This window comes from Styela clava, chromosome 12 (assembly GCF_964204865.1).
Source record: "Styela clava chromosome 12, kaStyClav1.hap1.2, whole genome shotgun sequence".
NCBI classification, from domain to species: domain Eukaryota; kingdom Metazoa; phylum Chordata; class Ascidiacea; order Stolidobranchia; family Styelidae; genus Styela; species Styela clava.
Genome location: NC_135261.1, coordinates 1,161,903 through 1,306,081, shown reverse-complemented (window position 1 = coordinate 1,306,081; position 144,179 = coordinate 1,161,903). Strand labels below are relative to the sequence as shown.

General features: G+C 36.9%; 3 protein-coding genes and 2 pseudogenes across 6 annotated transcripts; 2 read left to right on the top strand and 3 right to left on the bottom strand.

Annotated features, from left to right (window-relative positions):
- Positions 1 to 47,842: 47,842 nt before the first annotated feature.
- LOC120329937 (uncharacterized) lies at positions 47,843 to 59,223 on the top strand. Its single transcript, XM_078118953.1, has 6 exons — positions 47,843 to 47,984; positions 49,248 to 49,490; positions 50,872 to 51,108; positions 51,989 to 52,057; positions 53,945 to 54,080; positions 56,318 to 59,223. Exons 1-6 carry the CDS (start codon positions 47,933 to 47,935, stop codon positions 56,493 to 56,495), a joined length of 915 nt encoding a protein of 304 aa, XP_077975079.1. The 5' UTR covers positions 47,843 to 47,932; the 3' UTR covers positions 56,496 to 59,223.
- A 2,441-nt stretch (positions 59,224 to 61,664) lies between these two features.
- LOC144430689 (uncharacterized) lies at positions 61,665 to 69,453 on the top strand. Its single transcript, XM_078118723.1, has 6 exons — positions 61,665 to 61,787; positions 62,341 to 62,550; positions 63,096 to 63,323; positions 64,710 to 64,928; positions 65,880 to 66,015; positions 67,168 to 69,453. Exons 1-6 carry the CDS (start codon positions 61,742 to 61,744, stop codon positions 67,382 to 67,384), a joined length of 1,056 nt encoding a protein of 351 aa, XP_077974849.1. The 5' UTR covers positions 61,665 to 61,741; the 3' UTR covers positions 67,385 to 69,453.
- A 1,982-nt stretch (positions 69,454 to 71,435) lies between these two features.
- On the bottom strand, positions 71,436 to 80,208 carry LOC120329911 (solute carrier family 35 member F6-like; annotated as a pseudogene). Its single transcript, XR_013479673.1, has 8 exons — positions 80,002 to 80,208; positions 78,907 to 78,988; positions 78,337 to 78,503; positions 77,568 to 77,807; positions 76,693 to 76,803; positions 75,766 to 75,991; positions 74,023 to 74,104; positions 71,436 to 72,631 (listed from the first exon to the last, which is right to left on the bottom strand). The product of XR_013479673.1 is annotated as a solute carrier family 35 member F6-like (transcript).
- Positions 80,209 to 81,303: 1,095 nt separating this feature from the next.
- On the bottom strand, positions 81,304 to 90,368 carry LOC120329757 (solute carrier family 35 member F6-like; annotated as a pseudogene). The gene is made up of 8 exons (XR_013479703.1): positions 90,222 to 90,368; positions 88,298 to 88,379; positions 87,889 to 88,055; positions 87,199 to 87,427; positions 85,641 to 85,751; positions 83,945 to 84,170; positions 82,625 to 82,706; positions 81,304 to 81,758 (listed from the first exon to the last, which is right to left on the bottom strand). The product of XR_013479703.1 is annotated as a solute carrier family 35 member F6-like (transcript).
- Positions 90,369 to 92,830: 2,462 nt separating this feature from the next.
- LOC120330113 (1-phosphatidylinositol 4,5-bisphosphate phosphodiesterase zeta-1-like) lies at positions 92,831 to 116,325 on the bottom strand. 2 transcript variants are annotated; one of them, XM_039396942.2, is made up of 19 exons: positions 116,235 to 116,325; positions 113,615 to 114,493; positions 112,187 to 112,366; positions 111,328 to 111,556; positions 110,863 to 110,992; positions 106,418 to 106,576; positions 105,368 to 105,388; positions 103,167 to 103,331; positions 102,694 to 102,806; positions 101,125 to 101,350; positions 100,602 to 100,704; positions 99,108 to 99,229; positions 98,547 to 98,726; positions 97,823 to 97,962; positions 97,241 to 97,374; positions 96,225 to 96,416; positions 95,708 to 95,809; positions 94,960 to 95,097; positions 92,831 to 94,688 (listed from the first exon to the last, which is right to left on the bottom strand). In XM_039396942.2, the coding sequence occupies exons 2-19, from the start codon at positions 114,432 to 114,434 to the stop codon at positions 94,597 to 94,599; spliced, it is 3,246 nt and encodes a 1,081-aa protein (XP_039252876.2). In that variant the 5' UTR covers positions 114,435 to 114,493; positions 116,235 to 116,325; the 3' UTR covers positions 92,831 to 94,596. The 2 variants fall into 2 exon arrangements, with proteins under 2 accessions (XP_039252876.2, XP_039252877.2); XM_039396943.2 differs by lacking the exon at positions 105,368 to 105,388.
- Positions 116,326 to 144,179: the final 27,854 nt, after the last annotated feature.

Here is a 144,179-nt window from a genome sequence, read left to right as displayed (position 1 = left end):
AACCAGATAAAATACGAATGATTAGGCCTGGACAATGGACATATTATGGTTCCTTATAGCCTTCCATATTCGCGTTGAGAGGTAGAGGCCATGTGATCTCATTACTTATAGAAACGTTTCCCAGTCGGGAGGAATTTTGTCATTGCTGGGGAGGAATTTTGCTTAGAATTATATTCTTTAGTTCTTCATTATTATTACTATGGTAGTATGTGAACCAAGATGGCGGACACCTGAAAGTAGTATGTGACCAGGTTAAAGTTAGGTCATAATTTTATTCCAATTTTCCTTATTTTAGTTCTATTACGAATTCGGGCACATACTACGGGAGTCCCATATTGTTTAGTATTTCTGTGATAAAAATAATTATATTTTTTAATTTCTACATTATTACTATAAGGCTAATTTATCCGCACGTAAACTACTTAAACTTTACAAAAGCGTAAGTGGTAATGACGCATAATACTAGCTGAATTTTCATTGAAGATTGAACAAATTACTTTGTATGCATATTGAAGAAGATGGGGGGCGAAGAGTTTCAAAATAGGCGGATGGAGGAATCTAAAGAAAAACGTTGGGAAAAATTTACTTGGCAAATTTTAGGAATAGTTCAAAAATAAGATTTTTGGATGTAGAGACGCGAATGAGCTTTCAACTCAAAATAACACGAGCATCCATAGACCATGTGTGTTCATCACGATCAGGCAAGTTTGTTTGTCAGTTACCACTGTGCGCCGGTTGGTCTAGTCATCGCTTGATCACGTCTATATGTAACTACAATAATGTTGCTGACTAAATCTATTATTTGAGTGACATTGAGAAATGGTTTTTTCCGTTCAACAACTATTTACATAAGGGATTAGATTACTATTTACGACATGGAATGTGTCGATAAGTTATAACTTTTGTAAATACCATGGAAACAAGTAACTTGAGATATTTTATTGGGAAATAGAAGTATAATTTGTTCCTGGCGTATAGAGCTAAATTTATGCTTATTGAACAATACCACGTAATTTACGATTTATCCTAGATCTGTTATCTCCGTGAGCGTTGCGTAATTACCGGAACGCTCAAAAGTAGAATCGTATTATCAAATATCATGCATGGGTGGAATCGGAATCGTTTAAATGCGTTTGAGTTTTGGGCATGGAAACTAATGTACTGTTGGCGTTCATGCAAATTTTAAATAAGTACGTCACACTTTTGTTATGAACACTATCCCAAAATTCGGTACTCCCGTAGTGTGTGTACCAGATTAGGGTTGGGCCATAATTTTGTTCCGATTTTCCTTATTTTAGTTCTATTACGTTCGGGGACTGTCTGTGTTGGCCAAGTGAATATACCATAGGCTTCCGTCTCTTTACACAACTTGATTTAAAGTAGGCGAACAAAATTAGTTCATCCATATTGGTATACACACTTCCGGAGCGGTTAAAATTCAGCCACTTGACCAATTTATCACACATGTATTGAGAATGTTTATGGACATTCACTTTATACCGTGATCTCCAACTTTTGTCGACGACTAACGGCATCGAGCATACTTTTCACGACATCTTGTAAATCTGAACAATTCGGAACATATTTAGCACTATAAACCGATATTTCTGCATACTAATGATTCTAATTCCTCCGAAAACCACATAAATGAAACTTGTCATTCAACGCTCGTTGATCTGACAAGAAAAGCCACTAAAAGAACATCTTTACGAAGACGACACGCCTCATTTTCGTCATCGCAAAAATTTTATTATCGCAACGAATTGCGTCAGCTCATCCTACTATTTTAAGTTGTTCAACCGCTTTTTATTGGTTATCTGTAATATATATTTCTGGTGAAGTAACATCCCTTTCCATATTTCTTTTAAGGCCCTTTTATCAAATATACGCCTAGATATACCTGTTCGCTAGGCTGATTGAACAATGACTAGTTCGTTGCCAGAGTACATTTCCGGTATAAAAATCGATCATATATTTTGCTTGCAATTGCGCTGGTCTCGTGCATCTAATAAAAGTAGGACGAGTACTTACTGATAAAAAGGAGTTTGAAAGCAAACTATCAGCAGAGATGCCCTTTCGCGGCATTTGACGCAATGTTTGAAACAATTTCAGTGTTTGCTTTTGGAATAGTGAGTCAAATATCAATGTGCATTTGTGGTAAACACTATCAGAAAGCATATTCGCCTTAATTGAGTAAAATAGCTACCGTGCGATGTTATTGTGGTCAAAAATCGTATGATACCGTATCATTCGAAATTAAACGGTATGTATAATCCATCATAGCATTCTGTTATGTAAACTGACAGGTTTATAAGAACGAAACAAAATGATTGGATTAGTTCTGTGGTTATGAATCAGCATATTATCATTATACACACAGAAAGTAAATCAATATTTTGGGGTTTTTATGGTAACCTATCGGACCAGTTTTAATGAATCTTATTCTGAATTACAAAAAATGTATATATATATATATATTATTGCAAATAGATATATGATTTACTTGAAAATGTTGAGGTTTTTGAAACTTGAGACATTGTAACTTATTTTTTTTACTTTCGGGGCTTCGATTATAAAGTAGCATTCGAAGCATTCAGGATTCCTATTGCAAATCTTAATGATTCACTCAAGTTAAATGAATAACAATAAAATTAAGGGCAATTGCGTGCGTATCTAAAGAACGAACTACGTGCGACAAGAAATCGAGCCTGTGTAAGTTTATAAATTTTCCTCATTAAAACACAGAATAAAACCGCAAATATGCGTCAAAAGTTGTCCCGCACCAAACGTTGTTTTATGTAAAAATCCTTATCTCTCCGAATCATTTTAGCACGCCAATCCTAAACAGTTTTGATAAAGTTCAACGTTGGGCTTGTGTTGTATTTACAAGTCCTACAAGCTTGTTAATTTATGATATGATTCATCATAAGGATCTTATTTACGTCAGTTACTGTTTACAATAAAACCACTAATATCTCTATGAAATTTTCTTTCGTGTCGACTGTAATTTAATTGTTTGGGGTGATTTCCGAAGGTGTGAGTGTTTTATTGTCATTTATACTCAATCAATTTATGCCGATTAGCATTAACATCAAGCTATAACCAACTTTATAACAACACAAAACCCGCATGCCGATCCGGAAATTTAGCAAATGAGGGGGTAGAAACGGTTAATAATTTTTTTGCTTGCCGAATTTGCTTGTTCATGTTAATTTAACATGAACACAGTAGATAAACAATGGTAGCGCCGTGGGTTGGAATTATCGTCTTCAAATTTTGTTAAGTCAAACTGGACGATCAACTAGTGATACATGGACGATTACAGATCCACGGGCCTTAATTGGCAATTTTGCATTGCACCTCACAAAAGAGCAACAAATGAAATGTATATTATTATACTAGTTATCAGTAAGAACATCTCATTTCCCCAAATCCCCCCCAAAACTTTTGTATTCGGGTGTCTTTTGACAATCGCGGGACGAAAAATATTGTCTGAACATATAATTGAAAAGATCTAAATGAAGTACACATTCATGGTAGTTTTTATATTTTGTGCTTTCAAAATAGCTATTCGTGGTCATATGCATACTAAAATAAACTAGACTAGTACCTGCAGTACAGCGGAGAATCTAGTTATGTGTCGATGGCGGCCATTGTATCATGGCATTCCATCTGACCGGGATACTAAAAAAATCACTGACTGACTGTATTTCATTACCTTCTGAAACGTCTTGTATTTTAATATAAACTGTTAAACTCAAAGTACGTTGAACGAAGCATGACCTCGGTCTAACATGAACTAAAAACCTCAAAAGCATAAATTGAAACAAACATCATTTTGTATATCGTGTTTGGTGTTTGGGACGAAAATTTGGATATTCATATCTGAGGTTATTATGCAACGTGTCACAAACAAATAAAGTTCAACTATAGAATGAGTCAACAATAGCACGGTATCGGTTCACCATTCATATTTATGAAAAGAATGAAATCATGAGAAGTCTTGCCGTATTGGTTTATTTATTTGTACTGGACCGAGTTTCCATGTATATTATAGTTTTCAATTTTGAATCTTTTCGTGTCATGTTTGCCCTCCTTCTACGCTTTTATTTTGTGGCTATATGCACAATTGCCCTCGGCGCCAAATTTGGGATTTCGTAGGCGCAGTGAATCGGACGCATGGAGGCAACTATGATTCTTATAAACGGCAATCTTCAATAGTCCACCCAATGTGTACCATAAATAGTAGTTGGTATGACCACTTGATTAAATGAGATATGAACTTACAATTACACCAACGTGAACATAGACCGTTGTATTGTTGTATGATAAGAGGCATACAGCAACGAAATATGCTCGCATCTTATTTGTAGATTCTCGTAGAACAAGCAATCAAAAATGTTGGTGTTGGTGGTGTGGTACTACATTCTGTGGTACACCCTTATAATTCTTCTGAAGCATATTTTGCTATACTATACAGCCGTGAAAATTTTCACAAGTGAAATATGTCCATTTTAATATTCACTCAGTTCTAGTATCACTGTAGTTGCATATCTTTAGTACACAATAACATACAGAAAGGAAAATGTAACGTTTTCACGCCATATCAATTGGCAGCAAAATATACTTCGAAGACTGATAAATTGACTGCCTCTATCACACAAAGGCAGACAGGTACATTGTCAAATGTCTGCTGATTAGATCAAATATTGCCACAACATAGAACTTTGGCAGACATGGTTGATTATTGAAGTAAACGTTTTTGATTAGTCATAGATATGCTTTAATGTAGCACAAAAAACAAACATTGATTATTATATATCTAAACCAGACTTTGTTGGGAATGAGATTTTTATTTATAAAATCCCTTTGTTTACGTAACAAGTCATATAACGTGTTTATCAAAATTCAATTTCAACTGGAAAGAAAAGATGTTTCCACTTGCTCATCAAGTTTGCACGTGGAAAGCTAGTAATCTTGCTTGCAATGTTTTGCAGATTGGTAACTATCATCTAAAATTTAAATGTGGTGGTTCCCAAACCACGGACCAATTATGGCCCGCGCAACGATTTAATATGGCCCGCCGAACTTAAGTGAAATAGTTTAACACTTTGTTTTTAATTTTTTTGCGTTACAAATACTACCGATTGTTACGTCAGTATTACAGTTTAAGCACGTGTTTATTCCTAACAATTCAATTATATCTGTATCTTAATTGTTCGTACCGGTATCCGCACATCGCGGAAGCTCCCGTTCTTGGCCCGCGAATATCCTTCCGCTTCTAACTTTAGCCCCCTCGGTCAATCAATTTGGGAACCACTGTTTTAAATTAATGAGATTAAGTAGTTTATATCCAGTTTTTATTCCGATGCGTTGATAGGTTCACATCAGATAAAGACTAACTATTTTATTAAAACGTGCTACGGGGTTCATTTTATTCTCACTGTTACCGTGACGCCAGTAGCAAAAAGCGTCAACAAAGAGATCGATATGTGGTTTTTAAACTTAATGTGTTATCAGCTGGCACGCAACCGAGCAATCAAAATGTGGTATGAAGCAGGTGTTTGTGAAAATAAATGTCTGTTTCATTTGACATTATCAAAATATCATTCTCATGTTATTTCAAGCAAATGTCGCGTAACCCAGGAGCACTGGTACACGTCAACATGTCTAAATATTGGTTTGTGTTACATTGTCTAACAAGGTTTACTTATACAAATAATATTCTTATCTTATTTATGTACTTCAAGGTTAGAAGATTGCATTTTATGCGGAGTCATCATACTAAACTTACTTTCGTACTAAACACATTCACAACACACACGCACATGAATACACCTCTTTACAAGATACTTACGCAGATACGAAAACTTTTTCCATATTAAAAATCAAGACAATAATCCGCGTTTTATTCATGTTTGCTGAAGTATAGAATATGAAACGAAATAATTGCAGGATGTATATAGAATGCAATGACTGTATTTACAAAAAATTGACATAAATGGAATATTACGTATATATATATATAAATGACATAGACCAGGGTGGTCCAAACACCACATGTGGCCCGCCGCTTTATTATCAGTGGCCCGCGTCACATTCGGAGAGTAATCAAAAAATCGCATTTCGTGTTGTTTCGTAATAAAATTAATCAGAAAAATCTTTTGACATATTGTTACATCAAAATGTCACTGCATTGACTAGTCTTATGGCTAGCTGAGGCAACTAGCGAAGTTGAATGATGTGCTTGGCAGTCTAAATTATTATCTGACTTTCTGTCTTTTTGGTCGGGAATATATGCTAACAATATAGGCATCATAGAAAACTAAAAATCGAATGCGGATTTTATTAGCCTGGGATGGCTATGTCTGATAACTATGTGTTTGCATAATAAAAGTGTTTGTTTTGTATTGCACTGTTTACCTATTCTTGGCACTATTGTGGCCCGCGAACAATGCAAAAATAATTTTGTGGCCCGCGAAGCCGACAACCTTGGACCACCCTGACATAGACGATGAGAATGGCTGTCGAATAAACAATTTTGTAGCATACATCACGATCAAAGTTACCAAAGGCTAACATAGTCGGTATAATGTTAATTTATACCTCATGATAGAAGACTTAGCTTGCTGAAAATGATGCAAGTTGACTAATTTTGTAATGGGTCCTTCATTGTTTATGTTATGATTGATGTACTTTTTTAATTTACTCGAAAATTCACTTAATACTTCAAATTTGCAATTCAAGCGTGAAAATGACATTTAAATGTGAAATTGAACCAAGTGGTTGGCCGTGTGGGGTATCGCAGGTTGAACATGCTTGTTTGGTCCAAGGATACAACCTCACCCAAAACGATAGATGAGGAGACAATCCTTCGCTGAACCAGCAAGATTTCAATCTCTCGGTAGCACCATGGAATTGGATGTATGTGTATTCATTTTTTTGCGATAGCATCACGAAAAATGCACCGAAACGGTATAAAAGTTGATAGCATACTTTGTTTATAGTTATACTTAGTTATGCTTTGTTAAAAAATACTTCAGCTGCGCAAACGTCGAACTTAATCGTATTTAGGCGTGAAAAGATTACACAGAGTTACATGATTCTATATAACCTTTAAAAAACCAACGTTAGATATAAAAATAGATACAATAGTGGGTGCTCCCGAAGTATGCGAACCAAGATGGCGGACATCGGAACGTAACAGGTTGGGGTTAAGCGATAATTTTTTTCCAATTTTCCTTATTTTAGTCCTATTATCAGTTCGAAGACTAGCCAAGAGCCTCCCGTAGTATTTATACCTAAAATTATGGCCTAACCCTAACCTAGTACACATATTACATTCCGATGTCCGCCATCTTGGTTCGCATACTTCAGGAGCCCCCAATAGTGAGAGGATGCGTAGTTTTAATTTGCGGCCTAAATTGCGCAAGAAACTAAAATACTTATACAGGGTGGCCCAAAAGTAGGTATACAAATATTAAACTATTTTATATGCTTTGAAGCTACTTGCAGTTCACTTTATGTTACTTGTTAAGTACCACAAAATTGCCTATTTTTTTAGATATTAAATCTAGTGTGAATTTTACATTAGTTTTCTAGCTGCTTGGAAGGTAATAAAAAATAAATAAAATAACTGTATACCTACTTTTGGGCCACCCAGTATATTCTCGAAATAGTGGGAAACTGAGCATTTTAATACCAGTCCTAATCGGGGATATAAATAGCTTGTATATTATATGTCAAACTCATTAGTAAAATTAGGTGTGAATGTGAATCCATCAATTATAGGGCGTGCTACAGTATATCACACACGATAAAAATAGATACAATAGTGAGAGGATGCGTAGTTTTAATTTGTGGCCTAAATTGCGCAAGATACTAAAATACTCTTGTGAATATTTAATATATGATAAATTGAAATTCATTTAATCAACTTCCCCCTAGCCAGGAAATACTTTTTCCTATACCAAAAACTCCTGTCTTTGGGGTAAAGCTGGTGGCTAATTAAGTGAAGAAGAGTAAATTCTGAAATTGTGAAAGCTTCGAAATATGTAAAACTTGCACTTTATGGGCGCTGAAAGTAAACCGGTTTGGGCCAATCTATCACAGTATTGATTTGAGTTGTTCGCCTCAACTCTTAGCATCACATTCGTAGGGATAAAACAATGACTTCAAGCATAAAATTAACTTGTAACTCTTCAATCAGTACGGTTCTCATCTTGGGTTGAGCGTCAAAGGTATTGCTTGGAGTCTTGTATAGTTGGCGGATTTTGACCGTGCTATGAGCAAACTCAGATTAACAACAGCGTAGGCCTGTTCCCGACTCGAAAGATGTTTCTTGCTAGGTGACGGAAAAAACATTGACAGTTCCCAACCGCTCGTCCGCGGACCGGTGGCGGTCCACAAAGCTTTTTTGGCGCTCCGCGTGAAGTTTCGTTGTTTTTCTGTCGGCGCAACCGCTTCCTCAAATCCCAGAAAACAAATCTGCGAGGTTTGTGGATCTCTTTTCAGCCTTTATATTGCGTGTTTGATACTAGACTCTAGAGTGCAGGGTTGGGCAACATACGGCCCGCTGGCCGGATCCGGCCCACGACGAGATTTTGACCGGCCCGCTGACTGTATCCAACTACACCCTGTAATGTGGTCCGACGCATCATTCCTGAAAGTTATCGCTCTACTCTCACCGCACTGTCAGTGCAAGCTGGTGAAATAAACAATTGCCTTAGTGAACAAACAATTGCGTTAGCACACTTGTTAAACAAACAATATGAGGTCAAAACAGAAAGCGTTGTAAAAATTCCATAAACATAATCCATATTCACATAAACAGATTTATTATTTTGTCAACCAAGAACAAACAGTCATAAATGCGAAAAAAATACATAACACAAAGAAAATTGCTTTGACGGGAAGGAGCGATACGACCATGAGGTCATCGAGGTCAACTCTCATCATATTTTCTGAAGTATTAAGTTTCACACTGAAGATGACTATTAGAAAAGTTGGTCTGTCAAATAATACTTTTAAAAATTCGATGTAATCTCAGAAAACTATTGGGGGATGTTTTATTTAGAACTCATTTAGACAATAAAAGTTCTATATGCCTTAGATCAGTGGTTCCCAACCGTCGGTCCGTGGACCGGTGCCGGACCGCGGCGCCGACTAGAGAAGTTGCCCGCCCCTGCTCCAATAAATGAGAGTTATCTGGATTTATGAAAAATTATCTGGCGCACGTTTTAATTTCCTTGTTACTGAAAAATCGCCTTCTTTCCCTTCTCAACTACTGGATCGATCTGTTTTAAGTGGGTAATAAATAAGAAAAAATTCGCCAGAAGGCCATTAGTTTCTATTTTTACCTGTGGTACCCCGTATGCAAGACAAAAATTTGTCGTTTAATTAATAAAAGGGGACACTTTTCTTTAATCCGCCAGACTTGACCGCCTCCGACACGCATGTCCGCCAATCTTTTCAGCGAACCTGTTGCTGCCGGGCCTCACCGCACCGATATTGGTGCGCGATCTTCGTGTTCGAATAGTTTTTATGATATATACCAATAAATGTATGGGTATTACTCTCAATTAAATTGAAAATAAATGAAAATCTTGAGTTATATCGAACCAAGTCCATATTTACGCCCTAGGGCTTCAACAATAGATTTTGCAAGTCCACTAAACGTCCATCAGCCTTTAATGGCAAATCTTGGAAACATAACAACAAAGATAATCCTATCAGTGAGCGTGAAAATTGTAGATTACACGCTTTTATTGTTCTGAACTACGTTTTTACTGATAATTTTAGTATTAAAATAAGCATTAAGAAGACCAAATCCTGGTAATCACCACTCTACTGAGCTAGCTAATATATAATATTTGTAAACTTAATTAAATACTATTTGGAATTCTCCCTAGTGGAATACATATACTTTCCACGTATTATTACAATACTAAAAAGCTTGAAACCCGAATAGTGAGCATCTCATTATGTTCTTTATTTCATTCAGTATGTTGCAAGTTGAGATTATCTAAGATTGGTCTCAGTTTTTTACAAGTTAGATTGTTCGGGAAGTAATTTTATGGGCGCTCAAGAAATATGTGTGCCAACATGGAAGTAACTACTTTTGTTCGCCTACTCCACATTAAAATTGTGTGGGGACGGAAGCCTATGAGCAGGGGGTTCATTCACTTGGCTAACACAGACAGTCCCGAACTCATAACCTACCTAATATAAGAAAAATCGGAATAAAATTATGGCCTAATCCTAACCTGGTACGAATACTACGGGAGTACTTCTATGTCTCATGTTTAAACTTCATTTGAAGTTTTTGTATCTTCATTGAATTTCGGTGTGCGTTGTCAATTTTTTTTTACCACGGTAGAGTTATTATATTTTGGTACTTAGTTAATAAAAAGAATCGACAAGGATTGATGTACTGCTAATTACTATCTTTCTTAGGTAGTCAAAAATTAATATGTGGAGTCGTGGACATTTAGGCGTCTAATGAAGTTTTGTAGTACGTTCATCTTTTTTGAGAGATGTTTCTGAATACTTATTTACTTTTAATACGTTTTTCACAAGTTTTCATTACAACTGCTAAGCGAGTTTAAGTCTATATCAGTGGATTGAATATAATATAAAAAAGATATTATACTTTGATACTTGATGAAAACCACTGATGCATTAGCAATGCTTAATTTTAAGAATTCGTTATGAATTATTTGAAACCGACATTATTTTGAAATTGCGGAAACAATCCCATCTATTCTGAACAGAGTCGAAAGATGGTCTATTTAGTAGTGCGGTTAAGTCCGGGTTCCATCTTGAGCCATATTCAAATTTTTGTAATTTGATGGGAATATCACATGTATCATTGACTAAAGAGGTAAGTATCAGTAGTAGATGACTAAAAATGTAGGTTTAGGGTGAGGGTATCAGTAACCCTAACCCTACCTTTTTAGTCATCTACTACTGATATCTACCTTTTTAGTCAATGATACATGTGATACTTACCTTTTTAGTCATTTATTTACTACTGATACCTACTTCTTTAGTCACTGATATTTTTGATACCCACCTGTTTAGTGACTGATACCTGTGATAGCCAACTTTTTATTCGGGTCCCCAGGACTTCACGCGGCTTTTAAGCATCTGCAAATCAAGGCGTCCAGTGGCGAAATGCGCAAAACAAAAATTTGTTGTCATCATCCTGACTCATCATTTTTTGTTGCATGTAGGATGATAATATAGTTAAACACTGTTCAATTATTATGTAATTTATAAATAAATATTTTCTTATTTTCGAGTCCACAAAAGTTAGTCCGCGTAATGTCCAGCTTTGAAATGAACGAAATTTAATGTCGCTAAGTATCCAATTTCGGGAAAGAAATTGACTAACACTTAGAATAATAATTATATTACCTATATAAATTTTTTCAAACAAATTAAAGTATTTGAGGCAAATGAATGCCTAATGATCTTCTTATATCCCCCGGGGCCAAAAATGGCCACGCTCTATCGCCTGACCATCAGTTCGGGTCAGTAATGGGACAGCCGATTATTTTCTCGTTCCAGGTGCTTGAAATGTGATTATGGAGGAAGCTGTAACCTTTCGACGGTCACGTGGAGTTCAGCAATTCTCTGGCACATAATCAAGGGATTCAAATCAAGGGTGGTTTTTTCCAAGTAAAGTGGTGAGCAATGTTATAGCAAACATGTTTCGATACTCCCGTAGTGTGTGTACCAGGTTAGGGTTAGGCCATAATTTTATTCCGATTTTCCTTATTTTAGTTCTATTACGAGTTCGGGGACTGTCTGTGTTAGCCAAGTGAATATACCCCCTACCCAGGTTTCAGTCCCTTTACACAACTTGATGTAAAGTAGGCGAACAAAATTAGTTACCTCCATATTGGTACACATACTTCTGGAGCGCCCGTGTTTCTAACGTTAATAACGATTCGCATGTCGTGTATATATAAAAGTACACGCTGAGAATCGTAGTGAGTCATGATTAACTTTCCATTCTCAGACCCATCTGCGCCAGTCGGCAATTGGTAAATACTAAACAGTACACGGCAGGCGTGAATGTTTTCTACATGAACAGTCCGATATAACCTTAGATAACCTGAGTTAGCCGTGCTACTTTTATCAGTCTACGCTTTAATTAGATACGTTCAGCATTCCGCGGTTTGTAAGACTTTTATGGCAATCGAATACCAGTCTACCGCTGTTTATAATAAGTTTCGCTATAGGACATTAATACGAGTTTATCTCCATGTCTGATCTTAGTGTAAATCCAAAAATCTACCCGCTAGCATAAATGGAAAAATATGTTTTTAAGAATGCAGGCACCACAAGAAATGATGGATAACTGGCAAGACATATTTTCGTCACTTTTGAGATTTGATTTACCTCATATGCGGTTGCGATACGTTGTCACAAATAAACTAAGATAAGGCAAGTATCAAAAATAACTTTCTGTTCACGGCGACAATACACATGTCTGACAAGTATTTATCAACTCAATTCAAATTATTGTACAGCATTAAAGTTGTATTCCAGTTAAAGAGTATAGCAATAGGTATGTGTTTCCAATTTTTACTTGAATAGCCTTCTCCGTATAGGCAGGGCATATCGGAATTTCATATTGACAGCAGGTTTGATCTTTATGAAAGTTATATCAGTCCAAGCCAGAATTGGGGGTGGTGCCGATTCTAGCTAAAGCAACATTTGCAAACGCGACTAAAGGCCAACAAAGTACTGCACTGTCGTGACACCTAATTTTTTTGTTTTTCATTTGATAGAATTGTGAAAGTTGTTTGCAAGTATATACTAAATGATGTTAAGATTCTTGTGAAATTTTGTCAGACTTTATTTAAAAAAAACATCCATAACGATGCTATGGTATTTAATCTTCCCAACCCGTCGTTTTTCAGTCATATTTTGTTGAAGTGGCGAACATCTATATACTATGACTACTCAAGGTGAAGAATCGAATCAAAATCTCCAGAGAGCTATCTAATCAATCACACATTTGAGAAATCAGGATATCGCGCCGAAGTCCGGGCAAATATTTTTTAATCATCATTAAAAAGAAAATTCCCGTCGTGATTGTAAATTCTGAGTTTGGTTTTTACATCCACGACCTATAGAATCATATACTCTTTCTTAGCGTGCTGTGGTATTAGTCACAAGCTATACCGCAACCACATGAACAAGATATTTTGATTTTATCGCTGTAAGTAGCTCGAATTTGCCCAAATTTCTTGTTTGTGGCAGAAAATTATGGAGAATATCGCCTTCTTTGTAGCTCTTAGTAAGTTTTATAAACAAACAATGAACTGCTAAATGAAAAATAAAAGCTTATTGAGGATACCTTCATAGAATTGTATCTAGACCGCGAGTTAAAGGTTCAGGTTTTGCAAGACTGCATACTTCGGAATGTTTAGCATGTTATATGGCTGATTTAAAAAAACCTAATCCACATCTTAAATTCAATTACTATCCTTCTCGGAACCAAGCCCAAGCAATATTTATGGATTGTTCTGTTCAACCACAATCATTTTTAATTTTGAAGCTATTTTTTGTCATTGCGTCAATTGGAAATAGCATTATCCCACAATCGAATATTTTATTTGCTATATAAATTAGGTATTTATTTATATATCATAAATGTATATATTATAAAGGTAAATGATGCAAGCATCAACTAAATGATAACCGGGGCTACTGGTGAAAGCAGTCGATTCAGAAAGAAGCTTCATCGGACGTGTATATGGTCACTGGTAGTTAATTAACTCTCCAAGTTTCTCACCTGTCCCGCAACGGGACTCGAACCTACCCGAGTCAGCTGTTTTTATGCTGCACGCTTCCGTCACACCGCTGGCTGACGAAGTATGCGGACGTCGTTAGTTCCAATATGATCAATAGCGTGCTTGACATATCTCAGTGTTCATCTTAACAAGTAGCTGAAACACATGTTCGTTTATTAATTTTTTTGTGAGAATTTGCCAGATTATCCGTGTTTAATAACAACATCAATATACTTTATTTTCATAATATCGATTCTGTCTGGTTTTTTAACACCTTCTGGCTAAAGTCTGAAATTTCTTCTATGCGATGAAAGTCAGAGGTAATTACACAACCGCAAACAATGCTCACATTGAGTAATAAAATTAACTTTCAGACGGATTCATATGTCTGAACGCTGTGGGTTCGAACCCCATGCTCGCCAGCTAATCTATGTTGTCAATAAATTAAAATATTTCGGACCCAGTAAACACTCGACTCTTCAAAAAACGTAGTGATATATATATCAGTCGCTGGCTGTCTGGAGCAGTGTTGAAAGCAAAAAAAAAACTTCGCTTACAAAATACCATATTGAAACAATATACATGAAATAGCGTATTTTAAACATGACAATGGGTTCGAAACGGGGATGTTACACTTTTTTGTTTGAAATTAGGCGGCGTTATCCCATGCATGTCCAAATGTGCGTAAACAAAATGGCGTCGCTTCTCCTAAATATCTCCATCGTTTAGTAAAAAAATTAACGTTCATATCTAGACATAAATGTCCGCTGGCCATAAATTAATCGCTGCCAATACATTTGGCTACATTTGATCATCGTTAATCGAAACTTAAACAAAGTTAGAATTGCAGCATGATTTAATTTTTGCAAACATTCGCAAACACCTGTCTCTCTCGATTATTGTGGTACATAATCAACATTACGGTTCTCGGTAAAACTTTATTAGATTTTTAAGAAAGATAAGAGACTTCTCCATCACACCAACAAATAAAATCGTTCATGTGAAGATAAGTCATGTGCAATGGCTTCAATTCTGAGTAGCAAGTTAGGCAAATATATATTGGCGACACAGCTTGAGGTTTTCATCTCAAATTTTACGTCAACCATCTCGTGTGAGATAGATCCAGTATTCGGAAGGTAAAATTCTTAAACCTGTAAAAACCCATATTCGTATAAAAAAATAGTAGCGCCATAAGATCTATTGACTGTTTTCCCTTTCACAAAAGAAGTCGAGAAACAACATGAAAAACTATTAACGAATTAGGAAGATAAAAGTCACCATAAGCTAATGGTATTTTAATGCTTTAGTATACTTTTTTGCGTGTTATCATCTCATAGTGTTAAAAATGGCTGATATTGACCCGAACATATTATTAAGTATTTGTTCTGGCCTTCATAAGCAAAAATCATTTTAGAAATCTGGAAAGTTTGATAAGTAATGACTTGAAAAGTGAATTAATGTGTGTCGACATCACACACCTGGTTCTGAAACAACAAGTTATCCATATTCGAAAGATCACTTCAACCGCTTCTTCCAACTGTTGTTTGGTTTTGAGTCAGACGTTGCAGCCCTTTATACGCCTTTATTGTTTCGTGATAATACAGATGTTCTTTGATGGTTATCCACATGCAGACAACATGCGATGCAATTATTTTCTGTTGTGTTACATCCTATTCTTGATAACGGATAAATATTTGTCCGCGTTCTCATAAACAGTCTTCAGTATTAAATTGTTGACTGGCTTGCAATGTAATAAAAATTGACAAAATTAAGATTTTATCAATGATTTCCTAGGCTGTAGAAAATGGAGAGGGCTACGTCCTCCAACTTTCGTTGGTGCGTTGGAACTCATTAGTCACGTGGACGTGACATCATAATGAATGAACATGACGTCATAAATCCCAACAAAATGATATGAACCAGGCTTCAAATATATATATATGTAGCGGTAATTGTTATTAGTGCATTCTTCCAAATTATGTTTTATTAGTTATATATTGTTAATTTATTTGGTATTTTGTATATGCCGAGTTCGAAAGAGTAAAGAAATGTATGCACGAACTTAAATACTGAAATATGCCTCAAATATTTGTAGAAGTGAACACTATTATTGGATGTTTTGATTCTGGATATTTTATTTGTTATTCTATACATTTCGAGTTATAAAAAGTAAAGAAATGACTACAGAATCCCTGAACGATATCGCAACTAAACTGCGTTAATTATAGCAAACATGAGACAAAGCAAACGTGCGTGGTTGACGCGTATTCAGATAAAATATGCAGATTAGGATCGTGACACCTGCAATTTTAATTTCATGCCGCATAGCATTGTTGTTTAATAAACCATCAGAACTGCTCATTATTGTATCATAGTCCCAAAGATTATGCTTTTTGTTTTGCAAAAACCGCTAATGACTTCTTTATTCAAATATATTAAAACCTATGTCTGGCGGTGTATGCGGCACGGTTTTAGTGCTCAAATTGTTATTGTATAAATCACAACTCGAATAAGGTGTGGTGCACTGAAAATAATCCTTCCAATCAGCTCTTACCATTGAATATGATCTTTCTTGGGTTGTTTTATATGCTAGTTTGAAAAGAAATTGCAAACGCTAAAAAGAGTTAACTAAGGTTCATAAAGCAGAACATGCTGCTGCCTACGCACTGACGTGCTAACAGATACTGCTATACATATATATAAGTTGGCCCGCCTGTTACTGCCATAAATTTCTGTTTTTATCCAATTCTGCGTGCAATGCATAGTTGTTATTATTGGAATCTGTATGGTACAATAGACTCTTTAGATTGAGATTGTAGTCTGTGTATGTTGTATTTTAGGTTGCCATAAACTCTTGCCATTCTGTTTATAAAATGTAACTTCCTACGTCACACTTACATGGCCCGCCAATCTAGATGGGCAATATTTTTGGCCCCTGGTGCAAAAAATGTGCCCGCTTTCCCTCCTGTTGATGGATGACTATTTCGCGCTTATGTGTAGCATAAGACCTATTCGTACGAATCTTGATATTGCCCTGATTAATTTATCAAACTTTAATTGTGTGGGATATGGAAGACGATGAAATATCAATATTTGGAATTCTTGAATCAGTGCGCCCGTAGAAACTTGACCTCGTGAGTGAAACCACTGAAATGCAATATGCCATACCCTAACGCAGTGGTTCTCAAACATTTCGATCCGCACAAATATTTTGATAAGCTTAATGCCCCTAAAAAAATGGGATCACCACTGGGATCTAACACATGTGTGCGCATCAGTTGGTCAATTTATAGAAATATCACTTAAACTGAACAGCCAACAAAATTTCAGGGGGAAAACAATACTATTCACATGAGGAGCAAAGAGTTATATCACGGATATAAAGCAATGTGCTATATCGAATTAGACCAACGAATGTATGGCATAACTTGCGTCAGTGCATGGCAATGTTGGTTATCCTAAAAAAAGTACCAACTCATGAGGAACGAAATCTTAGATTGATTGTTTTTGCAAACCACACATCATGCAAAATAGCATAGGCTTGTCGAAGCGACCTTTTTGTGGCGTATTTAGATGAATATCTCGTTTGACAATAATGGCAGAAAACGCGATAAAACTTTGTTGTTGGTGTAAATCATGTCTTGCAACGTGTACCATAAAATTTTTGATGTCTTGTTTGAAATATCGGAACAAATTTAGATTTTAATTGATTTTATGAATTCGATGCAGAAAATTCACTGTGAACAAAAATTCATTTAAAGTCCGGAAACTAAGACAAAAATGTAACAATTTTTGGGGTGTTTCAAAGATATTTTATGGCAGTTATAGATATCTTTTAGACGGGCAATTTTTAGTTTATAGATAGAAATTATACGCTGCTAATAGATATGCATGCTGATAAGTGATGAATATCTTTAAACATTTCTAGGTGAACATAAATTTAATCATTTCAAAGCTATTTTCTGTCAAAAAGTTTAAATTAACTGCACTTGTTGGATTCCAGTAATTTTTCTCTTGTTTTTTATTCAGGGTTGGTGTTATCAAATACATTTTTTTGCAATCGTCCGGTTAAAGTTTTCCTCAAGATAATCGATGGCACACAACAACCTCGTTTTCAAACAATATTCTAAGGAGTATGCATTAGTTGGAAATTGCAAATGCTATTATAGGGGTCACGCTTCATAATATAGCCGGCTGTTACCAATTTTGATACCATAAATAAACTGACCTAGGGATATCCATAAATGTAAACAATAAAAATACCACGCACTTTACGAATGTTCAAACGTAATCATCCCACCTGTTTGTTGCCCTCAAAGACCTTCCAAGCTGTGAACAGAATTGTTTGATTATAGAAGAAAATCATTCGCTCACTATTAAAAAGTTTTACGAAAAGAGTCATTTCTTTATTTTTCATTTTAAATATTATCTTTATTATTTAATAACGTTATTAGGTATGCATGAATTTTTAAACATTATTACAAAAAGCTTAGTTCAGCTATAGCAGTCTTTTTCTCTTGAACATTTAAAAATTATATATATATTCATTATGTGGATGTATTCGTTTACTTGTTTATTAATTTCGTTTTCCTTATCATCATTACATATAGTTTATATATAAATTATATTTAGATAGTTGCATTGTTTTGATAAAATTTACAGGTGACGCGCAAGAACGTTTTCAAATAGTAAAATTCCATACAATATTCACTCCTTCCATCACCCACAATGTTAGGAATTGCAAGGGCTATTATCATCTTCAAGCACTTTGATACAGCTGACCAAGTTTGCCAAACTGACCCAAGAAGAATTAGCTCAGCAGAATCTTTATCACAATATTATTTGATAGTTGAACAGGACGGCTACGAAGAAGTAAATATTGAAAAGATCATGCACCTCACGATTGTTCAAACGAAAATATTTCACCTATTTGTTGCCGTCTGACGCCTTCTAAGTTGTCAACACATTCGATAGTTTACAAATGTGTCAAAATATTTGTTCCATCTAAATAAATATGGAGTGAAAGTTCACATTTAATAAATGAAAAGAACTTGTTTTTCAATGTAAAAGCGCAAAGGTTGTATTTATAGTTAAAGCAAGGTTATATAATATTTAATTTCGCGTGTGATTGATATGGTTAAAAATTATAAATAATTTCGGTATTAGGTATTATATTATTATATCCGTACATTAGAACTGCGAAAAACTATCAATTATGGAGAGGTATTTGAATAAAGCTTGCTATTCAGAAATCAGATACAAAGATATTTTATATCTTTTCTCATAAGTTCGAAAAACGAAAATTCGGTCAGAAAATAATCATGCATTATATATTGAACATGCTGGACTATGTTGACGTCTCGGGTGGAACACGGCACGTACGTGCACATACATAGTGGGTTCAGCTTATCGAAAATATTTCTATTTTTCCAAATCATTTATCTTTCTCAATCCCAATGCCTGCTTGGACAGAGCCTTGAAGGTGTGAAACACTTCATAAATATTTTAAAGCCGGATTATAACTAGTTAATCCTTGTTAATAATGTCAAGTTTGTAAATCAAGCAATAAACAAGAACATCGTTCGAAAATTTACAATTCTTGTCACGCTTTGTTCTAAATTAGAAGCATTTTCCACTTAATATATTTATGCAACAAACAAGTTCATGATAATAAATGAAATCAGAACAACTTCGGGTTTTCAAGCATCGTTCCTCGGTTAAGTGGTAAATTAATAATTTTTACGACGGTTTGTTAAAACGAATCAAATAAATGAGACAATAGAGAGAAAAGTTATTTCAAATGCTGCTTACTACTGAATAGATATTGGTACAGGTAACCGGTTGACCGTTTCATGTGCCTGGACTAGGATGATTGGAAAATTCTTGACCGTCCAGCGGTGTGATTGCAAGTGTATTCTCAGCTCTCAACATGATACTAACGTCGCTTTTGTTCAAAAATAATTTTCACTCACATACTCACTTAAGAGTAGAGTATACACATCGCTGGACAATGTTAATAGAGGCCACTGAAATAACAAGAACCACTCGAACTTACTAGTTTATAGTGATACATTTCACGCCGGCAAATGCTACTTGACTCGAGACCTGAATCGAACCAATACAATCGGGAAAACAGTAGTAGATAGTGAATTACGACGCTGACAGCTCATAGTCAACAGAGTATGAGGGCAAAAGACTTTTCTTAGAGAACCAAATCCAGATGATCACAATCCGTCTTGTCATATTGTATTATTGAAATGCATTGAGAATTTCACCAATTTTAATTGTGTCTAGTCGTCTTTAAAAGGTACGTGGCCTTGTTGATTTGAGAGTTCGAACGAAATGTGGCTCGTTTTTGCATTGCGGTTATTGGCAAATTTCTAAGACTTTGGTGGTGACCACGTGCAGATCGACACCTGCCACACTAAACCTAAAATTCAAATACTTTGAAAACAAGAATCGAACAAACAACCGAGCAGTTGATGTGTAAATATTGACAGCTTTGTCGATGTAATTTGTTGGTTTATAGTCCATATTAGAGTCACAACACAGTGAATGTGACCTGCAATCACAGAGTGTTTAAAATAAGAGGATAATTAATCGACCTTGTCATGTTGTTTTGATTTATTATCTGATAAACTTTGGAGAAAAGGACCGTCTGCCTAATTTACTTCAAAAGAATTATGAAATACCTAAGTACGGTTGTCAACACAAACCGATGCTATTCAAGTCCAAGTTTGCGAAATCTTTGTATCAACACGTAACACTTTTATATGCATTCTTCGTGAATTCCCACTAACTTTAAGGGACTTTTCGCGTATTAGCAAGGCTGCCATCAATATGAACCTAAAATAAGGACATCGGGGAAACATAATAGTAAGATAAAGAAAAGAATGTAATAAACAAAAATGTATTCAGTCAGTCAGTCAGTAGTTTATTTTATCACATACCAAAAGTACACAATAGACAAAAATAACTACGAATCACATATAAAACAATACTTTCAGTGTGAAGGGAGGCGCGATAAACCAGAAGAGGTTATCGAGCAGCGTCACCCTGGGGGAGTGAGTCTAAAAATTAAATCATAGTGAGAAAAAAGTCAAACAGGATACTAGCAAAAGTCGTGAATAATAAATAAAATAATAAAGTCGAAGACGGCCTTTTTACACATTTTAGTGACCGATATCACGGTGTCACTCTAGTTAATATGAGAATGTGACTCCCGACACCACTGGTCGAGGTAGCCATGGTAACAGCAGTTGGTTATTGAATAACAAACAGAAAGATAAAGTCGAGTTAGTTATTCCTATCGATTCATGCCAGTGCGACCTGTGTCTGATCATTTCTAGGTTCTAATATCATTTCTAGCAAATCAATCATTCGAATTGAACAATCTAAGAACTCAGTACAAGAACCTCTACTCCAAAAATAGGACAAAAATAAGGACACGTGTTAAAATAAGGACGTTTCTTATAAATAAGAAGAAAAATATTTTCAAATACCTTCAAAATACGGACAAATCTTAGAAATAAAGACGTCAGCCCTGTGTATTAGGTATATATATATATATATATATATATACGTCCGTGACAAAATGAGAGAATTCGTTCATCTGATCCCTAATTTGAAAAACTTCTATTTGTAGTTTATCAGTGGTAAGTCATTTGACCCTCACAAATATTCCTTTACCTTTTTTTTTCAATTTCAGATAATGATTCTTAAAGTCGTTACTTGGCATAAATACCTGTAATTACAAATATATTACAATTATTATTCAATTAAACATAAAGATCGAAAACGGAAATAAATACAAATATTTTGTATTTATTTTATAAAAATTGCTTCGTTACTCGACTTCTTTCCTTCTCTTTATTGCAGGGGTGTGTGTGAAATTGCCTTATGCAACAAACGTGATTGTGGCCTATGTTTTTAAAGAAGATCAGATGTTGGTGGAAATCAATAGCACGAATTGCACGTTTTTTTCTAGTACACCTGGAAGATAAATAAGGGTACTGATAACTTCTCATGATTCAAGATAAGGATATTTAGATTTCTATCCGATCATACAATCCTTAAATGACGCATTTGTTAAATTTTATAGATTCCTTACTAAATCATGCCTTCATTCTTGAAATAGGACTGAGCAGCTAGAAAACAATTAAGGGCACTGATGACTTATTGGAATTCGAGATAAAGATATTTAAACTTCTATCTAATCATATAAACCCCAATTGTCACATTGATTAAATTTCATAGATTCCTTACTAAATTATAGCTTCATTCTTAATATTAATGGGACTGGATTATAACTGAATGAATGCACCTCTCCCAGAGCAAACAATTAAGTGTACTGATAACTCATCGAAATCCAAGATAAAGATATTTAGATTTCTATCTGATCATATAATTCCTAATTGTCGCATTGATTAAATTTAATTTCCATATAAATACCAGTAAAATTTTCTATATGGTGGAATGGTGTTGCGTATTATTCTCGGTTTGATTGAGTATATATATATTCTAATCTGTCTGAAGAAGTTAGACTAAGATCGAAACGAAAGCCTACGAATATATTTGCTGGCATATAATTGTTTTGTAGAAAGAGATTACGTTGATATCTCAATTTTTTTATATTGTTTTAAATATAAGTTACTTCAGATTAATATTTAGGGAGGTCCAGGGTCATGCCCTTCCACTTTCATCGATAACATAAATATTCATCACAAACTATAATTTCTATAAAATACTTTAGATAAAAAATCAGTTTATAGATTGCAAAATAATTCACTCGGTGTTACAGAGTATTATCGAATTTTACCCGGAAACGATAAGAAGACTAACCAGAGGTATTTTCTCTAATGCCTATAATTTGCCACGCCCTTGACGTCGCATGCAATCTTGTTATGTCCGACTATGCACGCAAAACTCTGGTTTAAAATAATTTGATTGGGGTGATAGCAAGTCTTTATCAACTCCAATTGAATTTGATTTCGATAATATGATTTTGAATGGCAGTCTATCATGGTATCCAAAATTGTTATGAAATATTCTTGAACTCGAACATTTAGCTCAGATTTTATGAATAACACTGTTTTGGTGTGTGAGGGATAAAAATATTTAAGAGTGGACAAGGTTTTTGGACTCGGGGAAAAATATTTTGCTCATATAGACTGGCGAGCCATGTAAATATGACGTGAAAGTTACATTTTATGAACAATATTTACCGTGGGTAAACAACGGACCGCGGGGCAATTCCGACCCGTTGGATTATTCAATCTGGCCCGCATGATGCTGCCACAACCAAAATAAAACCAAATTTTGGTGTTTTAGCTAAAAATAGTTCAAGGAATTTGTTAAGATTGTGATTAAATTTGGTTTTGGCGCGAGGCTTATTGCTTTCCCTATTTGCTTTTGTAATCATGTCAGGGTTAGAGCAACGAAGAGCGTGACAACTTAGTTCAAATTATAATGAGTCTATATCATTCTTTCTTTCAAAATGTAGATCCGAGTTATTGAGCTAAAAGCGCTTGTTTCAATATTATATAAAAACATTATATTTATCAACCCTGTTTGTGCAAATTACTTTCATGTCGACATTGTAGGTTAAAGACTTGCATCATTGATGAACCAGTTATATATTCACGAAATCCTGCTAAATCGCTCGTCGTAGAAGAATTCTGGCCACGCCGAATTCCGCAGATTCCTGCGTTGACTTGGGACCGAATCTGGAAAACATTCAAAATTATTCAAACAAGAGAGCAATGCAAGAACAAATAATGTACACGAATTATCTACAATTAAAGTTTCAACTGATATAATGAAATTTAAAAGCTATTGTCGCACCCGCTGTCCAAATAACTGGTTCCCGAACCTAAAGCCTCGCTCACCCGAATTTTATTATATGCATGGCTTCGGAGAAATTTGTTCATTTTTCATCACACCCGGTGTGCCATTGGGCTTGACACCTTCACCCGCAGCCCCGGGGTGTTGCCCGATGATCTTTCGGATTTTTCATCGGATCCACATTTGATAATGTGTAAGACTTAGTCGTTATACGGGGATGTGAACACGAGCAAAAATTACTATCGACTCCTGATTGTAAAATATTGGATCTCACTCCGGATTAAGAAAGATTTAGGCTTCTACCCACGAATTCAGATTGTAAAATATCTCGACTCCGACTCTCAACTTTGAGAGCGTATGAAAGCCTTCTTTAATAGTCACCTAAGAACTTATGGTGAACTAAATTCTTCCTGAATTGCTGAAGGAAATTGTGATTTATTTTATGACCATTGAAAGTCTAAAATCCCAACTCCGAATTTTGACTCCGATTTCCGAATCTGGGGAGTCTGTAAATACGACTCCGACTCCGATGAAAACATGTCCGAGTCCGTATCCTTGGTTATATATAAATGTGATGCTTGATCGTGAAATAAGTTCATAAATATTCATTTTTGTTAAATTCTCCTTCACCCATGATCATGTTGAGTTGTGATGTTACTTATCAGAAAAATGACGGGCATAAAAATTTAGTTATTCATTTGTAATCACGCATCTGTTTGAACATCTGACCGGAAAATTGATTGACGTGCCAAAGTCGCAAACATGATTTATCTTATCTCTAGGACATAGTTCGCGACAAAGATAACATTCCAGTTATTTTGAGCCTGATATTTGCCATTTTCTGCCACTTGCTTGCACGAAGTGCTCAAGGTAATTTTAAGCTGCTGCTGTTTTTAAACCAAAGCGCTCATATATTTTTATGCGGAGATTCAACACGCAAATGTACGGGATTTTGATGAATAATAGTCTGATCTGATTTTACAAAAAAAAAAAAACAGACATTTTAGTGGAAGCTTGTTCCACTGGTTCATTGGTAAAAAATTGATGCGATAGAGTCTCTGAAACGACATGAATCTGCCTCAATATTGAGAATTTTCATCCGTATAGAATTATTTACTTGGTACATGTCATGGTAATATGCAACTTCGTTAGAAGTGATTTCAGATTTTCAACCGACGGATAGTTTATCCGATACTAGTTTAAATCTACCCACTTAGAAAATTCTGGTTTGAACACATGCCCACCTCTGAAATTTTTCCTTGCCAAAAATGTGGGGTTTCGGGAGTCTTGCGGGTCTAAGATGCGTTTTAAGTTACGAAAAATTGCTATAAGAGATACAGAAAAATGCTTTTTTTTAGATTCCAAAAGTGGGTTTCAACCCTCGTTCCCCGGCTGCGCCCCTGTGTAAGCTACATGTCGAGCCGGAAGTGGAAATTCGCTGAACCATGCTTGAAGTGATGATGTGAAAACATATCATGGAATATTTAAATCAAATTGTTTTCTTTGGCTGACGAAAATTTTTTTTCAAATACTTCAAAAACACTTTAATTTAAAATCGTATCTTGAAAATAGAGAAAAACGATGTCCAGAGGAAATCGAATGAAGTTGTCTCCTAACCGATTATTAACCACAGTTGTGACGTCGCTACCTTGATACACAAATATTCGTGCGATATCTACTCGCACGCAAGATAAAATAAATAAATTTTGATTTTGTGATATCATATCAGATTTGCATCGAATGAAAACAAAAATTATGAGCAATTTGGTCTACATTCTTGCATGACTTTTCTAAGTATGCAACGCAAGATATAATAATATACACGGCAATGGCAAATGACATTTCTCCCCATAAATATTCGGACGTTTCTTAACAACAATATAGATAGAGGTAATGTTATTCATAGAATCTAGGCCTGACACGGGCAACCTACGGCCAGCGGGCCAAATCCGGCCCGGTTGATATTAGAATTTGGATCCCGCCGGATGCTGCCACAACCAACCTAAGTCCAAAATTTGATTTTTCAGTTATAAAAGTGGTCAAGGAATTTGTTGATATTGCGACTACATTCAGTTTTACCACGAGGTTTATTGTTTTCTACTTTTACACCACTTTAAATTTTGTTCATGAAATGTAACTTTTACGTCACACTCACATGGCCCCTGACCCAAAAACCTTGCCCAGTGGTTTTCAACCCCTTTGGTGGAGCGGAACCCTGTCAGACATCCCAGAGACGGAATTCCTGAATCACAGAAGAAACACTAGTGAAATATACTTATTATATTATAACTGTGTATCTGAGTATATTTCAAAACAACAACAACAATAAATAGTCAGATTTGGACGTAAACTTGCGAAAACCCCGGGCTGTGCTGACCGGACCCCAGAATACTGAGAAACACTGGGCCAGACGATGACAAATCAAAAAGATACGAATCCTTTCAAACACATCAATTAGTTCCGCAGGTTTCAGTACATGCTAAAAAAACTGACTTATACAAATAGATCATTAAAAATACAATTAAAAACTAGACTTACTCATGTCATTTATGACAGGTGTAAAATCATGAATATTTTCAACTCCAGACAACATTTTGTTTCATGGTAATTATTTATTTACATACTGTCGTCGAGTGACGTAATCAATTCCGGAATATTTTAAAAATAGTATTTAAGATCAAACGCGTGTGAGTCGTTTTAATTTTCGTAGAACTTCGCGCCACGGTTTCCTACGCATTATCACGTTGTCCCCCCACATATCGACTAATTATATGTCTTTAGTGTGATTACAAAACCGATAACCTTTATAAACCATTCAACTTGTCTTTTGATATCTAAAAACAATATTTTTCTATTGGCGGGAATGGATATGATTTTGATTGTGATGTAACAGATCACAAACAATTTCCCGCCTCTTTGATGTTGATTATACTACATGAACTTAAGTAACCAGTAAGGGCATTAGGTAAAATAAGGTCACGTGAATGTGTTTGTGAGTAACAAACAGCAATTTTAGGATTTCAATTCAATTGTGACGTCAAAGTGCTATATTTTACATAACCAGCAAAAATGTTGTACCAACACGTGCAACGTGCGCACATAGCAGTATCGATTTAGTTATTTTGGTTTAATTCCGACATAAAAATGCCTAGTTTTATTTGTCTCTTGGTGATACATGTATAAATTAGGAACATCGAAGTTCGTCATTTCCGTAAATTCGTCAATTGAGTACCAGGTACAAGTGTTTGGCACCGATCAATAATATGAAATAAATTGAGGTACAATCCGTTAGTGCTCCACGACTAATTTTCTTATGTGTTTTATGTAAGTTCGTTTATCTTATGTTACATCAGTGTTTCCCAACCTATGGGTAGCGACCTAAAATTGGCTCGCCTGAAAATTTTCCTGGGACGGTTATTTTTTCAACAAAAACCAGGAAGTTACTGCTTTTATTTTCTCGTAACTGTATACGGTATAAGGAAATTATCACAGCGTAAAAACTTGGCACCTGCTGTTATTAGTCAGTAAGTTGATTGTGTGACTATTGAAGGCATAAGCATCACGCCTAGTAGTTGAGCATATCATTGGGTCGCGAGATTTTATAAAGTTTACATTTCAAAAAAACTGGGTCGCTTGAAAAAAAGGTTAACTGCGAACCTACCCATCATAGTGAACCGCAAAACATATGTAAACTGAAATAGCATTTGACCTTGTAAAATGGTGACCTTTGACCCGTGTCCGTTCATGTCTGAAGGTGACTTTATGTTTAGCGTAATTATCACGTACACTGTGATACATTCAACACAATAGCTGTTATGAGTTGTTACTGTGTGCATTAACTGTTTTAAGTTTATCTATTTGAAATGTGTTCTGTTTCGAATGTGAATAAAGTCTGCAATAGCGATATAGTTGTGCGTGTATACACACCACCTTACAAACCTGACTTCACAAAATGCCACAAAAATAAGTGTTTAGGTTTAGACTTTGCAAAGAATTACTAGTAACACCATCAAATGTAATTCAGACACCTTTGAGTCGTTTGTGGCTCTATTAATTTGTTAACATCGATACTTGATCATCGGGTTAGGTTAGGAGTAATATTGGTCAAACGGGCGCATTTGGGATAATAAACACGGTTCATACGAATATACTATGTTCAGTATGGATGTAAAAAGATTATTGATACAAAAATAAATTTGTTGACTGTTCTTCGACGCCATGTCTGTTCTACAACATCAATAGAGCAGTGCTCAAACATATAGACAAGAATGTAGGTGATAGGATTTTTTCGTGTGTTGTTTGCCGTTTTGCTCTGTTTGATGATGATTGCCGCCGAACGTGAAGGCAAGAAGGCATCGTCTGCTACGTTTTGGCTGAGACAGGCAGAGGAGTTTTTGTGTTTCGTGTGGGATGGTTCTGTCTCTTCTGTTCGAGATAGCATTGTCCAAAATAAAACTGCGTCAATGGTACTTGAAATTGCCACAGTTTCCATCTTCAAGTAAGGAAAATGCAAAGCTGATTCGATTTTTCACAACAACAAAAACACTAACATAAAAGCAATTTAGCATAATGATCCATAATAGGCTCATATCGTGTCCAATATTATTGTTGGATTATCCGACCTTGGTGACCACACCACTATTCAACTCAAACAGTACTACAAAATCTACAATCATACATGAAACTATTTGTCAGAGTTAAAGCACATTTATCAGCTTATATAATCATAGAATGTTTCTCTAAAAAGTTCTAGGAAAAAACAATACTTTCAAGCAAAAACAATGAAATTAAGATAAATTACAGCACACAAGCTGCACTTATCCATTCTTACTTACATAAGCGATTAGGTTAAACAATTCATAGAATGCACCATAAATACCACTTTTGGTAACGGGCATGCCTATAAAATATTAATAAAAGCTTATTTTGGCCACTAGAAATACCTAATCGCTTTAAATATGAAAATAAGTATTATCTCCCGTCATTCATTTAACTATTAATACCCATAGTTATGTATATTATATTTATATATACACAAGATATCAAAATACAACTATTTAAATTACATAAGATAATCTATTTTGATAAATAATACAATTCCAGATTATATTTTTGTGTCATGTAATGTCACTGGCATATCGGTTTGTTTTCTGTTTAATCCGTTTCGTTACCTTTTCAGATATGTGAGTTGTCATTTTGGAATTTGGCATTCAGCGAAACATTTCAATATCAATTCTATGATATCAATTTACTGAATAAACTATTTCCGGCCAGGACTATAAACTCTGCTTCGCCTATTATAGGCTTCTCTCTCTCTTTCTCTGCCACATATACAGCCAACAATAAAGGTGAAGAAACTTATATAAATTATTGGACACGAAATGGACCTATAAATCAAATTGTTATCATGTTGGGGTTGTTATTCTTCTTCTTGTTGTTACCTTATGAAAAAATCGCTTTTATAATTCACTTAAATGGGCTAATAGCTTTGAAATTTTCAGTGGTTAAAGATTGTATTTTTGCTAGAAGGCTATTACTTTCATTTATTCTTAACGTTTCTATGAATCGTATAATAGCTGATATTTCATCCAAGATTTGCTATATTTTTATTTTTTATAGGAACACGGTTTTTAATTCGTCCAGCGCGACAGCTGTGTCCAATTTGACGCGACTCTGCGCGAGACTCTGAGATTAACTGATACCGGTAGGCACGGTACGAAAAGTACTTTGTTTTGGACCTCGTGTTCATATATTTGAGCATCTTTCTCTTGCTTTGGTATATGATTACAAATATCTAAAACCACAATTTTTTGCAACTAACATCAGAACGCCTTATATAATTATTATTCAAAAATTCATACATTTTTTTTGCTGTAGAATTACCACACCAGAGATATTAAATCAAAAAGAGAAAATTTTGTAAAAAATGTACAACTTTGACTATTTTTAGAGTTGAATTGTTTCGTCACTCTTATTATTGCACATTATCCTGTGTTAGATTTGGTTTCAATGTGGGCTCTACAACAATGATTTATGATAATAGTCATGAATATGATAAAACTTGCCCTATAGACGACACATTTATTCGATACGTAATTTCCATGTCATGTACTTAATTAAAGCATTGCTCTTTTTGTTGTTGAAATATTCATCATGAATTTGCGGCACGGTAGCGCCATCTCGCGCAATCTTGCATAAAACTATATGCCTTCGGTGGCTCCAAACTTTTCAGTTGTATCCCGAAACTTCGCTCGAAAATAAGTCTACTTCACTTTTGTGTGGACGCTCTCGACTTTGCTTTGGATACTTAATTTTGAGTCAGAATGTTCGCCATTCATCGTAGAAAATATGCCTGGATGTCACTAGCCTGATAGAAGTGTGTAATCCCAATAAAATTAGAATTCAACATGGAACCGGTGCAACGAGAATGACCTCTCTATGATATGCAAAATATGTCATCACAGGGCGAGAGGAATAAACATTCAAAATTAGAAACATGTTGGTTGAATATTTCTCAAATACGCTTCTCATAACCTTCCAGTTTGTACAACTCGGAGGCGAAGACACATGTATAGGCAAGATTGACAGATAACTGAAAAGATTGACATCGAACCCAGTCAATAACTGTTATTGGGCTGAGTTCGACATGCTAATGTATTCTACTGCGATGTACTAGCCATTTCGCTTATATTTGTAAGATACGATTCGAAAAAAATCCTTCGCACTAAGTGTTTCCACAGTTCTGGCATCGTATACAGTGATGGGATTCAAAATTTGATCTCTGGTGTTATCTTTTCAAAACAAAGCATTCATAGATAAACAATTACAATATGTGACGTGGATTCAATTTCACACAAAGTATCACAATATACGCACATATTTGCATGTGAACTCATGTTGATTCAATTTCACATGAAGTTTCACAATATACACTCATATTTGCATGGGAACTCATGTGGATTCAATTCCACATGAAGTAATATACACTCATATTTGCATGTGCATTTCGTATGAAGTATCATGACATGCACGCATTTTTGCATGCGAAATCATGTAAATTCAATTCCATACGAAGTATGATAAAATACACACATATTTGCATGTGAACTCATATAGATTCAAATTCACATGGAGATTAAAATATCAAAACAACATATTGAAAATACCATACCATCATTGCGTATTCATAATCCAATAACAACACTAATTTGAGTAGTTTATTTCACTTCAAAGATTTCCCACGACAGATCATAATCAATTCAAATATGGTGGTCAAAGCCAAATCTGTTATGTACGCTTTACGTATATTTATTGTTGACGACTTTCTAAATTTGGTTGGTGGCAGCGACTGCGGCAATGATATTTGTCGAAGAAATGCAAATTCTATAGAATCCTAGTTTCGAAACCGATTGATCATCACATAGGTAACTAAATGCGGGCCTCTTGATTCTGGAAACAATATACCTTGTTTTTCACAAACCTTCAAATCAAGCAAACTCAGTGAATTAGCTTTCGTTAATTTGACTTGAACTCTATTTTTTACAAAGTAAGTTTGCTCCACTTTATTTGTTTGGCGACTTCCCAAATTTGGCAGTGACAGAGGTCTCGTTTCATCGTGAAATGCCGTTTTAGATTATTTTGTATGTTTCTTATTTCAGTATGGTTGGAATATAAACTACTGATTAATGCTCTAACCCAGGGGTCGGCAATCTTTTGTTGCTCGCGGGCCAAAATTAAGGTTGCAAGTCATTGGCGGGCCGCTCATATTTTTAGAAAGTTGAAAAACCGAACGGATGATACCTTTTTTGTTAAAAATAAAGCAGTGATACATCTCTTAAATAGAGTATAGATTTATTTCCTCATTGCATCTCAAAAAATTCCATTCGATTATTTTCGGCGCCATTGAACCCTTTGCACTTAGCATCAACTTTTCTGCGTTTTGTTGCCATTTGCTTAATTATAATTAAGCAAAGTTATTGTGAAATATATAATTGTTAGGTTATAATATAAAGAATATATTCGTCAAAACGGATGTTTTGTTACCATAACTTAGTGGAGCGTCGCGGGCCGGATTATAGTGCTCCGCGGGCCAGATCGGCCGTAGGTTGCCGACCCCTGCTCTAACCAAACTATAATGCAAATAAGTAAATTGAGTTTTTTTGAATTTGAAGTTTGAAATTTTGTTCCTTTGCTTTTCTGGCATCGTTAGTCGCGTTTTTATCACCCTGTTTCGTCATTCACACATCGTGCTTGTTGTGAAGTGGGAATAACAAGGCCTATAATTGCTGTATATTCACTTTGTCTGCAAGCTTATGCATCAAATATATTAAAACTAAGATAGGGTATGATAGGTGAATTTATTTTATAGGCTTTTTTATCGCGGGAAAAATATTAAACAAACTCTAGCGGATCAATCTCCTCGTCTAGTTGTTATGATCTTTGTCGGCGACATCGCATTTACATGGGATTATGGAAAAGCGCGCTAGTACACATTCTCCTATGAAACCGCAATTGATACTGTAAAGCTATAATTCATGGGTTATCATGACTCACTAACAAAACCTGAATTACTTCGGGTCGAACCGGATTTCTTAGTCTTATATTCGAGAAGAAATTTGAGGTAAAATTTGATATTCATTCGGGTACAAATCATTCGTTTATCAGCTAACGGATAAGAAGACGGTCTTAATAATAGAGTGACCTACAAGTTCTCACACGGGCATCGTTCATAAGTTGTCATGAGTCACTGAGCATAATTTACTGTCCAACTGTGGAATTATTTTAATAATATATATCGAGATAACACTTCCTTTCTGGTTATAATAATTTTCGTTGGATGCATCTCACGCCAAGTACGAATTCTCATATGCCAACCGCAAATGATGATGCGAAGCTATTATTAATGAAAATATTTGAAATTTTAGAGAAGATCATCATCCCCTATAGGGGGGTGAAGGTAAGTCCCTGCAATGACTCACTAACAAAACGAGCAATACTGCGAGTCGAACCGGATTTCTTAGTCTCATATTCGAGACGAGATTTAAGGAAAAATGGGATGCACATTTGGATACAAAATTATATAACCGCGTTTATCAGCTCATGGATAAGACGACAGGCTTAATATTAAGTCGACCTACAAGTTCTCACACGGGTACAGTTCATGAGTCAATTAGCATAATTCACCATATCCGACTGGAATTTCATTTCAATATATCCCGAAATTATATTTTCTACAAGCCCTAAGTTAAACAACGTAAAAAATTACGGGGCAAAATATGTAATTAATGTAACAAATTCCGAAGGATTTGATGAATAATTTGGTTTCAACAACGACAATAACAAATAGGGAAGACAACGACGAGCCCAAATGATTCCGATTCTTCCAAACACAGTAACTCCTTACTTATTGTTAGATATTAGTGGCTGTTCGTATATAGAGCCTCGGATAGAAAAAGTGTTTGTCATTTGACGCAATCGTAAAATAATCCGGTTGAATGAGAAACATCACTTTTATTAGGAATCTACGAATGTTTAAAGAGCTAAAATCATTGCGTTAGCTCTTGTGCTCATGAAACTATTTACCGAAATATGATATGAAAAGCAAATATTAAAGGTATGATTATGCAAAATAATAATATGTTAATATTACAAAAACATTTCTCCGACTCACCGGGTGACTCAGGTATTAATACTTTTACGGAAACAAATGTCTCATTTGCAAACGACGATGATGACGAACTCGTTTGTCGACATTTTAGAGAAACCAATTTCTGTTTCTGAAACGCTGCAATGTTTTGCACGTTAGTAACGAGAATCAAGTGTACGAGCCGACACTTTCAATATTTTAATAGAAATTGGATAAAGTGATGTATTGTAACGGTGGTTATCCTGTGTAGCTTAGTAGTCCTGATTCTAATCAAAACAAAAACACAGTAACTCTGTTATAATATCATTGGCTAATTGTCCTAAGCACTGAATTTTATCTTTTCAAACAGATTACAATGGAGTAAATCGTCAGTGCCAAACTTGGTATCTCAGACATAAACTAGTTGCTACGTTAATCCCCATTTTCATCCCACTCATATACCCAAGTATAGTAATAGTCAAGAGACTAATTCTGGTTGATTCCACTTCCTATATGAGGATGTTGAAGTGTGTTAAATACTTCCGTCGTGAATGACTATAACCAATGACGTAATACAGAGAAGGAAAACGAAAGCACTCAATTCATACAGTCGCTGACGTCATGGCAAAGCATGTCACTATAAGCGCAAAACTATTTTAATTTCTATCATTCGATATAGAGAGCGAAATTAAGAATAGTTCAACGTTGTCATATTTTTCTAAACATAATATACTTTTATTAATGACGTATTCAGAGAAGAGAGTAACCACTCGCAAAAATCCCCTTAGTTACTAAAATTATGCTACAAAGTGACGTTGAAGAATTCTTAAAACTATTTATGCCCCATCATCCCATGTATAGGCCGCATTCGGGAATTCCTAGGAATTGGGAATTCCTCCATATTTCCTGTATGCCTACCAGTACAGGGTAATGGTGTAATCAGCGTTCTGAATATATATAGATAGATAATATGGATCTTATAATATGACGCCAAGAAATTACGTATTGCTACATAAAAAACAAAATAAGAAATATTTGACATTATGTGACATGTACAGATGATCTAGTGACGCCCACTGAGAAACCACTTGCCAAAACCTTCGACAACCATTTATGAAGTGCCAATAAAATAAAGTGATACTAAAATTTTGTCCTCATTAATGTAAAACTATATTTACTCCTTTCACACAGACTTATGCTATAATTTCAATTCACAGAAACATGTTGCTGTAAAGACAAGAATATTTTGTTTTAGACCAAAAAATTTAGACCAATTAGACCAAAACGCCTAAACAAGTGGGGTACAAATGGGCAAGTGTGAGACAAGTATGGCAAAGTTGTATGAGTATGCTAAAAAGGACGAGTGTACTATCTTGAACGCAAAATTTTTGCTATATGGGCCACAGACGGCTGTATATCTTGTCAGAAGTAATTTTTCTCATCCGTACAACGTTACTTTTGACGCAAAAAGAGCTCTCTCTCTTTCAACTTTTTTCAAATACCCGATCATGCGTGACTACGTACGCTACGCAATCACGTATTCTCTCAAATTATAAAACGAGAGAAGCACGCACGCCTGACGCTCTCCTGTGTAAAGGTTTACTCACGTCGATTTACTATCCAACCGTAAATGAAGTAAAATGGACTTGGGCGCGCTTATTCATCTTCGTGCTCTCATCTGAAACCAGATTGAATCGAGACAAGCCGACGACCTGTATGTATTTGAGTAATGAATCCCCACCTAACACCATGTAAAAGCATTAGAGATATTTCGTCGCTCTAATTATGTATAGTCTTTGCATCTCTTGGCGCGGCATCAATGGCCATTAATGACCAAAAAAAATTATTTTGAAAAATAAATTGATATTCGGCCCATGCATGACGTCTCACTGGCTGCTTAACTAGATATCAACCTGTCTATTTCAAATAGTTTTAAGTCTGGAATGCGTTTCGTGTTCACCTACCTAAGAATATTATTTCTAAATATCATTTGAAAATTCAGTTCATCTCTAAATATAGACAAAAATAACGACCCCACGGGCCCCAGAAAAATAAAGTACAAGACTTCCCTCATCTTTAAGTTGTAAATTTAAAATTAATCGGTTCATGCAGAGAAAAGCAATTTTTCACCACAACAAATACGTCGTGAAACAATCCAAATTAATCCTTTCGTTTCCAATAGACATAATACTTTTCCTCGCAGCAATCACTCATTTTTTAGATTTATTTAAGTGGTATGGCTAGACATTTTGATATTCGGAAATACCCAGCCCTAGTAGTGAGTAAATTCTGATAAATACCGGTAATAGTTATATTAAATAGTTGTTGATATTTTCAATACATAAGACTTCAATGTGATATGATAATAAGAATGGGCTTTGAATTAAACTTAGCGAACCCTAACTTAGTACCACATCTTTGATGAATATCGAATAGTACATTCCATAATAGTTTTTTTTAACTAGTTGTTGAGATTTTATTACACTTCAATGTAATAATATAAAAGGAATGAACTTGATATTGTTATTGAATTAAACTTACTGAACCCAACTTAGTTCCACATCTTTGATGAATACTAAATATTGCATTCCAATCCTAACCCCGCATCTCGAAAGTAGTTGTGAACTGGCAGCCGCAATACTCACTGACAGTGTAATAATAAAAGGAAAATAGATTCTGCTGAAAATGTTTACGGACGTTACACGACCGGTAATAGACTTGAAAATAGTATACAGAATCAAACTTGACACTCCTTATCACATCAAATATTCATATAGCCCATAAGTCTATTCATTGGTAAGCAGGCTGCACAGTCCTACCACACTCCTATCGCGGGAGACGTTTTTATTAACAGAATATGCTTCTGCAATATATTGTTAGGCCTAAAACTGTAATAAAATCAAAGAAGATTAGGGAATTGAACCTTTACTTAAGTTTCACATATTTACTGAAAGGAAATAGTACAGTCCTCACACATTCCGACCCTAATCCCCCATCTCGGAAGCATTTTGAACTGACAGCCGCAATGTTGTTGAACTCTAAATAATAGGTCTGAGTTAAAAATAGATTTGTCAAGTCGGGCGCCATTCATATGGAGTTAATTACCCGTATCGTTCGCTCGGGGTTCAGATTCTGTTGTCAAAAGCTGCGTTATCACTTTCTGAAATGTGGGTGAAATAGTTTGCAATGATTTGTTATTGGCGTGGGTTCGAATCCCATCGAAGACAGTATGTTTTTTCTTATGAATGGGTGAAATACTTCCCATTGTTTGTTTATTGATTTGGGTTCGAATCCCGCCGAGGGCGGCGTTATTTCCATCCATCACTTCGTGGTTTTATTCAAATTCATTGGTACAAGGGCAGCGGTATTTTTCATCATGAGTGGGTGGAATACTTCACATCAACTTGTTACTTGGGTTCAAATCCCACCAAGGGCAGCGACATTTTCAATATTTGTAAATAGGATTTTGTGTTTACATCAAGCAAACGTATAATTTTAGTAAATTGATGTTGAACAGAAGGTCGCGACTACTTTTCTGCTTCAAGTCACGCGCCAATCGGTATTTACTAACTAGTTCTCACCAAAGCTTGGTATTGCATTGGTTGACCAATAACAGCTATTCGGCCTCCCCAATTCCTTGTAGTCGTATCATTTGCCTCTGCAGTGATTACCCGTAGAGTCTAATTCAAATATTTTCAAGTCTGGAATACGTTTCATGTTTACCTACCTACATAAATTATTTCTAAAAATAACTAATTCTGAACAACGCTTTGTGTTTCATTACTTGCTCACTTTGCTCAGAGGTGAGTCTTCTTTGCTTCTGATTGAGCGCGCTTGACCTTGCGTTAAAAAATCTTTCTCCGAAAAAAGTTTAATATTGGGTGTTTTACTTATGAGCTTATTTAGAAGCATCATATGTGCATTAGGGGTTGAGCACCTGTGTTTGGGGTCAGGCTAGGCAAAGTGATAAGCGCGATCACAAATTATACCTTCGGACAAACTGTTAACACTTTGTTAGATTCTTTTCGCCTACTTTACATCAAGTTGTGTAAATGGACTGAAACCTATGGGCAGGGGGTATGTATATTCACTTGGCGAACACAAACAGTCCCAGAACTCGTAACAGATCTAAGAAAGGGAAAATCGGAATAAAATTAGGGCTCAACCCTAACCTGGTATACATACTACAGGAGTAACAAAACGGTAAATATCAATGTCAGTGTTCCCCTGGTAAAATTCGACCCCAATGTTTACTGTTTTTGATAATCTACGGGCAAACCTTTTTGTGACATTCGGTACAAAGAGTTTGCTGTTGTTATTTAATCTGTGACATTTATTAGAGCAGTGCTTCCTTGTTTTATGGCAACATTATATGTGAACCGCAGAGACTTTGTTTGTTGGATGATAAATATGAAACAAGTCATTTATCACTGTCAATGGTTACGACGAAGGAAGGGAATTCGAGAACGTCCCATATTGAGCTCAGTGTAATCTAATGTGTGTAATCTATTGTATGACCTTAGAATATATATGGAAAAGCCATAAGAAGGGAAAATTTAACACCGATAATACATCGTAAATGAATCATATTACTCAAAGAATGTAACAATATTTTCATCATCAAATTCAACAAACAGCGCGTTCGTCACAAAAGCAGGACGATTGCGTAAATAAGCATGTTTTTCCGATGTTATTTGCATATTTGCAAGTGTTTTCGTCTCGCTTTCCCATACCTACTATTTGCGGAGGGATTCCAGGTCATTGAATACACGGTATCGTCGTTCGTAATTACATCGACCTGGTGTTACACAGGTAGAATTCTGGATGAACCCACATGACCCCTTCAAATCGTACTTGGGTCTTTCGTAACATATTGTTCATTGAACCTGTCTTCTGTACAGAGCGTCTTATATTAAGGGTACTCTCGTAGTACGTGGGCCAAGATAGCGGACACCGGAACGTAGTATGTGTACCAGGTTAGGGTTAGGCCATAATTTCAGGTGGTACAATACTACGGGAGTGACGTGGCTAGTCACCAAACTCGTAATAGTACTAAAATAAGGAAAATTGGGATAAAATGACGACTCAACCTTAACCTGGTACACATACTGCGTTTTGGTGTCCGTCATCTTGGTTCACATACTTCGGGAGTACCCAATAATTAACAGGCACGTCCATGGTAATGGGATTGAAGACTAACTTTAGTCTTTATACTTTTTACCTTTAACACACTGTGGTGCCACCCACACTAATTCTGGTGCCACCATTTTGTTAAACGTTTATGAAGACATTCTCACAGAATTCAATTTTTAACCATACCCTTATCATCGTGGGGTTAAAGAGGGGTAGGCAATTACATTTCTGAGTGAGCCAGTTACAAAAAATAGACTTAGTTACTGGCCCGGATGCTCAAAACTAAATAAGAAAAACTATAAATAAAAAGTTCATTTACAACTAGGCTAACGTTTATATGATAATAGGAAACCCAATGTAACAATCGTCGTCATTATGACGTTATTTTCATCGACATTTTAATTGAAAATTTATATCCATATAAACCATAGTCTCATTTTCACAGCAGACACAAGTGGACTGGATGATACACTTCGCGGGCCGTAATCCTCCCCCCCCCCCCAGCCCCCCCCCCCCCCATCATCTGTTAATATGCAAATATTACAATCCATGCTGCTCATCACGTATTCAGTTGCAAATACCGGTAAACACATGGTTTTGTTTGTTGTGTGGAATTTAATGACATTGTTGTTTTTCGAAGAAATCACGTGCCTTGAAATAGTTGTGATACTGTCGTCATACTGTATCCGATAACATCTCTAGCAATATTCAATGTTGGACTATAATGTGTTTGTTTGTTATTGTGTTATATGTGATACCGTGTATGTGGTTCTCTATTGTATATGAAACAAATATGTGACTCTAACACTCACTATGTGCTATAATTGAAGTTGAGTAACAAAAAGTTATTGAACTGTGACATCTTTGTATGTGATTGCCCTATATTGTGTGTGAAGGAAATATGTTGTTCAGAGATCCGCTATGTGCTATTCTTCCGGCAAATATTAAGAAGAAAAAAGATTCAAACTGATTAGTCATTATGGAAATATCTGTGAAAGAAATCACGTGACCTGAAAGGTTTGTGACGCTAACATCTCTCGAAACATACAAAGTCAAGGAATGTGGAATGATTGCTTTGGGTTGTACATGACTTCTCTTTGTGTGGTTCTATAATATCTGTGAGAAAAATATGTGGCTCTGACATTCATTATGTGCTATCATACGTGGTAAAGAAATAACTGGAATAATAAGAAATGTTTCTTATTGTGTTGCATGTGACATCTTCGTTTATTGTATGAAAATGGAATATGTGACTTTAACATCCATTATGTTCTATACATTTCTTGATAAATAATAAAAAAAATAATTGTTTTGTATCGTATGTGACATCTTTTTTGGTGATTCTATAATGTATGTGAAACTATATTGCTCAAATATAGACTATGTGCTAAAGCTGTGGTTGAATACATAGAAGTTGAATAGAGTGTTTGTCTTTATGTTGTATGTGACATTTTTGTATGTGATTCCAACAAATACCACACACGCCAATGTTTTGAACAATCTGGAAGATTTTGAGAAAAGTTCGATTCATAGAAAGCAATGTCAAAAAATATAGATCATTGAACGTTTATTGCTATATATTTAATCTTTTATATGAAAAAATGTTTATTTTTTTCAATATTATCTTTATATATGTTATTATTATGTGATTATTAATTGATTGAAAATGTTACAAGTTACATCATAAAATAAACATCTTAATATAAAACATTCAAGTCCGACAAATTTGGCAAAAAATTAACAAAACTCATCACCCCCATCTAGCGGACATACCAAACTACGTCACACACGCAGATGATTAATACTCGATTTTAATAGTAAAACATACAAATAGTGAGAAACTTATAGTTTAACCGACGTTTCGAATGTATATACATGAATTGGCAAAGGCTAAGAACTATGGTGAAAAGCAGGGGGGGTTGAACCACGGGCGAAAAATTTTGCCGCCCACCTAGACTGGCGGGCCATGTAAGTATGACATGAAAAGTTACATTTATGAACAATATTTACAGTGTTACAAAAGCAAAAGTGGAAAAACATGAGCCTCGTGCTAGAGCTAAATTTATTTGCAATCTCAACAAATTCCTTGTCCTCCTTTTCAGTTGAAACATCAAAATTTCGAACACCTTGCTTGTGACAACATCGGCACCTAACGTGCCGAATTTGGCCCGCGGCCATAATTTGCCCATGACAATATAAAGACAAACTGCATCAAGACAATGAATAGGAAATTAAAAGGTTCTTATATGAAGGCATTCGTCTATATGTCACTAAAATTGGTCTCATGATTAGATAGACCGTTTAGATCGGGGGTGTGAAACATTTTTATTGATGGACAATGTAATCAACTTCAGACATCTAGCGAATGTTACCGGTTCAGATTGGCGCAGGCATGGTTGTATAAGTCAGGAATTTTAAAATCGACTACCTGGTTGCAAAGAGTCAACTCAACAGGGATGTGCAACATTTTTGTCGGTTGGCTATATAACCAACTAACTGACATCTATCTGGGTCACATATAGAATTTAGTTTTTCCATGTACACAACGAATAAACCCAGATCATAAAAATGCAAGATTCGACGCAGCGACAAGAATAAATATCTTTATGTATTATTACCCATGTTAATTAAAAATAAACTGTCGAATCAGGATTTCATGTTTGATGGAGAAAAAGCTGAATGTTGATTAGGACCACACTAAATGGATTAACGGTGGCGGGCCGCTATTTCTACATCTCTGGTTAAGGTGGCCTTCTAGTAATTCATGTAAAGTGAATTGATTGAGATCCGTTTTGATTCTGGTTCTAGTATATTGACAGCCAGTGCGCATGAATCCAATAAACCCACATGAGAGAGCAAAAGGCGTAGTCGCTCCAATATTCATCAGTGCAGATTTTCCTAAATTTTCAGAGCCGCGGATCCCTTTTTCTGAATCTTAGTTTTGACGGATCCCATCCTATGTCGTATCAATTTATGTGCCTAATCTACGGAGAAGAATAATTTTCATTTGCAACACAAATACACAAACGACAATTCTAGTATCAAACTCGTAGGTCTGACGGAAAAACTCGACCTGCATTTTGTCATCATTTTGGTGAAGGTTGAAAATGCTACCGCACACATGTAGGTCGTTACAAAGGGCACTAAAATCTCAATTGCCTTTTCTGATAGCAATGAATATTCGTCCGTAACGCCTAACCAAAAACAGGCAATGTCTTTCGGATTGTAGTCGATCATTAAAGATCGACCAGGCTCTTTTCATACCGTTGCGGATCTCATATGCAGTCATAACGGACCCTAGTTTGGGGAAACCTTCATTGGTTAGGGCAGTGGTCGGCAACCTTTTTTAAGTGACGGACCGGTAAAAGCTGACTCAAATTTTAGCGGACCACCTGTATACAAACGAACTACTAAGCTTATGTAATAAATCATATGCGTTAGAAAATCTATGTTGACAATATATATATTCAACAACAAATATGATGCTATTTAATGCAAGATCTGTTTTTGTTTGCTGGCCATTAACTGTTTCCAATTTTGAGACATGGTCGACAGGGATACACGTAACGTGTTTTTACGTTCAAGCTCACTTCGGTATTTCGTTTTCCTAGTTGTTAATATTGAAAACCCGACCTCGCATATTGAAAAATGTAACAATGACTGTAAAGTGTAAAGCTTCTCTTGTTATGTCTGGTCCTCTAAAAGTATTGACCAGAAGACTGCCAAGGTATATATCGCAAAGACGCTCAGCTCATCATCTTTGGAAATTCCAATGTTCTATTTAAGACAACCTCGAACGTAATTGACGCAGCAGACATATTGACGTGAAAATTGTTTGTGAAGTCAGACGTGCTGCTCAGATGCGTTGTGTTTTTTCTAGTTTGCTGTTGAGTGCTGTTTTTTAGTCGTAAGGTCTGTGGTTGTTAGATTGTAAATGTGCCAATAGGTCGTTCTGCGTTTTTGTGACACCTTACTGCGGATCGGTAGTAACCTTTCCGCGGACCGGCAATGGGCCGCGGACCGGCAATGGGCCGCGGCCCGGTGGTTGCCGACCACTGGGCTAGGGAATGTTATTAATAACCCTATTTATATTCTATGTATCAGTCACCTAAAATATACTGTATCTACTAATAACGTATAATATTACCAAAAAAATCTTTTTTGCTCTACGCACGCACATATACTTTTTGTACAAGAGACTTATCCAAGCCGTTTGCTCTAAATAAGGCCCTGTGAAATCATCCACTGATATCCAATGTTTTTAATGTGATATCTAATGTTTTCGATACAGCATTGACTACCCAATTAAAATCATCCTGGGTGAGTGAGGTAGTAGGCATAGGATTTGAATTAAATGCGTAACTTGCAATGCCAACACGAATAAATCTAACGCTTTAAATCGCCAGGCAATCAAGCCTATAAATTTTGAATGACAGTAAAAAGCATGATTAATGCTCACATTTTTGATAGCGTTTGATTAATTCTACCTTATTATGTCGTTACCCGTACATGTCAGTGCCGGTCAAAACCTTGTCCAGAAGAAACCGTGTCCGAAAATTTCACCGTAGGATATTTCGCCGCTTGAAAAATCGCCGCAAGAGCATTTTGCTGTGAAACAAGTACCGGTATATGTGATAAAAACAGTAGGTTTATAGGGTTAGGGTATACTCGTAAATAACGAATTTTTTTGAATAAAAAGATACTTTAAAAACCTAACTCTTTTTATTCTACGGCAAAATTTCCTGTGGCGAAATTTTCTAGAACCACCCGAACAAAGGTTTGAATCACATCATGGAAACATTTGCAATAATTATATTTATTTCATTTGCTCATAGTATATAGTCTATGGTGAATAAGTTAAATGTTTTTTCTTTTGTTGGAAAATTGGGATCAACGGAAGATCAGGGTACCCAAATGAAGAATCTCCACCCCAACTAAGACCAACTGAAGAATCCCCCCAGCCCCCAAAGAGAGTCCTACTGAAAATCTCCTCCCCATGCGGGTCCGGGGGGGGGGGGGGTCAGTTGATTCGAAAATTGTATTCTTTTTTTTTTTTCAAGAAAAATTCGAATGTTGCTATTTCCGATGACAGGTTCAAAGAACATTCAACTATGTGGAGAAATATTTGAACATAACGCAAAAAAATGAAATTTCGTATAAAACATAATTAAACCATTAGGGCATCGTTTCAGTGAAATAACAAATTCTTTTCACGAGCTCCGCAGGCACATAAATTTTGAATGACTGGGAAATACATGAGTAACGCGCATTATTATCATAGCGTCCTGTTATTTTTAGTTTCTATTTTGTTGCATTGCACCCAGATACCGTTGCACAAACTGACTAATGAAATTCCTGGAACACAATTGTGTGCCTTCTGCTTTGTGACGGCCTGCTGACTTTTTGGTGTAACTCTCTAGTCAGCAGATAAATTGGCGGGGATTTTGCCAGTTTGATTAGTTGATTTGATTCATGAGATTTGCTGCTTACTAACACAAATATACTTTCGTAGCTAGCATGAATCCCATACAAAGCTAATTTTGTGCGAAAGAATTGATGGACTCTTCGCCGCCGCCGCTGATCGGTTACGGCTTCTTCCAAAATCTAGCCGATAATTGTATTTATTTTCATTCGCTCATAGTCTATGGTGATTAGTTACATGTTGTTTCTTCGGGTGACATTTTTTTTAATTAAAAAAAAAATTGAATGTTGCTAATTGCTATTCCCGATAACAGGTTTGAATAACATTCACTTCAACTTCGTGAAGAAATAACTGAACATACCGCAAACAAGTGAAATATCGTATGAAACCTAATTATCCTAAACCGTTAGGGCAGAGTTTCTGCGATATAAAAATGCCTTTTCGGCGCTTCTGAAGTATGAGTACCAATATGGAGGTAACTAATTTTGTTCGCCTACTTTAAATCAAGTGTGTAAAGGGACTGAAACCTATGGGCAGAGGGTATATTCACTTGGCTAACACAGACAGGCCCCGAATTTCTAATATAACTAAAATCAGCAAATTCAAAATAAAATTATGCCCTAACTAGGCTTGCACGTAATTGACAAAAATCAATTCCGTAATTACGGCCAAATCGATTACGTAATGACCCCGTAATTGCGATATTTTTTCCCCACATTTAAACCTATCATAACAACCAATTTAATCCACTTCTATTCCGAATGGGACATCGAAGTTGGGTTTTCATATTCCCGGCAGTACTACACGCCGGCGACAGATTTAAAGACAAATACCAAGTAGTGAATTCAAAATAATTTTATTCTGATTTTTATCTTTTGTATTAGCTTATCTATATTTTATCATTACCAACACGGGTAATATATTTAGGAAACGATAGTTCACTTTTTTAAAATCGTATTAACGTATTAATACGACTTTCGTATTAAATAAAAATTCCGGGTTGCTAATTTATTAATCAACTACAAGCGTATTCTCTCGTTTGATTATACTTTCGCTTGCCTCGCGACGAAGACTTGTTATTTCACCGTTTTTACAATATCCGACTTTACTACTTAGTTAGCATTTTATAATAATTATTGATGCCGACTCATTGACGATATTCCGAATTCCATGCTTCATTTTACATTAAATCATTTCGCGGCCTAAAAGTTATAACATTATTTGCGATAAATTTAGATCAAATATTAAATATTTGCGCATTATTAAAAATACCGTACTTATATGACATGCCTTCTCCGAAAATACAAAGTTATATCGCGAAACAATGCATTTTGTGACATTTATTTTGCACTCATGAAAATATTAATTTATTTTTTTTAATCAAGTCGACAATCCCATTTGCCAAGATTGACACAAGTTTGATCGAGTGCCGGTGGTATTCGAGTCGACGATAAATCAAAATGAGTTGCCGCATTTGGTAAAGACAGGTAATCATATTTGACCGACATATTGCGAGGCATTGTGAAAAACATATTGAGCAATGCCAAATCCGGACAGATATATAACGATAAAATCGGTAAAAGAACATCAAGATTTTGTAATAGAAAATGGATCTCGCGCAGAATAAACACGGGAAATCCCGTCGTATTGTTGTTTCTCTGCCGTCTCAATCGCGAAAGACGAAGTTGCGTTGGTTCATTACGCAATTTCTCTTCCATCTTTATATTGCTGTTTGATAAGCGCGACATTAATTATCACGGCATTTACAAATAGACAAGTTGATCTCTTACATTCTTTAGTCATTTCACCCGAAGAAGTTGAAACCAGGTGTGTTGACGTCCATCGGTCTCAGCACAATTCTATTGCTAATCTACGGTTAATATGTACATTGGCCATTCTAGATAAGTTGATAATAGGTTAGTAAATGACGCGTTATGCCTTCCCATCTGCCTAACAAGAGAGAGAAAAACGGCTGCGAATACCGGAACTCTTAATTTCTTTTACTTAAACTTTAATTTTTTACAATCGACGGAATTGACTGCTCTGAAGAGAGCTCGTTTCAATCGCGAAAGCGCTCAACCAATAATTACGACTTTACGTAATTCGTAACTTCGCTTCCGTAACTCGAAATAATTCCGTAAATCCGTAAATTACGTGCAAGCCTAGCCCTAACCCTAACCCTGTACACATACTTCGTGAGTACCGTCTTTTCTGTCATGAGCCACGCAAGCACAAAAATCTTAATGACAGTGAAAAGCATGAGTAACTTGCATTTTTTATAATAGCGTCCTGTTATTTTTACTTTCGTTTTGATTGCATCGCACACCGATACACCGCACTGCCTGACTAATGAAATCCCTGGAACACAATTGTGTTCAAGGCCTCACTTCCTGCTTTGTGACAGCCAGCTGGCTTTTTGATGTAACTCTCTAGTCAGCGAATAAATAGGCGCGGGTTTCACCAGTATGAGTGCTTGATTTGATTTAAGAGTCGGTAATCACGTAGTATGTCTATCAGGTTAGGGTTAGGCCATAACTTTATTCCAATTTTCTTTATTTTAGTTTTAATACGAGTTCGGGGACTGTCTGTGTTAGCCAAGTGAATATACCTTCTGCCCATAGGCTTCAGTCCATTTAAACAACTTGATGTAAAGTAGGCGAACAAAATTAGTATATTGTTAGACATACTACTGGAGCGCCCAAGAGTCTTGCCGCTTACTATTACGCTTACTATTTTCGTAGCTAAAAGTTGAAAGGTTTTAGAGAATCAGAACACCCAAATATTGCATTTTGCGCCCTTGGTGAAATGTGAAATGGCAATTCTATATGATTTAAGAGTCTTGCTGACACAGATATATTTCTGTAACGTTTTATTGACTGTTCCACTCCAACTATCACCGTTGAAATATACCTGACAAAATAAGTCTGACCTCAGTCAGATGAAACGTCACAGAAATACATTTGTGTTGGTGTTCAGCAAGGAGTCATCTTTATTGTTGCTATAGTACCAGTATAGAGCAGGGCTTGGCATGGTTTTCAGACCCGGGGCCAAACATTTTGCCAATCTAGACTGACGGGCCATGTAAGTGTGACGTAAAGGTTACATTTTAGGAACAATATTCACAGTGTTACAAAAGCAAGCCTCGTGACAAAACTAAATTTGATTGCAATCACAACAAATTCGTTGTGATAGTTTTAACTGAAACATCAAAATTTTTAGTTTGGTTGTGTAAGCATCAGGCGGGCCAGATTGAAATACCCAACGGCCCGGATTTGGCCCGAAGTGTGCCCATGTCTGGTATAGAGCAACGAAAGGTAATGTACTCTTGAGTGACTTCAACTGTAAGTTACGCTGACGACTTGAATAGTGATAAGCAGTCGTGTATCCTCGGTGACCTGTTACTAAGCCCGATGTAATCTTTGTGACTTCTAAGCGGCAGCGAGGGTATCTTATAAAAAGTAGTTACACCGTAGAGCCCGTTAAATATCGGTGGATTCTTGTACGAGACCCTGTTAGAGGCGAAAGACATTGGGCCTAACTTTATTGCCCTGTTAAAAATCGCGGATTTAATTTCCATTTTCATCACCTGACGCTGAGTGTAATAAGCAGGGTAGACAATGCTGAATCGAGAAACTATGGTTCTCTCAGAAATAGTTACTACGTAGATGCCGTTAGATATCAGTGAACTCTCGTACAGGGCCTAGTGCGAAGCAAACGGCTTTGGGCCTAACTATATTGGCATCTGAGCCTAAAAATTTCGAATTTAATTCCCATTTTCATCACCTAACGCCGGGTGTAATAAGTCTGCCGAATCGAGAAATTTCTGGATTCACAAAAATAGTTACTCTGTAGATACCGTTAGATGTCGGTGCTTGACAGACATGCTTGCACATGGCCTTGTTCGAAGCGAAAGACGGGAATTAGTCGGAATTATCGAGTTTGTGGCAGGTTGGAGCATTTTTCGTGACTCAAAGCAGTTTAATATGAATGACAATTATTTATTCATGCTGCAGATATTCAGCATAAAGTTATATTTGCCGAAATAACAACAAGAGTACAGGAAATATTCCTCAACCGGGATCAGCATCAAATTTTCACAAAATGTTCGGTGTTCAGGCAAAATCGATCTTGTTAATGATCGCAATAATAACAGGTAGATTTAATAATTCACTAACTGTTTTCCTAATCGCGTAATTGATTGAAGCGTAATTGTAAGCTATAATTCTGCATTGTCTCAGTAGTTTTTGTAATTCAATGGTTGTGTGTAATTTTGCTGAGAGATTTTGCTTTTATTACCAAGTACGTCTAGAGTAGACATTTCGAATCGAATAGTAAATTATTTGAATAGGTTCGGACGAAATATCGAATCGCCGCCAACTTGTTTTTTCTCGTCCGCCAAAGGTCGAGGGCAATTCTACTATAATTTTTTTTTATTGAAGCTAATTTTTTTACAATACAATTCTGACAGACGACCCTTTTCTTCATAGTGAGTTATTGATGAAACATGTTTTTTATTGTGCGTAACCACTCGGCCTGTCTAAGTCAGCTGTGGGCAAATTAGGACCCGCGGGCTGGATTGGGCCAACCGTATTGTTTCATCCGGCTCACTAGTATCTGCTGAAATTGCGACTACGATTGTTATGTATATAAATTTCCGTTGAAAATATTGATGAAAATAAAGTCATAATGACCCCGATTGTTGCATTGTGCTTATTATTAGTATATAAACGTTAGCTTAGCTTTTGTAAATATAAAGTTTTTTATTCATAGTTTTACATATTGAGTTTTGAACCTTCGGCCCAGTAACAAATTCTATTATCTGTGACTGGTCCTCTCAGAAAAGTAATTTCCCACCCCTGGTCTATGTGATGGATTCTATGTTTTCGGTAATTTATGTGTCTGGAGTACCCATTAAAATACAAAAGTCACATAAATTACCTTACATATTTTCCAAGTATTATAAATTCAATTCGAACAAAAATTCTCGATTTAGATGTATCAAAGTTTTAGTGACGCAAAACCACCATTTTGCCAGGCCTCTTATTGTGATTCCGAGTTTATCATTTTTAGTCTTATCCCTTCATCGATTAGTTCATCAAGTTTGAGTTATTTTGCTCTTTTTGGTTTTAGCGATATTTTAGGATTGGCACGAGACTGAGTTTTCAGCAAAAAAAATGTTCATGACGTCTCAGCTGATGAAATGTTAACTGTGTTTGCATTGTATATTAGACATCTCGGGTTCGAACCCCATGTCCACTACATCACCAAGGGTATAATAACTTTTTTCCAATAATACTAATAGTAAATTCTTACATATCGTTATATATCAGTGGTTACTTGTATAGTCCCTTGTTTGGAGCGAAAGGCGTGAATAATCGTCGTATTCAAAATTAAGTGTATACCTTTTTGTTTACAGCGATCTGTATTACTATAGCGACCGCGGATTGCTCGGAAAAAGCCGAAGAAGGGTGCACTAGGGGGGTGATCATAATAAAAAAAAAAAAATTCTCTGAATGGGAAAATGGTCCATTGAGGTTACCCAACCAAGTCAGAGACAATCAATACTTGATATTAGATATTCCAGCTTTTCGCTGGTATGATAAACCGGATGGAAGTTCGGAGGAAACACAGTATTGTAGCGGACATTTGGAACTAACAGGTTTGCACTTGTTTTAACTGCTTTCGATTGCTAACGACTCATTGACAAACTTTCGGTTCGTTGAGTTCCCTTTGGACAATTTATAGATTTGCTCGTGTATTCCCAAATCAGCTGTTTTACTTGCGTGCTGTGATTGGACGATTAGTCACGTGAACTGCGGAAGTAGACTTGGTAGTTAGTGTAGTTAAAGCTTCTACTGGGATGAAAATATAATTTCCTGGGGAATTTTCCGTAGCTCAGGTATCCAAATTGTAACATCAGGTGATAAAAAATATTTTGAGGCAGTTGTGGAAAACTATCCTTATACCTAATCTAATGTACCCATTGAAAAGTCATAATGTACCTCTGGGTGCACGTACCCCAGTTTGGGAACACCTCGTCTTTGCAACGATGGAAAATCTTTTTCATTGAATGGGTCACATATCAATTGCGGGGGTGCGAAATGTCGATCAGACGGCTTAATTATATGGCGAACCACAGCCTCTCCTTCATGCGGGGTATGGGGTTAGTTAGCCATGGACTTGGTGGTGGAGGAAGTCCGAGCAGCGCTACAGCTCGCACATATTTATCCCTCACGGCATTTTAACCTTCTTACTCACGCTGGGTAATCATAGATGCGGTGGACAGCGTATTCCTAACGCTTAACACGACGCGTCACACCAATTTACCAAATGATGAAGATCTCAAAATCCCTCGAGACCTCTACAACTACCGTCCTCTATTATTTCGTTTTTGAATTTTGTTTCATTACCGACATAATTTTTCTAAATGTTTCCCGTTTAAAATTAATATATCAAGTACGGTTTAATAAATAAACTTGGGTACTCCTGAAGTATGCGCACCAAGATGTCGCATAACCTAAACCCTGACCTGTTACACAACCTGAGTTCAGGTTGTGCGCCATTTCGGTGTGCATACTTCAGGAGGTCCTAAAGTTGTTTAAATTTGAGAAACTCAATCTAAACCTTAGAAAAAATTAAAAGACCTTGTGAATAATTAAAAAGCTTTACCCCATCGTCTAAATCCCGTCCCACATTATATTTTTATTTTTAATAAGAAGATGGTTGCTATGGGATGACTGTCTTTTGGGCCCAATTTGTGAACTTTTTAAAAAATTTGAGAAATGGAATGTATATCGCAAGATATAGTTCTAGAAACCTTAACCTAGAGTTATTAGGTTAAAATAAATCTTTGGCCCTTAGTGCAATTGACTTCACTACATGAAATTTATCGAATTCGGGGAAACATTGGTCATTTTTTACAATGCGATGCCAAGGGCACACAATGTCGCTGCTTTCCCTTTTTAGTTATATGGCTTCTAAACAGGATAACAATGTAGCTTGTTAATTTAATACAAATTAATAGCATTTTTATTTTTAAGGTTTGCCAAAGACCTGTGATATTGCAAAGAATATGACAGTAATCTACTCCCCTTACTCGGTCGGTTGCAACGTGAAAACGGATTTTGTACGACCAGACTTGACCACGAAGGCCGAGACTACCAACATTGTCATCCACGTTCAAGAGCTGCCGAGCCTCATAAGATTTAAATCCTGGCGTTCCTACAACAAACCTTTGACTATCAGCTACGAGTATAAGCAATGTGACGTCATAAATGGTAAGGACTTTTTTACTCATTTTCGACGCGAACAAGGTCCCGCATAAACATCCATTGATATTCAACGTTATGTAAGAAGCTAGAATTTTTAAAGTATGTGTGAAATAGACTTGAACCCGAGGTGTGTAAATCACGATTTCAACATAGTCAAGTCTAACGCTTTCACCGCTAGGCCATTGCGTACAATGGGCCAGATGTATCAGAGGCCCATTCAGAACCGGGTTTTAGCATGGTAAAAATTATACAATTTGATGGCAACAAATTATTGACCTAATTTAATAGTCTTCTCAAATTGAGAGAGATCGATCTGTGTATGTTTTTCCGTTATATTTTCACGAATGAGTTTTTTCAAACCATTTTCTAAAAGTTTTGAAAATTTTTCTAGTTTTTACAATGTTTATTTGATATTTCCCTGTTTCATCTATCTCATTGAGTTTCGCTGTGGCGTATAGAATGACACACTTCACTCTCGCTACAAAAATTTGACTGCGGCCATTGTTCAATTCATTACAAACGCAGGACAATTCTTATAGTTCTAAACTCTTGATTTCCCAGAGAACGAATGCGATTTCTAAAAAACGAAAAAGAATAAAAACAGACACTTAATTTAATAAAATGAAAGCCTAATATATAACGCGTTATTCTTTAGGCATAATTGTTTATAAAGATAGATAATTACATTATAATACTGAGATGAACACAATTGCAAGATACCCCCCCCCCCCCCACACACACACACACAAAAGACAGAACCCGGGTCTTCAGAACTTTTGGGTACAATTATACACAAACAAGTGTATAGACGGCGAAAATGAATTACGTCTATTTTTTTTGCTAAATGCTAAATTTCATGCTAAATTCATTCTTTACTTTCACAAAGACGACGATAATGATCCTTCGGATAGCGATGACGACAGCACTTCGGACGATGAGGAAATGAAAAATGGAGGTGGGTTGTGAACTGTCAAATGTCAAAACTTCAAACTCTCAAATGCCAGAACTCAGAACTCAAAATTTTGATGTGATACAGACATGTACAAGTTTGTGACGCGATTGAATTATTCCGAAGTAGGAGTCGAGTTTATGATCATCCGGTGTTGATATTCGGATCCGAATTGTATCGAAACAGCATTTACCAATATTTTGACATCAAAACTTGTAACATTTGGAAACTTTTCTTTAATTAGAATAAAAAATAATAGAGATTAATTCAGATTTGGGTTTTTAAAATCCCCGTAGCTAAGTGTCAAAGTTGTTTATCTCCATTCCGAAGTAACATTTATGGTTCATCCTAGAGTAGGTATAGCAGAAGCCAACTTTTTTTATTATGTTATATAAACATTACATTTTGCGACGCTCCTGAAGTATGCGCACTAAGATGGCGCTTAACCTGAACCTTAACCTTGTACACATACTATGTTCAGGTTGTGCGCCATCTTGGGGCGCATACTTCGGGAGCTCCCATTTTACTACCCTTAAAAGTATTTTTTTACTTCAGGAATTTTTCTTTGATCTCAATAAAAAAATGGTACTCCTGTAGTATACAAACCAAGATGGCGGACACCGGTACGTAGTATGTGTACCAGGTTGGGTCATATGTTTAGGTACGAATTCTACGGGAGTCACTTAGCTAGTCCCTGAATTCGTAATAGAACTAAAATAAGGGGGATTGGAATAAAATTATGACCTAACTTTAACCTGGTATACATACCACGTTCCGGTGTCCGCTATCTTGGTACGCATACTTCAGGGGCATCAAAAAATTTCATTTTATTGATGACTTTAATTTTTAAAAGTCTGAATAAGAGAATCCAAGTCTGGCAAATTTTAGATTTGGGTCCCCGACTCCAAAAATTCGAAAGTATCACTTTGACTCCAATATTTTCAATATTTTTTGAATGCAATTTTGCAGTATTGCCAGTGCCACATCAATTCAACATTGTTTTGCCTCTACAACATTTTGTAAGATATCAGTGGCCGCTTTATCTAGCCTTCTTCAGAAAGAAAAGAACTATTGAGCGTCGTATTACGTCATTATACTTTAGAATAAAATTTGGGCTGGCTACGATCGTGTACCAAACTACATTGTTGAAACTCTAAAACGACGTTTTCAATCCAAACAAACTTCTGTACTCTCGAAGTATGTGTGTGTACCAGGTTGGGGTTAGGCCATAATTTTATTCCGATATTTATTATTTTAGTTCTTTTACGAGTTTGGGGACTAGCCAAGTGACTCCCGTAGTATTTGTACCTGAAACTATGACTTAACCCTAACCTGGCACACACACTACGTTTAGGTGTCCGCCATCGTGGTTCACATACCTTGGAAGTACCCATAAATTATCGAAGAGATATGCTGGTCAAATTTGCAAAGTGCATATATAACGCTCATGATTCTCCTAAAGAGCTTCATTAGACAGTATTCGCGTTAAAATGTGTTATATTCAGTCTCGCCATTCCAATTTCAAATACGTATTCTAAACTGATATAATTAACAAAAGAAGGTCGCTAAAAAGGTAGAGCGTCACCCAAAAAACTACGAATTAAGTTGCTTTGATTTGCGCGAGAACTTCCTATCCTTCCTCTGTACGATTAGGATGGTGGATCCGTATGCGTATAATGCAAGGATGCTGTAGCAGGAATAAACATGACTATACTATCCAATTCAAGCGGCCTGCTGTACACTAACAAAAATGTATTTCTCATTTGTATTAGTGTGCAACAGGACTCTTGAAATGAGTAAGTTGACTCTGAAATTCGACAATAAAAACGCAAACATCAAGTCTGTTTCCTCTCTCTGGATACAAAAAATCACTTAATATATTATTCATTTCAGCCACTCAATGTCCGAACGCTAAGTCTCGTGAGGAAACAGAAAAACCATCAAACAACACATCTCTCGTCATTCTGGTCGCGATTCTTGGAACATCACTGATCGTCACACTGATTGTTATTACCGTTATGGCTCAAAAGTAAGTGAATGTAATAAATTAATGGGTTCTCCTGAAGTATGCGTACCAAGATGGCGGACACCGGAACGGAGTATGTGTACCAGGTTAGGTTATAATTTTAGATACAAATACTACGGGAGTCACTTGGCTAGTCCCCGAACTCGTAATAGAACTAAAATAAGGAAAATTGGAATAAAATTATGAGCTAACCCTAACCTGGTACACATACTACGTTCCGATGTCCGCCATCTTAGTACGCATACTTCAGGAGTACCTGGTTTCAGGAGTACCTGACACTGGTTCAATGTCTATTTTTCTCCAAATGTACTTGCACCATGTTTTATGACGTCACACATGGGCCTCGGTGTTTCATTTATAAACACTCGACTGTGCCCATTGCTTAACCTAGAGCGCACCACTGTTAACCCAGCTTCGCGTATTATTGAGTAAAGGAGACGGCCACCAAAGTCACCAATAATAGACCCCAGAGGGACGTACACCACTTTAAAACCAGGGTTATGTATGAGTGAAAAAAGAAATCTCCGCATAGAAAAGGCTATTAAAAGACTCTTAAAATCTATGCTCAAGGCTGCAAACTCCACACCCATGTAGAAATGACTTGTTATAACCCCAAGATGAATAATAAAAAAGACTTTGTGTGAAAACAAAGTCAAGCCTAAAATACCCTATTATCTGCTGAACAATATGTAGGAGTGAAAAAAAGAGACGACCGCATAAGTCGCCTCATTTATCGTTTCCTAATTTCTCCGCACAACTTTGAAACCAGAATTGTGTGATTATATACAAAATAGACGCCCGTCTATGTTCCCCATTAATAGGCCGTTAGGAGATGGCCTTGCAATAACGTTTCAATTAGAGTTATCCAATCAAAAGAGGTTTTTGTATCTAAAATTATGATTATCAAAAATATGGGGGTGACTGAAATTATCAATCAAATAGTAAAGTAGACTTAACTTAACTGACTGCTTCTGTAGAGTCTTGTTAAACTGGAGTTGAGAATGGGCGCGTGAAATAGGTATCGTTTTCTTCAAAATTGATTTCACCTTCAAAAAGACAGTTAAATTGCTCAATGTTGTTTGCAGTATTCAGAGTTGTATTAAAATTCGGCATGTGTATGAAGCGAAATAGAACAATGGCCGCAGTCAAATTTTTATAGCGAAAGAAGTGCGTCACGCCATACGTCACAGAGAAACTGTGTTTGGCTATTGAATTTATTTCCGGAAGAAAATTTGGTTCCAATAAGGCATATTGTAGCCTTTCAGTTAATTTTAATATAAATTCGTCTCTATTCAACGAAAAATTGCACTTTCTAACAAAAGTTGTAATCTTTTACCGAAGAGAGAAGTTTGATTTTTATAAGGCATTTTGACATATTTGTGACTAATGTTATTACTCTAATGTTGAGTAGCGCGACAACTCTTGATTGATGTGACGTACCACATCTTGGAGAGAGATTTAATTTTCGTAAACCAGAAGAACAAGCATTGCAAAAATGATAAAAAAAATACGCAAATAAGCAAAGTTTTTTGGTTTAGACTGGGGAGAGCGATACGACCATACTGTCATTCGAGTCAGCTCTCCCATATTCACTATTTGCATGATGTATATGAAACTGACGGGTATCACAGACTGTTATCATGCCATAAGCGTACCAAGCGCTGCTTCGCGTGTGTGAATAAACGCTCTTAACGTGAGGACTTAGCATAGTTCTTGCTGTAGCTGCTGGAATTAAGTAATATGTCATTTCGCGAGTAAGTTGGAATCCCTGGTTCTAAGAGGTTCGAGTCAATCAGTAAGTTAATCGGTCAGTTGTTGACGAATACAAGTCATTTCATTCAGAATCAAGAGGTTCCCATAGTTGATTGGCCGGGGACCAAAATTAAAAGCGAAAGGATATTCCTGGGCAAGTAGGGGGAGCGCCCGCACGGGGCCCGGCACTGGTACGTATAATACCGAACTAAATTGTTACGAATATACACATGCTCAAACTGTGATGACGTAACAATTGGCGGTATGTGGAACGAAAAATGAAAATAAAACATAAAGTGTCAAACTATATCATTCAAGTTCGGCGGGTCATGCCCTAATTGGCCCGCGGGCCGCGGTTGGGGAATCACTGATTTACATGACTCTAGTTACTTCGATTTTTCGTCGAGCGGCTCGACCTCCCCAACACTGCTTAGTCAACTATGTCACATAGTTAAAAGTCAATAAAGAGTCACTGAATTGTATTTTAGGCTGAAGGCACTGAAGAACAAACTGACGGATAAAACGCACCAGAGCAGCTCTCCTGATGCAGTCATGGTTGTGAACGACTTCTACGGTGAAGGTGACTTTCAGCAAAGTCAACAAGCGAGTCAATCCACGCCCGATCCCACCGCAGTGTATGCTGTGGTCAACAAGTCAAGGGGTTAACCGTGAAGTAGGGCTGGGCATTTTGAATCGAATAGTAAATTATTGGAATTGATTAAGACGACAATTTCGAATCGCAGCCATTTTTTTTGTCCACCAAAGGTCGAAATGGATCTTCAAATTTTGCACAGTCATCGCTGTTTTCGTTTTAATTCTCTCTGCGGCCAGTTCGAAACATGTCCATACTTGCACCTCTTGCATTTTTAAATAACAATGCTGCCTTTTTTCTTAGTGAGTTATTGATGGAACATATGTTTCTTATTGTTGGTGAACACTAACTGATAAACCAATATATTTACAGTAATTTATGTGTCTGGTGGCCCCATTACAATGAAAAGTCACATACCATTACGTCGCTGTATTAATTTTAATACCATCGAAGTATTCGAGATTTGATTCTGAAATCATCAGGTATTCAAAAATGCCCAGCCCTGGTTGTTTACTCAGTAATCCCAAACAAATCTTTTTATTTTATCTCGTTTATTGAAAAAGACGTAATAAAGATTTCATAGGCAATATAGCCACTAATGTGTCCATTCCACAGTCTAAACAGAGTTCTACCAGTGTATGCCATTGTTTTGGTACTCCCGTAGTATGTGTACCAGGTTAGGGTTAGGCCATAATTTTATTCCGATTTTCCTCATTATAGTTCTATTACGAGTTTGGGACTGTCTATGTTAGCCAATGGAATATACCCCCTGCCCATAGGTTTTAGTCCTTTTACACAACTTGACGTAAAGTAGGCGAACAGAATTAGTTACCTCCCATATTGGTACACATACTTCTAGAGCGCCATTGTTTTTTTGTGCTTCTCTCCGAAACAAGCAATAGGTAAAGCTGTGAGCATGGTTAGTCAGTAGAAAAATCCAGATTTCATCATTTATGTATTTGAATTTAGTTTGAGTTGTATATAAATCAGCTTACTCATATGTGTTCCCTTACCCTTATGTGTTCCATCTTTATTATGACGCCACAGAAGGCGACCGATGCTCATACGCAATGAGCTTGAATAGCGAGCAATATTATGAATTCGTGTTTATTCAAATAATATCCTATTTGGAATTAATTTTCGAATACGCATTAATTTACCAGTGTTTGCATATGTGTGTAGAGGAAAGAGCTGAATGTGCTATTACCGAATCGGTTTATACGTTCCATATGGCAAGGTTTCCCAAACCCCTATTTGTAAATTTTAGTTTTGACGGACCCCCATTCTATGACGTATTATTAATCTTATTATGTGTAGGGGCCATCAGCTTGTTCCTATGAACTAGAATAAAAGTCAATTATAAACACCAAGAATTGTCAGAATCGTCAATGTATATTTAACTTCGCTTATTTTCATTTACTATCATTTATGAAAATTGATTTTATTGCGTCTCTAAGCACAGAAAATATTTTATTCATATTTCCAACAAACGAGTTTTCATTTCCAAGTCTATGCATTGTAATATTTTGAGTACTTTGGCTGAATACCAATTTTCTGGGGTCAGGTACTAGTCCCTGATTCTCGAGCCAAGTTGAGTCACGACACACTCGAGTCGTGTCGCTGAAGTCACATGTCGATTCCAAACCATACCAAATTCATAAACAATAGCCAAATACATGATTATTAAGTGTCACCTAGACACTAAGATGCATCTTGCGTTAAACCAGAATTATGTTGGAAGTTGCCATGGTTACCCCGCCTGTCATGTTTTAAAAGTCGCTTGCTTCCATTGTAACGAGTGACATTGGGATATCGGGTCGCTTAAATGTATCTTAGGTCCGGCTTCTGTTGGTATTTTATGTTCGATTTTTTTTCCTCAGTATAATTGAATGTTAGACCCACTCCATCATAGGTGACAATTATCGATAAACATTGCTAGTTTATGGATTGACAATCTCCACATCAACGTAATTGAAGTCATTGCCGCACCATTCCTGCAAATTTTTCATTTTTTCAATGCTAAATAATTTAAGTGATAGTCGATTCCGAGTCTTTTCATTTTAGTGACTCAGGTGATTTTAAAAAAAGGTGACTTGTGTCTTCCCAGTACTGCAGATTACTATGTGTAACAATACTATTCAACATTATTATTCTATCATTTATCATTTATTCCGTATAATTAGACACATAGCGTTTTTATAGAAACTTCTCGTTATTGTTGAATTCTTTGTTGTTAAAAAAATTCGCTGATGGACAACATTCGTGTGCATATACTTGAGCATTGCTCTCTTGTTTTAATCAAACAACTCTAATCCGGTATTTCAAAATGTTTTAACCACATGAATGTTCTTTTTATTATTGATTATGCATGTATATCATTGATATTTGTATTTTTAACTTTTCATCTCGTCATTCATTTTCATTACTATTCCATATAATTAAACAAGAAGTGTTCATCCTCTTTTTATGTTGAGTTTGAGGTGATTGTTGTTAATAGAAAATAGTCGATGTACGATATTCTTGCCCACATATTTGAGCATTGTTCTCTCTTTTTAAGCGAAAAAGTTTACGTTTCATTGTTTCAATACTTATTAGCCTATGAATGTTCCTTCTTATAATTGTTGTGAACTACTTGTCAGAGGAAGTTTCTATATGATATGTATTTTTCTCCTTAATTAATATTGATAATTCTCAATCGTATCTACTATCAAAGTGAAGATTTTAGGTCTAAAAGGTTTTTATTGAAGTTCAATATACTTTTCATTACTTGCATTACAGTTTCCAGCAGACTTTCATTCATACTGTATAAGAATATTGTTCATTGCACAACAGCCTTTTTAATTATATTTTTCTAGATTTTAGAAGGGAAATTAAGGTATTGAGTAGTGAGCTTAACAAAGGAAGTCAATTCTGAAATCATTAATGAGTCAACGATCACAACCCACTATTTTTACAATTAAGCCGAAACTACTCGCTATAAAAATTGAGTAAGTACTTTACAATCGTCACAAAACTTACACAAAAAGCAATACACGACTATTTAGACACGTTGCGTATCGGTACAGGTAAGGTAAAAACTCAGGGTGCTCCCGTACTATGTGAACCAAGATGGCGGACACCGGAACGTGGTATGTGTACCAGGCTGGGGTTAGACCATGATTTCAGGTACAAATACTACGGGAGTCACTTGGCTAATCCCCGAACTCGTAATAAAACTAAAATAAGGGAAATTGAAATAAAAATTATGGCCTAACTACACACTACGTTCCGATGTCCGCCATCTTGGTTTGCGTACTACAGGAGTACCAAACTTAGAGCATCTTGAAAAAACAGAGTGGGCAGGCGTGACGGAATAAAGAGTGTTCCCCGTTTTTAAAAATGAATGAACCAAAATGTGGTTTAAATACCAGGTCTCATAAACCTCAAAGAAATTTTGAAAACATAGTTAGTCCAGCAGTAACTTCTTAATCATATTCAAGTACTCGAAATTTGTCCATTCGTTGTGAAGAAAGCAACCTTTTTTTTATACAACAACAATTTAGCAAACCATTTCCGTAGTGTGTCCGTTTTTAACGGTTTGTATTTTAACGACAATGCCAAGCAGATTAATATTATTTCATCGATAGTATACAAAATTCAAGTTAATTATTTCTAATAAGAACCGATAATACGGCTTAATCATTTGGTGAACCACGGCCTCTCGTCCGGTTACCAGTCCATGATGGGTATGGGATTATTTAGCTAGTTATTTTTATTCAGATGCATGGCTAAAACTGATCGAGTGGTAAACAATATATAAATATGGTTTATTTATTGCGAAGGCGTACATTCGAGCCATCCATCTAAAAAAACAATAATAGCAATAAGGAAGTCATTGCCTTTAGATACGGATCAAGTTGCGAGGCGGGGCTTATTATAATTATACAGAATAGGTAGAAATAAAGCTGTGGATAGTTTGAGAGGTTTTTTGTGCGTATGGCTGCAAACTTCATTGAGCGTTAATGAATAGTTATATATTATTAGTATATTATATTAGTATTATATTATTTTGGTCTATTTCTAAATAATAAGGATTGATACAAATATTGGAATCTCAATGCCTTTGCGCTAGTGGATCCCTATGCCTATAATGCAAGGATGCAGGAATAAACATAACCATACTATGCAATTCAATAGTCCTGCTGCACACTAAAACACATTTATTTCGGTAACGTTTCGTCTGACCAAAATCAGACTTCCTCAGACAAGCAGTGTACAACAGTTTAGGACAGGGGTGTGCAACCCTTATAAGGGGCCAGTAAACAAATAACTGAGTTAAATCGCGGGCCACATCTTTATTTAACATAGGCTTTCTGCTAATTACAGGCCCAAAAAGTTTGCTTATCGATCTTGTAACATGCGTTGTTTGTTTCGCACAAGCTAGCTGTTGGGGCATTGTGAGGGATTGGAATTACACACGCGTACCAGACTAAACTAAATTGAAAACTCGTTTTGCTGGACGTACACCATTCAAAATTAGCACTTCTCCGCGGACCGCACAATTTTTCCTTGGGGGCCGCATTTGGCCCGCAGATTGCACGCCCCGGGTTTAGATCAACAGTCTATTGAATTGCATACGAAGGTTCGTTAATTATCACGATATTCCGAAGACAGGTTTGTGCCACCGCGTACAACTTACTCCATTTATATTATTCAACCATTTTTAATCATATATAAAGGCAATTAGAGCGTTACAGAAATCATTGCGAATCTATTGCGGATTAGATTACGGAGACTAAGTATAGGAAGTTGTATCTAATGGTTAGTGTTGGATGTTTATATTTCAGAGCAGTTTCTTTTTATTTCCGAGTTTTTTTCACGTCTTTCGCTCCGAATAAGGTAGGCACAAGCAGTTACTGGCATTTGAAGAGCTATGTTTTGAAGGACCGTAAAATCCTAGGTTGGTCTACCAAATTTATTGATTAACGATCGTCGAATGAAATATTGGTTAATTAAATGGGTTCATGCTTGCGATTTTACCAAATATTGTTCACAATAACTTTTAGTCTTGTTATAATATTTGGCAGTTTTTATACAACGCTTTTTTTTCTTTCATTTCGAACAAGGTTTTGTACAAGCCATCCAGTAATATATGGAGAGCTTCTTCTTGTAAGGACCGAAATCTTCGCCGTTCCACATTGACTACCTAATTTATAGGCAAATCGTGGTTCTAGAAAGAAGTTAATTGAATAAAAAATGCACACATCTAGTCATTACATATATTTCTCCAGGACGAAGTAGTTTTTTAGCTACTTGTAATTCTTACTCTTAAATTCTTAAAATGGGAAATCTATGGAAAGCTTGTCTTCTTTGTGGAATAATACAAGGTGAGTGCAGTTTAATGGTATCAATAACAAATACTTGAGATAAAATTGTAAGATGACGTAGTTGCAGCGAAGTAGTAGATGTGATTCGTAAAGAGCTGTTATTTTTGTAATATAAAATCAGGCGGTATGGCGCATCGTTCTAAGCGTCAGGAATAAGCTCGCCACCGCATCTCTGATTACACTACTTAGGTTTGCAGGTTTGAATTCCACGCGGGGACAGATATGTGCGAGAGGATTGCTGGACGCCCTTCGCTGTGGGGATGTTCACGTAAGCGCTGGTCGGCTACGGCTTCCTTCACCATCAACTCCATGTTTCCAAAAAACAAATAACTGGCTAACTAATCCGCAACCCATCCCCTATGCGAGCGTTTTTTAATTTATTATTGGTGCTGTTAAAAATAAAATCAATTCTACCCAACTAATAAGCCATTCGATTTCAAATTTCCAGTAATGAAAGATGACGGCAATTTTAATAAGTGCTTTTTGAATCGAAAATTTGAAATATTTTGTAAAATTAGGTCAGTTGACGCATTAAATCATATCTTCTTTTTAGGTCTTTTTATCGGCAACACCTTTGCTACGATGGAAGACATATCCTTAGAAGAGCTTAGTGGCGTAATTTCATACAACACATTGTTTGCGCTAGATCTACGCTGGTTGTTTAGTGATGAATCCGGCAACAGTGACATTTTAGTTCTGAAACTGTCCAATGTTTCTCTGATTTCACCGATTGGATATTGCTATGGTCAATTATCATTGCCTGGTAAGTAGTAGTCCCTAAGTAATCAGTATTTCCACATCATCACCCAGAGGCGTGTCAAACTTTCCAGCGTCGAGGCGATTTTCTGGTATTGATGCCACTTTATCCAACTTCAAAAATCATCTTGGTGAAAAACATATATTATAGTTGTTATATATGAGAATGAATAAATTAAAGGTCAAGTAAGAGTGAATTACCCTTATAACGTGTTGCGTGTTATGTATCTTAACGTGTTAAAAATACACTTTATTTGAACAATGTATTAGAAAAAAAAAAATACCACTTTTCAGGGTGAGGGAACCATGAAGCAATGCAATACTGGTTTATATGAGCAAAATTTCTCCACTTCACGAAACTAAAATGACCAGAAAACCAGCTTTGGTCTCTCGCGGCTTCCCTTCCGCAGTAATAACTGTGTGATTATCTTTTTATCTCGAATTTTGTGTAAAATTAATATTTTCACTGAAAAAAAACTTGACTTGTTTCACTATTTATTTCACACCACACCGACTGAACCTAATGCCTGAAGCAAATTGTTTATATTCCAGAACTTGCGCCAACATGCAATCCACCGTTTCCTTGCATAATCTACACAAAGGTCTCTTCCAATTGCGATTTTGATGCTTTACGTTACAATCTTACGGCGACTGGGAACTGCGGGCAGCAGAATGCCTTTTTCTCCTCTGATGAACTGCCGAGGTCAATCACGTTTGACGCGATCTTGGATTGGAGGAAAACTTTCAATATTGAATACAATTTCATTGCTTGTGCTACGGGTAAGTTTTTTTTATGAACAAGGATTTTTCACGCTTTTCGCTTTATATAATGCCCGTTTGAAAATTGATAACGAACAATTTGTAATGAGTAATGTACTATTTCTGGAAGGAATGAAATGAAATGAATGATTTGTTATGACCTACACAATTTTATAACACCCTGACTGAGGGTGATATATGTTAATCCGCGATGTCAATTGTCAACACACTGTTTTTAACGCTTCAACAACTCGACCACAGGCATTCTCGTCTGAGCTTTTGTCGCATAGATTGTAGAATTGCTGTCTGAACTGGAGCCTGCGTGACCTTCGCAATCACCAAAGCGTCATAATTCTCAACTTCTCAGACCAGAAGATCAGAATTTCAGTCCTTTTAAAAGTAGTACCACGAGAATGGAAAAAAATCTCGCTGATGCAAAAAGTTTCCGTTGTAAAAAAGTTGGTAATTTTGTAGTTGGGAGCACCAACTGGAGTCTAATTTTATGAACCCGTAATTGGGCTCGCAATACCAGTTCGGAGTCGGTATTGGTGATCATATAGAGTAGAGCAGTTTTCCCAACCTCTGGGTCCGAACCCAAAAGTGGGATGTTACAAAATTTCGGGTCGCTTGTTAAAAGGTTGGGAATCAATGGAGTCGAGAAAGTCTTCGCAAAATGACTGAGAAAAAAATTAGACTGTGTATTGAGTTCTTAAATGCAATATCGAAGAGTTTATAATTATGACTCTGAATAAAGGTGATTTAAAAATACGACTTCCGGTTCTATACTAAGAACTGATGCGTCATGACTTTCAGTCGAAGCACTGTTTATCGTTTCAATCGACTCATTATTCCACGCTTCCTAAGAGGAATATATTTCTCAACAGCGGATAGAAGTAATAATAATTGAATCTAAAAAATAACCGCCATGAACATAAAGCAGGATTATAAATCATCCTGATATATTATTGATACTGCTGGGACAAATAATCTCACTTCCCTCATAAGTTTAAAGTTGTGAAGTTTACAATCGACTACTACCCCCGTTTAAAATAATTTTGTCCCCGACTCAGGGCCGTGGGGAAATTATTGACCCCGACAGCCCTTCTTGTTTCGTGAAAATGGAATCTTAATAACAAAAATAATCGTGTGTCAAGAACGCTTAGTAAACTTAATGCTTTTGAGTTTCGACAAAAATTAAACTTATTTCATTATCACATTAAGTCTGAATTTTTCTGACCTCTCGGGTTCCGTCCTGTCCCGGTCCCAGTCAGTGTGAAACATGCCAAGCGACGATTATCGAGCTCTAGTTTTAACGCTATTGATACCAGTAAGTCATTGAACACCAAATAGCATTTGACGACCTTGGGCTCACATATATTTGACCAATTCATTTTATTATCATAACAGCAAAATCAACAACTACTCAGCCGACGACAAAATCTCGAGTAACTAACGGCACACAAGAAGCAGCCATAACCCTACAACAAAATGCAACATTCCAAATGCACACAGTGACGGAAAAAGGGGGAAACACGATAGCTCAAGATGTCAGAATCGAGCAAGTGTCGACGACAGCCAGTGAAACGAATGAGACAACGGAGGAGAAATACATTCTACAGAACATAAGTACGTTCTAATTTTTTAAACGATATTCACGCATTTTGCTTCAAACAAGGCCCTGTAGTGACCAAGAACGTAGCCAGCCCAAAATTTTGTTGGGAGGAGGGGTATTTGTTTTGTATAATGACGGCGCTCCGAACAAAGCCAGATAAAAGTAGCCATTGATATCTAACAATATCTTAAAAAAGTTCTCTACAGACCTACTCCGCAGTAGAAGTTATCTGAGGTATATAAGCTCGCATTTTTATTGATTTCGGTTGGTTCATTTGGTGAAAGTATTGTTGATAGCAAGCCAGGGAACATCCTGTTTTCAGTAAATCGATCAAGAATAGAGCAAAATGGTGTTGGAAAGGGCGTATAAACTTGTCTTACTGCAAATGCAGCAAAATTGCATAAGAAAAATTTTGAACAAATTGTTTTACACTGATACGTTATGTACAAAGCTGCCATGTTGGGTAGGCCGGATTTTTTTTAGTTCAGCACTGCCTGTCAAAATTTATTCCCGCTGTGGTTGAGGTACTTTTTACGATCTCTACAAAATTATTCGACTCCGCCCTTCGCTTTTGTGTAGCAAGCGGGGTGCATAAGGTCGCACCCCATCAAGCTTCTACACTCGACGAACCACCAAGGAGACTGGGCTTGGTGCAGTGGCGCCCAACATGTTTTAATGCACGCGCATTAATATGCTTCTATTGCGCATAGAATATGCTTCCGTTCGTTTTTCACTATATTCATTCATATATGAATCATTAGCTATATGTTAGGTGGAACTCGCACTCTCTCTATTTTACAGTTAGAATAATTAACAAAGTATGCATAAAGCCTGAATACGTATCACGATAATAAGACAAAAGACACTGGATATATCAAAAAATATTAGTAATATCACACATATTCACAAAGTCGAATCCTTTCCATCCATCTTGTGTAACATAATCCTATCTCCCTCATTTACAGCCACGCCACAAGCTATCAATGCGACAGCAGAAGGAATCGAGTCAGCAATATCGATAACTAACTTCGCAATCATCATAGCTTTCGTAGGTGCTATCTTGATCATCGCTTTGGTAGTGATAATCTGCATGTGTCGCAAGTAAGTGTGTATTCGATTTTGTAGGCTTTCCCGGTATAGGTTTTGTATGTTTTTGTTCGAGTTGTGTTATTTTCTATACGAAGTCTTTAACTGTATTTTGCTCCGATTAGTGCCCTGAACAAGCACCCACTGTTAGGTGAGGAGCTACTAAAGTTTGCCTAGGGTTAGGTGTGGAAATGGGATTTGAATCAGAGATTTTAACAAATTTCATATTTGGGTCTAACACTTTAAACACTAAGCCATTCATCGGGCTATACGCTTTTGACTTGGACTCGATTTTCAAAATTATGACGTATGCTCTCCTAACTGCATGAAATTCAGACTTCGACTCAAAAGCAGTACTGGGCTTTTTCTTTTTCAAATATCTGAAAACTTCAGAATCGAAACAAATAGTATTTCGAATCGATTCGAATACTTCAATTGTATGTGACTTTTTATTGTGATGGCAATTCAGGCACATGAATAACTTAAATCATAGAACGCTCAAATTCGGCCGCGACCACCAATATTACCAAAAACATAACTCCAGCGCTACATGCCGTCTGAAACCCAATAGCCAACAATGCATGATTTTATAGTATTAATCAGCACCATCATATTAGCATGATGATGATTAGATAGGACACAAATACAAAGTTATAATGAAATCTGAAAAAAAAATATTACAACAATCTCATTATAATGTAGAAGAAACTTTCATCTCCATGTACTGAAAAGGTGAGACGCATTTGTCGTTTTATTTTAGCTTTCTCAGAAGACACATGTCTATATCAAATGTATATTCATTAAGGATGCAAAATGCAGAGGGCAGACCTATGGTACAAAATTAGGTTAGATCTTATGCTATAGTACCAGCTTGAGGTACATCTCACACTATTGTGTGGCGGACTCCGTGCTATGCTACAAGCAAGTCCCAACAATATCATACGAAACCGCAAAATGATTATTAAAACAACCTCGTGCTCAAACAATCCTGAGTAATTAAAGTTTGCAGCAGGACTCTTGAATCACTTAGGATAGTTATTTTTACTCTTGCTACAGCATCTCTGCATTATATGCATACGGATCCACCGGCACAAAAGCATAGAACAAGACTAAGTAGTTTCGCATAAACCAAATCATCGTGCTCAATATTTTTATTATATTTTTAAGGATGAGATCTAGGCGTTCGGCTTCGCTGACAACACCAAGTCAAATAGAAAGCGCTAAACCAGACGGGCCGAGTGGAGAAGTTGAAATGATGGAGAACCCTGCTGAAGTGTTAACAACCACCATGCACGCAGCGCCCATAAAAATCATCGCTTCCTCTGGAAATGCCAACCAAGGATCTTCAGATGTAGGAATGGATGACGTTAGTTTACAAGAATAAGTGAGCGCTAAGTAAGCAGTTGTTAAGGAAGCCAAAAATCCCAAGTATACGAACACGACTTCATAAAAATTGAATAAGAACCCGTCATTTCTTGTTTTGTATCGTATATGATATCTCTATTGTCCTATTATGAAAACCGTTTTTCAGCATACCAATACAAAAATGTTCACAACTGAACCATTAATCACACCACTAATCACTACTATCAATGATGCTCCAAAATTGAACGCACACGACTTTAAGAAACTTATAAGTAAAAACGGTACTTCCGAGGTATGTGAACCAAGATGGCGGACACCAGAATGTAGTATCTGTATACCAGGTCAGGGTTAAGCCATAATTTTATTCCAATTTTCTTTATTTTAGTTCTATTACGAGTTCGAGGACTAGACAAGTGACTCCCGTAGTATTTGTACCTGAAATTATGGCCTAACCCCAACCTGGTACACATACTACGTTCCCGTGTCCGCCATCTTGGTTCACATACCTCGGGAGTACCGTAAAAACTCGTCAGTTCATGTTTTCTATCGTATATATTATTTCTAATATCCTATTATGTAAACTGTTATTTTTTTATTGTTTCGATGCTCTATGTTCACAACTGAACTATAAAACCATACTACCACTCAACGTATCTATCTATACGTAAAAGGGCAAGGATTAAAAATGCGTCCCTTGATCGTCATCTGACAACTTTTAGCAACTGTTGTTAAATTAAGATACTTGTACAATGTACAATAATATTTAAGTAAAAATACGAGTTTTGATTATTTCCGATGTGAAATTATATTATTGAAACAATTTACGATTAAAGCTTTTTGCCTTTTTTGCGCCCCTATCCAAACGGCGTCCATGGCTGTATCACCCTATATACGCCACTGCTACCAATACTAATAATATGAATGTTGAATATACTTTATAAAATTCCCACCTTGGAACAATTTGTTTTTACAACTATTGGCATTTCGCTGCGAACGAGGCTCTGCACAACCAGCCACTGCTAGGTAAGAAATTACTAAAGTTTGAAATCCTAGTGATTTATTGCAATCTGAACGAAGTGGCCATGAAATGTGAGTCCTATATTTTAACCTTCCAGCATAGTCACGTCTAACGTTTTAAAAACTAGGCCACCGCGTCTGTCTGGCTGCTTGCAATCAACCAAATAAAACAATGCCATAAAATAGGATTTAAGACGGCTTAAACATACGGTGAAAAGCGGCCTTTCGTGTGGTTACCAGCCCATGTCGAGTATGGGAATAGTTAGCAAGTTATTTGTTCCAGATGATTGATTTGATGGTGGTGGAAACCTTGAACATTCTCAACTCATAGAACTTATAAATGAAATCTCATCAATTCTTGTTGTGTATCGTAAATTCCATTCCTAATATCATAATATATATCTCATTGATTATTCATTGCATTTATTTTTTTTATTACCTTTCCGGTTCGGCATTAAGATCTTTTGTACAAAGCCCCCTGCACTAATGCAAAAATGTGAGAAAAACGGGGCTCCCGAAGTATGCGAACTAAGATGGCGGACATCGGAATGTAATATGTGTACTAGGTTGGGGTTAGGCCATAATTTTAGGTATAAATACTACGGGAGGCTCTTGGCTAGTCTTCGAACTGATAATAGGACTAAAATAAGGAAAATTGGAAACAAATTATCGCCTAACCCTAACCTGTTACCGATGTTACGTTCCGATGTCCGTCATCTTGGTTCGCATACTTCGGGAGCACCAGAAAAACACCTCCTTCACGTTTTAAACCAACAAATTAGTAATTTTTCAGTTGGGGTTAGGAACGATTTGAAAATTTGAATTTCCTTCTGAACCCTAACTGGATAATTACTAGTTTTATTATTTTAAGCTTTGGCCGATAAAACAATACTGATACCCCTAAAAATAAAAAATAAAAGCGCACTTGACTTTATGAATCACCAGTCAGTACTTGCTGTACTATATGCCATCTCTAATATTTCATTACATTTTTCGTACAATTTTTCATTGTAAACGCAATATATCTGCAACTAACCCAATATAACAACTAAAATAATATTGAAAATTAAATATACTACAGCAGGTGTGTTCAACATTTATTGTCGGTGGGCAATATAAGCACATCTAACCGGGATACAAAAAAGATTTAGCGGGAAAGGCTAGAGAAGAGAATGCGGCTATCGTTTGGTTTTGCAGTAATAAAAGCACCGGCACCAGAGCATTTTCAAAAATAAACTGTCGTATTAGGTTATTATGATTGATAGGAAAAATCTAGGTGATGACAAAGGCAATACTAAATGGTTGGCGGGGCGGGCGTGGCCCTGGTGCCAACTGTTGCACAGCCCTGTACTAGACTATGGAATGCCAGAGTTCAAAATTATTGTAGTCAAATATATACTATCTCTAATATCCTGCTATTACATATGTCGTTGATATTTCGCCGTAGTGATGCAATATGTATGTGGCTAGACCTGTGTTCCCTCTAAAATGTGCGCGCGCAAACAGCTTTCAGAGTCTGCGGACACGCATAGATTTACTGCGCACATACGTATTTCGATGTAATGTAACAATGTACTCGGTTGGCAGGTTGAGAAAGTTTGTTGTTGGCCCACCCATTACCCGGTTAGAACGCCAAAATTTCTTCATAGAGTTTTTGCACAAATATTATTCATTTCCAAAAAAGTGCGCACACACCAAAATTTCTGCGCACACATTCTACAAAAAATTAGAAGGAACACTGGGCTAGATCTTTAAAAACTATTCCACGACTACTACTACTAATAAAAAATATAAAGGTCATCGTCTTCATAAAATGTTCCGGCTTTACAATAATTCTCGTCAATTCTTGATACCTTACATATGTTATATCCAGTGGTGGGATTCAGCCGGTTTGCACCGGTTCTCTAGAACCGTCTCACGGAATTTTATGAGATCAGCGAACCGATTAACATTACTGGTTACTGTCAATGTTTTGCTTGTAACAGAACCGGCTGAAAAATATGACTTTTGTGAAGGAACCGTCTGACAAAAACTTGAATCCCACCACTGGGTATATCCCTAATTTCTTATTATAAAAGCCGTTAGTTTTTCATTGTACTACTGCAAGAATGTTTATAACTCAACCATTAACGAGAATCCGTTTTTGGAATGTAACCATAATTAGGGAATCTGTTCATGTTTTTTGTTTTAGACTTTAGGGTTAACGTGCACCGTAGATGACAGCTAGCGGTTTAATTGGCGTTTCGAAAGTTATGCATTAAACTCATTTATAGCTTTTCATGTTTTATTGTACCTTACGCAGTGACAAAATATACTCCATTAATTCAGAGAACCCGTTGTTGGTAATTCCAATAAATAAAGAGAACCTGTTCTTGGAATTTCAATTTTATCACTCGTGGACCGATGCTCACACGAAATCCCCGAGGGTTGAGTTTCGAGACTTGGCGATCATATTTTTCCTAAAATCCCACGGCTGCACTTAATTGCCAAGCAATTTCTTAGAGTTCATTACAGCAGGAAATTGACACCAGGAAATCATAAGCAGTAGAAAGACTTCCTGATTTGAACCATTTGAAGTTTGACGACACATACATACACCCGATTTCGTAACGTTTGCATTAGCCATGTAATAGATTTGTCGCAGATTACTGCAACGACGCCGTTATGATCTTAAATTTGCTGGTAACAATCACTTAATTGCCAGGTAATTTCTTGGGGTTATCACGATATATGACACCAGGAAATTATAAGAAATAGAAAGACTTCCTGTTTTAAACCATTTGAAATTTGAAAACACTCACACTCTCTATCGTGACGCTTGCGTTGGCCATATAATAGATTTGTCACATAATACAACAGTGGTGTTCTTGCACGAGTTATGATCTTGAATTTGCTCAAGTCAAGCAATTTCTTAGAGTTCATTACAGCATATGACACCAGGAAATTATAAGCAATAGAATGACTTCCCGTTTTAAACCATTTGAAATTTGACGACACATACATGCACTCGATATCGTGACGCTTGCGTTAACATATAATAGATTTGTCGCAGATTACCACTGTCAACCGAGGTGAGGTTGCACGAGTTATGATCATGAATCTGCTGGTAACAATAAAAATTAATGTTTGGGTCACATAAACTTTTATTTGATAAAGTATCTTCATCGAGAGTCTCAAAACTGTTATTAAAATATTTTGTATTTATGCACTCTCGTTGTAAAAATGTATTTACTACAAGCTACTCTGCTTTGTGGAAAGCAGGACCCATATGTGAACAGCTAGTGTATTAGAGATACAGAAGTTTATTACATGTCTCAATTAGGGGACTGATATGCTCTGGGGCGATATGGCCATGTCCGAATCAGGAATGAAATAAACGAACCAATGTGAAGCTCTGGATTTTGTGTTTACTGGCCTAGTACATTTTACTGTATCCCCGCTCCGGAATCAGATACAAATAATGTAGAGATATTAGCTATCGCCGCTAAATCAGCATTATTCAATATTATTCTTTATCGATAATGACCTCGCCGAATACAAGTAAGCCATGGAAATAAAATAGATTACCTTCTTGGTCCAAAATGCCAGAAAAAACTTCACTAAAACTTCTTTCTTGGCTCGAAATACTTGAAGTCAAAGCATGGGCCCGGAAAAAAATCTTAACAGACGTCCACCTAGTTCTAACAAATTTACCTCTGCCAGCTCAAGTGATACTGGCATTCTTACCAAGAAAATATTGAATAAATCACATATAAAAACCAAATACATGTGTAGTGATGTATGCCTGCTTAAAATTATGACTGACTAAAGCATGATATTACAGAATAACATTTATAATTTTTATTTTGGATTTCGTAAGAGCTAATATTCCATATAATCTGCAAAATCACCATTTGAAATTGTGGCCAAAACTGGCAACTGTGTTTATATCCACTTTTGCTGTGGTACATCACACTTAGTGAAATTGTTCTGTGACGCTACAAGTATTCCAGACTAGCGCAGTTCAGGTAGAGACAAGCTGGCTTGGGCCTCCGTAGTCTTCTTGTGAGGAACTTGTTGTTTTAAACGCTTAGTTTGCAGGTATGCCAATGCCGGTAACTGCCCAGATACAACGGGAAAGCTTATTCACAGACGCCAAATTCATATCTTCTCATAGGTCGACTCAAAGTTGTTCATATCTGCGGACAACATGGTGAAACGGAATGACGTAGAGCGAAGTTCCCAAGAGTAAAACGATAAATCCAATGATCTGCGTAGAGTAATGTCGGAGATTACATCAGGTTAATTTCGCTTGTTGTTGTTTACATTGGAAGTAACTATATGTGAACCCAGTCACCATATTGTCTTCAGAAAGGATCTTATCATTGCTCTACTGACAGTCGCGTGGATACCCACCATGATAGCGGGTTTTATCCAAAGACTGCAGTATTGATAAAGGTGAAGTTAGACAAAAGGTACTCGGAACGGCGCTTCCGTAGTATGTTAATCAAGATGGTGGACACCGGAACATAGTATGTGTTATGTGTACCAGGTTAGAGTTAGGCGGCGTTAGGGCATAAATTTATTCAATTTTCCCTTATTTTAGTTCTATTACGAGTTCGGGGACTAGCGACTCCCGTAGTATTTGTACCTGAAATTATCGCCTAACCCTAACCTGGTACACATACTACGTTCCGGTGTCCGCCATCTTGGTTCACATATTTCGGGAGTATCCTCGGAACAATCAGCAGTTATGGAATAGGAGAACTATTTACTGGGGGATGGAACACTATTTTTATTATCTTTTCGGCCTCGCTTAATGATATAATACAGGGAGTCCTCGACTTACGACGCAGTTCCGTTCCTGAGACTCGGTGTAACCCGTACTGTATCACTAGAACTGTGCACAGTACTGTAATGTACCATGTGACTGAAGCTTAGTGATTATTCGTTCATAATCGTAATAGTTCGCAATTAGTCACGTCATTTACGATGTAAATAACGAAAACCAATGAGCCCAGAGCACTGATTTTCTTGATCACAATGATCCAATTTATAGGCTTATTTATTACAGTACAGTATTATCTTATATATCTGTATATGTTCGTAAAGTGCGTTCGTAACCTCGAAACAGCGTTATGGAGAGCGCGTTTGTAACCTCGAAACATCGTAAGTCGCGACTGTCGTAACCCGAGGACTCCCTGTATATATATATAGGATGGACCAAAAATAGGTCATCAGATATAAAATTAATAACCATAGATACCTGTTATCCCACTTTTAACCCACCCTGTACATTTGACTTTGAGAACAGATAGGTAGGTTTAAGTACAATATTCTACGCTATTGGAAAAGTGAGGTTTATTTATCTTCACGTAAGGCATGATTTGTTACGGGACTTCTAGTTGCGGTTGGTTGGCCTCAATGTTCTTCACCGAGCTGCAGTCGCATGCCCAGCACTAAAACCGACACATAGTAATTAAACCGGCGCTGTGCAAGGCGTGTAAAAGTACCGAACATTGTTAGCGGCTAATTGTGGGTCATTCAATTTTGTTTAGAGCGATTAGCATAGACCTTTTAGTTGCCAAACTCTTCCTAGAACCGATAGCTGTAGCCGACAGTTCCAGGTGAATTCGGATTTATACATAGGTATATACTCACCTGCAGATATTGGAATTCTTCCCAGAGCAAACACAAACTAACGAGCCAGACTGCGGCTGTATTGATGCTGCCCAGTACCATTCTAAAAGTTGAAGATGCCCGATGTTAATGGAAATATGCTCTAATGGTGAGTTTGTTATAATTTGATAAGCTAGTCTTTTACAAAGCGTATACATAATATAAGCGAGAAAACGCTCAGACAATGGACGCCATCTTGTGCCTATTCTTCTCGGCAATTTAACACGGCGCGTTATCAGAAGTTCAAACACAATTATTGAAACATACCTATTATTTTCACTAATATTTTAGGTAGAAAAATTTTGAAGGTTGCGTTTTGAAGTAGAATCTTAGCCGAACATGCTTATATTCTTCCATGTTGGCCAAATTACATTTATAGTACAATAAATTGTCTTTGAAGACAAGTATACCGGTTCCGAGTTGCTTCCGAAGTAAATTGGCCATTCTAATCGTCATAATTAACCATTTGACAATGGAGTTCCTCATGACGTCACAGAAGAAAAGTTGTATTTATTCGTCGAAATTACCGGCCAACCCAACTTTGCTTCAATCGCCGTTTCTATTTTCTGGTTACCATTTTTCGTCTGTCAAGCTCCATAATGCCTTACTGCTCGGCTCCAAGCTGCGCTAGAAGAGCAAATGACATTGTAGGATTGGTGCGAAGACATTTTACTGCCTCGAATTAGCGTATCACTATAAAATCTTCGAAAAAATGACCAAAAATGGTTCTACGCTGTGTTTGGGGTCAAATTTAACGCATTAGATAGTGTTTTATTCTTAATTGCGTTATATATTTAGATAGCATATATCTTAAAGTTCAAATCCACCCTTCAGTTTCATTCTAGCTCCTATAACAGCGGACTTATTCGATTCGGTACAACAACACGACGAAAATTTCCCATAAGACTCCATTGTTTCGCGTTTCCCAAATATGGCACAAGATGGTGTCCATGAACTTGTTTAACACTAGGCAAGTTGGTTGCCGGCCGTTGGCCTTTATCGTTTCGTGTATTTACTGCCGGCCGTTAGTCTTTTATCGTTTCGTGTATTTACTGCAACTTTCCTCCAAACAAAGCACTTGAATGAAATAGGCTACTCGGTTTTAAAAACTTATTTTGGGCTTGCCATGGTTGCATGGTGGAGTTGGCTGGGTTCCTGGACTAGAAATTACACCTAACATACTTCATATGTAGTTATACCAAAGTGCTATCTGCGGAGACCGAGAATTTGGTGTTTGGTTTGTTGCAGCTATGAATTTGTACTTTGTTCTGAGTCCGACGCAAAGTTGGGCCCATGCAATTATTAGTGATTTGGTAAATTTGGTAGGCTATCTGGTGAAGTCCCGCCTATCAAAACCAATCAGCCAGTCCTATTTATAATGGATTATGAAGTATTAGTTAGTTATTATTTAGTATTATGGGTTTATTATGGAAAATAGTTATTGAGCAATAAAAAGGTTGAATCTAAGTTTATTTTGACTGCATAACATCATGAAGTCGATCCAATCAATGATTGGAAAAAAATGAATAAAAGATGTCAGGAAAGGAAAAAAACGTATAATTAGGCTCAAAACTTTTAGAGAGTCTTTGATCATTTTGTATAAATTGAATTATTATATCATTATGTGTTTATTATATTTAACATATGTTTTCTCATACTTACTATGTCAGTATGAAACGTATTACAAACAAAAAAACTGTATTCTTAAACATAACTTTCGCTAACCTTGTTGTGGCGCTTAACTCTCGTGTGACACTCATTGCGTTAAAATTAAATAATCCAATGCTAGCAATGGTACCGAACGTAGCAAGCGCCATCTTCCAATTGCTTACAATTTGACACAATCCGTCCAAGGGATCTTCCAACCGTGAAATGACGTCACTATCATGGCCGGTCTCAATGAAATACATTGGTATGAGTAGAAAGCCCAGTGTCGTCATTCCGAAAAAACCTTTCAACAAAAAGAGCGTTTCTTTTATTTTAACATTTGGAACTTGCACATTAGAGAATATAAGCATTGTTTGTAAGGAAAAGAAGACCTTTTCCAGTTTCCCCCCACTAATATCAATAATTCTTCTATTTTCATTTATTGCTTTTTAATGCTGGAAAGTTTTAAAATTTAGCTAAATAATGGTGAATGCATTGGTGAAGATGAACATGAACAAAATACTTTTACTAATGACTGGAGTATAATATATATTAGTGTGTGTGTGTCATCGATAATTGGATAAGGTCAGAAAAAAATATTACATGGGACCCTGGAATTTTAGGATATGAGGGTTTGAATTGATAGGAGTATTTTCACAACTAACGGCCCAAGTTGTAAACAGCAACGGGACACATTAATCAAAATTAGATATCCAATATATCAAACAGGAGTTGCTGCTTTTTAACTTAACAGGTCTTATACGCAAAATTTGTTTCAAGTGCATATATAAATTTAAAAACAAATTAGGGAATTTGTCGGATGTATTAGATAAAGTAAAAAAAAATTGAATAATTATTGATTAAAGAACAACAATCTTTGTTAAGGTGTATTGAGAACTGACTTCATAATAAAATTGAAATTGTTAAGCGACTTTATGGACTCCCTATTCTGGCAATGGTCTTGATAAATTACCAAGATTTATTGAAGGAGTGAATGGAACTTACCTTCCCATCCTACGACTTGCATAGGATTGATATTCCTAGCAGTGACGTAATTTTCCTCAACAACCACCTGAATTGCATGAATTATTTGCGCTATGACAATGAGAAGGTCGCCTACAAAAGGTAAAAATTTGTATATTACTTATGTTTGTGACCAATTAGCCATAACTATTTGCACAAAAACGCTATCTATATACTGATATATGATTAGCACTTTTCTGTATTGTTATTGTTATCAAGTCCATGCTCGGAAAATAAATAACTAACTAATCCCATGCCCGACATGGAATGGTAACCGGACAAGAGGCAGTGTTTCGCCATATAATTAAGCCATCTTAATGGCTTTTCTTTCCCTCTGGATAATTATGTAAATCCTATCCTATCTCTGTTAAATATTTCCCGTGCCGAGCATGTCACAATGCGCGTCATTAGCAGCTGACTCCTAAGAAGCTACTGCTGTCGGAATGACTGGAATCTTTCAGGTTTATCATAGACTACCCAGTTTGGTAAACCCTACAATGCAGAAATTTTCGACCGGGGTCCCGTGTCCCCCCAAAGGGACCACAACACCAGTCGCAGAATTGATTTTACTTCTCCCTGTTCTCCATAGTTTCATTGTTTGATAAGTTTATTTCACAGGGTATTTTTACTTTGTTGAGCGTGAATTGTTTGAACATAATAGGATTTAGAATCTACCAATCATAATAACTCCATATTAACCGCTGGAATGATAAGCAGGACCATGAGTGCTAAAAGCCTCCTGAAGTGTAGCGTGCTTTGGTTAATTGCATAGCAAATCAGTGTTATTAGGTGTCGTGCACGTTCTACTGTCGTAACTTTTGTATTTCATGTTCCCACAATACTTGATAAATGCTGACCTGTAATGATTTCATTTCTCCCGTAAGTGATATCTCCCCCTTTATCCCCCTTTATCTGGAAAAAGAACATCCGAGAGTCCAACAATGATTAGTCCAACGATAACACATCCTATCCCAATCCATTGTGGGATTCTTACGACACGACGAAGAAAAGCGACTGAAAGTAAAGCTGTGAAAATGATGATAGATCCCGAAAACATGGTAGTGCTCGATGCATACGTGTACGTGAGGCCGATGTATCTGTATTAATAAAACAAAAAGGATCAATAACTCATTTAAAACAGCGATAGATGGATAGGGTAAATCAAAAGGTGAATAATACTTGATAAAGCTAACTTATGCCTTAATATTAGCCAGGTGAAAGTTTGACGATGTTTAACGAAATTATGTGTTTGCTCGTTATGCAGTCTTGTTCAGAACCCTTCACTTTGGAAAAATAGTTACAATAAAGTTTAATATTCATATATATATGATCGTGAAATGGCCTCACAACAGTGGTTCTCAACCTTTTATGGCTTGTGGACACCTTCCGGTGGCTTTTAGCGTTCATTTATATCATTCCAGCGTTATCTCGATAGGTAGATTCCAAATTATGTTCGAAGAATTCATGCTCAACAAAGTGAAATTATCTTATCAAGCAATGAAAATAGGGAAAAGTAAAACCAGCTTTGCGCCTGACAATGTGGCAACCTCCAACTGGTCTGTGGGCCACGGGCTCGCCGTTGAGAACCACTTCGATATAAGCTCTATTGTCCCAAAGCACACTTACATTAGTGAAGTTCCAATCATATCACAAAAAGCAGGGATGAATAACAGTAAAGGGTTAAAGTTTTGATTTCCCAGGTCTTCAGTTTCTTTTCCACAATACGTTCTCCATCGCCATATTATTTTGAACACGATTAATAATGAAAATTCACCGATGAACATCACCACTGTCTGTAAAATAAGACAAAATTTCAATTCAGAATTCGCTGAATACGTGGGGCAAAATTTAGGTAGGATCGACATGCGCAATACACAAACAGCACATGAGCATAAAAGTATTGGCATTAACGGAACATACAATGTTCTTTCACCTGCTTACATAGAACAAATCTCTAAAAACGATGTGAAATTAGAAAAATTAATGCATAACGAGTAACGACAACAAAAAGTGGAAATAACTTTGAATGATTCCGATTTAAGTTATCAAAATTTCAAAGTGAGGTACCCAAGTTTGGCCAGAAGTTTAATATAACCACGAGCTTTGTACCGAGGGCGGCGATAGTAGCAAAATAATAACAACAGCTACTCACAAACTTATGCATTCTTCGTTATCAAAAACCGTGATGATAATTACCTGCAAAAACGGGTGATCAAATTCGTGAAGTTCGGGATTATTCCCGTCTTCGCAACCTAGAACAGATTGTCTGTCAGTCCACCTAAATACGAAACATCGGTATTATTTTGCAACATAATGCTCCACGCCAGTGGTTCTCAAACCCTCTAAGCCGCACCCCATTTTTAGAATTTGTCTCGTCTCGCGTCCTACCTCAAAAATACCTAGCTAATAATAAGCTACAAATAACAGATCGTAAGGCGAAGGTATGTTTTATTCAAAAATACGTGAATGGAACTTAAATAATGAAATAAATGAAAAATTTTAAAAACAAACAAGCCGCGCAAGATCAAATCTAACAAATATTTAAAATATTTCAAAATATATTGTCTACGCCAAGTGTGGTAAGTATTTTTGTGTGGTGTTACCACATATTCACTCCAAAAAGGTAAGCAAGCACTCATCGACACGGCTGGAATCGCTTCGGTTCACGTATTATTCCATGAGTAAAATGGTATTCCAACCCCAAATTTTGAAATTTGCGAATCGGAGCACCGTTATGTTACCCATGATTATTGGACCTGCAGTAACTGCGTTGCCATTTGGGCCACGATATGATATACTGAAATATTTGATATTTGATTGAAAAATCATTTTATGTGCGAATTTGCTATCAGCGCATGCCATCTCAGGCATTTACCCAGGCTTGGAGTGACCATTCGACATTGCCTAACTAAATTATTAATTCTTGTGTGAGATGATGCGCATGGGTTAATTAATCTACTTTCAGTACTTGACTATCAGTTCTACGCAAGACTAACTAACTACCTTTCCCCACCCTTTGCGCTAGTGTATCCGAGTAAAGATGACCATTTAATTTAAGAGTCTTGCTGCATAGAAACAAAAATGTATTTCTGTAACGTTTCGTCCAACCGAGGTACTTTCACTACTTGATCTGATATAGGGTCGTTTTGCCCGCCCCCGATTTTATTGCATGGAATTTGTTTGTTTGTTCTTGTGCAATATGTACTTTAATGAAATATTCAGAAGTAAATATCTATCTATTTTCAACCATGCAACGCCACTATTTATATATATCTCAATGCATTTACTTACTTTGTCACCAGTGTGTTGATCGATCCGGTAACGACCATTCCAATTGCAATAGTGAATCGATAAGGGATTCGTTTCAAGTCCATGTTTGACAGAATATTTGTACGTTAATTTGGGTTTTGGACTGCTGTCATAAATCATCAGCCGTATCAATATCTTGTCGCATCGCCAGAAATTGTATATCTACAGGAACAATCTTACATAAAGTTTTACCATATATGGCTTACTGGGCCCCTACATATGTGTTAATTGAAGTAGGAACATAAATAAACAATGATTAAAATAAAATATCTGGTCAAGCCAATTTCTTGAGAACCGACTCTGTAACAAACTTGTAACAGTACTTTGTGAATTTCAATATGCATTTATATAATTCCATACTCTATAATTAATAAAGGTATAAGGTCGAATAGAATTGATACGTTAGAGTGAAATTCCTACAATCTCTAATCAACAGACGACTATTCGCGCATCTATAAACGTGTGAGTTTTGATACGTAAAACGCAAAATTTTACGCAAATAAAACGATACTATTACTCGTTCGCATCTGTCTCGTTCAAATACATTATTACAATACCTATTCAAGTACAGATGTATCAGACGGATATCTTCTATGTTAAAAACTAAAACTGGAACTTATACCCCGCACTAAATTTATGATACCTTGTGTAGGGTAGAATGGGACATGATTCTAACTCGCTAACCTTATTATAGTCAAGTCCACCGTGCGAGCTACGCGGCACAACACGAACAAGTTGTAAGACGTACTGCAATAAGTATGCTTTGCAATCACAAACTGTTTCGAAATATCCCACAACCCATTTTTACCGAGATGTACTGGCAATCAAAACCAGAACTTCATTGGAAGTCGAACTAATCATAAAATGCCTCGAATAAGAATTTCATTGTAACAGCTGACATCTGGCTGTGCTCTCAAACAACACTACCCTTCCAATTTAACTAACAATTCAACCAGGAACGTCATTACAAGGCAAAATACTTGATAAACTGTCTTGAATAATATGAGATATTCAAATTCTCACTGCCTCGCATTATACACAAAGACTTGTGTGTTTGTCTCATATTCTAAGGCATTTTCTTTCTAGTATTTTGATCGCAATATTCCGCAATGAATTAGAATTGTCTTACACGAAGCTCGTGCAAAGCTGAGGCTATCATTACATCTCAATAGATATTCAATTTTTTTGTGATTGAATTATTACGTCAGTGTTGCTGTCAATAAGTGTGTTGGCTAACGTATGACTACATATCAGCGCATTGATTGATGGATCGCCCGGCTGATGTAGCTAATAGGCGCGTGATATCAGTTAAAGTCAGTGGTTCTTATCGTGTTTCCCCGAAAATGAGAACTAGCCTGAATTTTAAAAACGATCGTTGATAATCGTCGAGTGACATCCGTCGCGCCACATACTAGCAGTCACTAGTATTATTAGACGGTGGTTCGATGATTTTGGCTATAGTCATTGCAATCTTATTTGATTGTCTGTTCTTGTGTTCAGCTGTTCTTGTATCCAGGCTAGAGCGTGTTTTTAGTTTCTTTTAGCCATCCAAATAAAAAGTTACAGCACGGATGTACAAAGCTTACAGCTCATCAGGAAAGGTCGCTTTAATACAGCGTTCAAGAGTTGATGTGCTTTTCTCATTCGTGAATTCAAAGTACTCCATAATTGTTGAATATTTGATGAAACGGAATAACGTAGAGTGATGTTCCCAGGAGTAAAACGATGAATCCAATGATCTGCATAAAATAATACTGGCATTTTATTTAAATTTTTGTTTTTCTTCAGGTTGCAAAATGACGGGATATTCTGCACTCCAAGCGGTTGGATCACCTGCGTCGCTAAATACCAACGGCCAAGTGCAGTAAGTTCACATTTTTGAGGTAGGTACATAGAGAGGGGGGGCGCTTCAGAAGTATGTGTATCACTATAGAAATAACTAATTTTGTTCGCCTTCTTTACATCAAGTTGTGTGAAGGGACTGAAACCTATGGGCAGAGGGTATATTCACCCGGCTAAATGACGGGATATTCTGCACTCCAAGCGGTTGGATCACCTGCGTCGCTAAATACCAACGGCCAAGTGCAGTAAGTTCAAATTTTTGAGGTAGGTACATAGAGAGGGGGGGCGCTTCAGAAGTATGTGTATCACTATAGAAATAACTAATTTTGTTCGCCTTTTTTACATCAAGTTGTGTGAAGGGACTGAAACCTATGGGCAGAGGGTATATTCACCTTGCTAACAAAGAAGTCCCCGAACTCGTAATCGAACTAAAATAAGGAAAATCAGTATAAAATTATGGCCTAACCCTAACCTGGTACACACACTACGGGAGTACCCATCGATGTGTATATTCAATTCCTCGTTGCCGTAATTGCTGGTCGTATCAGTGTTTTATCTAGCTTTTGACACATAATCTCGTATACCGTCACAATAATAGCTAGAAATAAAATTAATCAACAGAAGTCGACTTTCACGAAAAGTAAATCGTACTGGGAACATGCATATATATGAAAACCTCCTCGAGCGACCGAGATCAATATTAGAAGAATGGGAGCAGAAAGTTCACACAAATTCGGATTTATGGATTTATATATAAACTCACCTGCAGATATTGGAATTCTTCCCAGAGCAAACACAAACTAACGATCCAGATTACGACTGTACGAATGCTGTCTAAAATCATTCTGAAGTAGAAGAGAGCGTTAGTTGAAATATGGTGAGTTAGTTCAAATTTGTTCAGTTTGCCAAATTTTTTTTGACATGTGACGCAACTTTGCTTCAAGCGACACCGCACAAATGTAGCGAGATAGTTCTGAATCTTTTTTTTACTATATGTTGCGGATAACAATATAAAAAAACCTGGACGTACGGTATTCTATGTTTGGAGGCCGCATGTTCACTACGTAAGTACTTCTATTTAGCGTGATACAACCATTTTTGTATGTCTTATTCCCCACCTGACTCCGTCATCCAAAGATTAGGTCACTACGACCTCCCAGTCACGTCAAAGAGCTTGCCAAAGTATATATAGCTACGATCGCCCGAAATGGCATCTTCGCCAACTATAACGAACTCACCAACGTCAGCGATCTCTCTCATATTGGAATTTTCACGAGAAAACGAGAGAAATAGCTTGCTTGATTTCGGGTGAACGTCTGCGCGTCTTGGATATAAGTTATTATACTTTGGAGGCCCTTATTAAGTTACTGCGACGTCGTAGTGACGGATTTTTTTTTATATGACGTAGTCAGGTGAGGGTTAAGAAAAACACACAGCATTATGTTCGTGCCACGCCAGTTAGAATTACATACGTCATGTTATGACCATGGCTCGCTTGGAAGAATCAGAGTTGTATGTATCGAAGTTTATCACACCGTACATGAGCTTATTATAGCCGCTGTGTAAGTCATGGAATCTCTATCTTGGGACCCAGCTTCGTTAGAACGATGCGATAGCCGCTAAGTAATAAAGTTTGATAGATCATTCAGCAAACGAATGTTTGCCTTATATGTCTTTGTTATTCAGGGGAAAAAGGAAGTTCTAGTCATTTTGGTGAACGATACTAGACAAAACTTAAACGTATGGCTGCTAAGTTTTGGGGAAAACTGGATTATTTTATCAATATTTTCTCATTTCATCCATGCGTGCTGGAGCTTAGTCTGACCGCTAGAAAAATTGTGAAATATCCAGCTCGTAGTTGGGACTTGAGAGCATAGCTACAATAATGCCTTAGCGCTATGTAATAGAAAGTTTGATTGGTCATTCAGGATACACATGTGTGCCACTGGTTTATAGTTTATGCTTTTCAACTGAAATATGAACTTCTAATGACTTTGATTGTACATTGAGTATAAGTATTAACTCACAACGGTATTTTCATTTGCCTCGTTCAAAAACTGAATTAATGGCATATTTTAATTACCTTGTAGTGGCGCTCAACTCCCGCGAAACACTGATTCCGAAAAAGTTGAAGAACGCAATACTAGAAACAGTGCCAAACGTAGCTAGCGCAATTTTCCAATTGTTCCCAGCTTGACATAACCCGTCCAGGGAATCTTCCAAGCGTGAAATGACGTCACCATTATGACCGGTTTCAATGAAATACATTGGTATGAGTAGAACGCCTAGTGTCGTCATTCCAAAGAAACCTGAAGTTACGAATATATTGTGACTTGACAATCATTTTTTCCCTATTTCACCAGTTCCGTGCATCTGAAACATCTGGGTAATTATTCCTATATCCGACATTAACTGGTAACCGGACGAAAGGTCGTGGTTCTCTATGTGAATAAGCCGCCTTGTTTGCTTACCCCCTTCTTTTTCTATATTTAGAATATTTTTTCATGTAGTAGACCAGGGGTCGGCAACCTTTTGTCACTCGCGGGCCAAAATAAGGGTTGCAAGTCATTGTCGGGCCCCACATATTTTTAGAAAGTTGAAAAACCGAACGGATGATACTTTTTATAATGAAAATGAAGCAGTGATAATCTCTCAAATAGAATATAGATTTACTTCCTCATTGAATTGCATTTTTGGCGCCATTGAACCCTTTGCACTTAGCATCAACTTTTCTGCGTTTTGTTGCCATTTGTCTAGGAATAATTAAATTATAGGCTTATTATACGAGTAATTGTGAATTTTATACTTGTTAGAATATATTATGATTTAGTCTACACGCGTCTCACAATGAATTGTGTAACGTGAAAAATAGAATCGTTAAAACAGTTGTTTTGTTACAATAATTCAGTGAAGCGTCGCGGGCCGTAGGTTGCCGACCCATGTAGTGGACACTTGGGGCGACATAAAGCAGCTGTTATATGCTCGTTCTCTAGTCCAAAAATATCGCACAGAAATAAAAGAATTACGTGTTGTATTTTTCGGTAGGGCTGGGCATTTCGAATCGAATAGTAAATTATTCGAATCGGTTCAGAGCGAAATTTCGAATCGCCGCCATTTTGTTTTTTGTCTTTTCCGCCAATTGTCGAGCTAAATTTCTCAATTCTTTTCATTGAAGCCATATTTTTTCAACGCAATTCTGACATATGACTCTTTTCTGTAGTGAGTTATTGATGAAAACGTATTTTTTATTGTGTGTGAAGTTAGTGAACGTTCAGCAATCTGTCTGAGTGATGTATTTTACGTTCCCAGTAATTTATGTGTCTGAAGAACCCAATACAAGAAGAAAGTTACATACAATTATATATCTCCCAAGTATTCGAGATTCGATTCGAAAAAAATATTCGATTCGATTCTGAAATCATCAGGTATTCGAAAATGCCCAGCCCTATTCTTCGGTTGATATAGTGATATTCATAGTTTCAGTAGTTGTATAATTCTGATTTAAATATAGATTCAATATAGTTTTAAAGCCGAACTAGAGGTTCTAAATGAATAGTAAGTTATGGGCGTGTATATTTTAATGAGTAATAAGTAGGATGACAATTGTACTGTTATTTGCTGAGGCATACATTAATTTTGGGAATTTATATTTGATCTCCCATAGTGTGTCTTTATTTTAAGTAGTCTTCCGTCGTAGTTGTCGTGGTAATGAATCTACAATCAAAAATATTAGTAACTCATTGAGCGAAAGTGAAATGTGAAAGCATATATAATCCTACCTTCCCATCCTACGGCCTGTAAAGGGTTAATATTTCTAGCAGTGACGTAATGTTCCTCAATAACCACCTGCGTTGCCTGAATTATTTGCGCGATGATAATGAGAAGATCACCTGCAAGAGAAAGATATCTTTACTGTTAAACTCATTTTTGTGGGCAATTTTCACCGTTTATCAACCTTATATAGCTCGCGCATAGTCGTCAAATATTTTATCAAATGTAATTGTCGTAGTCGCTGAGCAGTGAGCAGGATTCGTATTTTTAAAATAGTAAGACTTTCATGATTCAGAAGTCGGGTTGTAAATTCAAACAAGGGAGGGGGTCTGGGTTCAAAATTTCAACTGAAAAAATTAAACTTGAACTTTCAAACGCCGATGTTATCAATTTTCTATGTATTAAATACCGTTTTCACCGCTAGGACATCACACCCTCAAGATTCTTCGAAAACAGCGTACAAACCTATCCCAAGATTTTGCGCGCCAGAGTATCGGGAAATATATCAAGTCCTTGTCATAAAACATACAGATAGCCAACTCAATGAATCTATTGTTAACGATGCAACGCCGATGTTATCAACGTCAAATATTATTGTTCTGTGTGTTCGTAGTCGATTACTAGAACGACAACAGACTGAAAAAAAGGCCTTTACAAATCTACACTTACAGTGCATAAACTGTTGCATTACCTTTCTAATATATTAATTAGGCTTAGATTAATGAGAAACTATACCCACGGTAATCAGTATAAAATTCAATCTACACGAGATGTACGTTACGATATTCTATGTAGAAATGGAATGGCGCTCATGAATCAAATTTTTGTTTGATAAGAATCAGAAGTCTGTTTATAGATCATTTTACCTGGAATATTGTTGTGAACATTTGTTTTTTTGATTTAATGTTTCTCAGTCGATTACTAGAACGACAACAAAAACTGGAAAAAAAGCCTTTACAAATTTAATTCGACAACTATAGTCGGACTGATTAGTGCACAAACTAAGTTATAATCCCGAGGCATTGACACATGTTATATTCCTGCTCTAATAAGCAAATATCTGTGGCGGCGCGATAACCTATCGCAATGGTTCCCAACTTTTTATGCTGGCTCATGCCCCCCCCCCCCCCCTCTCCCCTTCTGGAGGCTTTTAGCACTGATGGCCCCACATTCATCGTTTCAGTTTTGGTCATACAGATTACACATATCGAGTTCAAATTATATGCTTCTCACACAGGGTGTAACAAATTGGTTGGACAATGCCGAACCGGAAGGATTCCAGCATTTTATATAGGTGTTAAAAAGTTACGCAAAATAGAGGTAAAAGTCTTTGTCATGACAAGGTTAAAAACGTAAAGTCGTGAAATGTTTAAATAGCATTTCACCGTAATTCAATACCGTTAAAAGATGTCAGTCGTTAAATGCTTTAAGCAGCATTTCATTTTAACTTCTGTTAACTTTACGTGCATTTTTAACACCCTGTATATAAGTATTAGTGACTTCCTTCGGTGACGGCTTGTACGAAGCGAAAAACGCGAGTAAGCGTTATATACAAAAATTATTCACCAGTGATTATCCCATTTTTTCCGTAAGTGATATCCCCCGTTTCATCTGGAAAAAGAACATCTGAGAGTCCGACAATGATTAGTCCAACGATAACACATCCTATCCCAATCCATTGTGGGATTCTCACGACTCGACGAAGAAAAGCTACTGAAAGTAAAGCTGTGAATACGATGATAGCCCCGCGAAACATTTGAAAGCTGATGCATAAGTGTACGTTAGGGCGGTGTACCTGAAGTAAAGTGATCAAAAAACAAATTTAAAAATTTTTTTGGGTAGAAACGCCAGCAATGTCCAGGCGGGAACTTTAGATCTTTTGTACAAAAGATCCTGAAATGGTATTACTTGATTAATTTTAATGATGTATTGATCAACCTTTGGTGAATCGGTCCTTGGATATGAACCCGAGCGTTTTAACGTAACCCAAGCGTAATTGAAACGGTGATAAATACAATTCATATAACGTGGAACGCTGTATTTTTCTGGTCATTAAGTTTTCACGGTAGCGCTGTATTGTAATTATTTTTACATCAGAGAAGTTGCAGTCATGTCACACATAGCTGGAATCCGTAACGGTAAATTCCAAGAGGTTATAATTGAAACGGTGATACAAGTCATATAACACGGAACGCTGCATTTTTCTGGTCATTTAAGTTATCGTGGTATCACTATATTGTAATTTGTTATTCTTACATCAGAGAAGTAGCAATCATGTCACACATAGCAGGAATCAGTAACAATAACGGGTTAAAATCTTGATTCCCCAAATCTTCAATTTCTCGCCCACGATACGTCCTCCATCGCCATATTGTCTTGAACACGATCAAGCATGAAAACTCACCGACGAACATCCCAACCGCCTGTAAAATAAACGGTGTAGTATGTGTACCAGGCTAGGGTTAGGCCATACTTTTATACCGATGTTTCCTATTTTAGTTCTATCACGAGTTCGGGGACTGTCTTTGTTAGCCAAGTGAATATAACCCCCTGCCCATTGGTTTCAGTTCCTTTACACAACTTTGTAACTTTGTTGTAAAGAAGCCGAACAAAATTACCTCCATATTGGTTACTTCTGAACCGCCGAGTTATGACCAATAAATACCTGTAAAAATGGATGGTCAAACAGATGTTCGTCGGGGTTGTTTCCATTCTTGCATCCTGGAGCGGATTGTATATCGGCCCATCTGTGGGGAAAATGTTGCTTTATTTTTCAAGATACTTAAATGCATCATTAAGTTAGGGTATAGTACGTAATACAAAAAGTGATGTCATCAAGTTTGTGACAACACGCTAACGTGACGTCATAAAGAAAAAAAACAGCGGCTTTATTTTGAAATATCTTTACGCATTTCTGAATTAGAGTTTGAAGAAGTGGGGGTAGCTTTGAAGTATTTTTTTTTAAATGTGACGCCATAAGGCTAAAACGAAAGTACGTAATACAAAAAATGATGTCATTAGGTTTATGACAACACGATAACGTGACGTAATAAAGCAAAAAGAACATATAAAAAGTGACGTCTCAAAGCTGAACTGACTTTTACCAAGATTTGAAAATATTTTCATATCAAAGTTATATGTAAATATATATATATGATTTATTCAACTATTCTAGCGTTTCCATCTCTTGGCGGGGTTTTATTGTTTTAGGAAGGGAAATTATACTTTTTATCTCTTGCAGTAAGGCTAATATTGTTTACATATTACGGGCTATTATAATACACATGCATCACACATTATGGTCTGTTTAAACAGCACGAAATCCAGAGTGTAATTTGCGCGTTTCATTACTAATGGTAATGATCTATTTGAACGGAAACAGATGGCGTAACAAAATAGTGTTGTTCAACGTGGTCGTTCAAATTGTACATGGGGTAATAAGTTGAAAATAGGAAAATCATGGCTCTTTTAATTAAAAGTATATGCATATTAGCATAACATTCTTTGCGCGTTCACATTAGAGACAATATCGGGCCCAAAAATTCCAGACCCGGGCCCGTGGGTATTAAACCTGAGCTGAGCCCGACTAATTAACTGGATTTGCAGGCTCGAACCCGAAGCCAACCCGAAATTTCATAATTTATTTAGTTCTTTGAATTTCACGCATAGTTTTAGCATATATTTTTTATAAACATATATTTATTTTAAAAAAGAAGCGATGGAGGAACCCGACCCGGCCCGAACGTTATGATTGACATTTCAGGCCCGGCCCGAGCTCGGGCTTCAGATCTTAGCTTTATTTCACATACTACGTGATAGACTATTTGTCAAATAGCTCTCAGGGCATGTAACATTGAGATCGATATAGGTGTTTCCCCTTTTGTGAAATTCTGATATCACGTGTAGAATACTGAAATGCCAGAAAGGGTTGGAAAACAATAACAATAAATATCAATATGTGGCTTATTTTTTTTAGGGGGGGGGGGGGGGGGGGGGGGTTGCCCTTTATTTCCATTTATTAAAAACAAAATTACAAAGCAAAGAATTACGAGATTTCCGAATATTCAAAATATGAAACCGATATCCATTTACTTCAAAAACCCGCCTCGATCCTATTTTAAGGGGATTCTTTTGTTAAAAGCATTTTTTGAATTCAGACTAGATCTTATTTTCGGGGAAACACGGTATAACATGCTATATATATATATATATATATATATATATATATATATATATATACATACTATAGCTTTGGACTGACTAGGTCTCGATACGGAAATCCCTAATCCTCATCAAAGTGAAGTAAGATGTTTCGAATTGTCATGATCCGTGCCCCTTGCAACGAACTGAAGCAAAATATGAAATGCATGACAAACAACGGATCAACTTAAAGCCAATTCATTTTTAATTCATAAAATCATTGCAGTGGTACTTAGTGAAGTATTTTGCTCGTGAGCCACTAAGGGGGCGAGACCCCATTTCACGAAGCCTTGCTATAGTAGGGTGTTGCAAACATGTCGTGTCCCACGAGATAAAGTGGAACAAGCGGGAAATGAACGTTCTTAGGCACCGTCAGTGTTTAAACTTACTTTGTCGCCAACGTATTAATCGATCCAGTAATCACCATTCCGATTGCAATACTTAAACGATAAGGAATTCTTTCATAGTCCATGTTTGACAGAATATTTGTACGTAATTTAATATGTGTGACTGCTGCCAAAATATCTTTACACAGCTCTGCGTAATGTATCTATGTCTCTGCAAAGACAAAAAAAATCCTGAAATGATACTTTGAAATGAATTGGTATCTTCTAGTCCTAGGAAACGTTTTTCAAGCTCATCTTAATTTGGGTACTCCCGTAGTGTGTGTACCAGGTTAGGGTTAGGCCATAATTTTATCCCGATTTTTCCTATTTCAGTTATATTACGAGTTTGGGGACTGTCTGTGTTTGTCAAATGAATATACCCCCTGTCCATAGGTTTCAGTCTCTTTACACAACTTGATGTAAAATAGGCGAACAAAATTAGTTACTTCCATATTGGTACACATACTTCTGGAGCGCCTTAATCCGTACTTAGTTTACCCGTTCCTGTAATGCGGTGGTTCTCAACCTGTTTGTCGCGTCCATGTAGTATGTCACAAAATAATAATTTTACCTTCTCCCAAAAACATTTTCTTATTTGCCCGCATTTGGAACTTGAAAACCAGATAATAATCACCAAAAACCTTGCAAAAACAGTGAAAAACGTGCAAAACACTAAGAAAAAACTGCAGAAACAGAGAAAAATCGTCAAAAACTATGAAAACAACACCAAGAACCACTAAAATCCTTGCAAATATGTGCAAAAACACTAAAAAATCACGAAAAAGGCGTGAAAAGTTGAAGTTGAGCAAAAAGTACAACTGTCTATGGTGGACATTCAGTCGTATAGTTGAATAAAGCAAAGTCACGTGTCGCATTGATTAACTTAGCATGTGCTGCTAGACTTCCCCTTGTACTTTGTGACAATACTTTGCGTTCAAATTCGTTTTTTATCTGTATTACAAGAAGTAAAAGCGTCGCGAGTTTGAAAGTTTTACAACCTTCGCTGAATACTCAATTATCTCTTGTAACCAAAGTGTCATTTTTAGTCTATCATAATCTATTTTGAACATTTATGATATAATAACTATGAACGTTTCGCCTTCTTACAATTCTATTTGATCGTCTCATAGCGCCGAAATAAAACAAAAATTAGCTACTCCCCTCCCATCCCGTAACTGCACATGAAGTAATTAGCTTTTTCACATTCCTAAACTAAGCATTGCTGAAATTATGAATCAACTTGAAACGCCTGCAGTGCAAAACTTAACACCAACCTTATGTTTTGATTTATATTTAGCTTTTCTTAGATGGTCACGTTTATACAAATGCCTTAAAGCGTCATGCTGTGTCAATTAACAATGAGTAATGCTTAGTTGCGTATTGGCGGTTTGGATAGTTTCTGTGAGTTGTTTTCACAATTTCGCTGCGAGCAAGGACATAAAAAGGGCGAAGCTCTAGAAGTATATATACCAATATGGAGGTAGCTAATTTTGTTCGCCTACTTTACATCGAGTTATGTAAAGGAACGGAAGCCTATGGCCATGAAGTATATTCACTTGGTTAACACAAACAGTCCCCGAACTCGTAATAGAACTAGAATAGGAATAAATTATGGCCTAACCCTAACCTAGCACACATACTACGGGTTTACCAAAACGGCAGTGGATTAATCCGAGCATTTATGTTTTTGCATGAACCAGATATTTTGGGATATTTTGTACAAAGCTCCCAGCATCGCTCAAAATGAGAATATTTTATAATTACCCGGTTAGGGTTCGAAATGCAGATTGCGCTAGAAATTCACATTTTTAAATCATTCCTAACTCTAACACCAACTGCATAATTGCTAATTTTTTATTCTAAAACCGTGGCTTGGGTGTTTTTCTTGAATACCACATTTTTGCATTACTGGCGGGGTGTTTGTACAAGAGATCTAAATCTTTTCGTTTCGCCTTGTAGCCTCCTAATTAGATCCACCCTTATTTAGATGGTGATTATGAAGTTAGGGCTAGGCATATCGAATCGAATGGTAAATTATTCGAATTGGTTTCGACAAAAATTCCGAATCGCCGCCATCTTGTTTTTTTTTCTGTTTACCAAAGGTCGAGGTGAATTCTACAAATTTCTTCATTTAATCCATATTTTTACAATGCAATTCGTACATATGACTCGTTTTTTATAGTTAGTTATTGATGAAACATGTTTCTCATTGTGTTTGAACGCTCAGCAAACTAACTTTACTGATGGATTCTATGTTTTCAGTAATTTATGTGTCTTTGAGAACCCATTTTAACCCTTTTTAGTTACAAGTATTTGTTTCTAAAAAGTATTCGATTTTGAAATCATCAGGTATTCCGAAATGCCCAAACATGCCTGCCAGAGGCGTCGCCAGGAATTTTTAGAGTGGTTTGAATTTGTAATTGTCAAGTTAGACCGCAAACGGTAGTCACACGAAAAGTCTTGTAATTTAAATAACTTTAAGTATTCAAAATTTTGACTGGAAATAAATATTCTATTTGATTCTGAAATTATCAGGTATATTCGAAAATGCCCATCCATATATGGCATTTGAAACTTCGACCTATAACCTCTCAACACACATATTTTAACATTGAAACATTTATTGTTATCATCTAAAATTGTTGTAAAAAGTTAAATATTAAACCAAAATAATAAGATTTTAATAAAATGAAGAACAAATTAGCAAGAGCTGAAATGAATACGATACAGTTGCAAAAATTTATACTCGATTAAATTAAAAAAGGTCAGTTGGTGATCGGTGTCTTAAGAATATCATAAACCGGTGATTCCCAAACTTTTTAGTCTTGCGCCCGACCTAGAAAATAACTAGCTAACAATAAGCTACAAATAACATGTAGTAAGGCGAATTTATGTTTTATTCAAAAAAGACGTTAAAAATATGTGGATGGAACGCAAATATCCAAAATGAAGAAAGGTAAATAGCCAAAATAAGGCGGGCAAGATCAAATCTAACAAATATTTTTATTTTTAATTAGCTTCACGCCCCCCCCCCCCCAAAAAAAAATCGTCTACGGCCCCCTTGTGGGGCGCGCCCCATTGTTTGAGAACCACTGTCGTACACAACTACTTGTCCCTTCTACGTCACAGTTTCGTTGTCACAATTGTTCCACATGTCTGTGGTGTAAGTGATGGCATTTTTGAGACTTAGCCTCAAATTTATTCTAGTGTGATTCAAAAGCACTTTTTCTGTGAAATCTGTAATTTAAATAGTACAAAATGGCCGATTTCTAATAGAAGAAGATAAAAAATATACATGAAAAGTTAAATAAAATCGATTTAAAATTAGTCAGTACGAGTTTTCTCTATGGATAATATTTTGTCATTTGGTCATTTAAATGTGAATGAAAAATACATAAATAGGTAGCGTACAGTATATAACTAAAATATAAAGTGATAAACAATTTGCATAACTTAATAAAATAGAAATATTTGATAATAATATGGTAATAATAAAGTATAGAATCGGAGTCCCAATATATTAATTTTTGGTAACTAGAGAAGCTCTTACTACCCGTAAACATGAACGATTCCGGTCCTTCCGAAACTAGTAGTCCTTGCCAGGGTCGTGGACAGGAGTTTTCAATGAGGGGGGGGGGGGGGGTTACTCTCGGTCCGAAAACTGGACGGAGTCGAAACATTGCCGGATCCGGCGTTCAAATCTTCAACATGAACCCCATATTGTATGCTTCTCAAATATCAGTGGCCGCTTATGCATGACCTTATTCGGAGTGAAAGGTGTATGAAAACGTGTGTTTTCGTCGGTAAAATTGAGTGATACAGTAAAAGTCTATATATTTTCTGACGCGTATTAAGTAGCCCGATACTCCTGTAGTATGCGAACCAATATGGCGGACACTGGAACGTAGTATGTGTACAAGGTTAGGGTTAGGCCATAATTTTAGGTACAAATACTACGGGAGTCACTTCGCTAGTCCCAAACTCGTAATAAAACTAAAATAAGGGAACTTTGAATAAAATTATGGTCTAACCCAGGGGTGTGCAACTTTCAATACAGGACGGGCCAGATAGAAATAATTGGGTAAAACCGCGGGTTGCACTTTTATTTGACATAAGCTTCCTGGTAATTGCAGGCATTAAAATGTTGGTTATTGATATCATAACATGCGATGGAGAGTCAAAAATCGGAGAGTCTGATTTTTCATCCGACGTGCTCGCAGTCAATTTTCACAGTGTTTATAATCCGTGTAGGCGTGGCTTCCAAATAAAGTATTTTAATCAGCTATTTGCCCATTATTGAATATTTTCACATTTTTTGTATGATACGTAGAAATGTATTTTTGGTTTCATTTCAATTTATGACGGCATTCTTGACGCATTACGTGGCGTCATTAACGGAGACATATAAAAGAAGACTAGTAGACCGCATAGGAGTTCCGTCTTTGTCCAGTAAATGCACAGTGCGATAACCTGGAATAGATAAAGTTTGATTTATTTTTTATGAAAATTGTCAAAACTCGTTATTTGGATCTAGGAAAATTTGCCGAAGAAAATTTTGTGTCTTAGGAAAAATCGCCGTCTTCTTGTCTATCTGGAGCCATATTTCTAGATAACATCATAGGGGTCTTGCAACCTTTTCCACTAAAAACCTTTGCCCATTAGTATGACTTAAAACCCCTACGTCTTCATGTCTAGAACTATATTTCAAAGGAAGAGTTTGAGGTATAAATGATTTACCCACCTTGTCCGACGCTGCTTAGTGGCAACACGAATTGAGCAATTTTATCCGAATCTTCATCACGAATAACGAACCAAACCATTGCCAGACTTGGGATTCGAACCAGGAATTCAACGTCATCATTCCATACTGGGTTATATCCTTTGAAATATAGAAATAGTTGTTGAGTAGCTTGTTGTTTAACTGGCAGCATATTGTGTTGGTGTTTATTTTTGGAGTTCTTCATGTCATCGCTTTGGGGCAAGAGCGTAGCCAGCCTAAAAGTTTAGGAAGGGGGGGGGGGGGGGGGTATACTGACGTAATACGACGCTTACTTGTAACAGTTGATCCGAACAAGGCTAGAAAAGTCAGTTTTTAGTGAATCGTTCAAGAATAGAGTAAAATGGCGTTGGAAAAGGCGTAAGAACTAATGTCGGAATCGAAATTCCTATTATTTGTCGGAATTTCCGAGTTTCAATAGTGTTTTTACTGAAACTCTACATGTATCTAGTTTACTAAGCGCTCTCAGCAGTCTATTAAAGAAGCTTGCATACGAACGATACGAGTGATAACTTTTCTAAACTCGGGGGTTGAAGTGATACTTTTTCATAACCCGGAAGTTAGAGTGATAAAATTTTTTGACCCGGAAGTCGGAGTGGTAATTTTCTTGACCCGGAAGTCGTAGTGATAATTTTCCTAACCCGGACGTCGGAGTGATAACTTTTTTTAATCCGGAAGCTGGAGTCTATTATGATATTTCTCACGCTCTTACCATTTGTTTTCACAATTCTAGTTCTCTCTTTGGCGACATCTTCCGTATCTCCGGTAACAGATACATCAATTTGTAAAGAGACGTCTCCGTCTTGTAGATCAACTGTAATGCGAAAGTGTTAGAAATTATATAGTGGTTAGGTATTGGTAAATAAGGAAGAAACGTAAAATTGTAAGCAGGGATTCTAGCATGTTCATATTCGAGCACGTATTACATTGTTACCCAGAGTATTATTGCAACATAATTGTGTTCAAGTAGTTTTTCGTTTTATCCCGGGTATTCTAAATTATTGGCGCTGCTTTGATAAGTTGGTACTAAGAATTATTCTGTATTGAATTTCGGGTCAGCAGATGGAAAACTTCTTCCACAGATAAAAAGCAAAGACATAAACAGAGGAATAATGACCGCAAAGGTTGAACGACCAGAGCAATGCCATAAAAATACCAGTTAAATGTAAAAACACCGTCCCGCAGAAGCACTTATGAAAATCGATTTGTGAAAACAATTGACATCATACCTGGTATTCGAAACCCTCTGATCACGGTGATTTTCAGATGCTTCGCTGTTTCCCCGTGTGTTTCTCTAGTGATATCATCAGTTAGTGACCTCATATATTCTGGTTTTAATATGTAACCGCATCTACCATTCTGACGAAATTTACCGTGATAAAGAACCATTTCATCGCATTTTGTTTGATAGTTGAGAGCGACTAAATAGATGAAATACAAAGTTTTTATTGAGAAAGTTTCGGATCGGTGTAGCTGTGGATATATATTGAGTATTAAATTATATATTGTGATTGAATTTGCTGGGATGCGAAAGCTTGTATATATAAATAGGCAAGTTTTCAAAATTTTTTAAACAGCAAAGGAAATTTATCGATACCCTATATTGTTTTGGCCCTCACAGAAGTATTTAATGAAGTTAAATACTTGAATAATTTACTGATAAAAAATCTGGTTAAGAAATATTGAGAACTAACTTCATACTATAATTTGAAAGGGATTTCATGGACACTCTGTATTCCATGAACATTTTACAACCTGAACAAGTTTTGACAAGGATTGTGCCTAAACCGGCACGATTTAATATGTTACTTGAATAAATTGGGTAAGTAATGCTGGACCAGATTCTTGAAACTGTAGAATTTTACATATATATCACGTTCCCTAGCTTTCCTAAGTCAGTGGTTCCCAACCGGGGCCCGTGGCTCACCGAGAGAGCCACAGAGCAGTATGAGGGGGGCCACAGTGCCACTGATTCTACACTTTCTTGCTTAATTGCTAGAGCTTTTTTAACCTCAATCTTGAAAACCGCGTTCTAAAAATTGAAATTTTTATATGTTGGCGCCACAAGTTGAAAATCTCCGGCCCATTCAATATGTCCACCATATCACCAAAGGAACAATGAATTGAGTGTGCAAGTCAATACCGAAAAATTCCCGTCTACATGAAAAAAATACTTAATATTTGCGTATCAGGGACATCTTGCCTGTCAGGAGTGAAGTTGCGAAAACACGTAAAGAATACCCACCGACTTGAAATCCAGCATTCCAAAGCGGTTGAGGATCATAATTACTGGAATCTGCTCTCGTACCACCGGGGTATGTTCTATTGAGGTGCTCGACGTGATAGTTTATGGCTTCTTGTTTCTGTTGGGTGGCGAGTCTGTTGATGAAAAAGAATAAAAATCTGTAATAAGGCTAAAAAAAAGCTGGTATAGATAAATTGATAGATCAGGTATTGTATATAAATTTGTTGAGCAAATGTGTGAAATTATAGGATTAAATATTTGGTAGTCCGTGCTGAATGGGAATGATCCTCTAATCCTAGGGCTATATGGCATCGTTTCCGTCAAATTCAAAGCCACTCGGAGTCGTTACATCTACTCAAATGTTTTTTACAAGTTTGCAAGGGGAGTTATGCGCAAAAAACCTTCATTTCGTTTCTTTTATTATATCGATAGGAAAGTTAAACTGCGCTGGCAGGGCACATACACTTTCGCATATAGATAGACACGCATATAACTTGCACATACATACATGCGCATACGTGGATATGCTCGCACATACAAACACACATACAGACTCTCACAAACACACAAAATACCACAAACCTTGTGGCTTTATTTTCACTGAACGATGAAATCTCTTTAAACTGGGACTTCTGTATCCCATGGTCGACTCCTTTGAATTTCGTGCTCTTACAATATATCACTTGATCCGATAAATACTTAGAAAGCTTCAACTTTTTCTCCTGGAGGGGACAAGTAAAAAAAGGTATGTTTAAACAAATAGATAGACAACTTTAAGCACAGCAATTTTGAAAGCGAAGGCTCTACAGCAGGGCTGTGCAACAGCCGTTCGCGGGCCTCAACTCGGCCGGCCAAGCCATTGAATGCGGCCGTAGTCAACACCCAGATTTTCCTTATCAAGCGTAAAATCCGAATCCAACAGTTAATGTTTAAAATGTCGCTCACATGGGCTCCCTCCTCATAGTACTCTTGGAGATAGCGAACGAAATGCAGTCAGTCAGAAATTATTTTTTCCAATACCAAAAATATGAATGTGTACAAACAGTGGGATAAAATAAAAATAATGGAATTTTGCGTCAAAGTAGACGCGATAAACTATGAATGGTTATCGAGCAACATCACCTAGAAAGTTTAACATTGAATCATATAAAAATGAAAAAAGAAAGCCGGACAATATTCACTAACAGAAGCTGGCCTTTTAAAAATTTGAATTTATAAAATAATTCAAAGTAATCAAATTGATGGGTGAAGTATATATTAAATCGCTCTAATGTTTCAACCCACAAACATCAGGAAATTTCGTTACCTGTGCTCTCGTTCTCGTTGATGATTGGTTAGAATTAGAGGGCGTGGCAAGTGATACTGTTTGACCATTGTCGACACAATGTGCACCAAAAAGTTGTTTGACGCTTTCGTCACATTTTCGCGTGACGTCATCTGATGACGTATCACGTCGTCGAAATAGTCTTTCAAGTCTATTCATTGGCTGAAAATAAATGAAAAATTAGACAGAAGGTCTTAACCATTGTAGAGGATACATGTCCAAGCTCAGAAACACGAGAAAAAAATAAAGGAAACGCGACAGCGATGAGGGTGAGAAAAAAGTAGCGCAGCATCGTCAATATATAAACTGTTACCGTACTTTATGGAGGAAACTCATAGTCAGGAGCGTAGCCTGAGAGAATCTTTTGAAATGTAAAAAAGCATTTTTCTGTATCATAATTACCAATTTTTCGTGAATTTCACCGTATTTTAGATCAATTATTGGCGATTATAAATTTTAGAATACCCCCACCCTTTACAAAGTCCTAAATATATGTTCAAGATAAACATGTAAATTCTTTCTCTGAAAACTTTTCAAGTATACCTTTCTTAAATGCATTCTTTCCATCATAACTTCCATTTCTGCTGCTTCATCTTCATCACTGACGTCATCATCTGATGACGTATCACCGTCATCATGGTGGACTGGGGGTGGAAGTTTTTTCCCTGTTAAAAAGCAAATAACATGGTTTAGAAATTGGTCATGGGCGAGCGGAAAGATTTTGAAGAAAGAGAGATGAAGCAAAGCGAAATCCCCATTGTGTGCGTTTGCGTGAACGGAAACGAAATATTTGTCTAACTCCAATCAATCAAATCAAAATGTCTTCAAGGCTAAAGCATATGTTGAGGGCGGGATTGTGTGACTCGCGTTGTTATCTCAAAAAATCTAACATATGAAATTGGTTGAGATTTATCACTCTCATAATACACCGCTCACGTTTTTAAAAATATCAGTTTAATTACATGAGTGATTCCGTCATTTTGAACAAAATTTTAAATTAAGTGGCCCACTAGCGATATACAGAAAAAGCCATTCTAATGGCGATTGGGACAACCTACTCACCCCCAACGCAGGGGTTGATGGTATAGACTAGAGCCTGTGAAGAGGTTGACTATTATTTACAGAGCCTCACGATAAATATATAAAAACAAAACATTGTTACTCACCGATTAATGTTTCTCGAGTGAAATAAAATTACTTTATTCAATGACTCGAAAGTATTTGCTACTTTGTATTTAAAAAATAGTCCGAATCTAATAAGTGAACGAATAGCTCGCGAAGAGAAAAAAAAGAGTGAGATGGCAAAATTTTAATTCAAACCTTCCAAAATCGATTTCATTGCTTGCGTCGCTCTGCACGGCCGCTGTCCGTTTGCAGGGACGTTGTAACTTACCGAAGGCGGATTCAAACATCGAACCGCGGAACTGATTCCGGATATAGTATATGAGTGTGAGAGCTTATTATCTACTGTACCCCGTGTCCCACCACCGCCCATGTTCCTCCACAACAGGGGTTCCCAAGCTTTTTTTAGAACGACCTAAGGGCCTCTCTCCGTATGAAGCAATTTGGAGAACCTATGCCCTGACTGCCTCGAAAATAGATCACGCGTCAACAAATATCCAGTATGACTGAAAAGAAGGAAAATTTGCGGCAGGAAATTTTGCCGTAAAAAATCTCGTCGCAGGAAATTTCGAGCATGAAAAATGAAAAATCGCGGCATTTTGCTGTCAAACAAGTGTTTGTGATAAAAACAGTTTGGTTTTTGAAGTATCTTTTCTTTCAAAAAATATTCATTATTTAAGAGCTAACCCTATAAACCTAACTGTTTTTATCACAAATACTTGTTTCACAGCAAAATGCTTTTTCGGCTATTTTTCATGCGACGAATTATCCTATGCGACGAAATTTCCTGCGGCCAGATTACCTACGACGAATTTTCCGGACACGTGACTGAAGAGATCAAACATTTTCTGAATATATCAAATTGTTGCTCCTGTTAGTTAATATTTGTGGATTGATGTATTATTGTTCTCTCACCTTTAATCAGTATCTTTCCCAGTAAGGCATCAGGCGAAGGCAGGTGGAACTCGTCACTTTCTGGGATAACGTAGTCAGTCAAAAGTTCGGTTCCGAGAATTTTCTATGAATATGAATTAAATGTTATTAATATTAGCTTTTTTAGACTTCCTCTCTGAATTCCGATAAAAATAAGCTTCCATTTATACATAGAGAACCACGATAACGATGGGAACACTTGTATATTCTTCTTTGCTGTTACTTCCCAGTTAAAACTATCGTTACAAAATATTGTACTCCCGTAATATGTGAATCAAGATGGCGGATACCAGACGTAGTATGTGTACCAGGTTAGGATTAGGCCATAATTTTATTCCAATTATACTTATTTTAGTTCTATTACGAGTTCGGGGGCTAGCCAAGTTACTCCCGTAGTATTTGTACCTGAAATTATGGCCTAACCCTAGCCTGATACGCACACTACGGGAGTACCTCCGCTTGTCTAGTGCCTTTTCGGGGCAAAAATATATGAAAAACTAGATACCTTCATATATTCCGCCATTTTTTCTTGTTGTTGTACAGAACAATGGTTTTCAATACTTAAGATAAGAGGATATCTCGAAACTTCGAACGCGTATTTCCCAATGACCTCTATCGTGTCCTTGAACTTTATTTTAGAGGTGAATGTGTAGCCATGGTAGATCACTGGTTCGCCATCTGCACCGTCCCAGCAGTCCAACTCAACGCATCTACACCCCTGCAATAATGCCCTGAGGAAAATTTAAATATAAATTTAGAATTCAAATAGGCAGACATGGAGGTCGGTCCTGGTGTGGTAAGTCCATTGAGCACTTTTAATTAAAATTAAAATATTGATAAAATATCTGGTTCCACAGGATTTGAAATTCAAACAAGAGAGCTGTGCTCAAATTATGAACACGTCACAAGGTGTCGCTATTTTTTTATTCTGACACATAAAACACGAATCTCTTGGAGTCCACAGAAATTTTTGAAATAAGTAAAAGTAATAGCCTTCTGGCAAAAAAAATCAATCTTTAACCACTAAAAATTTCAAAGCAATTGGTCCAGTATTCGAAGAGAAAAGCGATTTTATCATGACGAAAGAGAAGAAGAAGACTAACAAGAACAACAGCATGATATTGAAACGATCGTTATGTACACTGGCGTGTCCAATAATAAACAAATGTTGCGCATTGGGGCATGGGTGTAACCAGGGGGGATAAGGAAGGGTGCTTGGCTTGATATCAATAATCCTTTCACCTAATGAACCGAGATAGATGAAAATGCGCTACTGTATACCTTGGATAACTTCGACAGCGCAGTAAGTCTGCAAAGAGATTCTTTAAAATAATGTTAGATATCAGTGGCAGCTTTCATCTTGCCTTGTTCGGAGCAGACGGTACGAGAAAGCATCGTTTTACGTCATTATAAAAAAAAATTTTTGGGGCTGGCTTGCATCGGTACCGATACGGAAAAACCTTAAAGAACGGGGTTTGCAGAAAAGAGTTGCACGCATGTGCGACGAAATCGAAGAGTGCCTAATCAAAATGACATATCTAAATTTTGGGTGGAATATATGGGGAAAACATGTACGTATTGCTCAAAGATTTGGAATTGGCGGTCGCGAATTCCGGTACAGGAATATCCAATAGCAGTGTTTTTCAACCTTTTTGATGCAGAACAACCCCAGAACACTCTCGATTTGAATGAAAACTTGTGGAACCCCGTTAACATGGCTGGCTTAAGGCATCAGAGTTCCTTAAAATGAAACCGTAAAGTTTGAGGTTGAGTACCTAACCTCAGAAAACTCGAAGCAAATTCTTAAATTCTTCAAAAACTTAAATTAAATAAGGTAATAGGGATGGAATTTGTCGGATTCGGCGAATCGACGGAGGTCGCGCATTCGTGCCAGTGCGACCTCCTAGCTTAGAAAGCACTTAGTTTCCCCTTCAATTAGAAATAAACGTCAATATTTTGGGCAAAATGTTGTTCCGGTGCTTCTGAAAATAGAAACTGTGTGGCTACCTTGTCTGTACAGAGCCTTATTCAGAAAGGAAGCGTGGAAATCAGATCCTATAGATAAATATCTTACTTCATATAGGCATCTGTACTGCTTGGGTCTTTCAGTTGATCTCCAGTTAAGTAGGTGTTATGAGACGAAGCGATAAAATAGTGAGAAAGTGGGTGTTTCATGTCTTGGTAAACCTGTAAGAACAAAGTTGTTTTGTAGTTGTTGTTTTTGTTGTTATATGTTTTCTTCAGTGGTCTTTTCAATTCGAATTAATAATCTTATACTCACATATTAAACGATTCTTAATAAGCGTTTTATTTTTTTTTTATTTATTATGAAATTTCTAATAGAAAAGAATTGCATAGGCCACAGTTTTTGTTATCAAAATTCAATTTCTTCAGGAGTTTTATTCGGGAGTCCTTTCTCAACGAGAATCAATCGTAATTTTTTACCTGGTGTAAACTCAGATTAAGATATTTTAGTTCTATCTAACATCTATAGAAAGATGTTGAGTGTAAGAAATCTCTTTGAAGAAGTATCTTCTGTAGTTTTACCTCATCGTGTCTTTTATTGAATACGTCACAATAAGTCGAAGCAAGGAAAATGGCGAAACCGTGAACTGTCATCTTCTTGTTTTCACGATTGTCGTCATCCATTTCGTAATCATCAATTATTTGATAACAATCTTGCTCTGTGACGTCATACTCATCTTGCGATTTCTGTAATATTAAAATAGTGGATATGTTTTCATCTTCTTATACAGGAGTGGCCTCCCGATAAACAGGACCCAAACGTTTCAGTAACTTAGAACGTTTTGTATAAAAGTTATGATTTCTCTCGAATATGTCCCAAATACCATGGATTTCGTTTTATTTTTCTTGGCTGACTTAGACAGGTAAGTGGACGAAAACTGGTCGTTTTGAATTGAACTGCTTTAAATCTTACGTCAAATAGTTTATGAACATGTGGTTCATCGCTATATAAAAATTCATAGTGTAGGTAGCTGTCGGCTTTCCAGTGGTTCATCGCTATATGGTAATTTGTAGTGTCAGTAGCTGTCGGCTTTCCAGTGGTTACTTTTCTCGGAGAGGAGTCTCCGTTGTTACTGAGTGGGTGTGAGTAGCTTTGTAGCTTTCCTAATGATCTCGAGTGTTCCTCGGTCATTTTGACACCCCTCTATAATTTTTTTAATATTTCACCAACTAAAAATGCCAAAGACATCATTAATGTGTCCCTAAAAAGCTTATTTTCGTCGCTTTCCACTAAAACGCGCCCAAATTACGTAGCGTAAATGCGTCCGACCATATGCCGGTAAGAAGAGAAAAGTTTCTCACTTTTAACGCTGTGGTCAACACGTGATTGATATGCGAGAGAAAGAGTTTTCCTTTGGACGAGTTTTACGTCACCTTCAAAATAAAACAAAAGTGGGATTTGTAAGTGAAGTGATATTCGTTTTATCGAAGAGCATTTGATCGCGTGCTGTCTGGTATCTTTGTTTGTTTATTATGAGCCGGAGAACGTTGCTCGCGCGTTCAAAATACTTCGTTTTCAACTAACAACAGATTCTTTGTTAATTTTATTTTTAAGCTTTGAAATACTTATACAAATAAAATTGACCTTGTTGCAAAATAAAAATTATACATAAAAAAAAATATGATGACGTCACCGTGATTAAGAACACTCGGATCAAGCATGGATAATTTAAACTCAAACATTTTGAGTTTTGAAATTGGTTTTCTTCACATACAGACCACTATGAAATACTATTGACCCCCCAAAATACATTTAATTCAGCCATAATTCCAAATTATGACACAGATTAGTCATTTATGACCAGGCCGAAACTCTAGGGTTGTGGTCAATTGTAACTTTTGGAAGAGAGGAGTAGAGAGAGAGAGAGAGAATCAGCCTATGCTGTTTCTGAGTGAGTCTGCATGAGGTTTCTTTGAGCAAATTTCAAGCCTTATCGGCGAAGACTAAGTTGTCTTATCGGCTATCATCGCCACAGAAAGATATAAAAGAACCTAAAACTATTGTGTTAGTACGAAGCAACATCCCAGAATAACTAAAAAAAATTGTAGTCAAAGTTTTGGTATATTAAGATATAGAGTAAGCGTCAAAATTTCTTGAACAACCAAAGCCATTGTCAACCAAAAAAATAAGTTGTCTTTTAAGATTAAGTTGGCTTTTATCGCCACAGATAGATATAAAAAAATCGAAAACTATTGTGTTAGTACAAAGCAACACCCCAGAATAACTCAAAAATTTTTTGTAGTTTGTTATATCAGAAGGAGGAGTAAGAGTTAGTGAAACAAGAAAGCAATACTCAAATATATGGACACAAAAGTCGCGCAAAGGCACTGGTACAGTATGGCCATAAAAACAGATTTTATGAAAAGATCGGCAGATAATCGTAGGAAGGGGTCAAGAGAGACAGATTTAAGAAGATTTTGTCCTCCATTGAAATAAAACTTTACAATTTTGGGTGAAATATTGAGGACTCGAAGAAAAGTTTGTATGAAAGATAAAGGGTTTCTACTGAATTCATTCCTACTTAAATGATGGAAACGTTTTTTTTTTCGCCACAAAAATGTAGCAAAACGATCCATTTGAAAATACCTGTCAATGTCTCTGTCTACAGGTCCTATTACTAATTATTTACATCAGGAACAAAAAAGAACAAAATCATTTAGTATTAGAATAGTAAAGTTAGTATTTCCATGCACTTGTTATATCTCCCCAAGCTTATACATACCTCGGGTGCCTCCCCTTGGTCCTGTGTTGCAAAGAAATTTGTTACAAAACGGAGAATGTTTGGTAATATAATTTGTATCGCATCTGGTATAAACCTTTACTTTACAGCAGTGTTGCTCAAATGGGGGTAGAAAAATTCAGAGGGGACGTGAAGACAATTAAAAATATTTGTTAGATTCGATCTTGTTTGTCTTATTTTGGATATTTACATTTCTTTATTGTTTAGAGATTGCAATTCCATCCACATATTCTCAATGTATTTTTGAATAAAACAAACTTTTGACTTACTATCTGTTATTCGTAGCATATTGTTAGCTAGTTATTTTTGAAGTGTGGCGCGGCTTAAAAAGTTTAGAACAGGGGTGGGCAACTTCTCTAGTCGGCGGGCCGGATGTGGGAAAAGGAAATCTTCGATGGGCCGGATTATAACATGAATAGTATTCAACATCTTAATCACATATTCATTCGCTAATGCAAGAAAGAAAATTATAAATCGCGTTTAAAGTAAAGTTTAAACTTTACAAAAAATAGAGACCAAAAAACACATAACGAATTTATCATAATGTACTAAAAGTGTAACAATGTAATATCATAGTGTACTGATATACAGTCAGCGGGCCGGTCAAAATCTTGTAGCGGGCCGGCCCACGGGCCGTATGTTGCCCACCCCTGGTTTAGAACCACTGCTTTATAGGTTATTTTCCCACCTTCATTCCGAACGACGCTATAGCCAAGCAGCGAAAGATACGTACAGAAGGTATCTTATATCATTTTATTACAATTTGAGTGAGGTGGTGGGCGGTCGCGCCCAAGATCGACAATCTAATTAGGGACCACGCAACCCAGAAGAACCCGTTTGAAACAACATTTCAGTGTCAGAACTTGACTCACGTGCGCCATCTAACGGGTGTTATTTTTGATCATATGAAATTAACTTCACTTTGATCAGAGATGGTTCTCATTACTTCTGTGTGCCCGTAACCTTCATAAGCAAATTATTATTTATAACATATACAGCCTTTCCAATCATTCATAAAACCAAGCCACATACCTGTAGAAATTTGTATAACTCTCTGGCGGTTAACATAGCCCCATCAGCTGAGTATTTCCGAAATATTTCTTGAACTTCCGGTCTCAGGGTCATTTCTTGGTGGAAATGCTTGAACCCATCAAAACTCATCTCATCAATCTTGCGATTGAAAACGTGTTTCTGTGAAACAAAAGGAACGAAAGGGTCAAAGGTCGAGTCTATTGGTTAGCATATTCGAAATTTCTATTATGTAAGAAAAATGAATTTTGGTACTACCGTAGTATGTGTACCAGGCTAAGGTTAGGGCATATTTTGATTCCAATTTTCCTTATTTTAGTCCTATTACGAGTACAGCGTAGGAGTACAGAGTACGAGTACACTTCGGACGGTTATCCCGAAGTATGGGAACTAAGATGGCGGACACTGGAGCGTAGTATGCTCAGGTACAAATACTACAGGAGTCCCTTTGCTAGTCCCCGAACTCGTAATAGAACTAAAATTGGAAGAAAATTATGGCCTAACCCTAACCTGGTACACATACTACGTTCCGGTTTCCGCCATCTTAGTTCCCATACTTCAGGAGTACCAACACACACGACATTATTGTTCAACTTCTATTCATAAAACCATATCCAGCGAAACCATATGCTGGGGTGACTAACAGGAAAGAATACATCCGCGATCTGGCCATATGGTTTAAACGCTATTAAACCTTTTGATTATTAAGATTCTAGGTAAATTCACCGCAGGAAATTTTGTCGTAAGAAATCTCGTCTCATAGGAAATATCGCCGCATGAAAAATCACCCCATTTAAAAAAGCTTTGTTTTTTTAAGAGCATACCCTAACCCTATAACCTGACTGTTTCAATCACAAATAGTTGCTTTACAGCAAAATGCTCTTACGATTTTTTTCTATGCGTCAAAATTTCCCGCCACGAGATTTCCGTACACGAATTATTAATGTTAGATAAATGTTTTTTTCCGTAAAATCAAGTGCAAATAATTAGTCTTTTTGCAAAATGTTTTTAAAAAATTCCTTATGTTGGGCTTATTGAGATAATCCCACAGATCAAACACCCCCGCCCCCACCAGATGTTTTAATTGTTGGACTATTTTGATTCTTAATGTTGGACAAATAGCTGTTTTTGTGAAAACGAGCGCGAATATTGCCTATACCCAATTCAGTACACCTCGACCAACATTAGGAGATCTCGCCATATGCTATGAAATGTGCGATTCCTAATGTTATTCAAATGTTTCCGCCGAAAAGCCATTACCTGTACATTTGCAAACATAACATATATCTTGCGCGCAGGTTCGCAGCCAGGGATTTTCAAGGAGAGATGAGGGCGCGAGGGCGTTACAGGCGTAATCTCAAGAATTCCGTGTCATATGGGAATAGAAATGTGTGCTGTCCCATCCCATGGGATGTTTTCCATGGACAAGTCTGTATTTTAGACCTTTAGATATTTCTGCCCATAGACAAAGCAAATTCAATAACAGTTTCAATAATGTCCATGTTACTAAGCACTTCTTCCAAGTTGATTTTTAAAAACGCTAAAAAAGAACATAAAAATATTTAGACAATATATTTTTGGAATATAGCCAGGGTTACAATTTACCAAAAGCCAAACATAAGCACGAGCGTCAAAAGGGTATTTTGGGGGGGTACTTAACAACGGCAGAAACGCAGAATAAAAATGAGAAAGAAATCATACACAATTCTCTTCTGCACTTCGCACAAGTTTTTTTTTTTTATTGGAAGTCGCTTCGAACACAGTTGCATGCAACCACGAAATTGCAATGATGAAATATCGCAAACCCTACCCTCAAAAACAGTCCGAGCTGAGAGAAAGCGAGAAAACTTTGTACGCCGAACATGAACGAGTCATTCTGGGACAAAATACGCACGCAACTCAAAAATAAGAACAAATCTTAGAAATAAGCACGATATGGCAATGCTGTCTATAGGCCAGTTCGCAAAACGGAAACCGCATAAAAATAAATAATTGCATTACCTAGCAGAAGAACTGATTGTATTTGTACTGGACAAATACAGACAATGACCAAACAAATCGTTATCGTAACAAAGAAAATCGATTTGTGTAATATTGACATTAAATAATGTAGCAGATTTTGAGTCTGAATACGGACAGATTGTGGGATCCACCCATGAATTATAATCAAAGACAGATTAGTCACGCGAAAGGTTTAAAAACGCTGTGTTTACTTGATTTCGCTCCCAACAAGGCCGTAAACGATAAATCTAAATGGAAGGCTTCGAAAACAAAATGTATCGCCATTTGGGGACACTCCGATGAATAAATTTATGATAAACGATCAAATCGAGATTATTTGACAACTTCGAAACCGCTATTTGTCCCAAAAGTCATAAAGGAGGGGGGATAACTGGAAAAGGTCCGCTAGTTAAGTTTCTGAGAAAGTTTAACTTTAACATCGCAGGTTTGGAATCCCGGATCCTGACTTTGCAGTTTTAATTGTACGACTCGTACTTTATCAAAAACGCGCAACTCCGACCTCACAGTTTGACTGATGAAGAAAAAATATTGACATTTTAAACGAGAATATCGGTTGGAAACCGAAGACTTATCGATCGATAGTTAGTAATAATGTTTAAATAATGTAGCAGATTTTGAGTTCAAATCTGGACAGATTGTGGGATCCGCCCATGAATTATAATTGAAAATAGATTATTGCTGATGTTAAGCCATATCTTGTTTTATCTAAAGAAGTTAGACTATGATCTAACGAAAGCTCCCATTTAGGCTATTTCCACGGAAAGAAGTTATTCTATTCTTTAAATTACTATCTCGATCAGGCATCCTTGTGGCAACTGACACATACGGATCCGCGGTAGAAATTAAACAAGGAGAAACAACGTGCAGTTCAGTACACAGTACCCTAGTACACCCCCAAAATAGATTAGTCACGCGAAAGGTTTGAAAACCTTCCTGTTTACTTGATTTCGCGCCGAAAAAGGCCGTGAATGAGAAATCTGAACGAAGAGCTTCTAACCAAAATGTTTCAACATTTGAAACCGCCGGTGAATAAATTTATGATAAACGAATGAATCAAGATTTTTTGCCAACTTCGAAACCGTTTTTTGTGTGATTAGTGTTGATTCAATTTCGCCATGCGATTAAGACATACGGAGTGTTCATAAAGTCGCGCTATGTGAGTTTGACGTAAAAAGTTACATTTTATGAACAATATTTACAGTGTTACAAAAGCAAAAGTGGGAAACAATAAGCCTCGTGCCAAAACTAAATTTAATCACACAAATTCCTTGAGGTATTTTTTAGCTGAAACATCAAAATTTGGTTTTAGTTTAGTCTTAACAGCATCAGGTAGGTCAGATTAAATTATCTAACGGGCCGGATTTGGCCCGCAGGCTGCAGTTTGGCCATGTCAGGTCTACGCTCTCTCGTTCAAAGGATGGGCCCCTTCAGTTCTAAACCGATAATAACTTGATAGTCGAAAGGTTTTCAGCTGCTATTTAGGATTTTCCTGTCATCGCCCCCATTCACTGTTATTTACGCACAAACATTACGTTGAAGTGTGTGGCATTTATTTACGTCGGCAGCGACGCTCGGTAATTCATATTTTGGCGCAGATCAAACAAACGAACGGCCATTGTTGCTTTGAACGCTACCCAGTCTGAAACTATATTTCCTCATACGCGGACCAATTATATTCCACTCTCAAATGTCGATTTCAAATAGTGGTTCATACCAGGTATTGTGTAAGCTAGTAGATATTTTAAGTAAAGTTTAGACAGCTGGGGACAGAGTGTTGTATGCGGTGTTTTTGAAAACCGAGTAAAAATAGAATTCGAAAATTTATGTCTTACAGTCTTACTATGCTTAACCATAGCTTTGTTCCGAGCGACTTTTGTCATTAAAACTCATCCCACGCGGAAAAATTAGGATTTGGGGAAATAAGTTCAGATACTTCATTTCTGATAATGCAAAAAGACAAAAAAAATTCTAACTATTTGTCAACCTTGTTTGTTGTTTTTGCTACTGGACACCTTGCCTTGTCCAGGGCAGTTTAGTGGGAACATTCAAGTGGACGTTCGTCATTAAAACTCATCCCACACGGAAATATTGGGCTACTCGGCAAATTTTAGATAATTCACTTCTGATAAGTAAAAATGACAATTTTTTTTTCAACTATTCCGTCAACCATATTTGCTGTCTTCTGGAAGTAGAAAAAGTAGGCAAAAATATGCACATATACACACAGATTAGTGTTTCCACTTGTTTTCATTAAAAATTGAAAAAAAAAATTTCATTAAAAAATTGCTGAATTGCCGATAACCCTCCTATATTTCTAAGTGAGTGAGTGACCTTGCTTTGAATATAAATAAATGAAAAAAAGAGAAAATATTGGAAAAAAACGACCTTTATGCGATCATCATTAATAGATAGAATTCTATTCTTACATGAAAAAGTTCTTGAAAGTTCCGACCCAGTACCGGCACTCCAGTTTCGTGTAGCAGTTCCATTATTTCTTGATACGATACAAGGCCGTCCCCGTTCACGTCGGCTTTCTTGAATATTTCCCACAGAAACGTAAACAGAAGAGTTAAGGACAAAATACTTCGGAATGTAAAGTCAGAGTTCAAAGTCCCCATGGTAGTATTTGAGACGTACCGGGAAATTTCTGGACCCGGAAGTCGAATGAATTTCAATTGTTCTAACAATTCTCGAGTTCGAGGATAGGGACCTTGCTTTTAGCACACTTGCAACTCTTCTATCTATATTATATTCAATTCTAGATGAGCGCTCGGGGAATTACTTTATGTAATTTTGTTCTATGCCCTTGCTTAAACTCAAGTGTCTAAAAAAGGGACACCTCTTTTTTGTCGAAAAACTATCACCGCTTAAAGTTTTATAGAAAAGGATATAATTCGTGCTTCAATCTCGGTATCAAGTTTTCGAGTTTCTTCTTTATATAGTTAATCCATTTCACCCAATATTTTGCCGATTCAGCCGAAGGCGCGACAAAATTTATTGCTTTTTGGGAATTGTCTTCAAAAACGATCGAAAAACATCGAATTTCTGGTAAGTCTTTGTCGATTACTCGGAGAAGGCCATCTTTGCCGGCTCTGGCCATTAAAATATCACGAATATCAACTAGAAATAAAGAATAACGTTTTATTCTGGAGAAAGGAAAGTTGGTTCGCTGTGATGGTCTAGATTAGGGTTTTTCAAACTGGCCCTAGTGAGGCACGAGCGGTTCTCTGAGGGCCACGGGTAATGATTTCTACTAGTTACTATTCGCGCTGACTGCATTTATTTAAAAAAAATTGATTGTAATTTGTTTAATTTTTTAACTTTAAGTAACTAGCTAGTTACGGTTCGAAATGCGGATTGCGTCAGAATTTCAAATTTTCAAATTATTTTCAACCCCAACTGGATAATTACTCGTTTGTTATTTAAAAATGTGTCGAGGATGTCTTTCTCATATCTCACATTTTTGCATTAGTGCCGAGGGTCTTTGTACAAGAGATCCAAGCCTTGTTCAATAGAAAGTGTGAAACACTCCATAAAAATGATACCAGGGAAAAGAATGATAACGAAAAAATTTCGCATGAATGCATGGACAGGTAGACATGTTCATTAGTTGGTGTTGTCTGGAGACTTGTTCGAGAAAAGAACTTTATGTAAAAAGATTCCTAAACCTAGGAAAACCACAATGAGATTACGTCAGCGAATTAAAAACACGTGACATTATAAATATGACGTAATACCAAAAAAACTCACACGTGTCTTCCATCATGCAACATCGAACACTCGGCATCCAACATCGTCGTCGTACGAATGTCACGTGAATCATATCAGGTGTGACGTAACAATCAGTGTTCACAGTGCGTGTTACCCATCGAGAATGGTCGACCATTAGCAAGGATTCGCCATCTTGCATTGTGTTGATCGCATTCAAAACTAGAAAAATAATATACTCATATAATATACTAATATAATTTTACAAAACATCGGTATACAAGTAGGGCTTGGCATATCGAATCGGATAGTAAATTATTCGAATCGGTTCAAAGCAAAATTTTGAATCGCATCCAATTTTTTCTCCCGCTGATGGTCGAGGTGAATTTCCCAATTTTTGTTTGTTATAGCCATATTTTTTTAACGCAATTCTGACATATAGCTATTTTCTGTAGTGAGTTATTGATAAGCGTGCTTCGTATTGTGTGTGAACGCTCAGTAATCTGTCTGAGTGATTTATTCTATGTTTCCAGTAATTCATTTGTTGACAGGATCAATTACAATAAAAAAAGTCGCATACAACTACATATATCCCAAGTATTCCAGATTCGATTCGAAAAAATATTCGATTTGATTCTGAAATCATCAGGTATTCGGAAATGCCCAGCCCTATCAATACAAGCGTAACTTGCGCATAACACGAGTTAAAAACCAATTCAAGATTGAGTAAATATAGTCGTTTTTAGTGCATAGTGAGGAAGTAATGAAAAGTTCAGATATAAACGAAGGAAGAAATTTAACAAAAAATTGCCCTAGGTCAAGGTGTGCGATCTGCCAAATGCGCCCACAGGGAAAAATTGTGCGGCAATTTTGAATGTCGTGCTGTCCACGAAACGACTTTTTGATTTAGTTTTTAGTTTAATCTGTTACTTGCGAGTAATTCCAATCCCTTTGCGTTGCAAAGTCTATATCCGAGAATTTATTTATTATCTATGACGTTACAATGCCCTAACAGCTAGTTTGTGCGAAGCGAACAACGCATGCCGTGAGATCAATACCCAAAAATTTTGGATACTCCTGTAGTATGCGTAACAAGATGGCGGACACCGGAACGTAATATGTGTTAACAGGTCAGGGTTAGGCCATCATTTTAAGGAACAAATACTACGGGAGTCACTTGGCTATAGTCCCCAACTCGCAATTAAACTAAAATAAGAAAAATTGAAATTAAATTATGGCTTAACCTTAACCTGGTACACATACTATACGTTCTGGTGTCCGCCATCTTGGTACGCATACTCCAGGAGTACCAACTTTTGTGCCTGCAACTAATGGAAAGCCTATGCCAAATAAATTTGCGACCCGTGGTTTTACCCAGTTGTTTGTATCTGCCTTCCCCCTTCTGTATTGAAAGTTGTACACCCCTGCTCTAGGTCATTCTTCCAGTTATATATTATTAAACACACTTACCGTCGTGCGGTATAGTCTTTGCAATCTCGTTCAAGATTGACTTCGGCAGAGGAACGCGTCTCGTCTCCGGCATTGTTGAATTCCTGCGACTGAAAACGTTCTCCGCTTTAAATTTGCTGGAAACAGACGATGCAGGCCGTCGACTTTCTGGAACTGTGAGAGGTGCTTTCTCTGGGGGGGATTGATGCCCGACTGGGGCTGAATTCACATGTGGTGCTGGAGTCGAATCCGGTATATCCGGCAAAGCTACTATAGCCACGTCGTTTTCCGTGACGTATTGACTATCTTTTTGATCAATGCCTGTAAGATTTTTATTTGTGTTTTGGTTTGTATTATATTGGGATCGCATAATGGGGTTGTTGTGTTGTTTTCTCGAAACGTCCCTTGATTTCGGAGACTTTCGCACGTTTTCGGAATTTCTTGCTCGATTTGGGATTGCAAAACCACGGAATTCAGAAATTTCTGGCAAGAGGTTTTTATCCGGCCTATCTGTCACTGTTAGGTCAAAATTATCGCGCCCAGTTTCTTCATATTTCAAATTTAGGGGTGTGTTTTGGGCGTGTACTGGCCAATTGTCGTATTCCTCAATCTCGTCCATACCAACGTAGTAAAATGAGTCTGTATTGGTTCCCTCGGCGTTTTTTATATTCCTAGGAGGCCTATATTTATTCCCAGGTTTATTTCCAATGTTTCTACGAGGCGCCGGTTCTAGCACAGGGCGGGAACTAGGTCTCCCGTCTCGACCGTAATATACTTTGGGCGGTTCAGTCGTCTGTAAATTTCTAATCCATTCGTCTAAATCCGTTGTAGTCATGGTCATTTGATGATGTCGTATAATTTATACTAATTTAAATAAAATTGTGAATAGCTCTGAAAAAACTGTAAATAAGAATGAATTTGAATTGAAATATTGCACTAAGGTAAATCACGTCGTTTTATAAATGTACTTCCTACCTACGTAATAAACTTTGACCTAGGGAAGAGGGCTGAATTAGAACTGGTGCGACATTGCCTGACTAGTTTATTACACCCTCGGTAAGGATATCTTATTTGGGTATCACCCATTCCAGTTTTAATTTCTATTATTTCTGAAACAGGGGTTCTCAAATGGTGATGTGCGTCCCACAAAGGTGGCGTTGTCGATTTGTTGAGAAGGCCTGAAGCTAATTGAAAATAGAAATATTTGTTACAATTGTTAGATTTGATCTCGCTGGCCTTATTTTAGACATTTACATTTCTTTACTGCTTAGAGATTGCCATTCCATCCACGTATTTCCAACGTGTTTTTTGACTAAAACATAATTTCGCCTTACTATATATTATTTGCAGCTTAAGGTTAGCTAGTTATTTTTAAGGCGAGGCGCGAGACTTGACACATTCCAAAAAGGGAAGATGAAACGGTATAATCTGTTCCTGTCAATTAGAAATTTTATAACCCATATTATGAAAATGCCTAGCTACGACCCTGTCTGACATTGAGTGTCTCAAGTATTTCGACTTCTCACTTCGCTTTGTAAATCAATGTACTTGGACAAGACTATCTCAGGAGTGCTATACAATAGATCTGGTGACATTTTCGGGCGGGAAAGCCCTAAAGACATCTTAATCATGTAGCATACCATGGCCTCTCGTCCGTCGGGTCCTCGTCGGGTAGGAGAATAGTTATCTAGTTATTTGTTTCAGATACATTGACCATTCATATGCTTACTCTAACATTTAATATATAATAACAAATCCTCAGCTAAGAGCATTACTTCCATACTATATTATGATAGGTCATACTTCATACAATCTAAATGTTATCATATTAAACGAAGTACACTATGCTAAAAGCTGGTTCAAAATCAGGCGCTCCAGAAGTATGTGTACCAATATGGAGGTAACTAATTTTGTTCGCCTACTTTACATCAAGTTGTGTAAAGGGACTGAAGCCTAATAAGGAAAATCGGAATAAAATTATGCCCTAACTACAGGAGTACCCAGAATACTACTTTCAAACGATACTAACCCACAAAAAAACTCCAATTTTACTTCATTTATGTTCAGCCCAGTCCACCGACACTGTACGATAATACATCATTACGATACCTGACTAGATTTACAAAATCACGACCCTTTCTACCCTTCTATACACTGTAAACAAAATAAGAAAATTGAACCAACATCTTACAGTGATGCTTCTAACTGCCTTGGTACAAATTCAATTTTTATCCCTGGCCAAATGTAAGGTTAAGTTAATTTCAATCCACTAAACAAGATTATCATTACCCCACACTCGGCCGCGTCTAAATTTCTTCAGATTATGGTTAACAACTCGGCAATTTAACTTAACATTCTGAATATTTTAATAAGTGTGGGCAAACTTTCTAGTACTTCAAACAAAACGAGTTTTCACAAGGACGGACTCGAAATTAATGATATTTGAACAAATAAATACACAATACTGGTGGCAATGTAAAGAAAAACGTAAAGTCTACGTGCTTTGTTTAGAACAGCGTGGTCAATTACCTCTTAAAAAATCTACGATTTAGAGTCGAGTTCATTTTTTCCAACCAGTAAAAATTGGACAATTGGAATAAAAACAAGAACAATTGAAATAAAATTATGGTCTAATCCTAACCTGGTTCACATACTACGTTCTGGTGTCCGCCATCTGGGTTCACATTCTACGGAAGTACCGCATATTCTACATAATACAGTGGCCGCTTGTCCAGGACATTGTTAAGTGCTTGGCGATCTAAAATATTGTATAAGTCTCGTGATCTAAAAACACAAAATAGCAAATCTGACATATCTTTGGCCACTCGTTCAAAACAAAAACCCATGGTCAAGAAGAGTCTAGAACCGGGGTACTCATCTATTTGATTTCCTTAAATAATGAACAAGTAGAAAATATAAGTAATACCACACGCGAATACAAAGTAAATGATTCAAATTCCCGCCTGATTAGAAAATTCTTTCATATCCTATGTGACACCAGTATGCTCTTTCGCGTCTAAGAACTCTCTAAGTGCAATTATCAAGCGCTTTTATGTCTTGAAAGGTTTTCGGTTTCGTTCGAATATTCAGAGGTTATATTAGGCATCAATGTGGATTTCTTAATTAATTATGACGTTGTGTGACGTATATTCCGGAAGTAGGAAACTGACGACAATAATGGATTTTCTTTATTCATTAATTAAAGATGACAAGAATTGGTTATAGAATCGAAAACTCTCCATCATTACTTCTAAGAAATCAGCAAAAATAGTGTCATTTAACCGTAAATTAGGTTAGTATTGTTTAATATAAGAACCATGCACTATACTTGGCCATGCGTGTTGTTCTTTTGACATACTTTTTCGGCGCTCCAGACGCATGTGTACCAATATGGAAACTTGGAAAGAACTAATTTTGTTCGCCTACTTTAAATCGAGTTGTGTGAAGCGACTGAAACCTATGGGCAGGGGGTATATTTAATTCGCTATATCAAAGATAGTCCCGAACTCGTAATAAAATTAAAATAAGGAAATCGGAATAAAATTATGGCCTAACCCTAACCTGGTACACATACTACGGGAGTACAGCTGTACCCACTACCATTGAACTGCTTAGAGCAAGAAACAGTTACTAGTGGTTCTCAACCTTTTCCATGCCCACTTTCGTTGCATAAAAATTCTGTGGCCCACTACCTTTCTCGTGAGAGGGAAAACTACAAGAAAAACAAGACTCTGTTTGCAAAAATAAATACTTTTACTTTAATAATTAGAATGAAAAGCAGCAGCATCATTCATTGCTACTACCATAAAAATTTGACCATAATGACACAAATGAAACTAAACTTTTCAATAACCAAAGTAATTTTTAAACTTGTGGCCCACTTGAAAATGTCTCTATGGCCCACCAGTGGGCCATGGCCCACTGGTTGAGAACCAGCTGCTAGCTGGTCCTGCCGGAAACTGGGTTTCCAAGAGTCTTGATAATCTAAAAATCGTTTCAAGCTGCGACAAATTGCCCAGTATGGTACAAAAAAGTTTCTATTTTAAATTTTAAAAGGGTTGGGAGTTCGACCCTCAACCCCTCTGGGTAGGCCCCTGGGTGTGTTAATATATATATATGTGTTTTAACTCAACTAAGAGTGGAAAAAGAGCAACAAGCACTCACTGTCACTCTAAGACCTATATATAGATTATTGTACAACTTTGCTCGAGGCAAGTTCCAAACTACTAATATAAAGCAGAAAGTACTGATGGGAAAGTACATGCAAATACTGATGTTCAAAGAGCTGCACATAGAATTATCCTTGCCAACCTTCCTGCGAACAAGTCGATTACAAGTGAAATACAAGTCGATTTTACCTATTTCATAAGAGTGTTGTGTGTCAAACCAGCAACCTCGAATGACAGATATCAGGTTTTCTTTAAATATATATTAAAATTAATCTTTCCCCGATTAGTTTCGGAAGGATATGACGACCAACTTATAATAATAGCGCCTTCATAATTTAAATTAGAGTTTTGATATAACTATGTAACATTAGCGCTGAAACATGTGTGTTTAATTTTTCATCGGAAGTGGGGGTAAAGAAATAACTTAAAAGTGAAATAACGTCATAAAAAAAAAATGTGACATCGTAGTGTAAAACGTAACGTAATAATTCAAAACGTGGCGTCATAATTAAAAAATTAATATTACGCTATTGTATACGATTTCTTTAATCATACAATGAAATTAAAAAATCGAATGACAGACGTTAGGCTTCCTAAATCATATAACAAAATAAACCTTTCGGAAGGACATGACTAACCAACTATGAGGCAATAATAATAATGCAACGTTGATATGTGTATGACACAAGAAACGTGAATTTGGAAATCAGTAGCGAGGATTTCAAAATATTTTTTTAATAGGTGACGTCATAATAGGAAAGCGACGTCACAAAAGCGTCTTAATTGCGACATGTGATGTCACAATTCTAAAACTGATGTAATAATATAAAAGTGATGTCACAAACAAAATTTTGACTTTATATTGTGAAACAAGACGTAATAATTCCAAACGTAACGTCATAATATGAGTAGATATATTGTGGAATATGACATCACAATACTTTCTATAAACTAAACCTGGCCTATTACACAAACATTCCCCAAAAAACTATTCTAATCTCGAGAATAGCACCAACAGGTAACGTGAACGTGCAAAATAAAATGTCCGTGAAACTATTTTTCCTTGTCATGAAGATACGTTTACCAGCATACCTTGTATTTAATGGAGTAAGCGGTTATCCTTTTGCGACGCTCGCTTGGAAAACGAAACCGCCGAACTTTTATTAATATATATTTTCTCGCCATGACGTCCCAAGATCATTTTTAATTAATCATTGCAAAGAACTGAATATATACCCCCGTAAATATTATTGGTAGGAGGTCAGGGGTCATGAGTACCGTTCTGCTTAGATTTATCATTATAATCATCATTGGACCAAACGTGGTTGCGTGCGAATGGCACTATTTCCGTTTACTGGTTTGATGAAGATTTAGAAATTCCATGAGCATGCGGAAGTTCCTGGCTCGTATTATGACGTCATATTTGTATTATGGATTGCCAGTGGTTTCCAAGGAGAAGTCGAGAACGCAGGAATCGATAGAGAAATTAGAACGAAAAACTTAAAGACGTATTTCAAGGTAAAAATATGGAACTGGCCTGAAGTACCAAATTTAACAAATGAATAGGTTAAACATTGAAAACAGCAATATTGGACCAAAGAGTAACCGCGCACTTACGATACCACTTATAAATATCCTCTAATGCTTTTTCGATATTCGCTCATCTATGGCAGTGATTCTCAAACAACATGCCACCAATAACTGCCCTCGTAACGAAATAATATGGCCCAAAGTTGGTAGTTCTCAAAGTTGATTGACTGAGGGCAAGACATTAGAAGCAAAAGAATGTTGTCGAGAGTAGGGGGGCAACCGCTAGGGACTTACCCTGCACCGAGATAAATATGAAAATCCCATTCTGTGATTGAGCCATCTTACCGGCTTTCCTCTCCCTGTATTGATTTTGTGTGCATGCATCTGAAACGAAACACTGTGGTTTTCCTTCTATATAAAGAGACGGTCTTCTCGGCTTTCCTCTTCCAAGCACAAATGTAAAATATAAAAAAAATTTCTATCTACTCAGCGACCCTTACTATATCATTCTACCTTAATACGTACATGCCATACCTAACACAACAGGGGCGTACCAAAGTAGAGGTAAGATCGGGCCCAAAAACATATACACATAGTTTCAGTATATTTTTTATGGACATATATTTATTTTTAAAAAAGTCAGCGATAGAGAATCCCGACCCGACCCAAACGTAATGATTGACATTTCAGGCCCGACACGACCCGAAATTCGGATCGGGCTCAAGCTCCAACTCTTGGCTCTATACCAAAGGCAGCACGGCGGGGGGGGGGGGGGGGCTTTCGGCGTGGGCAGACATGGGATTCGCGGATCGGAACCCCCCTTCCCCCTTCTATGTATCATACATAGCAATTTTCCGTGGCTTGAAACGCTTTTTAGACCAGCAAGACTCTTGAAAACTTACGTTACCTGACCTTCGATCTGCTAGCTGTTACCGACTCACTCAAAACGAAAATTAGCATCATTGACTTTCATTAACTGTACGACCGTTAGACGCCATAACTTACCACTACTAAACAGCAAATACATAGAAACTAATCTTTTTTCTAGTCTAGTCGAATTTCCGCCTATTTCTGGCTCTCGATTAGAACGATCAAAAATGGATCGGTGCCTTAAAAACAGTCATTAAAATTACTGTTCTGAGTGGGTCAGTCACAGATACTAAGACTTGGTTACAAGGCTGAAGGCTCAAAACTCAATAAGAAAAACTATGAATGAAAAACAGTTTATTTGCAAAAGCTGGTCCAACAGCTAGGCTAACGTTTATATAATAAAAAGGAGCACAATGTAACAATCGTCGTCATTATGACGTTATTTTCATCGATATTTTCAACGTAAATTTATAATAATAATTACAGTCGTAAATTCAGCCGGATCTGGCGTGCGGGCCGTAATCTGCCTACCGAGTGGATCCGTGTGTGTATAATATGAGAATGCTATAGCGCTATAGCAGGAATAAACATGATTATATTACTTAATTTAAAAGTCCCGTTGCGCAGTATTGAAATGGTAACAATTTTAGTAGACAATATCTCATAATGCTCTTCACATATATTTTCTCTACTACGCTTATTATCGCATTTTCGCTCCGAACAAGTTCCCATACAAGCAGCCACGGATTTCTGCCATATGTAAGGAGCCATATCCGTATTCAGGTGGCCCGATGGGTCATGTTCCTTGATTTACTGAAAACTGACGTTTTCAGGCTTGCTATCAATAATTCTTTCATCAAATAAACAAACCGAGACAGATGAAAATGCGCACTTATATACCTTGACAGCAAAGCAAGTCCGTAGAGATTGTTTGAAGAATTGTTAAATATCAGTTGCTGCTTTTACATGCCTTTGTCCACGAGTAAGCGTCGTCTTACGTGATTACAAATAAAATTCATCAATTTTGGGCTCGATACGGTCTACCCAATTTATTACACCCTAAGTGAGGAAGGGAGTATAAATAAAATATTTGGGAAACATACAAACCCACGGGGCGAATATTTAATTTAAAATCTCAACAATAATTTGCAGGTAAAAAACGAATACATCGACCCGACTGACAGTGTTAAAATATTATATTAGTCACAGTGTGGAATTTCTCACTTAGTACTTTCATATATCGTGTATTAAAACTCATCGGAAGTTTATGCAACTTTCCCGAATTGACGCTTGGTTTCAAGAAATTGACAATATTTAAATTTATCAATAACTTGGACAAAGCCAATGTCTAGACGAGACTTTGGCCAGACGTGAAACTAGTCCGAAAATCTGGGACTGACTTGCATCTTCAGGCAGAAATTGATATGTTTTATTAATATTTATGAATCTACGGGATCAATTGTTTATCCTTATTTATACTTGTGCGATAGTAGACTAATATACGTATAAGACAACGATACTGTAGCAAGAGTAAAGATGACCATTCTAGGTGGTTTAAAATTTATTCGGCACACTGACACAAGTATATTTCTGTAACGTTTTGTCTGACCAAATTCAGACTTTCATAGTTTGAATTGCGAGAGTGAAGCTTCAAGGCGATGCCGCTTCAATTAAATTGTTATTAATTTCAAAAATAGGAATTTCCTGTTACAGTATTAACGTCATTGCGTTGTTTCCGCGTACCGGCTTGCTATCTGAAAGTGTCTGTTTTTGGCTACTTTCGCATTTTTATCCAATTTTCGGTACTTCTGAAGTATGTAAACCAAAATGGCGTATATCGGAACCTGGTATGTGTATCAGGTTAGGGTTAGGCCATAATTTCTGGTACAAATACTACGTGAGTCACTTGGTCAGTTCCCGAAATAGAATTCGCAATAGAACTAAAATAAGAATAATTGGAATGAAATCATGGCCTAACCCCAACCCTGTCCGCCATCTTGGTTCACATACTTCGGGAGTGCCTTAATTTTTCTCAATTTAAGTCCACGCTACGAGTCCTCAATTAACATTTGAAACAGTTTTGATACAAGATATGTAAGTAACTACTAACATCTATATGAAGGTTTACTGCTAGTTTGCTCAAAGCAAGGCCACGAGCCCTCAATAAAAATGGAAACCACACTAATTAAAGAGTTGCAAGAAACAACAGAGATACGAATATCTGCATAAAGCGAAATCCTCAGTTCTGAAGTAGAGAGGTACTGATTAGAAAATCACCAACCAACAACGCTACGCTAAATTTATCTCCGTGACAGATATATAACAATGGCTTCAATGTATTGCATGATCCCACGCAGGTATGCCTAACCAAACATTGTAAGGTAAACATATTATGACGCGATTTCACGGGTCATTAAGCAAACAAAATTCATTGATGCTATCATTTGTTTAGTCGAATAAAATAGCACGATCCAGTAATTGGATATGAATCTCTCTTCTACTCTGAACAAGGCTCTTAGTCTTATTGGAAAGGTTGTTGGCGTCTGTTTAATTTTTTCTGTCTATTAATTTTATGGGTACTACCGAAGTATGTGAATTAAAATGGTGGACACCTGAACGTAGTATGTGTATCAGGTTAGGGTTAGGCCATAGTTTCAGGTTCAAATACTACGGGAGTCACTTGGTTAGTCCCCGAAGTCATATAAGAACTAAAATAAAGAAAATTGTCCCAACCCTACCCTGGTACACATACTACGTTCCGGTGTCCGCCATCTTAGTTCACATACTTTGGGAGTACCAAATAGCTACACCAAATGCGAAGTAATATTTCCTCCCCAAGAATATCCAACCTCCTCCCAGGCTGGGAACGTTGCGCTAATCAAAATTATGAAAGCTTTGGAGCTAGAACACTGCCCAGCGACTATTAGGCTTAAAAAAAATTATGACCGATGTGTCTGATCGTTATTACTTATCGATCTTAATCGGTAATTATGTTGATAGGCATTTGTCTATATGTCTGTTAGATGTACGCGATATCTCACGAAAGCGAGATTGAATCTACTCCAGATTTTGCAAGTGCATTCATCATATGTCGGACCAGAAGCCTATTGATTTTGGATGAATTATAATGTCGTATAATTAGCGAGTTATTAATTAATTAGTGATAGGACACACGGTGTCACTATGGAGTAAGAGCGCTGTTTTGGGGGATCCCCTAACTTTCGATCGATAAGTCTCTGACCGATATTCTCGTTTATGTATCAAGCAATTACCCATAATACCATAACTACCCATACCAATTATCCGCTTCTGTGCGACTGACTGTCCATTGATAATTCGAGGGAAAAAATACTCACTTTTCCAAGTTACGCTTTCGAACAATTTTGATAATGCAGTTTGAATAGTTGCCTGGTGCCAATCTTGAAAACATGCGTTTTTGTTGGACGTTCAATATCGTTACCCGTCGGCCTAATTATTTAATTGTAATTTTACCATAGGCTAAATTTTTTGGAAACCAACCAACAATTTTACCTTCCAATTTTTTTGGTGTTCCGCGATGCAAGATGAAAAGCGTGGGTGTTCCGGGGAGAATAAAGTTCAAGAAATACTTTTGGAGTACACACCTCAATAAGCATACCAAACGCTAATGTACCAACAGTCTAATTTCTGTCTGCTTGCCTATGGCCTGATTCAGAGTATACACTCAAAAAACATAACCAATGCTAATACAACGACAGCAAAATTTCTGCTTGTCTAAGTCAGCGTTTCTCAAACTAAGTTCCGCGGAACACTGCTGGTCCGCGAGCCTCTTCGGAGTGTTCCGCCGAAGAGGGATCGAAATTGCCACTAAATTGGTCGCCATGGCAATTTCGGCTATAAAGAGGCTGAAGGCCTGGTGCAAGTCTGAAAATCATGGCGTTTCGTTAACCGTCCAATATCCTTGACCGTCGGTCTGAGTTTTTAATTGTAAAGTCTACAACAAACTTTTCAATTTTACCATAAACTAAATCTTTTTGAAACCACCCAATAATTTAACCTCCTAATATCTTGATGTTCCGCGAGGCGAGAATAAAAGCGTAGGTGTTTCAGGGCAAAAAGTTTGTAAGAAAACTGGTCTAGTGCATTATTTGGAGTATACACCTCAATAAACATACCCAATGCTAACATAACAATAATCAAATTTCTGTCTGCTTGCCTATTGTATTATTCAGAGTATACACCTCGAGTAAATCATAAAAAATCAGTATAGCTATCCCAAACTACTATTCTTTCCAAAAAAAAATCTAGTTTTAAATAATTCGAATTGCGAGAAGTGAACCCTCAAGGTGATGCCGCCTCGATTAAACTGTTATTAATTTCAGGTATGGGATTTCCTGTTAATATATCAACGTCACTGCGAACAATATTTTTAGTAAATTGTCTGAAAGATATATTCAACCAATCACCAAGACCAGTTGTCTTTTCTCTATTAAAATATTGACCGATATAAAATCGCGTACCTTTTTCCGTGCGTTTACATTGTCTTGTTGGTAAGTGGTAGTCGATTGTGAATTCTCCTAAAGAAAGTGGAAAAGTAGAAGATTTGCTAGCACCACTAACCCCAATTAGACGTAAAAAGAGTACTGGTCACAAATCACCACCAACGAATCAAATCGCTAACAGTAATATGTACAAACCGGTGAGTATATTCCTGCGACAAACGTGTTAGTCCGGCAGATAAGGGGACCTTTTTGGCCCAAGTTTGATTTCAGACATAAAGTTTTTTTTATTTGTGATTATTCATCCTGGGGTCATTGCCCATCATTTCTACATGGGTGTGGAGTTTGCAGCCTTGAGCAATTTTTTTTACGACTGGATATTTATTTGTATTACTGTTTTTCGTCAAACCTGTGCATCATAATGACGCACAACCTGAACCATAACCTGATACAATAATATGTTCAGGTTGTGCGCAATTTTGGTGCACAAACTACGCGAGCACCAAATTTACTAGGAAATAAAATCCATAACTTTTAGGTATTTATTGAGATATTTGTATTAGTGTTTTTCGTCAAACATGTGCATCATAATGACGCACAACCTGAACCATAATCTGTTACAATACTATGTTCAGGTTGTGCGCAATCTTGGTGCACAAACTACGCAAGCACCAAATTTACTAGGAAATAAAATCAATAACTTTTAGGTATTTGTTGAGCCCAGCTTTCGGTCGCGACTCATATACAGTATATGGAAATACTGTCGAAACATACGCGTAAATTAAAGAGTACTATTTCAAAATACCCGTTTTTGTTGCAATTAACAATACAAGCCTGCTAATGCAGTCGCCAGTGGTTCAAGTGGATATACGCCCGTTGGAGAACAGTCAATTATTTGTTAGCGAGAATTGTTATGCAGCGGGATGATCACGACGACGCAGTGATAATGATATCACGAGAACAAGAATGAGAAAATTGCTACTTTTTATAGTATATCCCTGAGAAAGAATGTAGTTCATTCTTATGTTCCATGCCAATGCTTTTCAAACTACCAAAGACCAACACTTTTGCTTCTTCTCTTCTATAAAAATACATTGTTGATATATATTCGCATTTCCATCTGTTTGTTCGTGCTCACAGATAACCGATTGGTGGCCTCCAAGGATGACGGGGTCCCCTTTTAAAAAACCCTGTCACAAACTAAAACAGGCGACCGTGCTTATCTTGCCTGTTTTCATGCTGTCCCTGGAGATCAGCTACAACAAAAATTTCACGAAAACGGATTTTTAAATTTTATGATTTTATTAATATTCTCAACAATGAATGATATACGGGTGGTCAAATGCCAAGTTATTTCAACAACATGATCATGTTTTGCAATTTACAACCAATATTTTGTATGTAACTTTGTTTGACAGAGCCCCAAGAGCTCTAACTACAAATATCAAAAATGTGAGGCCAAAATAGACACACTACAGCATTGTCAAATGTGCTGTATTTACGATAGATAACAGGTTTACCAAAAAGAATTACAAGAAAAATGGTAAAATAACAATCAATTCAGCAATATCTACTTGGTGATATGCATCTGTTGGTGATTTTATGTGTTTGTTTCGGAAGTTTAATAACAGAATTAATTGTGGTTAATAATTGTGTGGGATGTTAAAAAAAGGTTGCATGGAAAAAAGTTTTCACAAAATGTCAAGGTATGATGGTAGTAGAGAGGTAGAAAAAATACTCCCATGTTTTTTTTTTCATTTGATAACCACGCCACAGAACTTCCCCGATAAGTATACGCAGCAATTGCGAGAGGCAGAAATGTCAAGATGGGATTTCATCGCATTGCAAACCAATATTAGCAATTCTTATATATATTCGCGCATTCCCATCTGAACAGCGTGGAAAAGATTATACCCATCTACACACTTTAAGAACTATGTCAGTTGAGCGTCATATTACCGAATATCAGTAAAGGAATAGTGCAATGGGGAAAGACATATGAGGCGGAACTTTCAGTAGTATGCAATCAAATAATCTTATTGTTGAATATATATTTAAAAACATTTCGTCACGCCAACTGCAATCCGAAACTTTTGTCTCTAGCTGAGCTTAGATACCGATTGACACTCATGTAAACTGGTAAGACTGTAAGAGGCACGCGATGGAGCAGATACTAAGAGTATCCATCCCTCAGCTGTCATTTGAGTGGGTACTGCTGTTTTTATTGCAGATGTTACTGATCTTTTTGTATTAAAGATTTACTGGCATCACCGATTTAAGGATGTTGGAAACCAACACGCAATATTACAAAACTCACTTTCCACACGCGGTTTAAGAGAATGAAAAAGCTGAAACTAGTATTCTTTAGAACAGCATACAAATTCTATGAAATGAAATCATACACAACAGCTCGTCAAAAACCTATAGCTCAATAATCAAGTCGAATTTGATGCATGTGCGCAAAAATGTGCGCGTTACTACGTACAACCGAAGCACGCAGGAAAATGTGTGTGGTGTATTAGTATTCAAAACGTTTGACTCAACTATGTTGGCATAACAGGTGCACATCTCGGTTTCGCATACCTTCTATCTCCACAAGGATACTGTATATTAATTTTGCCAAAGTCAATGCAGCACTGAAAGGTTGCGGGTCTTCCAAAAGAAAACACGTTACACATCTTTAGATACCAGTGGACGGTTTTACATGGCCTTTTCGGAGTGAAAGACGAGGTCAAATATTCCAATCCAATTCAACTAATAAAATATTTCTCAAGTCCCTAAGCTTAAACTAGGAAAACGAAATGCGCGCGGCAACGCAAATGTAGTTTGAAGAGCGCAATAGAAAGTGGCTAGATGCTGTCGATGGATCTTGGCTTGTATTAGTGAAATAAACTACCATTCATTCTACTAACATTGAATTTCTGACATTGTAAGGAGATTCAATGTTACTATGTCTGCAAAACTAAACCATGTAGTTATGAAATAATTGTTTTTAACAAAAAGGCGCTCCTGAGGTATTCGTACCAAGATGGCGCACAACCTGAACATTGTATGTTTACCAGGTTAGGGTTCAGGATGTGCGTCATCTTGGACCGAATACTTTAAATCCACTTAAAAAAAAATTGCTCAACATTATATATTCCACAACCCCCTGGGTATCATTATATATGTCATATACATTATATCTAAACAATAAAAAAAACTTTATGTCCCAACACAATGTTGAGGCCTGATTCTGCCGGACTATGTCATAATGGCCTGAATGTTTGTTTTACATGCCACCACAAAGGTATGCGTAACCAAACATTGCAAGGTAAACCTATTATGACGCAATGTCACGGGTCATTAAACAAACAAAATTCACTGAAACCAAATCGGAATTATGCCATCTGATGCCTCTAACAGTATCTGTTTAAACAAGTTAAATATCAAACGAGTAGTTGTCACGACTCCACTATGAACAAGGCTCGAAGCAAGCTTTTAGAACAGACTCAGCGTCCAATTTTTCAAGATTTTATTTTCTGATGTCATGTCACGTATACTTTGCGGCCCTTCGAGAATCATACAGTGGGAACCTGCTTTAGACATTAGAAACGTTCGCAAAACTTGCATACTTTGTTTTCACCAGTAATGGATTTACTTACTATAAATTGAATTAAAACTTCTGTACTTCACTATCCTTGTTTGATACCGAAATTTCGGCGCTTCAAAGTATGTGTACCAAGATAGCGCGCAACCTGAATCCTAATCTAGTACACATACTGTGTTCAGGTTGTGCGCCATCTTGGTGCACATACTTCGGAGGCATCAAAATTTACAGAATTCACATTCTACGGTAAGTATCATGAAGCATCAAATTAATACAATCACCAACAGATAAATTTCTCGTTTACGCTCGATAACAAAAATTAGATACGCCGTGAAGCACTTCGTGGCCACTGTCCAATGATCACTGAAGCGAATAATTCATGACCTAGTTACGATTTGGAGTGTTTTTCGAATAGTTTACGCTAGCAATTGCTTGAACTAGATATCACGCTGCCGACGTAATAACAAAAAAATTCAAAATGCCCTAAAGCACATCTAGACCATTTCTCAGTAATGACTGCCCAATATCATGTCCCCTATCGTTATTTACCCAACAATTACCTAAAAAATGGCGACCGTCGCTGTCCACGAGCAAACAAAAATTAAAAATGCTTTCATCCGCTTTTCGGCGACTGATTGTCCAACGATATGGTACTAACTATTAGCTTGAGGTAGATTTCAAGCTGCCCGCCTGCTCATATGAACTGAAAAACGCAAAGCAAAATTAAAAATTACTATACGACTGTCCAGCAATCATTAGTGAAAATGGACACTCAATTTGAATTCTGACGTTTTAGTATTACTAGTTTGAGGTAGATACCACCAGTGTTGGGATTCGAATTTTTTGTCAGCCGGGTCCATCACAAAAGTCATATTTTTCGGGCGGTTCTGCTACATGTTTTTTTTAGTAATGCTAACCGGTTCGCTGATCTCATAAAATTCCGTGAGATGGTTCTATAGAACCAGTGCGAACCGGCTGAATCCCACCACTGGATACCACCCATGTGTCGGGTTGAACAAACCACTGCACTGAATCGCTTCATAGCCATTCTCTAATGATCAATGACCGGAAATAATCGATGTCATATCGTTATTTATTTATCCAGAATTACCGGTGAAATGGCGACCATCGAAAAATCTTTTTAGCTGCCCTCGAGCTAACAAAAATTAAAAATGCTTTTATCCGCTTTTAGGCGACTGACTGTTCAGCGATAATTCGGCGCGAAAAATAGTCACTTGTCCCAGTTACGCTTTCGAACAACTAACTTGAGGTAAATCTCACGCCGCCCACGTGCTTACAAAATTAAAAAATTTTCGAAGCAGATCTAGGCCACTGCCCAAAGATCACTAACCGCAACTGACAATGTCCTGTGCCTTATCGTTATTTATTTATTCAGCTTTTACCCATAAAATGGCGACCGTCGAGGAAATTGTTAGCTGCCCTCGAGCTCACAAGAAATATAATGCTTTCATCCGCTTTTAGACGACTGACTATCCAACGATCACTAGGCGTGGACAATAGTCACTTGCTTTATTTACAGTTTCGAAAAATTTGGATAATTTGAAAGTACTAACTTAGGCTAGATTCCACGCTGCCCACGTGTTAACAAAAATTAAAAATGCCTCGAAGCAGATCTGGCCACATCTAAGTAATCACTAACCGCAAATAATCGAAGCCCTATGTTCTATCGTTATTTTTTCATCCAAAAATTACCGGTTAAATTGCGACCATCGAAAAACTTTTTAGCTGCCTGCCCGTCGAGGAATTTGTTAGCTGCCCTCGAGGTGACAAAAATTTAAAAAAAAATGTTTTTATTATCTTCGATCCGAATGACTGTCCAGCGATCACTATAGGCACTTGCTCAATATTTACGCTTTCGAACAATTTCGATAATTTGAACATTCTGACGCTAGTATAAAGTATTCACCTGTGGTAGATTCCCCGTTATACCCACGTGCTCACAATAATTGTAATCTCATAAAACGCCAAAAATTAAAATTGCTAGACGAGTGTTCAGGGAACATTAGGCGTGAAAAAATTGATTCCTTTGTATTCGAATTCGACCAATTTCAAATTTGCCTTCTTACTTGTTTGATGACAAACTGATCCGCCAAGAGCCATATATGAGGTTTATTTTTTATTTACACGGTGTTCGACTTATGGGACACCATGTATATAAATTATCCGTCGCAATAGATAAGTCGCAGATAGCGGTCGACATGATAGTTTGAAATTGGCTATTTTGGCGAGGTATTCTCGGAACTGCCCACGCGCTGCAGAAAATTACCACGCAAACAAAATTTGATGTAAAAATATCAGTAATTTACCTAAAATTTGGTAGGTATCAACCGTTTCGCGTTCAAGCGAGTATTTTAGAACTTTGATTTTACCGAAGCTGAGAGCGCTAAAGAAAAAGATAAAACAGTTCTCTAGATCTACGTTTTCCTGTTTTGAATTCACCTTGAATAAACGGCACTCCTGATGTATGCGTACCGGAATAGCGGGCACCGGAACGTGGTATGTGTACCAGGTTAGGCCATAATTTCAGATACAAATACTACGGGAGTCGCTTGGCTAGTCCTCGAACTCGTAATAGAACTAAAATAAAGAAAATTAGAATAAAATTATGGCCCAACCCTAACCTGGTACACATACTACGTTCCGGTGTCCGCCATCATGGTACGCATACTTCAGGAGCACCGCTTTTTAGGTCGCTTGTTTGTTACTAATTCTATTTTCTAATAAATTTTAGGCGCACCAGAAGTGTGTGTACCAATATGGAGGTAACTAATTTTGTTTTCCTACTTTACATCAAGTTGTGTAAAGGGACGGAAACCTATGGGCAGGGGGTATATTCACTTTGCTAATACGGACAGTCCCGAACTCGTAATAGAACTAAAAAAGGAAAACCGGAATAAAATTATGGCCTAACCCCAACCTGGTACACACACTACGGGAGAACCGAATTTTATTTCATATTTGGTATTGACGTGTGTTGCCCAATAGTAATTGTACATGTGGGTAGTATCACAGCATAAAAACATGGCAGCATTCATTTTGCTTGGAGCCACGCCACGATTTAAAAACTCGCTGACGGAAAACAATCGCAGCAATCGCAATTAACAGTAATTGTTTCATTATTATTATCTGTAGCCCGGCGAAAGGATTTTTAGACTAGAATTATGCTATGGTCAATCTCTGAAATAGCTACAATTCCTGACCGGTTTCCGGTTGCTTGCTTTAAGTAAATTTTATAATATTCAGCCAACTAATTTGTGTGTACAATAGTACAACACCCGCTAATTCTGCCCGCTCAGTGTTTTTTATGTAAAAAAACATGTTTTTGAGGTTTTAACACTTTATACATCCTGATTGCCTGAAGTCAAATTTCCAATCGTTTCGCCAAATCCTAATTTTATCACAGGTAGGATAATTATATCGTAAACCATGTATCGTGCGGCCGAGTCACAATTTAATGACGCGAATAGGAGAATTAGTCATCGATACATATCACAGCAGGCTTTAAAACTGATCGTCTTGAATGTTCTTTCTATACGACTTATCTATGCTAGGACTGGGCATTTTGAATCGAATATTCGACTATCACCATTGTAACTTTGAAAATCCAAATAATCTAGGACAGCCGAATTTATTAGACTCTGTGTGAGATGTCAGGAAGGTTTTGAACTAAAACTAAATAAATGAATCAAACTTCTACTGTTAGACCAGGCCTGCACAACATACGGCCCGCGGGCCGCATGTGGCCCGCTAGATACTTCTGTGCGACCCGCGGGTGATTTGGAAACACGCCACTTCTCGGGTCTAACAATCAAAGACGGCATTGTTATGCAAGTGCGCCGCTACTCCGATCATATTCGAAATCGTGAGATTTCTGTTTTACACTAGTTTCAATAAATATCGAACTTTGTGTGAAATTGGTGTGCCCGTCGCAACCCTTAAAATTCGTCGCTCGACCTCTCGCCCCCCAGTTTGCGAAACCCTGATTTAGATATCTCAGTATTCAGACTGAATCATGCTCAAAACAATATTGGTATACAATCTCACACCCATTAGTGCATATTAGCAACATATTAATAACCCCGTTATTTTTTTCTAGCAGTTTATGAAACTGAGGTGTTTTTTTTTATTCAAATTTAGAACTTAAAAAACAATTCCTTTGTTTATGAATGGTGCAGAAATTCTCGCACAAAAGATATTGCTATTTATTGTAAAATTTCAAATAAATTGGAGCAGATTTTGTAGAAAAATGTAATTTAACAGTCGAAAAAGTACAACAGAGGAAGATCTATTGCTACTAAACAGATTGTTTGTCTAGCCTACAATGAAAATATCCAATAATGGTAGATATGACTAAATGAATTGTCATACATATATTTGGGAGGATTTTACAAAACTGAACCCGAGTAAAATATTTTCCTGCACTCAGTTTGTACTGCAACACGCAATACCTAATTTTAATAAAGAAAGAAATATGGAAAATGAAGAGTGGGATTTCAAGGTAGATGAACCACTAAATATATATTTGCCATCTCATATGCAATAATACTGTACCTAGTTCTTACTCAAGTAAATAAGATTCTTCATATTTTCAAGCTCCCCAGTAATGAAAGTGTTTCATTAAATTTAACTGTTTCACAATATTATTTTGATTTGTAGTTCATCTTGGGAAATATGTATGTGGCAAAGTTTGCGGCCCGCCGGGCCTTCAGATTTATGCTTGCGGCCCTCGTGGTAATTTGAGTTGTGCAGGCCTGTGTTAGACCATTGCTACGAAAAGGATTACAGGCTTGGAGAAAGATTAAATGCTCAAGCTTCATCTAAGGCAGTGCTTCCCGACCTTTCCCAGTTCGCGACCCATTTTTATTGCCATTTTTTCTGTGCGACCCACAATGAAAGGTTAATATATAAGAAAAGAAACAATGTATTCCCATGCAATTTACTATTAATGCAAAACTTGATCTTGCATATTCGATATTATCGGATCAAGTGCAATAAGGACGCATAATTCCAATTGTTACGTTGTTTCATATAATGAAAATGCCACAATTTCGCGATCCAATCGATTACTGTATATAACATTTGGGAATACTTCGCGACCACCCCCTTCTTGGTTGGGAAGCACTTTCTAAAGCGCAAAGTACGACTATCCGAACTCTTCTGGACCAAATCATTTCCGCTTCCGGGTTTTTATAACCACTAATGCCTTGGCGTTCTGTGCGTATAAAAATGACCTGAAATGAGACGAAAGTCATAAATTTATAAATATCGTCTCAGAACACACAATAAACGAGAAAATATTCTTTGATCAATAAAGACAATCTAGACAAAGAGTCACCGTATGTTAGAACCTGCTATGTTTTGAGGACCAAAGTTTTTCCTACATTCACCACGGCCTGCAATTAAAAAATTAAATAATAATCTCGGAAAACTTAATGGTCGAGAAAATATTCTTTGATCTATAAATTCGTGATACCGGTATCGAATTCTATCCACGTGAGCACATTAGACCGGATATCACCGTTTATGTGACAAAATCCACATCACAAATTATAGACCGGAAATTTATTGTATGATAAATGAGCACTACAAGCACAATAAGAACTATTAATAAACAAAGACAAAAAATTTTTCAATGGTTTTTACTATAAATTCAGGCGACATTTTTGGACACCCTATTCCGTTCTATTCTATTCCGTTATGCGTTCAAATTTCAGCTCCGTAGGTCGTGTTACGCGCAAGTCACACTTCACCTTTTGCAAAGCGTGTATAGCCCTGAACCTCTGACTACGCCCGGGTAAACTACGACCCGCTGGGTAATCAGACCTACCTCATGCTGCCACAACCAAACTAAATCCAAATTTTGATCTTTCAGCCAAAAAATAGCTCAAGGAATTTGTTGAGATTGCGATTAAATTTAGTTTGGGCACGAGGCATATTGTTTTCCACTTTTGCTTTTTCAACACTGTAAATATTGTTCATAAAATATAACTTTTTACGTCACACTTACATCATCCGCCGGTAAAGGGGCCAACATTTTTGGCCCCTAGTCTAAAAACCTTGCCCACCCCAGGTATAGCTTATCATGTGTCCTTAATAAATAACAATATTAATAAAACTGCACAGAATACAACATAGTATTACCGTATTTTCCCCCGGAAACAACAAAGTGCCTCTCCGGTTGGAAACCGCTGGCTAAGACTTCTTATCGTTTGACACTGGTGGCACTACACATCTCAGCCGCCTTGATAGCTAACTGTACATGTCATATTAAAGGTTCTATTTCTCAAATGACAATATTTGAAGGAGGCGTTCCCGTTCTGCTTGACTGCTCTTATGATCAACGTGTTATTCGATCCATCAAAATACAGACTTACGTTTCCTATGAAACAGTTTGTTACGAAACAATTAAAATCATTAAAGCATGACCTTCCTATTAAAATTATGACATAATCTACTCGCTAAAAGTATATCAAAATGTTTATTTTTTTTTTAAAACGTGTTTTTCATTATTACCTAGACATGACGTCAGATGGCCCGTTAAGTGCAAACAAAGACTTTTATGACGTGACAATCAAATAATGGGTTTCATAGATTAGTAGTCACGTGATGTAGAAAGAAGTAAAGCGATATTTTATCATAGCGATCATATATTGACTCTAAAATATTGAGAACTTCAATCGCAAACAAACTCTAAAACTATGATGACATACTGTGACGTCATATAAAATATTACGCCACGATGACTTTGCGATATGCAATATGGCACAATACCCAATCAAATCACCAATATCTTTTTCGAAAATTGTACGTATAAACGTACGGTTAGACGTTGATGAACTGCCTTATTAAATTGGTGGTTTCATACTGTGCGTTATGGAATATTAATCCATTCCCTAAAAAATACAAATTATCTGCTCGCGAATAAGCCTTGCAAAATGATTATTGATCGTAAAATAAATGCGAGAAAAGTACGACTGACTATATCAGGCGAATCCCACAGAGAGTACAGAAAGTTTTTTTAATAAAAAAAAGTAATAGCCGCTAGCGACAACAACAATCTTTAATCACTGAAAATTTCAAAAGCAATTGGTCCAGAAGTTGTAGAGAAATTTTTCCACAACAACAAGAAAGTCAACATAATAACATAACAAAACGATCCATAGGTCCATTTCGTGTCCAATAATGCGAAGTCAGATTCGAAGTTGGACTACTTAATAACTTTGGTGTGAGACAATCAATAGCATCGAAAAACAGTGTTGAGGCCGGATATTCCGAAACTTTTTGAAATTATTTTACCACATACGACTTTTTTCGCTAAGAAAGTCAATTTCGCAAAATCTCAGTTCGATCCGTTTATTCCCGATATCCTATAAGTGCTAATTTACCGGATCCCCACAAAGCGAATGCTCTGGCCTCCGAAGCGCTATTCCCTACGATTTCAGTTAGGTTGAAGAGATGACTACGAGAGAATACAATTTGCTCATCTCATATCCGATTGTAAGACGGCGCTACAGAATTATTAATATTTTCATGCGTGATGATTAGCTGCCACCTAGCGGAAATGAAAAAAAAAACTAATGCTTTGACGTATAATGCCAGTGGTTCCCAACGGCCGGTCCGCGGACCGGCACCGGTCCGCGAAGCTTTTTTGCCGGTCCGCGAGAGATTTCGTCCTTTTGTTTTTCTGCCGTCTCAATCGATTTACCGATATCGAAAAGATGAAGTTGCGTTAATTTCTTATACGCAATTTCTCTTCCGCCGTCATATTTCTGTTTGATAAGTGCGGGCCGGCGACGTCTTGGCGCCGTGTAATCACACTTTTCGCTTTCCCGGTTCAGATTCATCGCGAAAGCGCTTCGTCAAATCTCGCAAGAATCCGAAACCTGAAAATCAGCATGTGTGCTTTTTTCTTGATTAATAAGACGAAGTTACGTTGGTTAATTACGCAATTTCACTTCCGCCATCATATTGCTGTTTAACAAGTTCGGTATTAATGGTCTGGCGACGTCTTGGCGCCGAGTAATCACACTTTTCGCTTTTTCGGTTACGATTCATCGCGAAAGCGCTCCGTCAAATCTCCCACGATTCAGAAACCTTGAAATCAGCATGTGTGCTTTTCCCGATCCGCATGCTTTTCTTGATTAATAAACTATCCAAATAAAAGGTTATGAATATTTATTTGTTCAAACCCGAAAACTGTCAAGAACGGTATAATATTCCCTTGACACCCAGCGAAACAGGAACTTGTTGCGACCATGAAGGTGGTCACAATACGCACAATAAAAGCACTGGCCGCTGAGATCTTTTCCGAGTGCTGCACAACAGGATTTTGAGCCTGGTGCAACTTAGCAACGATTATATCATTGTAATATTCATTCTTTTTTGGGGGGGCGTGGATCAACTGCAGAACAATTGATATGATGAACCCGATAAACCTCTTCTTTACAGTCCAGATTTATAAAGGAATCACTGTCACAATACTTGAGCTATCTTGATAACAAATACTCATCGTTAAGTTATCGAGCAATCAAACTGTTGTCCGAATTTTCAACCAGCTACTTCTAGCTTTAATTAAACCTAAGCAAATAAATCAACTGTGAGCCGCTGCAGAGCTAAGTGTTACAAAACGCTTTTTTGATGCCCCGTTTGCAATCATGTATTGGAAACGAAACAGAAGCAAAATTCTCACTTGAAATAATTATGTTTGTACATGATATGGCATGTATATGTTTTTTATGTGAGGTATGTGCCTCTTTTACTCATAATGGGTGCCCAGAACTGCATTTTATTACGCAAATATATGTTTTTATTTTATATTCCATCCATTTCAATTTTTGGCCGGCACATTATTTGATAGTTTTTTCTCATGGAAAAATGTTTTTAAGTGTGCTTTTACCGGTCCGCCAGGGTAGAAAGGTTGGGAACCACTGGTATAATCGACCGTGAAAAGGATTTTCAGATTTTATATAACGGAAATCAATGCTAATGATGCACCAGAAGGTTACACCAAGTTTGCGGAAGGACCGGAACCCCATTTTAAATAAAAAATGAAAACCCTCGAGTCTAGAAACCCCACATTTCCCGGACCCGCTAGTTGTTACGGTCTGACTTAACAATTAGAAATTTCAGACCCCTCCCCCCTTTGGAAATTTCTGGGTATGCACCTGTTACTGCCTAATTCATTGAAAAAGTTGGCAATGTACTGCAAATATCACAGCGGAAATACAGTAATTCAGATGCGCTATCATTGCAAGGGTATTTCCAAATGGTTTCCGCTTCCTTGTTCAAAGGTCAACTTGTATTTTGTAGACCAAGGCATTTTGCTTAGGCTAAATAAGCGTACCTCACGAAAGATATGGGTAAACTGCAGTCGTAAGATTTAGCGAAATCTGTGCATATAAGATGGGACATGTGTTCTATGAATGGAGAAGGCAGAAGCCCTGTTTGAGGGCTCAACCACGTGACGTGGAGTCGAATATTGGGTAATCCCGAGTTATGTGAACCAAGATGGTGGGCACCGGAACGTAGTATGTGTACCAGGTTAGAGTTATTCCAAGGTTCATTATTTTGGCTCTATTCCGAGTTCGGGGACTAGCCAAGTGACTCCCGTAGTATTTGTACTTGAAATTATGGCCTAACCTTAACCTGGTATACATACTACGTTGCGGTGTCCGCCATCTTGGTTCGCATACTACGTGAGTACCGAATATTGGAATAGATGATTTTTTTAAGAATAATTTGCCCATCACTTTCACTCAGAAGGCAAGGATATTTATCTCTGGGAAGAAATGTTAGGAAGTATGGAAAGCGAGACTGTGTGAAATTATTGCCATGCATTACGCACATCCACGCAGAATGAAGAAAAATTCGTCTCTGAGCAAAGTTATGGGCACTCGCCTAGAAGTAAATGAGACTCAGAATTTTTTGTAAAATTATGTTACTCGATCACGCACCAATCTAGCCAAAATCAAGCATGCATTTTATTTACATTGTAAATCAAGGCAGTACAAAGCAAGTGCCGCAACTTTTTGCTGTGAGTTGTTTAATAGTAGGGAGCTCGGCTATTGCTTCGAGTAAACTTAAAACAAACAAAAATGATATCTGTTTACACGGCTCTCCGTCTCGCTAATGAAATGCGAACAACCAGTTTATGCGACCCTTGGCCTAACGTTACGTAAGATTTTCAAAAATCACAAAATAGGAGAGTTTTACGTAAGAAAAGCCGCCCGAGCTCGCGCCTGAGTGATCGCAGGCGGCTATTAATTTTTGTTTATTTATATTATTTTCTTCTCTCGTTTTCCAGCGTTTGTTAAAGCTTCGAGGTTGGTTGAGCGCTCAAACAATTTTGCAGTGATTTGTTGAGGCATTTGCAAACCGCTTTGTTAAGTCATAAACCTACGTTTGGTAATCTATTATTCCATCATAAGCAGTACCGTACGCCTGTTAGCATGGATTGATTAACCCAGGTAGATACAGGTATTTAGAGCTGCTACTTCTATAAGAACGATGTCGTATTGCAAGTAGAATTACATGAATTAAGCAAAGAGATAGATAAATGGTTTCTCTGGTGGCTATTTGCGTTGCTCACTACGACGACAACCAGATTGCGGACATATAGATAGAGCAGGTTTTGAACAGTGTTCATATATGGTTCCTAATCGCCAATTGATTAGCCTTCTACGTGGATGGCTGTTGCAGTATTGGGCTTTGATATAGACAGATAGACAGCTGGTTTAAGAATAGGGATGGATATACGGCAGTATGGTCCCAATGATCTTTGAAATGTATCTTTCTTCGTATATGGCTACTTGGCCACAATACAGAGCGCACGTTAGTAATAGATATATCGTCCCGACCGCCATTTGAATGGCATCTATTTAGAGTGCTATATTGCAACCGTACAGACAGCAGGCTAGAAAATGAGATGGATATATGGTCCTAAATGCTATTTGAATGGTATCCGTGCAGAGCGCTACTTGATAACCGTATAGACATCAGACTAGAAATGGGGTGGGTATATGTTCTCAATAGTCTTTCGAATAGCCGAATAATTAGGTGCCGAGGTTTCACTATGCTCTAAAATCGCCATTTGACTAGACTTGAATGAATATTGAGCTGCCATTTTCAGCGTACTAATTAATTTAGTATAAGAGCAGATCTCAGATCAGCAACACCCACGAACTAAGCCCGCGCTCACTTTTAAAGTAGACCTACCTTGTGTACACCGATATTCAAAAGCGTCGGTGAAAGTATTGTCCAGGCCTGCTGCAGTCTTCAGATAATAAAATTGAAAACTTTAGGCGTGCAGAATTACCTCTCAGAGGTCCAGCATGCGGTAATGTGAGAGGCCTCAAGTCTAGCGTTCTGCACTCTACACTTGTCGTGTTGGTCCATTCAGAACTTTACATCAATACCATTCTAGATCATCGCCTTAGTCAGGGTGTGTTATTAATAACGATGAAAAGCCACAAATCCGCTTTATTATTTCACTTCGAACAATGTTGTACACGGGCAGCCGAATGCACGTAACCTGTATTATTGGGGACCATTTTCTTTTTTACTTTAATAAATACATTTATGACCAGCGGTTCCCAAGCGGGGAACCGTGATTCCAAGGAACCACAGAGAAGTTGGAGGGGGCTACAATGCTTGGCGCAAAACAGATTTTACTTTTCACTTCACAATAAAACTTCCCGTCCTTCGTAGTTATATTGCTTAGTAGGGTTATTTGTTTATTTCAGGGGGTGTTTTCATTTCGTTGAGCATTAATTGTTTGGATATGTTAGAATTTGGAATCTACCAATCAAAATAGCACTATGAATACAACTTAAATGATAAACAGGGGACCATGTGTGCTAAAAGTCTCCGGAAGTGGGCCACGAGCCATAAAAGGTTTGGAACCATTGCCGCCTTTTTCTGTATTCATTATCTATAATTTTTTACGAATTTACGCTCAGTGCAACTGCAAAGAGAGTTGAGTTTACATATAATCCGAGTCTATAGCAACACTGGTTTTTTTTTTGGGGGGGGGGGGGGGTTATGTCTTTTATTTTCATTTATCAAAAATAAAAATGGTTAATTACGAGATTTTCAAATATACAAAATATAAAAACCGATATCCATTTTGTTTAAAAAAAAATGCTAAACATAGATTATTCAAAAAGGACCAATCATTTAAAATGTGTAGGACAGATTTCTTGCTATCGACAAAGCCAAAAAGATTTCGCGCCATAGACCAGGTTTTATTTTAAGGGAAGGGCTTGTATTGGAATCTTTTTTAAAATTCAGGATAGGTCTTATTTTCGGGGAAACACGGTGTGCGACAAAAGCAGCAGTGATTCAGTGAGTTCGCGCGAACCCGTTCTTGGAATTTCGAGATAATCATCGAACCCTTCATTTATTTCATGTGTTATTTCGACGCTATATTATAAGTACCAATACGGCAGGGGCTATATTCACTTGGCTAAAACAGACAGTCCCCGAACTCGTTATGGAACTTAAATAAGAAAATCTGAATAAAATTATGGTCCAACCTGGTACATACATTACGGAAGCACCCTGCGTTCTGTATCAGATTGATGTAAAACGTCAAATGCAGCTTACGTAGTGACATACATTCTCTGAAATGAGGAACCTGTTGTTAGTGAGTTCGATACAAAAAAGCACCAGTTTTTGAAATTTTTAATGTCGCCACTGTGCAAATCCAACGGGAGATTTATAACTGGGATCTTTTGTACAAAGCCCCCGACACTAATGCAAAAATGTGAGATTTGAGAAAAACACGGTTTTAAAATAAAAACTTGATATTTATTCAGTTAGGGGGCGGGTTAGGAATGATTTGAATTTCCAGCTCAATCTGCATTCCAAACCCCGAACTGGATAATCGCTGTTTTTATTTATTTTGAGCGTTGCCGAGGATGTTTTTTTTTTTGTGAGGGCTTCGTACAAAAGATCCCATATATTTGTTGAAGTGAGACTTGCAACAGTGGAATTAAATATGGTCATACATGCAAATTTTTGTGAATATTTTTATGTCGTTGAAGACCTTAGTTGTCTATTAGTTTTGTTTTATTATGGCACGGTTTAATTAATTGTCTGACCCTTTCATGAACTTTAAACAATCATTACTTCCTGAAACCTGGCCAATGAGTGCAATAACATACAAACAAGAATATCGTCATATCTCGTGTAATGCTTTATGTCGCCGAATCAGACTTATGCAGTGACTCAGATTAGAAACGATTCGTTATATAAGTGATCAATACGACGCAATAGATTGGTGCTTTATCTTCACGGGGGACTTTTGGTTGTATTTGGCGTATTTATAGTGTATCAGGTCAATGAGAGAATGCATTAGGAAGTTTTAATGAGGTTTACACCCATTTTCTACAAATAACTCTCTAAGCAGGAAGCTAATAGTGTGGGAAAAGATACCGTGTTTCTGAAAATATCGCTTTTTTTCATTTTTGACACAGTATGCGCAAATTTTCATACGCTGGGTGAGGTTGTAGACATGGGGATTGTATAGACCAGTGGTTCTCAAACAGTGGGGCTCGCCGCACAAGGGGGGTGTAGACAAATTTTTGAGGGGGTGTGAAGCTAATTGGAAAAAAAAATCGTCAGATGTAATCTTGCCCGCCTTATTTTGGATAGTTACATTTCTGTATTGTTCAGAAATTGCGATTCTATCAACGTTTTTTAAATAAAACATACTTTCGCCTTACTATAAGTTATTTGTAGCATTATTTTAGCTAGTTAGCGAGACAGAGGACAGTAATGATTTACTGAAATTTGGTAGTAGTAAAAATTGGACCAAATAATGTCGGTATCGCAGATCAGAGACCTCGCGTCATGGTGTTGCCGTTCAAGAGAGACCAATCTTTTGAACAACCCTATAAAAATAGATATTATATTGAACATAATGATTTGGGAAATTTTTTTCGCAAATGCTGATATCAGAAAAAGAGGTATTGCAAAAAGTCTTGTTCGGAATAAATGTTCAAATGTACCTGATAACGGAAAGTATATTAAACGTTATGAGTGGCAAACGCATGCATAGGCGTATCCAGGGGGGAGGGAATGCCATTTTACTCTTTTCTTGAACAATTTTTTGAAAAATGACTTTTCCTGGCTTGCTATCAATAATCCCTTCACCAAAAAAATCAACCGAGATAGACGAAAATGCGCTTTTGTATAACTCGGATAATTTTGATATAGCGAACTAAGTCTGTAGAGAAATTCTTTAAATTATTGTTAGATACCAGTGGCTACTTTTATCTAGCCTTGTTCGAAGCAAAAGGCACGAGTAAGCGTCATATTACGTCATTGCGCAAAATATAAATATTTAGTCCCTACAAAAATTTGGGGCTGAATGCGCGCCTAATTACGCACAGGCGTAATCATAAAAATGAGTCGTGCAGATAAAAATAATGCGAATAAATTTTCCTATGAGTTTATTATAGTAAAGTCAATCAATATTCTTTACGTTCAGAACCAAGTTTTGAGCGAAATTGGCTGAACTTTCATGATTTTTTCGTTAAACTTTACGTAACAGGTCATGAAATTTTCATATTGTGATGGAAAATTTGATAAGAATATCACGTTTATGACGTCAGAAATATTTTTGAATTTTAATTGTATGCTAATAATCGCTCTTGTCTGTGTCATCATTATGAGACGAACGAGATAAAACCTTCGCTATCAGTTCGAGTTCGTTGTCAGAACATATTTGTTATAATGCTTATTGAATAAATCCACTTCTTAGTCTCCTAATAATGGGTATTGTAGTTTAGCTCAGCACTTTATTGCGGTTTAGTGGAGACTTATGAGTATTGGACCTAACTATATTGAAAAAATAAGTGGAACTTTTTCAACTAACATGTTGATCACAATGCAACATTTCACGGCCGCGGAAGAATTCCTCCCACGGGAGAGACTTTTGTGTGAGCAATTTTACTTAGTATTTGCCTTAATACAACTTCCAATATTCTTTATTATTATTACTACGGTCATTTATGAACACATAAGATACTTGAATTATACGAAAGCGTGAGTGCGAATAATACCGGCTAAGGTTTTATTAAAGATTGAAGAAATAAAGTAGTTTTTATAGGTTCTAGGAGAGTTCGCCGCATAGGAAAAATCGCCTTATTTAAAAAAGATTCCTTATTTAAGAGCATACCTCATCCATATAAACCCAACTGTTTTAATCACAAATACTTGTTTTACAGCAAACTGCTCTTGCGATTTTTTCTATGCGACAAAATTTTCTTCTGCAAAATTTCCGGAAACGGTAGTGAACATAGTGAATGAAGAATTTCAAAATAGGCGAAAGGTGGAATTTAAAAAAAGGCTTTGAAACCAGTGTTATTCGAATCAATTACTCGGGATGATTGTACCGTGCTTTATTCGTGAACTATTGTGGTCATAGTGTAGTGCAAACTAGCAAAAATTTGAAACTAACGGTATTAGAGCAGCATAGCGTCGTTCCGAGAAAAGAAATGAAACCAATTGCCATAACTGTGCCTTATTCGGTACTCCTGTAGTATTTGTACCAGGTTAGGGTTAGGCCATAATTTTATTCCGATGTTCCTTATTTTAGTTCTATTACGAGTTCGGGGACTGTCTGTGTTAGCCAAGTAAATATACCCCCTACCCAAAGGCCTCAGTCCCTACTCACTTTACACAACTTGATGTGAAGTAGGCGAACAAAAATAGTTACCTCCATATTGCTACTCATACTACTGGAGCGCCTCTTATTCACGTCATGGGCAGCTTATATAGTGTAATATGAAGAGATATGAAACAGAATTTGGAATTCTTATATTAGCGTGGCAACTCCACAGCAATCGCTTTTCCTTTCTATCTTTATTCAACAATTTGACTTATTGGTCGACAAACCTTCGTCCATTTTATTGTGACATCCATCG

What these genes read in the sequence shown, in the direction of transcription:
- LOC120329937 (XM_078118953.1), top strand. Translation starts at nt 47,933, where the DNA reads ATGTTCGGTGTTCAGGCAAAATCGATCTTGTTAATGATCGCAATAATA. An exon ending in GCAATGTGACGTCATAAATG is followed by an intron (nt 51,109 to 51,988) that starts GTAAGGACTTTT and finishes ACTTTCACAAAG; the next exon opens with ACGACGATAATGATCCTTCG. An exon ending in TGAGGAAATGAAAAATGGAG is followed by an intron (nt 52,058 to 53,944) that starts GTGGGTTGTGAA and finishes TATTCATTTCAG; the next exon opens with CCACTCAATGTCCGAACGCT.
- LOC144430689 (XM_078118723.1), top strand. Translation starts at nt 61,742, where the DNA reads ATGGGAAATCTATGGAAAGCTTGTCTTCTTTGTGGAATAATACAAG. An exon ending in ATACATTCTACAGAACATAA is followed by an intron (nt 64,929 to 65,879) that starts GTACGTTCTAAT and finishes CCTCATTTACAG; the next exon opens with CCACGCCACAAGCTATCAAT. An exon ending in ATAATCTGCATGTGTCGCAA is followed by an intron (nt 66,016 to 67,167) that starts GTAAGTGTGTAT and finishes TATATTTTTAAG; the next exon opens with GATGAGATCTAGGCGTTCGG.
- LOC120330113 (XM_039396942.2), bottom strand. Translation starts at nt 114,434, where the DNA reads ATGACCATGACTACAACGGATTTAGACGAATGGATTAGAAATTTACAG. An exon ending in GGGAAAGATACTGATTAAAG is followed by an intron (nt 99,230 to 100,601) that starts GTGAGAGAACAA and finishes GCTTTTTAACAG; the next exon opens with GGAAAAAACTTCCACCCCCA. An exon ending in TAGAATTGTGAAAACAAATG is followed by an intron (nt 95,098 to 95,707) that starts GTAAGAGCGTGA and finishes TATATTTCAAAG; the next exon opens with GATATAACCCAGTATGGAAT.